Below are 144179 nucleotides of genomic sequence, written 5' to 3'. Positions count from 1 at the left end.
GTATGCTTCAAATCTAGGGTAATATAGAAAAATCAACGCAATAAATGAACTTATGACCTTCTGTTTGCGGTCCCAAAGCCTTCCTAGGTAACGTATACAAAATAAATGTAGTTGAATTTTAGGTAAACAACATTGCAGCTGTAATCCCTCTAAGCGAAACCGATCGAGTTCTTCAAAAATTGGAGGTCGGTTCGCGAAATTATCTTAACAACACGGCAAGCCTGTTCTTAAAACAAATGACACGAAAACTAACGATTGGATAGAAAACGTGTTTTAAATTAACAAGTTGAATTTTCTTCGTGAGCTTAAGTGGAATGTCCTTAAGTTGTAAGATCCATGTTGCTGCAATTAAAAGTTATAATGAAAAACCACTATAATAATAATAATAACCAATGAAAAATATATACAAGAAAATGCACGACTTTTGACGGGTTGCGTTCTCCTTGTGTGGGGTGCTGTGTTTGTTGCTTCTAGTTCTATCAATCATTAGAGTTCACCATATTGAATCCTATTTCTAAGATAAGCGTTCCTATTCACCTCGTAATTTACCGAAGAAAAACCACGCTTCTTATCTTTTCCCAGCCTCATAATCGCCGGTTACCTCTCTACCAGAGGGCGGGGAATATAGTCGGGAAATCAATACAGCAGATGATATAGTCGCGCTTGCATATTCTCAGTTAACGCTATTTCATTATTGTTAAAGGAAATATAACCTCAACGCATTATTTATGGAAGACCCCTGATAATTTGAACAAAAATGCACTAATTAACGCCAGAAAGTCAAATAATGGAGTGACAAATATTCGAAGTGTTAGCGTTCCACACCGATTAACTGCGGTTCTATTCCCTATAAAGCAAGTGTCGGATAGACGTGAAGTAACTCTTTATTCAACAGATGTCACTAGCTTCGAAATCAAAACAAGATAGTTAAGCTACATCTTGACCCAAAAGGTGGGACATAAAAGTACCCCTCGCTTTGATTTGCTCGTTTGTATATTTGTTAACAACTTAACCTATAGTAATTTTTAACAATATATTTTATATGGGATGTATAATTTCAGTTAAAGTTTAATAAGTAGAGTATAAGTTGTCTAATTATAATAATTATAAATGGTTATCTGACGACGTTATTGTTTCGCTATTTTGGATTTTAGCTTCCTTTGCCATTAAAAGATGGCGCCACACTCTCCAGTAAAGTCGTTTTTTCGAAGAGCGTTATCATAATACAGGTGCGAATGATAGAGCTGACAGTTGCTTTAAGGGGGAAGAGTACAGTAAAAGCCTCTTTTTCGTTCAAGCTGAACGTTTTTAATTTAACAATTACATAATTGAATTATATTTTTCTTTTTAGGCTGAGCCTTCCTCTAGTGCTTAATATAATTTTGATAATTATAATATTAATAGTTAACAAGAAATAAGGTCCTAACTAACGGGTAGTTTGGGCGCTTGCCCAACTTGTTTAGCTCCGGGGATCCGAATTAAAACGTAATAACTTAATTACTTTTAAATTTAAAATCGTAAAAATCATTTTAGTCACTAAACAAGAGGCTGTTCTACACTTAAATATTATTTTTTAAGTTAAAATACAAAATTAAAAGAGCTCAGCTTGAATTAGCGCGAAAGTAGACAATGGCCACTGTAATCTTCACCCTTAAATAATTTCGTAGATAACGTTGCTCAATGTAATGTAGAATCTTACTAAACACCTTTTTGGCCATCGTCCATTTTTCAAAATGACGCCGACCTCGTGTAACTGAAATTCCCACGTATATAAATAATTAAGATAAAAATACAAAAATTTTCTTATTTATTTAAGAGTATTTTATTAATTAATTTGCATATTTATACATTCAAAAAATGAGCTATCAATCAGTCCATTATGTTTAAGGACTACTAAATCAATGTTCGCGACATTCTTCGCTTGTGGTGATATCACTATATCATAGAGCAACGAAACATCCTGCTTTTAAACCCGGTATCATTCCACGCCCACTCTTAAATTTGGGACTATCTACACTAGCTTGGTCCATAACTGTCTCGCTGATTCAACCGAATCTTAGTCCATTATTGAATCCATATCAGCTTAATTAACGCAAGTACTTGAAGTGGAAAATTCTCAACGCGTTGTCCTTTGTTCGTCCGTCCATGTTGGGCCGCAAATAGACCCCGGGAGTTAGTTAGTTCTTCAGATTTCGGGCATATTTCAAGGCAATCCCCAGTTGCATGGCGTCGTCTAGATAGCAAGCCCCTTTTAATCAGCTATTTTAACAACCCCGCGCTTTCAAATAGCGTTTTCCGTAGACTATTTATATTCAAACGAACTTGGTATATACGGAATATGGTCAATTACCCCGGCCGTCCCTTCGCTTGTAAGCGCGTTTAGAAATTCTGAGCGAGAAAATCTCCTTCGCCGTCGCATTTCGCGTATTCCGTCGGTGGCTGATGGCTGAAACTTCCGACAAAGCTACTTGGCCCGGTTGGAATGTAGCTTCGGGAGTTTCGCCATTTCCACGTTCCAGTTCATTATTGCACCTGCTAATTACCGCTCGCGAGCAATTCGTTTCCTTGGAAACGGTAGATTACGCGGAGAGGATTTGCTCTCCCACTATCTCTCTGTCTATCCGTTCCGCAATGTTCCGCTGATGTGGGAAGCCGTCCTATCAAAAAAGCATCCGAATACACAAAAAAAAAAATAAAAGTGACCGGATAGAGACCGTGCAGAAGTACAAATCTATGGCGGTAAAACTACCCCAGCGTGTGCGTATCTGCAATCCGTATAAAACAGGTACGTCGGTAAACGGCAATAAGAAGATTCACCCTAAAGGAGATTTACAAATTACGTAACGCGGTAACGGGGATTAGTCCTTGAAATGTTAGTTAGTGTAAGGAGCTGTTGGCTCGCGTGGCATGAAGGGCTTGCCACCACCTTCCTGCGCATTGTAACCCGGCCACCTGAATTAATGGCATTATAAGTCGCTAGATTACTAGGGTATAAAGTGGTGACTTGGGTATTAGTCTAGCTGATTATTATAATTATTATTATTATTATAATTTATATTAAAAGATTATCATAGTTATTATTTTAAACTATAAAAAAAATAGATTTTTCCAAATAGGGAATTTAGATTATTTGCTTTTGTATTAGCCTAGCTGAACGTTAAAGGGCCACACTGGCGTTTGAAAAATTCGGCCCGAATTAAGCACTTGGTAGAAAATACGACCAATCCTATTCTGGAAACTAGCGAGTGAAACAAGTCAAATTCGTACGCCGGTGTGGCCCTTTAAGTCACATTACCAGAACCTAAATTATCAATTGTTTTAAGGTATAGTAGAAATATAATACATTTTTTTATTTTTTGTGGTGTGATTAGTTTTCTAGAGGTAACCTAACTCCTTCTACCCACTGGTTAGAGGGTTTTTCCGTCTAGTTCTACGGTTTCCCCTTTAGATTTAACCTTGTTGAGGTTAACGGTAATAGTAAGTGTAAGGAGTTTAGGCTCGGATGGCATGAAGGGCTTGGCACCACCCTCCTACGGATTGTAACTCGGTCACATGATTTAAAGCAATAAAAGTCGCTAGACAACTTGGGCCTTATGGAGTGACTTGGGTATTAGCCAGCTGATTATTATTATAAAATTGGCTAAATTTTAATGAAATTGAATAATTTTAACGTTTATTGGTAAAAATATAGTATTTTCTTAACCTACTGCAGACAAAATTTTGTTTGATAGTGACCGGAATTTAAAAATGCTATTATTTATCTATAAAAATACTGCGTGGTTATCACTCTCAGTTTATCTATCAAACCTATCAAACGTTTATTGTCGTTCTGAAGTTCGTTGACTTAAAATCGTTCAAGATCTTTCCCACAAACCTATCGATCTTTACCAAGCATTACACAGCCCTTAAAAATTGTCTTTTGATGGTCTAGAATTTTGTATTTTAAATACATAAAATAAACTGTTTAATAATATATATATTCGATTATTTATAATACCCCAAACTGGCCATGAGTAGAAAAGACGACCAATACCAACTTTCATTAATGAAAATATCTGGACTCGGATCTGCTGCTAACAAGGAGAGTACCCGAGGTGTTAATTTGTTCAAAGTCGGGCGTAATGTAGACCTATATGTGATATGAAATTTCCAAAAAGGAGACGTTTCACTACCCATTCGATTTGCCATGGCAATTGAAAATGTTTTTGACCACTTTTTTTTAGGCAAATTATAAAATAACTCAAGAATATCTTTAAAATGGTCTAATTTAAGTTTATAGCCTACATAATCTGAGAATTCTTAGCAAAATTTTGTACTTCGTTAAATTGAAACTTTGTTTTGAAGTGACCCACACTTGTAAATTGAAAACATATTTCAGATTTTTTCCTTATTTTACAAAAAAACTGTGGCAATTTTACTCCAAAAATGTTCCAATTTACCCAAACTTGATTTGATCCAAAGAGAATTGTATTCAAACTGGATGCGTTTTGATTCAAATTTGGCCATCGGATCAATTATTTTTCTTAAGGATAGAAGGAACGCCCTCAGGCTGTAGAAATATAGGCTCTTTTAACCCTTTAAAGTCCACAGAATCGATTGAGAAATTAAGGCAGTATTTCATGTAGCTCCTCCCCTTCCGTCAAGTGTACCTTTACGTGTTTCTGTAGTCCCTCCCTCAAATTTCACACGATTCTCAGTCCCTGAGTAAATAAGCAGCGGTCCTAGCGGTCAAAAAGTGAACCATCAAACTTGCTACTTTATACTCCCTTTAAAGCATCTATAAGCACTCTACGACGCGACGGTAACGGCGTCAAATGTATAAGAATTCGTCAGAGTGACGAATCTCGAGTGGCGCTGGTGCGAGGACGTCCAACGTTCCAGAGTTGCGGACGACGGGGAAGGACTATGGTCTTAGCATTCGCGACGTGGGTTGAGAAGTGGTACTAATCCGGCGAGTTCTCCGGTCGTTCTGTCGCTCTTTTTATTGTCATCGGAAGCATCGAGATGCTCATTCCAAATCCCCGCCAGTAGCCACGCTCTTCCATCTAGATATATTTTTAACCGCGCTTATGGCAAACTTTATGCTCGACAACTACGAACAGATAAAATAGCCCATAAAACCCAGGACGGTCATCTCGCCCTATTATACTGCCGAGACTCCCACTTCCATTTTCAGGCCCTTTTTAAATGGAAATACGGACCCGCATTCCATCGCTGCCTTTCTGCGCGCTTAATTCCGGGATATTTCGAAAATATATTTCGTCGTTTAAAGTCCTTCTAGTCGTACCAGGCTATGAACTATGGCTAACGGAGCTACGAAAAGAAATTATATGAAAAATGTATCATAGAAACAAGAACGTCACTGTAATAGAAAATGGAACTTGAAGATGAACTTCGGTCGGTGGATACATTTTAGACATGGCGATATTCTGTCCTTCGTGACACGATTCTTACAATAAGAAATCTTTTGACCAGATATATGTCACGGGTATAATTTTATAATTAATAATAATAATAATAATAATAATAAAAATAATAATAATAATAACGGGTATAATTTTATAATTAATAATAATAATAATAATAATAAAAATAATAATAATAATCACGGGTATAATTTTATAATTAATAATAATAATAATTATTATAATAATCAACTAAGCTATTACCCAAGGCACAACCTTAGGCCCCAGTCATCTAGCGACTTATAATGCCTTTTAAACAGGTGGCCGGGTTACAATGCGTAGGAGGGTGGTGACAGGTCTTCATGCCACGCGAGACAACAGCTCCCTACAGTAACTATTACCGTTAACGTCGACACGTTTTTATGGCAAGACATGGCATTTTTTTCAGTCAAATCGATTGATAACTAATATCTGTTCCATGTGAGCCTACATTCCCGTTAACTTAAAGCAAGTTTCGACTCTTTCAATACTAAATGAGGGACCCGATTTCCAAATCCATTGTGGCTTGACTAACTTGTTTAGATTTTATTTTTGGTGACATCTATTGAGCGACCTTCGAAACGAGTCGGAGCCGAGACTTGCTTTTAAAGAAACTTTCGGCTTTATCATAGCCACCTGTGTTATGATAAGGCCCTTTTTATAAGAGTTGACAATGTATCTATCCGATTCTTCGAAAAAAAAGCGACTTTAGTGGTGCCATCTATTCATGGCAAAGGAAGCTTAAATTCAAAATGGCGAACCATTTATAATTATTATAATTAGACAACTCATACTCTCCTTAGTCGGCTTTCAGGTAAATTATAAATCCCATGTAAAATATATTGTTAAATATTAATATAATTTAAGTTATCATCAAATTTAAAAACGAACCAATCAACGAGAGGGGTTCTTTTATGTCCTTTTGGGTCCAATTGTAGCTTAACTATCTGGTTTTGATTTCGACATCTATTTAAATTGTACCCGAGGTGTTTATGGCCGATTTTGTTCAAAGTCGGGCGTGATGTAGACCTATATGAGATATGAATTTCCCAAAAGGAGAAGTTGCTCTAACCATTCGATTTGCCATGGCAACCGAAAATGTTTTTGACCACTTTTTTTAGGCAAATTTTAAAATAACTCAAGAATATCTTTAAAATGGTCTAATTTAAGTTTATAGCCTACATAATCTGAGAATTCTTAGCAAAATTTTGTACTTGGTTAAATTGAAACTTTGTTTTGAAGTGACCCACACTTGTAAATTGAAAACATATTTAAGGCAACAGAAATTGCTTGGAGGCGTTTATTGTGCTATTATATAAAATTGATTGTTTTTAAGAAAAAAACACCCTCCAAAACCAAAAGATTTAAGAATTTAAAGTTTACGTTTCGCTATTTTGAATATTAACATCCTGTGCCATTAATAGATGGCACCACGCTCTCCAGTTACGTCGTTTTTTCAAAGAATCAGATAGATTCATTGCCATCTCTAATATTAATAGCCTTATCACAATACAAGTGCCAATGATAGAGCCGACAGTGGCTTTAAAAGTACGAGGTTTCCGGTGTGTTACGGGAGCTTCAAGAATTTCCCGCAACGCGGTGCGAGGGTCATAAAAGCCTATTGTGGTAAGAAAATTGTCGAAGTGGTATATCCTGGTAAAACTTTTATTAATCGAAGGTCTCAGTATAGTAACATAATATTCTGTCATTTTTAATATTGCATTATCTTTTAATTTTTATCGGTATTTTTTCTATATAAATCAAGTATCAAAATCTGTCGATAGAGAAAATATTCCATTTAAATATCGATTGTTTTCGAATATATTATCGTCATATAGGTTACCTATAATTGATCGATAACAATTAAAACACTGTTAAGTTTCATAAGCAACACAAAAACGAATCGGCTACACATAAGAGGTAAATATAACCACGACAGTACAATAATACCGGGGAGTTTTATACCAAAAACCAAGCGTTACCAAAAGTTAAAAAACTGAACGACGGAAAGATAAAATATTGGGGCTGTGCGATTAGTGGTTTTAGGCAATCGAGTCGGTTATCGATTATTATTTTTTTTTCATTGAGAATTCGAGTCGAGTAAAGTTGAAGTCGAGTCGAGCTATCGAGTACTTGATTAAACGGAAACTTTCTCTTATTCGAGTCGAGTAACTAAAAAAAACTTTGAGTAATATTTTTAACAAGTCGGGTTATCGAATACTTGATTATGAGCTAGTTTTATTCAAGTAATTATGAAATTAAATTTAAAAGGAGAATTAAGTAACTTTCAATGCTGAAAAATATTCCTGTAATTTAAATGAACCACAGTTTCTACAACTATGTAGGTACCGTTTATCGCCCCCAAAAAGTTGTAAAAACCCCTCTTTGATTTTTTAAGCAACGATGATAGAAAAAACAAATATTCGACGAGTTTAGAGAGCAGCTTATTCGAGTAATCGGGTACCCGAATATGCAATTTTTGGGTACTCAGTCTGTAATCGACGAGTATTCTCCAATTTCTTATTCGAGGTCGAGTTCGAGTACTTGCGCCGCCCTATAAAAAACTATGTTTATTGAGAGCTTAAAGTATACCAGCACTGTCTACTATTTTCTCGGTGCATCTCCTTATAGCACGTTCTATAGAAATTAATTCCGTTTTTAAAAGTGCGCGTGACTTAATTTATAGCATCACTGAGGTCACAGATGCTAGTTAATTTGGCGGGCTCGAATGTAAATAAGATTTAATTCGTGTCGCTATTGTACACATTTAGACTACAGCAGCGCCAACCGTGAAATAATTATTCTCTGGTAGAAATGTTTCTTTCATACAGATGGAGTAAAGATAATTTCCTCCACTGGTATTTAAAACCATGATATGGTAATCAGAGCCCTCTATTTCTTAATGTTTAGTATGTTTTCATCGTACAACGCGACATAACTTCTCCTGGAAATTTGGATTTTTAATTTCTAGGGTGTAGCCAAACGTTGCCATACGTAATCATGATCTGGCCAATTTGGCGGCTGAGTAAAATATATTTTGTTTGGTTTCTTCTACGTCATACATTCAAGATTTCGAGTTTTCGGGTCTATTGAAAGCGGAAGTTTGTCTGCTAAAATTCACATTTTCTATTTGGAATAACTTATAAAATAATTAATATTTTAATACGAAATTTTGACAGTGTTGACAACTATACAAAATCTAATAAAATATTAAATTTTAATTTTTGGGTGCAGGTAGACTTTAAGAACATAAAATACCTTTATCGTATTTTTTAACTAATCTCCCTCGTTGAAGACATTACTGGAGACGTAAAGAGTCAGCTTATTTATGTGAATGTCACATCTGGGATTGTTTATGGGAAAACATCCGCAAATTGATTTTTTTTGCTCTTGTTTATCGGGTAATATTAACGGTTTGAAAACAAAACCTATAATTTTGTCAATGCCACACTGAGAAAATACTAAATTATAGTTTTCTTTTAGTTAAGAAAAATCCTCTTTAACTCAGTTAACGGTGTTCTTAAACGTGTGTTATGAAATGTGTTATTTAACTCCGAAAATGGGCATATAAACAGTTTTAAAGGTGCTATTTAACTCTAACAAAAAGGCGTATTACCACTTTTCAAAGTGCTACTTATCTCTTAAAAAGGGCGTATTAAATCTTTTGAAAGAGCTATTTCACTCTAACATTAACATTTTTAAAGCTTTTATTTAAGTTTAACACTTAACACTTTTAAACGTGCTACTTAACTCTTTAAAAGGGCGTATTACCATCTTTAAAGGTGCTATTTAATTCTTAAAAAGGGCCTATTAACACTTCTAAATGCGTATTAACACTTCTAAATGCGTATTAACACTTCTAAATGCGTATTAACACTTCTAAATGCGTATTAACACTTCTAAATGCGTATTAACACTTCTAAATGCGTGATTTATCGCTTAAATGATGCGACATAACTGATTAAAAGTGCGTTTACACTGTTGAAGGTGTAATATTACCTGTTTTTGGATATATTTTGTTTCAGAAACTGAAAAGTGCTTAAAGATGTTTGAATTGTGTGGGAAAAGTGTTGAAACGGGGTTTGACTCATCGAATTGTGTTTAAATTGTGTTAAAACGGTGTGAAAATAACCCCAATTTCTTAAAATGTTAATCTTATTTAAAGGGCAACGCAAGTGACCATGCAGGGGGGTAAATTATCTTATAGATAAAAAGAACGACTGCGCATGCGCTATCTGCCATAGCCTTTCCCTCTGTAAAAAAGCAGAACCATATTTTTACGCAAAATGCATGCATTCTTTAGTCGCGAAAATGGCCGAGGAAAGTGAAGTCTCCGTGCTTACCGACAAATCGGATCCTAAACTTCTACAAAATAAATGTAATAAAAAAAGATAAATATTCTGTAGGGGTATAATGATAGGGAAATTGTTAAGGGAGACGGGATATAGGAGTGTGTGTGGTGTTGAATTTTCTTAAAGGGAATATAGCCCGCAAAGCAATCTTTATGGAAGACGCCTTCAATTTTTCAAATTTCCCGTACAGTGGCGCCAAACATTTCTAAAGCCAAAGGCAAGAGCGGCCAGAGCTGCAAACGTTGGTGTTCCACACAAAATACCTGAGGTTATATTCAATTTAATCCAATGTGAGGCTAGCGGCAGAGATTTACCGCGTCCAAGCCTAATGTTTCAACTTCCATTATTAAAAATATTCAATTCACAAATAATTTTATTCCAAAACATTGTTAAATCGAAAATGTCAAAGTCCAACTCTCGGAAACTAACCCAGTTATTTTCTCCATAATAAATAAATTAAGCTAGGCCTAAATTCCTGGGTTTGTTGATTGCGAGCTAACTCAGCGAAGAAAATCGAAAAATTCGCGAATGAGAGCGAAATTGCGCCACGTGGCTACACCAAGGAGAATAAGGCTTTCGCGCTGTATAAAATCATCCTTGGAAAACCTACTTACGGCTTGTTGAAGAAAACATAGTTCCCCCCTGCATGACCACTTGCGTTGCCCTTTAAATATGTTTTTAGTGTTAAGCAACACTATTTTACACCTTTAAAAAATAAATCCTTTTTCGAGGTGGAAAAACGGTGCAAACGAGGTGTAACACTTTCTTAACACCTTTTAAATACCCTTTTTTTCTCAGACAATAGTTTAAATGTTTTCAAAGACCTGAATTTTAAGCATTGTCTGAAATTGCTATTAGAAAATTTACGTCATCTGGAATAGATCAGTATTGGTAACTACGTTTCCCGTACTGAGGCGTCGAGGGGGCGAGCGAGGGGTAGTGTGACAGCTAGGTTGTTAAAAACAAATCTAGAATAATCAGAGGTTTTCGGACAGGCGGCCACATTTGCAAACGGTTCGATATAATTGCTTGTGTCGATAGATTGGGAACCGCCATTCCAATATAACCGCCGTTAAAGGCCGACTTTCCCCGGGTGTAAATTATTTTCACGCCTGGGAGAAGTAATTGACAGGTCGAGGTTGGCTCCTATCAAATTAACGGTCGAGAATTAACCCGCGACTTTTAACGCGACATAAAAAAAAGATAAATTACGTCATTTTATATCGAGTTTCGTTTCTCAATTTGTTTCAAATTACCGTTCGGTCACGGTTAGCTCAATAGCTGTAATTAAATTTCCAAAGTCAAAGCTTTTATTTTGTAGAGATGGTGCGCCATTGGAAGGTCAATATTGAAATAAGAAAGTCTGTTCAGAGGGAGCAATTATCGTTAAATATGGAAAGGTCTTAGTCGTGGAAAAGCGTTAAATATGGAAAGGTCTTAGTCGTGGAAAAGCGTTAAATATGGGAAAGGTCTTAGTCGTGGAAAAGCGTTAAATATGGAAAGGTCTTAGTCGTGGAAAAGCGTTAAATATGGAAAGGTCTTAGTCGTGGAAAAGCGTTAAATATGGAAAGGTCTTAGTCGTGGAAAAGCGTTAAATATGGGAAAGGTCTTAGTCGTGGAAAAGCGTTAAATATGGAAAGGTCTTAGTCGTGGAAAAGCGTTAAATATGGAAAGGTCTTAGTCGTGGAAAAGCGTTAAATATGGAAAGGTCTTAGTCGTGGAAAAGCGTTAAATATGGAAAGGTCTTAGTCGTGGAAAAGCGTTAAATATGGGAAAGGTCTTAGTCGTGGAAAAGCGTTAAATATGGAAAGGTCTTAGTCGTGGAAAAGCGTTAAATATGGGAAAGGTCTTAGTCGTGGAAAAGCGTTAAATATGGAAAGGTCTTAGTCGTGGAAAAGCGTTAAATATGGAAAGGTCTTAGTCGTGGAAAAGCGTTAAATATGGAAAGGTCTTAGTCGTGGAAAAGCGTTAAATATGGGAAAGGTCTTAGTCGTGGAAAAGCGTTAAATATGGAAAGGTCTTAGTCGTGGAAAAGCGTTAAATATGGAAAGGTCTTAGTCGTGGAAAAGCGTTAAATATGGGAAAGGTCTTAGTCGTGGAAAAGCGTTAAATATGGAAAGGTCTTAGTCGTGGAAAAGCGTTAAATATGGAAAGGTCTTAGTCGTGGAAAAGCGTTAAATATGGAAAGGTCTTAGTCGTGGAAAAGCGTTAAATATGGGAAAGGTCTTAGTCGTGGAAAAGCGTTAAATATGGAAAGGTCTTAGTCGTGGAAAAGCGTTAAATATGGAAAGGTCTTAGTCGTGGAAAAGCGTTAAATATGGAAAGGTCTTAGTCGTGGAAAAGCGTTAAATATGGAAAGGTCTTAGTCGTGGAAAAGCGTTAAATATGGAAAGGTCTTAGTCGTGGAAAAGCGTTAAATATGGAAAGGTCTTAGTCGTGGAAAAGCGTTAAATATGGAAAGGTCTTAGTCGTGGAAAAGCGTTAAATATGGGAAAGGTCTTAGTCGTGGAAAAGCGTTAAATATGGAAAGGTCTTAGTCGTGGAAAAGCGTTAAATATGGAAAGGTCTTAGTCGTGGAAAAGCGTTAAATATGGAAAGGTCTTAGTCGTGGAAAAGCGTTAAATATGGAAAGGTCTTAGTCGTGGAAAAGCGTTAAATATGGGAAAGGTCTTAGTCGTGGAAAAGCGTTAAATATGGAAAGGTCTTAGTCGTGGAAAAGCGTTAAATATGGAAAGGTCTTAGTCGTGGAAAAGCGTTAAATATGGAAAGGTCTTAGTCGTGGAAAAGCGTTAAATATGGAAAGGTCTTAGTCGTGGAAAAGCGTTAAATATGGAAAGGTCTTAGTCGTGGAAAAGCGTTAAATATGGGAAAGGTCTTAGTCGTGGAAAAGCGTTAAATATGGAAAGGTCTTAGTCGTGGAAAAGCGTTAAATATGGAAAGGTCTTAGTCGTGGAAAAGCGTTAAATATGGAAAGGTCTTAGTCGTGGAAAAGCGTTAAATATGGAAAGGTCTTAGTCGTGGAAAAGCGTTAAATATGGAAAGGTCTTAGTCGTGGAAAAGCGTTAAATATGGGAAAGGTCTTAGTCGTGGAAAAGCGTTAAATATGGAAAGGTCTTAGTCGTGGAAAAGCGTTAAATATGGAAAGGTCTTAGTCGTGGAAAAGCGTTAAATATGGAAAGGTCTTAGTCGTGGAAAAGCGTTAAATATGGAAAGGTCTTAGTCGTGGAAAAGCGTTAAATATGGAAAGGTCTTAGTCGTGGAAAAGCGTTAAATATGGGAAAGGTCTTAGTCGTGGAAAAGCGTTAAATATGGAAAGGTCTTAGTCGTGGAAAAGCGTTAAATATGGAAAGGTCTTAGTCGTGGAAAAGCGTTAAATATGGAAAGGTCTTAGTCGTGGAAAAGCGTTAAATATGGAAAGGTCTTAGTCGTGGAAAAGCGTTAAATATGGGAAAGGTCTTAGTCGTGGAAAAGCGTTAAATATGGAAAGGTCTTAGTCGTGGAAAAGCGTTAAATATGGAAAGGTCTTAGTCGTGGAAAAGCGTTAAATATGGAAAGGTCTTAGTCGTGGAAAAGCGTTAAATATGGAAAGGTCTTAGTCGTGGAAAAGCGTTAAATATGGAAAGGTCTTAGTCGTGGAAAAGCGTTAAATATGGGAAAGGTCTTAGTCGTGGAAAAGCGTTAAATATGGAAAGGTCTTAGTCGTGGAAAAGCGTTAAATATGGAAAGGTCTTAGTCGTGGAAAAGCGTTAAATATGGAAAGGTCTTAGTCGTGGAAAAGCGTTAAATATGGAAAGGTCTTAGTCGTGGAAAAGCGTTAAATATGGAAAGGTCTTAGTCGTGGAAAAGCGTTAAATATGGAAAGGTCTTAGTCGTGGAAAAGCGTTAAATATGGAAAGGTCTTAGTCGTGGAAAAGCGTTAAATATGGAAAGGTCTTAGTCGTGGAAAAGCGTTAAATATGGAAAGGTCTTAGTCGTGGAAAAGCGTTAAATATGGGAAAGGTCTTAGTCGTGGAAAAGCGTTAAATATGGAAAGGTCTTAGTCGTGGAAAAGCGTTAAATATGGAAAGGTCTTAGTCGTGGAAAAGCGTTAAATATGGAAAGGTCTTAGTCGTGGAAAAGCGTTAAATATGGAAAGGTCTTAGTCGTGGAAAAGCGTTAAATATGGAAAGGTCTTAGTCGTGGAAAAGCGTTAAATATGGAAAGGTCTTAGTCGTGGAAAAGCGTTAAATATGGGAAAGGTCTTAGTCGTGGAAAAGCGTTAAATATGGAAAGGTCTTAGTCGTGGAAAAGCGTTAAATATGGAAAGGTCTTAGTCGTGGAAAAGCGTTAAATATGGAAAGGTCTTAGTCGTGGAAAAGCGTTAAATATGGAAAGGTCTTAGTCGTGGAAAAGCGTTAAATATGGAAAGGTCTTAGTCGTGGAAAAGCGTTAAATATGGGAAAGGTCTTAGTCGTGGAAAAGCGTTAAATATGGAAAGGTCTTAGTCGTGGAAAAGCGTTAAATATGGAAAGGTCTTAGTCGTGGAAAAGCGTTAAATATGGAAAGGTCTTAGTCGTGGAAAAGCGTTAAATATGGAAAGGTCTTAGTCGTGGAAAAGCGTTAAATATGGAAAGGTCTTAGTCGTGGAAAAGCGTTAAATATGGAAAGGTCTTAGTCGTGGAAAAGCGTTAAATATGGGAAAGGTCTTAGTCGTGGAAAAGCGTTAAATATGGAAAGGTCTTAGTCGTGGAAAAGCGTTAAATATGGAAAGGTCTTAGTCGTGGAAAAGCGTTAAATATGGAAAGGTCTTAGTCGTGGAAAAGCTACTTAAAGTGTAGGATATCTTTAACCTAGAGAGGACTTCAAGTCTGAAATATCTTTAGCCTAGAGAGGACTTCAAGTCTGAAATATCTTTAGCCTAGAGAGGACTTCAAGTCTGAAATATCTTTAACCTAGAGAGGACTTAAAGTCTGAAATATCTTTAGCCTAGAGAGGACTTCAAGTCTGAAATATCTTTAGCCTAGAGAGGACTTCAAGTCTGAAATATCTTTAACCTAGAGAGGACTTCAAGTCTGAAATATCATATCTTTAACCTAGAGAGGACTTAAAGTCTGAAATATCTTTAGCCTAGAGAGGACTTCAAGTCTGAAATATCTTTAGCCTAGAGAGGACTTCAAGTCTGAAATATCTTTAACCTAGAGAGGACTTCAAGTCTGAAATATCATATCTTTAACCTAGAGAGAACTTAAAGTCTAAAATATCTTTAACCTAGAGAGGACTTAAAGTCTGAAATATCTTTAACCTAGAGAGGACTTAAAGTCTGAAATATCTTTAACCTAGAGAGGACTTCAAGTCTGAAATATCTATATTTTGGGAAGGACTTAAGTCTGAAACGTCTTAAATTTGGAAAGGATATAATTCTGAAATATCTTAATTTGGAAAGTATTTAATTCTGAAATATCTTAATTTGGTAAATATTTAATTCTGAAAAATCTTAATTTGGTAAGTATTTAATTCTGAAATATCTTAAATTTGGAAAGTATTCAATTCTGATTAGCAATTAAGGTAACCTAAAGTCTGGAATAACGAATCTTTGTTAAGTCTTAACCCTAAAAAAGACACAAATCTGAAAAAGTCTAAATCGTGAAAAACTTTAGATCTGGAAAGGACTTAATTCTGAAATATCTTAAAGCTGGAAAAGACCTATAATAGCTTTGTCTAAAAATTAAGGCTTTGGTAAATATATATTCGTTAGTGGTCTTTCTTCTTTAGTCTTATTTCCAAAAAAAAGTGGCACCTGCGCATTTACACATATTTATAACAAGAATATCCAAAGTATTATTTATGTTTAAACAATTTTACTTTAGAAATGGTAACTGAAAACACCATCAAAACACTCTTTTTGATCATAACAGAATAATGTTTCATAATTTCCTGGTTTAATTACTCGCCATCGAATGTTGACCGAACAAGGCAGCGCGACACAATAGCGCCATTTTATTTGCCCATCTACAGTAAATAAAACGTAGTGTGTAGGCAAGTTGTGGTCTAACCGAAGCGATTGCCATTAGGAAACACCATCGTTTGTTCATTGTGTCACAGAACGCTTTGAGAGCTCTTCCCACACGTCGTGCTATTTTTTCTTTGGCGGACGACACGGAATTGCATCAATGTTTGCTTGTCGTGTTTTCTGCCAAACCGAAGATTTGTGTATAAAGCATTTTTCGCGGTGAAACGAAAACGAATTCACTTCGATTCCAAAGGAGACACGTATAAAAAAACAGTTTTATGGATGTAGGGAAGGTTGAGAGTGAGAGTCGGACAGCAAAGTCTTGTTTCCACTAGCCCAAAAATGTCGCAACGCCCATTGTTGACGCCAAAGTTAGGTTTTCACTGAAGCAAAAACGACGAGACCCCGAGTGTAGAAGCAAAAAATATCGGTTAGGCCTAAGGTATTGTTTATCTCCAAGGCAGAAACACGGAGATGACGATAGTCGACGCAAAAATTAGGCCTAAGGCATTGTTTATCTCCAAGGCTGAAACACGGCGATGACGATCGTCGACGCAAAAATTATCCGTTAGGCCCAAAAGCTGGTTTTCACTGAAGCAAAAACGATGCAACCCCGAGTGAGGACGCCAAAATTATTCGTTAGGCCTAAGGCATTGTTTCTCTTCAAGGCAGAAACACGGCGATGACGATCGTCGACCCAAAATTATCCGTTAGGCCTAAAGCCTGGTTTCCACAAGATTAAATGAATATTTCGCGTCGACGGTCAGTGTCGCGTCATTTTTTCCTTAGTGCAAACCAGCCTAGTAGGTAAACCGAAGCGAGAGGGGTAGAGAGAAGGGAAGAGCTGGCGGTTAGAGAAAACAAAGAGAGTGCGGTAGAGAAATCCCCATCGTTGTTACGTGTCAGTTGTCATAGTTTTGGAAAGTTGGATTTGGTACCGAAGCTCCACCACGCGGCTGACCATAGCGGCGTGTCACCCAATAAATGACGGGCTGCACGATTTTATAAATTTGTCTTGGGACATCACGTCGAGGCTTAATGCCTTTTTATGGAGGGGAAATTCTCTACGGCTATACACGGACGGACGGACCACCAGCCAAATGGGCGGGAAATATGTTCAGCTGGGGATTCGCTTCAATTTTTTTCATAAGCAAGATTTCGGAGATCATCGAAGTTATTTCCAGACGGTTGTGGTCACGTTAAAGAGGTCAGCTTCATTCCTGGGTCCCTAGATGGCGCGCGCCGTTCTCTCTTATTCTCTGGCTTCCCCTTCCCCTCCCCGGAAAAACAAGCTATTATAGTCCCCCCCCTCTCCCCTCTCGTGCAACGTGCGGAATTTTTGCGCTGATAGCCGGCGTTTCATACCACGGCCAACTCCGGCGCAATATCTGAAAATTCCAGAAACTTAATTTTCTTTTTCCGTGTACCGTCCATGATGATATGAAATGACCGCCAAGCCACAGCGCCATTTTTTTGTCCATAGGTGTTCAGGACCAGGTATACCGAAATTCCCGTTTCATTTCAGCCGGCGAAAGTTATCTTGGCGCTAATAATAAACTAATAACATTCACCGCTTTAATAGTCATTAGGTATTAAAACTATTTTTAATAAAAAATAGAGTGGTACTTTATCGCTTGCTTGCCAAAAGCGTAGTTTATTACTTGTGCAGTTGGTATTTCGAACTTCTACGATTGTAGGTGTCCTTCAATTTATATTAAGAGATTAATTGTATTATGTAAGAAATTTCTCAATAGGCCATTTAGTGTATTGGTTAACAATACTGCGTTTAAAACACGTAGCAGATATATGGTTCAAATTCATTTATTCTGAAGGATGGTTTTGATCTGGGCAAAATGTAACACTTAACCATAGTACATGAAATATAGAGTGTTCAAGATAATTTATGTGCATAAGTTATTTGATCTGTGAAATACCTGTATTCATAGATTTTACATCACAACGAAATCTAAATCTCAAATTTTAACAATAAAAATGTTGTCAATAACCTCACAAAAAAGGAACGCAATTCAAACTTCAAATTCATATTCAAATTAATTTCATTAAATTAGCGAATATTACACCTTTAATACCTGGTTATAAATAGAAACTTCGTAGCATTTACAATTAACAATTTTAATAGTAAACAACAAAACTCATTAAGAAACCTTAATTCAATTCAAGACAATGCGGGCACTTAGCGAGTACATACCTGTCCAGTTAATAAAATTCCATGGAAGTGTAATTTGTCGAAGTACCCGCGATTTCTCTTTAGTAAAACAATATCTTGTTACTACAGTTGGTTGTTACTTACACTAAAATAACCCTCGGTGTCCTTTTCTCGTTGATAGATAACAATAACCCGTATACAATAACTAAAATAACTTTCCAAAAGACAAAACCAAAGAGAGTTACCAAAGAATCTCTTCAATTCCCGAGAGCCTATTCTGTAGCGGCTCTTTGGACAACTTCTTCTAATAGCGGACTCGGCCAAAGCTCTCTCTCCCTCGTAATAGCTTAATTACATCGCACCTCTAACGATATAATTGTACGAAAGCGTTATAGCCCCGATATTACGTTTGTAGGACCGAGGCTTAAATGGAACGGGAGCTCCGGGTTGGGTGGGAAAGTCAGTCTCGCTTTGATAAGATCTTCTATATCGAGAAAGCGTGTCGGAAGCCATCTCTCATCAGTAGCGAGGATCAGTAGCTGTAATTCTATTTCCCCTTCAGAATCCAAAGAAACTAATCCATTAGTTGGCGCTCTGGCGACTACCATCTCCTAGTTCTCTTCTCCGCGGCTACCTTTTTAGTTCGCAGACACTCTCCTTCGAATTGCTCGCAGGCTCGCGCCAAACTTTTCTCCCGTTTCCTCTTCGCTTCTTTTTTTTCCCTTCATTCTTTTTTATAGTACTATCACGTTGATGCAGTTGGCCTTATCCAATCCATTTAGCGAAGAGCGTATTGTAGCGGGGAATTCAAGCTGGTCCTGGCTTCCGCGCCAATGACTGGCAGCGTCGCCCGACGAAGCTCGCACTTTTTTCGGCCATCCCTTTTCTCCGAGTTTGGCATGCAAAACGAAAAGTCCCCTCCAGATAGATCCCCCGCGATAAGAAGCCGCGCCAATAAATTAATGAAGAAAACACTTTCCGCCTTCAGTGTTCGTGCCTTCGCAGTTCCCCATTTGGTTTATGACGACAGTGTCCTCGGAAATAATGTATTCAAATTTTGTTCCACTTCTCGGAAGGTAACGTCAAGATTTTCTTCAGAGTGTGAATACGTGTGAGGTAAATATCGCGTGCGTCCTGCTAAAGAAACACCAGTGACCCTCAAATAAGAGTAATTGTAATAACAAAGAGTTTCTTTAGTTGGCAGAGGGAACTTATAACTTCTTGGGTTTCGTATAAGTGTGTCAGTTCTTTATCTTCGAAGGGCTACTTTGTTACTGAGAATCTTTCCTAGAATGGAATGACACTTTTGATGGACTTGAGACTAAGGCGTTAGGCCTTTGTCTCATTGTCATAGTGTGCGCGTCTTAAAAGTCCCGCGATTTTTCCTCGCTAGAGGTGGTTATCTTTTTGGGTATGACGTCAATTCTACGTCACTGAATGCAAAGAGCTATCGGTAATTATTTCGACCAAATGACACACCTATGGAACATAATTATATACTCATTGACATACGTTGTGGGCCGACATTATCCACTAGAGCCAGCCTTAATGATACGTCGCGGCGAATATTTTATCTTTCTCTGTTCCCTGGAGGAAAGACACTTTATATTCTTAATCAAACGGTTCGTATGTTTCGGTAGTGATAATTGTTCTCCATCGAAGGGCCGGAAATTTGGGCTACACTTTCTACACTTACAAGAGCAAAGAGAAGTAATTGAATTTGGTCGTCTCTAAAGTCTTTTAGTTGTCTACTCAATTGTCGAGTTGGTTGTTGAGCTATTGGTGTAGCGGATGAATTGTTTAATTTATAGCACTGGTGTCCAGATCTTCAAATTAACAGAAAGCAATTTTCAAAGTCGAGATAGTCTTGTTTTATTTTAGCATAATATTGTAATTTATTCTAGATATAGGATTTTTAAAGGTCGATATCGCCATTTTAGGGATCTTGATAACCATTCAATTACTAATATCGTCCGTTTTGAGAACCCCGGATTTGGAGAAAAAGATGTTAGTATCCACTTAATCATTTTAAGTAATCTTTTTACTCCAGCTACGTAGGCTGGATTTCAAAATTTCTTGTGGTATTTTGGATTTCCTTATTTTTGTTCCGGGTTTCGGGATTTCGTGTTGGATTTCGTGATTTAGCGATTTGTCGTCGGATTTCGCAATTTCTCGATTATTCGTCGGATTTCGGGATTTCTTGCGGGATTTCGAGATTTCTCGTTGGATTTCGAGATTTCTCGTCGGATTTCGTGATTTTACGATTTTTCGTCGGATTTCGCAATCTCTCGATTATTCGTCGGATTTCGGGAATTCTCGATTTTTCGATTTCTTGCCGGATTTCTAGATTTTGAAAATAATTCGGATTTCTTGGAAAGTGTACGGGATTTCTTTGAATATCCGACCCCTCGCCCTAGACCTTTCTGGCGTACAATTTTCATTGGACCTGCCTTTTGGCAAAGCATTTTACGGGCGGGTGGGGGGAGACATATTCTAAAGTGTCTGGCCATTGAAAAATTAGGGGTGTGTTTGTGGCTCCTAGGTTATACAAATCAAAAGAAGTATATAATTGGAGTAAGATGCCCCCAAAAGGCTAACATAGATTATCTACCTCAAAATCCATAGAAGAGGTTAGAAGTATCCCTGTATAGTCACTCAATCAAAGTTATATAGCTATAGACATTCCAGGCAAATTTAAATAGCGTCAATTAGAATTTGAGTAAATGTATAGTTTGCATCTAATTTAAGTCTCTATAGTGTTGGTGTTTCTTCCCGTCATTTTCGATCAAAGCAGTTGCCGACAAACAAAAGTGTGCTTAGTGGGTATATTCACGCCTACAATTAAAGAGCGAAATATAATTCTTAATTAATGCTTAGACGCCACCAAAAGCCCCTATTACACTTTAAGCCTTTTATTGATGACCGGCTTTATAAGACTTGGATTCACTTTAATTAAATTATGATTACGGGCCTAAGAGCTAAGACAGATTGGTGGACGCTTAACGCTGTCTAATGGAAGAGAGGTTCGCTTTCAGCCAATGTGCAAGAACGTTTCAAAGCTTTCGAAAATTAACTTAATTAAATCAACACTTTCATGTAACAGATTTAAACCTCTAGTTGCCAATTGAAATATATGATATTAAAGTATTGCCAATACTGGCTTACGCGCCTCTTGTTTAAGAGCTTAATATATTATCCAGTTTCTTTCAAAGTAAGTTTCTAATTATGTTTCACACGTGAAATGTTTTAAATTTTTACTAAGAGCCATTTCTAGAATGACGAAACATCTTTTGTGGAATCTAGGAGCAACAAACACAAGGAGAACGCCGCTAGCCTTTACGAATTTCATTGGACGAGCGTCACGAGCCTTTACGCTGAACGTTTTACGGGCGGGGGGGAAGACCATTTCCGAAGTTTTCCCTTCCGACGGCAGCAGGTGCTAAAGTGTCTAACCAATGAAAAATGTACACAAGAAAATGCCCGATTTTTGACGGGTTGCGTTCTCCTTGTGTGGGGTGCTGTGTTTGTTGCTGCCAGGTGGAATTCAGACTAACATAAATAGAGCCAACTAATCTAGCTTGTGATTAATCTGATAGTGGAAATGTAAAAATGGGTGAGATAACTTTATAATATCTTAAAACCCAGGGATATAATATGGCCAATCTCTACTAATTTATGAAATTTATTATCTCGACCTTTAAAAAGGTTATCTCGAAAATGTATTATAATATAAATATTTTATAATAAAAATGACAAGGCTATTTCGACCTTGAAAATGGTTATCTCGACCTTTAAAAAGGTTATCTCGAAAATGTATTATAATATAAATATCTTATAATAAAAATGACAAGGCTATCTCGACCTTGAAATTGGTATATCGACCTTTAAAAAGTTATCTCGAAAATATATTATAATATAAATATCTTATAATAAAAATGACAAGGCTATCTCGACCTTGAAAATGGTTATCTCGACCTTGAAAATGGTTATCTCAACCTTCGAAATGTCAATTTAAATTAGAAGCTTGGGCTCTAATCTAGTCGGAGTGGTGAGCACTTTCACCGTGTTCGATCGCAGCAGCACTGGTTGAAAACTCGGAACAATTCTTTATTCGTTGAGTTTTCAAGTGCTCTCCTCACCGGCTAGTGGGGTATAAGCCAGAGTTTTTCGGTTCTTCCTATCCATAAAACCTTGTGAATGTAGGGAGCTGTTGGCTCGCATGGCATGAAAGGATGGCCACTAGCCTTTTACACATTGTAACAAGGCCACCTGAAATAATTACCTAAGGTTGTGCTTTGGGTATTAGCCTAGCTGATTATTATTATTATCATTGTAGCAGTGAACAATGCAAAGTTAGCTTAATAAGACGCCTGCATAAGGGAACCTAAGACTTTATGAGAAAACATAAGTACTTAAATGTAATTTAACAACCTTTAATTTATTTATTGCTGATGGCCGTAATTAATTTTAAATAAACGTCGTATCACTTGAAAAACAAATGACTAATATTCGTTGGCTGTACCGTTAGGATCAATTTTGCAAAACTGTAGCATCCCAGCGAACCGTGTTATTAGAGTGAGATAATTCCAGTTTCCCACTGTAGATGGCGTCGGGCGTCGTATTGCGTTCAAACGCGACGGACGAATAAAGAGGAAGTCGTTAGTTTTTTATTTCTCGACAGAATTCCAGCCGGGATTCCTTGGAATGCCTCAGCGCGCGCCAAACAACTGGGACATTCTTTAAGAATAGCGACATACCGATAGTTTTGGAAAAAGGAGCGAACAGCTCCCTCTTACGGGCGACCCATCGTCAGAGCGTTCCTAGCTGACTGACTCGCTGGCTGGGTCCTCGTCGCGAAAGCTGTCTTTATCGATTCTTCTTTCATTGTTACTTCTTTAATAGGACATGATTATTTAGTTATGTACAATCGCTTCCGGTGGCCATCCCGAAAGAAAAGAAGTCATTAAAATGAGTATAATAATTGCTGCCGCTTTTAAACAGCTACAACAGTAACAACGTTGAGCGCTTTCGTTTTAGCATACGCGACATAATTACGCCCAAAGTATGCGCGACTCCATAGAGGACTTTTCCAAATTAAATTTTGTTTCGAAAGCTATGAGGTAATTGACGTTATATCGTTGCTTACTTAATTATACAGGGCGTTTCAAAGGTTATGCAAAAAAAATTAAGGAGTTTCAGGGGGTGAGTTGAGAAGTATGCCTGTTTTTCCCTATTTTCCTACGATGAGTTAAAAGAGCACCAGAGAGCTTCAAAGTGTGGCCTACTATCCCCTGGAAGTAGGCTGCAACAAGCGCAAAACCAAGCAGCAGGGAAACACGAACATTAAGGTTTGGGTTCGTGTGATAGGTGAAAAATGACTTTGTAAACTAATCGAGGTATCCAGCGTAAAAAAGTAAACTTAAACCGAATTTAAAGTCCCTGCTGCTTGGTTTTGTGCTTGTTGCAGCCTACTTACAGGAGCTAGTAGGCCACACTTTGAAACTGTCTGGCGCTCTCATCGTAGAAAATGGGAAAAAACAGGCACACTTCTCAACTCACCCACTACAACTCCTTATATTTTTTGCATAATATTTGAATACCCTGTATAGGCTTCTGCATGGGAAATTTCCTATTATTTTTTGGCATTCTAGTTAGACAATTCTCACCACTAGGTTCCCTCGTATCTCTATCCCGTTGCCTTGACAACCTGCTAGGTTAAAATTTTCAAAAGTCAAGTACAAAAACAAATATGGCGTTGCAAAGTGCTAACTGTTTTGCGATATATAACAAATTCGGGATGATGGTTACTTAGTTTTCAGCTTCTTTAAAATGTTTAATTCCTATAATTTAAAAAAAGATAAGGATACATATTTTGTACTTAACATATTAACTCTTAAATATGCCATAAAAGCGTTTTCTTTAATTGTATATTGCTAGCCGGATAAGACATAAATTACGTCACTTCTAACTCCGGGACGAAAAACGCGTCAGCTTTTGACAATCTATAGTTTAGCTCGTACCTCGGAATCACGATATTGTTTAAATGGTAACCTTTATAATAGCATTTTACGTATTAGGTCCACTTATTGTATGCTCCGGGTGAAATTATTTCTATAGAAATGTTATATTATGTTATATATGCCCAAGCTAGATTTAAACTCCCTTTAAATTAAATGATTTTAAAATAAATAGTTGTTTTAGTCTAATAGGAAAAGGTTAAGCCTACTTATTGCAAATCCCCGTATTAGGTCCAGATCAGTGAACCGGAAGCGAAAAAAGAAGGCGTCGCGTATTTAAAACTTAAACCCTTTATCTGGAGGCTTGCAGGGGCTTTTATATAAATAGGCTTATACTCTATGTTTTAAAACTATTGCTGGCGGCGAACGAAATTAATTAAGAATTGTTTTGGCATATCTTGCGGTGATTTATTTAATATTATCATTTGCAAGTTGAATACATATTCAAAAATCACTTTGGTAGGAAAATCATCTTTCGTCATCTTGCTGGTAAAGGCCAGTATATAGTAGGGTGGTGGCATGGTTAGCACTTTCACCTCGCAGAAAGGTGAGCCGCGTATGATCCCAGATTGTGGCCCAACACAAATTTGTTGAGGTTAACGGTAAAAGTGATTGTAGGGAGCTGTTGGTTCGCGTGGCATGAAGGGCTTTCCAACATCATTATACGCATTTTAGCCCAGCCAGCAGAATTAATGGGTATTAGTCTAGCTGATTATCTGTTCTAAGAAAAGTTAACATCTTGCTATACTGCTAACGTTATTTGTTTGAACAAGGTATTTTCCCAGGCTTCCGCTAATGTTGTAAAATACATCTCAAAAGAAAAAGGACATTATTTCAGTTGTTTTAAAAAAACTATTTCATTACCTTATAGTAGTATGAAAATTACCAAAGAGAAAAGTTGCAATGGGCTTTAGTTTTCCCATGGCAATCGAAAAGGTTTTTGATCTCTCAAAACGAAAAAAATCTCCATTTTAAAAAAGCATCGCATTTTTTCGGTTTCATAGGGTACTTGCTTACTTAAAAATTTTTAAAAAATAAAATTTTCAAAACTTACCCAAAAAGATGAATTTGACTTATTTTGGGTAAAATTGATCAAGAATTTTGGGTAAAATTGATCAAATTTGGTTAAATTTTAACAAAATTTGAGTAACCGAGAAAATATCATGCTTTTTTAAAGGGAATATAACCTGCAAAGCAATCTTTATGAAAGACCCCTTCAATTTTTTGAATTTCCCTGTACAGTGGCGCCAAACATTTTTAAAGCCAAAGGCAAGAGCGGCCAGAGCTGCAAACGTTGGTGTTCCACACCAAATGCCTGAGGTTATATTCCCTTTAAATGGAGAGGTCAAAAACATTTTCGGTTGCCATGGGAAAACTAAAGCCCATTGCAACTTTTCCCTTTGGCAATTTTCATAAAACCATAAGGTCTACCGAACCCTCGAGTTTCAACAAAATCCGTGATAATCACCTCGGGTAGTATCTTTGTAAGTGGATACTTCTTTCTAAGAGGTATACTTCAAATATTATTATCTACACTATGTTAGTAACTAATGTTCAAATAAAACGTTTACCATTCATTTCATTTTAGGATGCAATGAACTGACTGGTTTCAATGAATTTTAACAAAAGGTTTCTTTGACAACCAAATCGAATTTTCTATTTGTGTGCTCACGAAAGCTACCATTTTTCTGTTATTGTCCATTTTATACTAAATTTCTTAACTATTTACCTTCGTTGGCTTTCTTATTTGAAATGGGGTTTTTTGAAACCGTGGAATAATTCCATAAGGGCTTCTATAAAACCAAATTAAGTTTCTATTTGTGTGCTCACAAAAGCTACTATTTTTATGTTATTGTCCATTTAATACTAATTTCACTAGCTATTTATCTGCGTTGGCTTTATTATTTGAAATTTGTTTTTTGAAACCGTCGAATAATTCCCTAAGTGCTTCTATAAAACCAAATTAAGTTTCTATTTGTGTGCTCACAAAAGCTACTATTTTTTGGTTATTGTCCATATTACACTATAATTTCACTAACCATTTACCTTCGTTGGCTCTCTTATTTGAAATGGACGTTTTGAAATTGTAAATAGTCCTTATTACACTAAATTCATTCACTATTCACCTACGTTGCCTTTTTCATTAATTTAAAATGGACCTTTTGAAATCGTTGAATTATTCACAAAAGTTTTCGATTAAAAACACCGCCACTTTCAATTTTCGGGCTCACAAAGCCACTGGCAATGGATTCCTAGGAAAGTGAAAATTGAATTTCAGCAAAGTCGCGTTTTCTGAAACTTCGACACTGTTTAAGCTGGCAGTGTTAAGCTTAACGATCCATTCATAACCTTTTCTAAAACGGAGACCTATACTCGAAATGCTTTCCTAATCCTTTTGGGAAAAGTTTCCTAAACCTGACTGGTATTCTTCCAAATGAGCTAGAAATTGAATCGAAAAATCTCGGATTCCGTGGCCAAAGTGTCGCCGGGTTATTTTCCTTTCGCCTCGACGACCTTTCTTCCAGCTTAGGTCGAAGTACTTGATATTTTTTCCTATACAGAATGAGCCCGAGATAAAACCTATATTTTTATAATTTTATTTCTTCACTGCGTTTCCATTAAAACTAAAACCATTTCTAAATGTACTTTAACGATAAGGCTCGGCATAAGTCTAAATTGCATTCAGTTAGTAATTACGGACGTAAATATGACGTCATACCCAAACAGATGCGTTCTAGAGGGTAAAATAGGTAACTTAAAAACGAATTATCAAGCGTCGGTCTTAAGCCTCGGTACGGCTACGAGGTTTTTTTACAGAATGAAAGAAAATATATTAACGATTATGTCCCTGAAATTTTATAGTTATTGGAAAAGTATTTAAAAAGTTACGCAACTTTTTCCGCAACCTACATCAAACGGTTCCAAAAATTTCCAAAATCGCGGTTGAACCTACGTGCAGCGCCTAAAGAATGAAGCGGCAAAAATTTCAGAAAAGGCGGCACGATAATCTACAATCTACGAATATAACTCGGTTAAAAAGCCAAGGAGAATGTCGTAAGCCGGGAGTAGTGGCTCACTCCTGTAATCCCAGGCGTCCGGGAGGCAGAGTTTGTGGAAGGCCGTGTGAGGACGACCACTAATCCCCCATCGGGTGGTTGTCATACTTCCGCCACGGGTGTCCCAACCCTATCCCCAAGTATCCCCCCGTTGGCGTGGCCGTAACACATATCTCGCACCTGATTAATCAAGTGGACGAGCGGACTGTATTGTCCCACCCGTCACAATTAAAAAAAAAAGAATGTCGTAACAGAGGACAGTTCCGACTGAAAAACGATAAAACCGGGAAAAAAATATTTCGTGCAGGAGATGGCGCTGCAAGTATATTCAACCAAGCGGTACTGAGATTCTCGAGTCGGGGGGAATGAAACACGAAATTTGGTTGCTAATAAAAAATCAAATACTGGAAATAGTAACATGAATTTTTTTGTATAACCATTTTCGGACGTCCTCTATCCATTTAAATGTTTTTAACCAATTTTAGGGTGGTGACAATTCCCCTTTAAACTGAATACATCCTTATTTATACTTATTAACGGCGTGTTGTCCACTTTTGTTGGTTGCTCTTTGTCCAGGTAACGTACCTTTTTTATACCCGAAATAGCCCGCGCTAGTCTCGAAGCTTAGCCACAGTTTTCCAGTTGCTAAATCACCAAAGATTGAAAGTAGTCGTATAGTGGCGCTGGCGGCAGGGCTGGAAAGGCACTATTTTCGCTTTTATCTTTTCGACAAAGATAGGCTCGCTCGCGTTGGAAAACGGAGAACTCTGGCGCTGACAGTTTTAGGTAAATCTCTGAAACAGTTTGCATCGCTCTCTTTCTCTTTGTAAAAGCTTTGCTAACCCAAATTCTCCTTCTCAACCCTTTATTCCGGTTATTCTCTCCGTCTCTCCTCTCCGTTACTCGCTTTGTACGTGACGCCATCTTGTGACGGGCATCGTTATAGTTCGGGTTAATAGACAATGAGGATCTAAGAAGAAACTTTCGCCACTAGAGGCGTGCCGAAGCTACATGTCTTCTAAAAATATCTTTGGGCAAAACTATCAATGGGAGGAGTTTTTGTTGATCAGACTACCAAGGGAGTAATTGCTTTTAGTCAAGACTACCATTGTAATAAATACTTCTAGTTAAAGCTACCAATGAAATAAATACTCGTTGTCAAGACTACCAAAAATATAGATATTTGTCGTCAAGACTACCAATTGCAATAAACATTTGTTTTTAAAACTACCAATGGTAAAATATTTGTTGTCAAGACTACCACGGGAATAAATATTCGTTGCCAAGACAATCAATGGGATAAATATTCGTTGTCAAGACAACCAATTGCAATAAATATTTGTTGTCAAGACTACCCATGGAAAAAATACTCGTTTTCAAGACCACCAATGTTAAAATATTTGTTTCAAGACTACCACGAGAATAAACACTTGTAAAAACTACCAAGGAAAAATTTACTTGTTGTCAAGATTAGCAATGGAATAAACACTCGTTGTCAAGATTAGCAATGGAATAAACACTCGTTGTCAAGATTAGCAATGGAATAAACACTCGTTGTCAAGATTAGCAATGGAATAAACACTCGTTGTCAAGATTAGCAATGGAATAAACACTAGTTGTCAATACTACCTCGATAATAATTACTCGTTGTCAATACTACCTAGATAATAATTACTCGTTGTCAATACTACCAATGGAATAAATAGTAGTTATCAAGACCACCAAAGGAAATAATCAAGAAAACCTAGAGATCGGTCACGCCACTAACGGCGAACGTTTCTTTTTAGATTGTAGCAACCCATAAAACTATATCAAAGGGAACTTCTACGCCAAATTCAGTAACTTTCCTGGCGTCTAAGACGCTTCAAAATCGTCTGCTAAAACGCGCTTCTGATTGTTAGCAACTGTCGGCTCTATCATTGCCACTATGAAAAGGCCCTTGTTATAAGAGATGGCAATTAATCAATCCGATTCTTCGGAAAAAACGTCTTTACTGGAGAGCTTGGTGCCAGTTATATTCTTGGCAAAGGAAGCTTAAATTTGAAATAGCGAAACGATAACGTCGTCAGAGAACCATTGGAGCGTATTATAATTAGACAACTTATACTCTACTTACAATTGTTAGTGGAAATTAACCTTGATTATACATTGTGTTTCAAAAGGTTATGCAAAATTTTTAAGGAGTTGTAGGGGGTGAGTTGAGAAGTATGCCTGTTTTTCCCCCCATTTTCCTACGATGAGTTAAAAGAGCTACTAGCCCCTGGAAGTATGCTGCAACAAACGCAAAACCAAGCAGCATGAACTTTAAATACTGTTTAAGTTTACTTTTTTACGCTGGTTATCTCGATTTCTTTACAAAGTCTTTTTTAACCTATCACATGAACCCAAACCTTAATGTTCGAATTTCCCTGCTTGTTCGAATTGCGCTTGTTCCCGCCTATTTCCTGGGGCTAGTAGGCCACACTTTGAAGCTCTCTGGCGCTCTTATATCTCATCGTAGGAAAATGGGGAAAAACAGGCATACTTCTCAACTCACCCCCTACAACTCCTTAACATTTTTGCATAACCCATTGAAACACTCTTTATATCCCATATAAGCTATTATTATTAACTCAAATAACCCGTTATGTACCGGATTTAATCGCATGATTTTCTCTCCTAACATATCGAAACTAATTGTAATTGCAATTGGTTTTCGCGATAAGGAATTATGTTAAACTTATGATAAACTTATCGTAACAATGCAAAAAAGTTAAGTTATTTTGTTAACGTTAAATCTAACCTTTCTAAAGTCCGCAGAATCGTATGAAAGATTGGGTTGCATTTCAGATAGCTCCTCCCCATTTCCAATTTCAAAGATTGCCATTCTGAAGAACAAGATCACCAATTACTAAAGAACGCCAGCCAATTTTGGGCATTCCTAAAGTAGCCCCACCCGTCATAATTCGAACGATTTGGTAACGTTTTAACAAGCGCCGCACGTTAGTTGTACCCTAGAACGACTTGTTACCTCTCCGATTTCGCCTCCCTTTTCACTCTTTCTCCGCTCATAGAAACCTTCATTGCCCCTCCTTTCTCCATTTCTCTCTCGCGCCTCATCCGAACCCTCTCGCGTTGCACCCCCTCCAAGTTCTCCACTCATCTATATCCGTCTAATCTTCTCTATATTTTCTCTTACTCGCTTTAATACAACAAGCACTCTGACGGAGTATGCAGATTTTAATTCAGACTTCTCCCAGGTTGAATCGACCTCAATTTATATCTTAGAATTTCCCCTCCTCTCGAATAAGAAGAAATCTCCGCGCTCTGGAAAATAAGTGGTCCAAGTTGCGGGGGCTCTATTGCGGTTGTTCATATCCATTGGAAACGAAAGGGCGCTCTCGAAAGACCATCCGTATCGCACTCTATACGCTATATAGCTACGGCGTTAGGATAGTTCTTCGAGAAGAGGCATTCTTCTTTATTTCTTCGTGGGTGAATCTGCGTATTAACGCAGCCTTTAATCTTCGAGAAGAAAAATGAGGTCAGGTAGGCGAAACGAAAATGGTCTCTCAGTAGGCCTCAACTTGCCACGAGCGAATTCCGCAATCGATTATTGGTTGCGCCAACGAATCGAACCGCGATTCAAAACTTATTGCGGTTCCGGGGCTAAAAGATATACCATTTGAATAATGGTAAGGGCAATCAGGGAGATTGGCTTGGTTGATGGCTAAGGGTTCGTTGTGTAGGTATGCAGATGCGATTGCCTGGGTTCACTCACTCGAAATCTTCTTCATTGATTTTGCAGAATCGGTCACTATTTTAAATCGATCGTTGAATTGGACCTTCGGTAGATAACAATTTTAGAAGTTCGAGATAATAATATGAAAAATACTATTTCTCAGTTTTTCTCAAAAAGTTTCATTCTTTGCCGAGCGGTATTTTCCTGGGTGCGTCCATGTTTGGTTTTCTCCCTGTCGGCCCCATCCTCCATTATGGGTACCCAAAGAGTGGATGCTAGACTCCCCACTGGTTCCGACTTGCACCACTTTACGTCCCTTATCTAATTTTTGGATCTATTTGTTTTAAAACGTCGCCCGGTTTGTTTTCCTCTCTTGAGTTCCTTGCACCCGTGCCGACCTATAAACTTTTTAACGGGTTCGTGTGAAATTCAAGAAGGGGAGCTAGTGTGAAAGAAAGGGACTTCGTAGAAGGGGAGGTTTAGTTGGGATTTTTAAGTAGTTCAGGACTTTTTGCTACGCGTGTTACGTGTGTTGCGTTTTGGCTACAGCGTTTACCTTTCTTATGTACCAATCAGATCTAATTCATTAAAACTAAGTTGTTTATAAAATTTAAATTTTTATTAAATTTTACATTTACTGTGTAATTGAGGTGGTGTTTTATTTCTGAATTAAACTATACACAGGTGCCATCAAGCTTTATTTACTATCCTATTATTATGTAGGAGGATCTAGGCAGATTCTTCAATTATTAATTGTAAATATAATTTTATAATTCAAATACTATAAAGTCTAGTTTGGTTTTTCTATGTACAAGGCCTAGAAATGGGATAATTTAAAAATATCGTGCGATTATAGATTTAGAGAAGATGGTTCAAGGTTACAGGGATCATTAGAACATTTTCGTTGATAAAAATGACAAAGACTACTAGAAAATTGGAAAGATAATGTAATTCATCTGGTTTAAAATAAGTTTCCCTGAGAAAATGTTTTCCGTCTTGACGCACCCTGGAAAAATGGGTAGATTCGCTACAAATGCACTGCCGGTTATTTCTGATAATCGACACAATGTTTTCGTAATTGAAGTTCTATGTTTGCGCCATTTTAACCAAAGCGAGAGAGAGAAGGGCAAAGTAGCGACGTCTAGCGGGATCTAATGATTTTAAAAGAAGGCAGACTAGTTTGTCGTAACCTGTATATAATGACCAGTGAAGCATTATTAGTTTTTTCTTTTCATTTGATCAAACGGCTACTTTGAAAGCTGGGCTTTTTATCAGGAAAAGGGTCTCGAAAACTCGTAATAAAAAATATCGACGTCCTTCCTTTTTGACTTAGAAAACAAATCGACGTTTTCGTTTTTATGTTCAGCATTTAAAGGGGGTGGACAGAACATCCTTTAAATCTACGGAGAGCCCCCTTCCCCCCTCTGGCACCGAGGGTTCGTCGCTTGATCGATTGGGGCACCGACAGCGAGAGTAGAGGTTGCCGGAGGAGGATGAGGTGTGGGTCGAATCAGACAGGAGGATTGCTGCTGGATTAGATCGGCGCTGTTCGCTCCTTTCGCCCTCCGTCCCTGGCAAACTTCAGATTGAGCCGCAGCTATGACCTCGCCTGTTTCGTGCAAGTGGGCTGGCAGAGTGGTTAGCGCTTTCGCGTCGCAGCAGGAGGCAGGGGCGGATCGCTCCCCCTTAGAATACTTGAAAAAACATAACAATTTTTGAAGTTATTGAAATATATTTATTTGGTGAAAGACAATTTATAACACAAATTCTAGTTGTAGGAAGTACTTCCTTTAAGCAAACGAAAATGAGAGCTCCACTTTACATTTTCACGCTCCATATAGGCTTCGAGCTTAGAAACGATAGCGCCATCTACTTTAATACCTGCCAACTACATTTGTGAAGAAATAGCAAGTTTTGAATGCCCATGATCGCCCCTCCTTACTTGATGGCCTGGATCCTAGGTTCTGGCACTCACAAGGAAACGACCCGAGGTGATACTCGCCGATTTTGTTCAAACTCGGGAATTTAGTAGACCTTCGTGTAACTTGAAATTTCCCCAAGGGAAAATTTTCAATGGGCTTCTGTTTTTACATGGCAAACAAAAATGTTTTTGACAACTAAATCTAAACCTTTCTTTACGGGATTTAACATGGGAAAATCGTATTCTCATTTACCCAAACTTATTCGCATTTCCCAATTTTATTCGGCATTTACCCAATTCCTTTTCCATTGATCCATTTTTGTATCCATTTATCAAATTTATTCGCATTTACCCAAAATTGAATTGTTCTAACCTAAATTTACGTTAATTTACCCAAAATTACCCGAATTTCACAAAACAATCTTCATTTGAGTAAGACATTGTTACAACAAAATGTTTAATTTTTTCAAATACTTAAGATTTTTAAATCCCGTAAAGAAAAGTTCAGATTTAGTTGTCAAAAACATTTTTGGTTGCCATAGCAAAACGGAAGCCCATTGAAATTTCCCCTAAATTTTCCCTTGGGAAAATCTCCGAATTTGAACAAAATCGGTAAGTAACACCTCAGGTCGTCTCCTTGTGAGTGAAAACTCGAAACTATTCCTTCCACGTTGAGTTTGATTAAAAGGGTTTTTCCCCAGCTCTTTGGGTTTCCCTTTCCATAAAAGTCGTGTTGGGGTTCATTGTGATTTAAGGGAGCTGCTGGTTTTGGGGAGTGAAGGGAGCTGCTGGTTGGGGGGAGTGAAGGGAGCTGCTGGTTGGGGGGAGTGAAGGGAGCTGCTGGTTTTGGGGAGTGAAGGGAGCTGCTGGTTGGGGGGAGTGAAGGGAGCTGCTGGTTGGGGGGAGTGAAGGGAGCTGCTGGTTGGGTTGAGTGAAGGGAGCTGCTGGTTGGGGGGAGTGAAGGGAGCTGCTGGTTGGGGGGAGTGAAGGGAGCTGCTGGTTTTGGGGAGTGAAGGGAGCTGCTGGTTGGGGGGAGTGAAGGGAGCTGCTGGTTGGGGGGAGTGAAGGGATCGGCACCCAGTTGCGGCGCAAGTTATTTAAGCGCTTTACTCGCTAGTTTTGCAAGCGGGTTACAGATTCTATAGGGTCTCACGACCCAGGGGCGTAGGAACGTTCTAGAAGTTGGAGGGGGCAAAGATAAATGAAAAGGGGTCTGGATAATGGTTTTTAATTTTTAATGGAGTGTAGCTTCTCCGAATGCCTGCGTACTTGTTACTGCTATGTAAATTGGCGGGAAAAAACTGCAATTTAAACACAGTTGAGGTTCCATAAACTGTATATGCTTTTAACATGATAATTTGAGCCTTTTGAAGATTTCAACTAACCAAAGGTTGGAGGGGGCAATAGCATTAGTTGACCCTCCCAGCAAAATTCTAGGGAGGTGCATTGCCCCCCCTGCCCCTCCCGGTTCCTACGCCCCTGTCACGACTGCAGCGCGTGCTCTCTACCTTCAAGAGCTACAACTAACCAGGAGACGACCCGAGGTGTTAATGTACACCTCCATGTAACTTGACAAACCTGCAAGGGAAAAGTTGCAACGGGCTTTCGTATTGCCATGGCAACCGAAAACGTTTTTGACAACATTATTTGGAATTATTTCCATTGAAAATAACATGGTAATCTGAAGGATTTTAAGGGTCCTCTCCATTTAGAAAAGCATGGGATTTCATCGGTTACCCAAATTTTGTTAAAATTTAACCAAATTTTATCAATTTTACCCAAAATTCAGGATCAATTTTACCCAAAATAAGTCACATTCATCTTTTTGGGTAAGTTTTGAAAATTTTATTTTTTAAAAATTTTTAAGTAAGCAAGTACCCTATGAAACCGAAAAAATGCGATGCTTTTTTAAAATGGAGATTTTTTGTTTTGAGAGATCAAAAACATTTTCGGTTGCCCTGGGAAAACTAAAGCCCATTGCAACTTTTCCCTTTGGCAATTTTCATACTACCATAAGGTCTACCTAACCCCCAAGTTTCAACAAAATCGGTGATAACCACCTCGGGTAGTCTCCTTGTAAATGTTCACATAAAAATTCGATAGGGTTTTCAGAACGTCAGAAAGATTAACTTTCGGAAAAGTGTAATTTTTTTAAATTGGACAGTTTTGGGTAGCAATCAGACATTTATAAAAATAAAAATAAATAAAATCAGACCGATTTTGGACCATTTATATAAAAAAATTAAAATGAAAGATTTTTTAAAAATAATTTTAGTTTTCAATTTATATCTTTTAATTCAAGTTGAAGAAAACTATTTTTTTTTAAATTTAATAATTAAATAAACTTATTAAATAAATAATAATAAAATATTTAGTTTTCCACTTGATAAATTTTAACTTCTTTATTTTGCTTGTTACTTCATTTTACCTTAAACATAATGCGCATTTCCCTAACGGCACATTTTTTCAACGACGTTTAATAAAAGCTTGGGGCAACAGCTCTTTCTATAAAATAATGTATACGCATACGTGTATGAAAGTGTTATTTTTGGGAGCGCGCGCTTCCTAATATTTCCGTATGTACCTCTCGTATTTTATATAAAGAGCTATTGACGCTAATTGACGTATTTTGAAATGAGGTTTTAGCGCGCGACACTACAGGTACTTATCTTGGGCACACCGCCTTCTTTGCCTGCTTTTTTTACGCGCAAAATGAATTTTAAAAGCTGTCAATTACGGTAGAAATAAGTTGCAATGCGATTCAGAACACGACGTTTCGATTAAAAAATTGTGTTTATGTTTGCAATACTAAAGATCGTCATTTAGAAGGTCGTAATCACCATTCTAAAAATCGAAATCAGCCTTATCGTAGTACTTGTTTTATATTAAGACTTCAGTATATTTGCGAAAAAAGGTTTTTGAGGGTTGTAATCACTATTCTCAAGTTCTAATCACCATTCTCAAGGTCAAAATCGCCCTTATTTGCAATTATTTATTATTATAAGATAATATATATAATAAGGCACCACCATAGGCCTAAGTCATCAAGCTACTTTTAAAGCCATTAATTCAGGTGGCCGGGTTACAAATGCGTAGAAGGGTGGTGGCAAGCCCTTCATGCCACGGGAGCCAACAGCACCCAACACTTACTATTACCGATTTTATTATACTTTCGAGATAAATATCTTGAAAGTCGAGATCACCATTTTAAGGGTGTAAATCTCCTTGCTTATTGTAATTATTTTTTACTATAAGATTTTATAATATTTTCGAGATGGTCAAATCACCATATTTCTAAGCTCTTATGTCTAAATGCAATTACGTACACGGACGTACGCGGGGTGAATTTTGAGGAGGCTCAACTTGTTTCTCTAGTTTCCTCTTATTCGTCTCCACGCCTATAAATATATTGAATCCTTTGTACGGTACAAAACAAAATACGTGTTCAATAAATTTGATATGGCCAAACAACGCCGAAAAGTAGTCAATTCTTACGAAATTTAAAATGTATCGCTCGCTCGCTCCTGGATCTCAATATAACGACAAAATCGGATTCAATCTCAAATAGATTTGACATTTGGATCGCGTTTCCTTCATGATTCTTTCCCCGTTTTTTAGATTGAACAAATGCGCGGCATCGTTTTTCAGAATAGCCAAAATACACGGCTGTTTTCAAAAACAACAAAGGATCTATTTCCTTTTCAACGCGTGTTGTATTCAACTTTAAACTTTTTCCACTTTTCGAAGTTTACGTATTGGACACAAAAGGAGCCCATTGATGCCTTTGACTGTATTCGTTCGAATACAAATTTTTCAAAATGGGAAGAGTAATTTATTTAATGGCAGATTCTTCTACCAATAGTAGAAATTGGCCGCAGCTGATTAATTGGTATCCCATTATTATTCGAAATTACTTCTATTTTTAGTGGTTACATTTTAGCCATCGGTCTGTTTCTAGGATTACGTTTTAAAAAAATAGGGCAAATAATGGTGGTCCGTTCTCTGTATTGGTTCGAGGCCCTTAGATTGATTTTGGGGCCCAGATGGGCATTAACATACTAATTGAGTGGGCATAAGCTTGGAGCATAAAGAAACAATTTTATCGGTGGTAAGGAAAGGATCAGGGTCTGTGGGGACCCATACTTAAGTTTAACTTAGGGGCCGGCTGGCAGTTAATTCACGACTAGAATTCATTTCTGGAACGCAAGCAAAATATGGTGGGTTTTTCCTATTTAGCACCACGCTTGCTATAAAACTTATTTCCTATTTAGCACCACACTCGCTAAAGATCGCATTTCCTATTTAGCACCATACTACGCTATAGACCGTATTTCCTATTTAGAACCACGCTCGTTAACGATCGGATTTCCTATTTAGCACCACACTCGCTAAAGATCGCATTTCCTATTTAGCACCACACTCGCTAAAGATCGCATTTCTTATTTAGCACCATATTACACTGTAGACCGTATTTCCAATTTAGCACCATACTACGCTACATACCGTATTTCCTATTTAGAACTACGCTCGCTAACGATCGCATTTCATATTTAGCACCACACTCGCTAAAGATCGCATTTCTTATTTAGCACCATATTACACTGTAGACCGTATTTCCTATTTAGCACCATACTACGCTACATACCGTATTTCCTATTTAGAACCACGCTCGCTAACGATCGGATTTCCTATTAAGCACCACACTCACTAAAGATCGCATTTCCTATTTAGCACCATACTACGCTATAGACCGTATATCCTATTTAGCACCGCACTGGATAACGAACGCATTTCCTATTTAGCACCATACTACGCTATAGACCGTATTTCCTATTTAGCACCACACTCGCTAAAGATCACATTTCCTATTTAGCACCATACTACGCTATAGACCGTATTTCCTATTTAGCACCACACTCTCTAACGATAACATTTCCTATTTAGCACCATACTACGCTATAGACCGTATTTCCTATTTAGCACCACACTCGCTAACGATCACATTTCCTATTTAGCACCACACTCGCTAACGTTCACATTGCCTATTTAGCACCAAACTACGATATAGACCTTTTTTGTATTTAGCACAAAGCTTTCTATACAATGTATTTCCCATTTAGAACCACGCTCGCTATAAAACGTATTTCCTATATAACACCACGCTGGCTACGATGGGTAAGACAGTCTCAGATAGTCTGTACACCGAGTTCGTGCATTTAGCACTGTTAGAGGTACATATTATCAAGAGTTCGCGTGTTCCATTTTGCACTATCAAAGGTACGGCAGTGTATACCGAGTTCGCAGAGTGTCTTACCCTTCGGCTGGCTATAAACCGTATTTCCTATTTAGCATCATACTACGCTATAGACCGTATTTCCTATTTAGCACCGTACTACGCTATAGACCGTATTTCCTATTTAGCACCACACTCGCTAACGATCGCATTTTCTATTTATCACTATTTAGCACAACGCTTTCTATACAATGTATTTCATATTTAGCACCACACTCATTATAAACCTTATTTCCTATATAGCACCACGCTGACTATAAATCGTATTTTCTATTTAGCACCACACTTGCTATAAACCGTAATTCTCATTTAGCACCACACTCGCTATAAACCGTTCATTGGGGTTTAAATTTAAATGTGCCTAAGCCTTGTATAATTATGCTGCCCCTAAAAATAACGATAGCTCGATCGCTGTGGAATTGAAGCGATTTTCCGAATTTTTCTTCGCGAGTGTCGTTTAAATTTCTACCACTCTTTGCTTCGCCTCTCACGAGTTCTACTTCATTTTTCAAGGCATTTTCGAAGCGAAGACTTGCTCATATAACAATCCACTTGGGAAACCACCGCCAGAGAGCGGCCCGATCGATAAAAAATGAAACTTTTGAAACTGGTTCAGAGTATATGATCTTCAGTTGGTGTTCCTGCACGACTTTATATTCATTTTTATTAGTTTAAGGAGAATGAACTGCCTGAGGCCACCCTCGAAAACCTGTAAGGGCAACATCTAGATTGTACACTATAAACTACGTCCCTTAAGATTGGCGTTCACGTTTTCGAGAGGTGGTTTAATCCGTCTAATAAAGACGAATATCTGAATACGACACCAAAGGTTTCGTAAAATTAATAAATTAATTTTCAACAATAAAGTAAGGAATATTTTCATTGTTTTTGAAGCGAAGCTTCTTCACCACCGTCTCAAATGTGTACATTTTCGTCATCGCTGTAGACATAGTAATCATTCGATAAGTGAAAGTTAATAAAACCCACCTATGGACTATTATGCAGTTAAATTACGTGAAAAAGTAGAAAATGGGGCTTAAAAGCTAAACCCTAACAAATTGGAAGTTATGATAAAACATACAAAACACTCGATCCAATACACTGTTACGAAATCGGTCATTTCATTACAGGCCTAATTTAAAATAGTACAGGCAAGAGCACCTGCACGTGCTCATCAGCTCGAGACGTCGCGTGCACTTGACCGCGTGAAGCGGCATTGCATGCACTATTTGAAATCAGACCTGTAATAAAATGGCAGCTCTCATAAATAAGGATATAAAAGAGTGTATAGGTCTTCGATAATAAAATTAAAACGCGAAACTTAGACCAAATATCGCACTATTTGGCCTTCCGTTGCTACGCAACGCGTTTTGAAATTTTTAATGTTTAGGGTGTGCTTCTCTTTACGGTTTAGTTAGTTGTAAGCTAGATTAACCGCACGGTACTGATGGACTTCATATAGGGCGAAACTGGTCTACCGCTGGATATATTGGCTATTTTTATTAAATGTTTATTGGTTTTTGACTCGAAGATCTATTTGGTCCAAATTTCGCGTTTTAATTTTATCCTCGAAGACCTAGTATTCCCAGTATTTCGTAATTTTTATCATTACTTTAAATTTTTTAGAGTTTAGCTATTTTGCCCCCTTATTATTACGGTTTGAGTCTATTTGATCGATTCCCAAATGATCGAACGGGTCCCATTTGATCGAATTTCCATTTGATCGAATTGCATTTGATCGAATGGCATTTGATCGAACGAAATTTGATCGAAAGCTACTGTAGGGTAAAACTACTAGTTTTTGGGAGTAAATCGAAAAGGTAAAAACGAACTCTGTACCTAATTTTTAGCAATAGAAGGGCCGTGAACGTGGTCAGACCCCTCGTATACAACTGTGCATACGCGCCTACGGCACGCGTACATCAACCTAACCTAACCTAACCTGACCCTATTTATATATATCAAAAACCACGGGCCGTTATCGTCGATGTCATAAAAAATTCCATCATATAGGGTATAAAGTAAAAATATCTTCATCTTTGTGGCTTAATACAGTTAAAGCAATGAATTATTCCATCATTATTCCTTCTGCACTTCATATTGACATTCGGTAAAATAAAAACATACCAACTGGTACTATAAATACTTTTGAATTCGATCAAATAGTATTCGATCATTTGAAGGTTCGATCTTATGAACCAAATGACAAATGGAATTTCGATCAATTGCAACGTATAATGATCGACTGTCGATCACATATTTTTCGATCAAATGGACCAACACCATTATTACCGAGGGGTCGGACATTTGCCTGTTTTGTGTACGGGATTTAGTATTTTTTGAAAATCCAGGATTTTTTATTGTGGATTTGTCATACAAAGTGTATGGGAGCAAAATTCTTGGATTTTGGATTTGTGATATTTTTCTAAATTTTGTACGGGATTTTTCCAAATGACTGACCCCTCGATTATTACGGACTTTTCTACTTTTTCGCGTAAATTAATTTAATTGTAGACATAACATGGTTATCAAAAAATATTTTAACATAATTAGAACTATCAAGGTACTAAGTCGTGACCAAGACTCTAATATTAAAATGAGATTTCTGACTCGGCTACCGTGGTTTGGCGCCAGAGAAAATATTAGCGATGGCGGCGTTGCATCGGCGGCGCTAGGCTCTAAGCCTAAGCTGCCGCTTAAGTGATCAAAACGGCAGCAGCGTTTTGAACTTCGAAAAATCGTGAAATGGGTGGTTAAAAACGACTTTTCCAAAAAAATAAACGTGGGGTACGTGTGTGCAAAGGTCGCGTGACTCGCATCATTCAATTTAACAGCCAACAGAATTTGGTTTAGTCAATTAATTTTATTGATGATTTCGTCCTCTGAATTTAGAAATATATTTTGAGATGCGAAATAACCCAAGACCGGTCTCAAGCTCGTGCTTATTCACTCGTCTCGGGATCGTGTCATTAAAAACTCTTACGATAGGTCTCTACTTGGGCTATTTTTGGGACTCGGACTCAGTCTCGTCTTAAAACCATGAAGGGTCTCGTCTCAGCTCGTAAATTAGGCATGATATTTCTGGCCTAGGCTCGTGCTTAAAATGGTCTACGTTTCTTCGATTAGTCTCAGCCGAGGCGCGTGATTTAATAAAATTTAAAAGGGACTAGGTCTCAAACTCACAAATTGGCTCAAAATTGAGACGAGTGGGTGCAGCTATGACTGCGGTTCGATCCTAAGTGGACATGGTAAATTTCCACTTTACCTGTACAACTTAGGGCATATTGCATCGCCCAAATGCATGGGCTTCAAAATCTGGATAACGAAACGATCATCGTTGTGAACTTTGACGAACTCACGAGTGAGTCGTGAGTAGGTGTTACAAGTATACGGGTGTATACTTGATTGTGTACGTCTTTTAGGAAGTGATTCCTAACTTTGTATACAGGTTGGCGGCTCGACCGGGACAAATGATGAAAGAATCCCTGTAATGCTTTTTATAAATACAATAGTCTGATGTGGTTCGATCGCGGGTTCCCTCTCCGTGTAGGATGAGATTATCTTGAAAACCGACTTTATGGTTGCAGTTTCTTATTATCTGCTAAACTAGATACGTTCTTGGTTATACTTAATTAAGCATAACCTACTACTAGTCAATGTGAACTAACACCAAAAGCCATGAGCCAAACAGTCATATTCTTGAAGTTAATTTCACGCGCGATATTAAAACTTTGATCTAGCTGATGAAGAATCGTGTATCATTTACGTTTGGAATCAAAAATCCCTTTTTGCAGCTAACAAAAAGAGCAAAATCACGTCAACACTTACTTTTGGCGCGACAATCAGGAACCTAGTAGAAAATTCCAATTTCCCATCCCGCTACCAGGTGTATAGAAATGTAGTTGGGAGATATACTATCAGAACAGGATTTTCAACAACGTACAGAATTACCACTTTTAATAAGAAACTATTCAGGCTTACATGTATTTTATATTATAATTTATTATAATAACTGTATTATCTTTCAGTAAAATTCTAAAGACCTTAATTTCCATCTAGAAACTAAAAGATAAATATTAATTAAAGATTTGAGCTCTGGGGATATTAGGAATCTGTTACATTGCGCCGAATCCCATTCGACCGAACCCAATCCCATTCGACCGAAAAAGCCGCACTTTGGCGGACTTCGGATTCGGTCTAATGGGATTGTCCGCTTCGACAGAAATACCCGCACTTCTCCGGGTTTAGGACTCGGTTTTATCCGTTTCAGCATCTGTCAGAACCGCATGCAGTGTTACCTAACCAGGCAATTTTTAAAGTGGTCAACTCATTTGCCCACTACAACCACAATTTCCTTTCCTTTCCTAAGCCTAACTATTTCCACTAAATTTTTTAAGCAGATGAAAACTAAAAATTGTTATTATTTAGACACCCAGTTTTTATACTATGCTATTTTATTAAATTTTATTAGATACAAATACAAGTTTTAAGCAATTTATTTTTTACATAAAAATTTTGCGTAAATATATTAAAACGCTTCCATAAAAAATTAAAAGGAGTAAAAAGAAAAACTTTTTTTTGCGGTCGCTCAATTGTGAATATTGCGTCGGTCGATAAGAAAATTACAAAACCCGCCTTTGAGCTAATTTCATCAAAAACATGGGCGGAATTCGGTTTAATGGGAATTCGTTCGAATGGGATTCGGCGCAATGGGAAGATACCGATATTAGAAGTACAAAATCACCTTACTTTATCGTCCTGTTAGAAAGAAAGTTAATCATTACAGACTTTACACACACTATTTTCACCAGTCTGAATCATCTAATTATAATCAGTTTGGCTTATACCCAAGGCACCATCTGTGACCAAAAACATCCAGCTACTTTTAATGCCTTTTGAATCAGGTGGCCTGGTTACAATGCGTTGGAGGGTGGTGGTAAGCCCTTCAAGCCACGCGAGGTAACAGCTCTCTACACTTACTATTACCGTTATTCTCAACAAGATTTTAGCGAAGCGGTGATAGAAGAAGGTGAAAATACAAAAAAAAATATTTTTCTCACTGTAATTAGGTTCATAGAAAATAAACTTACAAACAGACATGGTGGCATTGATGCCGGTCATGGATAGTTTAAAATATTGGCACCCTAATTTAGTTAATAAGCTATTAGTTCTTTGGAAAAATAGTTAATTCAAACTTAAACTTCTGAAATAGTTTTCGTCTCTTCATTATCGGATCGCTAGGTTACACAAGGGCTGTAGTACGATATTTTACCTTATTTTGCGTGAAGGCTTTTTGGAATGGCGCTCCAATATCGTTCTTGGTTCGTATTTTAAGCCACCGATATCCGACTCCTTCAAAATCGATTAATATATACTAGATGCGGAACATTTTTTTCAATAGGTTCCTTTCGCTAAAAAGAAGATTGAAAAAAAAAGCAGTATACCAAATATCTTTAAATATCCCCTATCCCTTTTTTCCGTATTGAAAAGAAGTTTTGGAAAATTCTCAAGCAAATAATCCTATTAGTGTCTAAGAGGCTTATAAGCCTAGATGGGACTCAAAAATAATTCGGAAATTTAAAGAAAACTTCCACTTTTTTTTCCCCAATATCAAATTTGTTATTTAATACAGTGTTCGTACCAGCGAGGTTATTTAACAATCAGGTTAAAATATTAAAATACCCTTAAAAGATTTTTAAAGAATATCCATGAATAAAATGATTGGTCATTGCATAAAGATTCAGATAGTCATGCACCCTTGGGTCTATGCTTATAAAAGTTAGATTGATAGATGTTTAGGCTTAAATAATAGTAAATGCATTTTAAGCAAGATTTTAAATTTTAAGTTATACCCTTGGCACCACCTTAGGCCCAAGTCATCTAGCGACTTTTTTGCCTTTAAATCAGGTGGCCGGGTTATACTGCGTAGGAGGGTGGTGGCAAGCCCATCACGTCACGCGAGATCAAAGCTCCCTACACTCAGTATTACAGTTAGCCTCCACAATTTTTTATGGAAGTAAAATTCTAAGAACTCCGAGCATAACCTCTTTAACCAGTGGGCAGAGAACTTGCAAACTCCACGCAGAAGTAGCTCCGAGTTTTCACCCAGTGGTGCCAGCTTTTAACCACTTCACCACTCATTTGGGTATCGTATTTTTGCCCTACGTCATAAACTATTCATTATTTTGCGGAGGATATTAAACAATGGCGCATGAAGTCAGGTGGTTCTGCTTTTAATTTTTTTTTATCATTTTTCTATACCATAACGCATGACTGGATGAATCAATATTGAATGAATCTAAAGGTTTTTAAAGTCTTACTTCGTACGACATGTAAAGGGTTCTATATATTTATATAGAAAAGTATCGAAAAAAAGTGTGTGTTTTTCCAATTGCAATAGAAATACTTTTTAAATTTCTATAGATTCTGTAGAAATTTTTTCATTTTTTTACAGAATGTCGATTACAATTCAATAGATTTTCTGTAAATAATGTATGTAACGGATTAACCATCAAAATTAAGATGGTTCTAATAAGATATGAAGTTAAATTAAAATGCATTATGCATACCCATAGCTTTTTTCATTTATTTTGGTCGCTATTTAGTTAATTCAGAGGAGAACAGAGTAAATGTAAACCGCGTAGCCATACGTTTTACCCACTGAAAAAACGGGTCGATCATCTTGTAATTAAGACCAAAATTAGTGTGATCCTATAGATTTTAAAATAAAAATACTTCTGAAGTTACCTCAGAATTTATTACTGAATTAACACAGAAAATATCGTAGAAAAAATGACACGTTAATACAAAAAATGCTTATAGAATATCGCAGGACAGATCGTTTCAATTTCACTAGTTTTCGGAGCTAGGGCAAGGCGAAAAGCCAAATTATGATTGGTCGGTTCTGCTATCACGAGCTACCTCAAATTCGGGAGCATCACTGAACGTGTTCAGAGCTGGGCAAAACTCGGAGTGAATTTGTGCGAGTGATTTTTCCTCACACTTTTCTCACTCCACTCCCTAATAAAAAATCTCCACGCTTAAGAGTGTAGTTTGCACTTTTTCGTCAGTCGTCGAGTGAGCTCGCGTGGAAAGAAGGAAGGTAGTCAAGGTCAGCTCTTTCACTCTTATCGGTTTCTAAAACTTTTAAAAGGAAGCGGGAAATTTGAATTTGAATTTAATTTAAGGCAAAGGACGCTAAAATATACTTTTTGGACTGAATTAAACTTTCCCGCCTTCAATTTTGAAGTTTCCCACCAAGAATAAGAGTGAAATTGGTGACCTTGACTAATCTCACTCTTTAAGGAACAGTGCCCTCGCCGAGTGACGAAAAACAAGAGTGGCAAAGAGTGAAGATTTTAATTCAGTTCCACTTTCACTCTTGAGGGAGACTAAATCTCTAAAAATCAGTAATCGATTTTCTCCATGTCTGAACGTGATTACAAGTTATAATTGGATAAAGAGTGAATTGTTATAGCTCCCATCCAATATCCGGACCCTTGCTATAGATGAAATTGATCCTAAATTTGTAAACGCTGGTTATTACCTTTAAGGGCTTTGGTTTCATCTATTTTCAATCTTCGTAGAATGATTTATTCTAGTCATAATGTCAAGTTCACTCCAGCCAGTGACCAGTAGCGTTGTCTTTGAAATCATTTTAAGTCTAATATGCACCAAAATAAACAGATAATTGTCGTCCACTTAAGCATTTAGTATATGATTGGACTCAAATACCGGATATAGCGTAACACTACTTAAAATTGAACTTATACAATCGATAGTTTGATTTTTCGATATCCGCCCCTTATATAATGCGCATTGCCATTTTTAATGGATAGAGATTTTTTTGTAATTTTTGATTTTTACAGAATAGCTTTGTAGCTATCACTGCTAGGTAAGCCCGTGTTTTCTCTGTACAAAGCTCTTTTGTGTGGGTTAAGGAATTTCCACCGCTGAAAGATGTGGAACCTATAGTGATCTTCAAATATTTTTAAAAAACGAAAACAGCGAAGACTTAGTATTTTTTGACTTAGGAAATTTTTAAATGAATTTATGGTGGTAATCAACTCAAAAACATTTCAGTAAATTGTAAGTTAAAGGGAATATCCTCAGGTATTTGGTGTGGAACACCAACGTTTGTAGCTCTGGCCGCTCTTGCCTTTGGCTTCAGAAATGTTTGGCGCCACTTCACAGGGTAATTGAAAAAATGGAAGGGGTCTTCCATAAATATTACTTTGCAGGTTTATTCCCTTTAAATTTATACAAAACCAATATTTATTTAAAACTAAAGAACTATGTCAGATCATCCACTTACCGGAAGTGTTAAATTTCATCTACATTCTAATAACCGTTAATTTATGCTTCAGCAAACTTTAACTTGTTAATTTTAAAATTTTAAACGACCAAATAGTTAGAGGGTGCAATATCATTAAAATATTTGGGAGGGTCATTTCGCTGGCCCCCGATTCCTACGCCCCTGAGGCTAGGCAAGATCTAAGACGAGTAGTATTATAGCGTCAAAACAAAAGGTGTAGCTAGCCAAACTACGAAGCGAAGAGGAACATACCCCGAATAGGCAAATTCCACAACCGTATTATATTTCTCGTAGCTACACAGAGAGGGCGCTGACGCGTATAAAATGGTTTTCGGGGAAAAATTTTCTCTCTTTTCTGTTCTTTGTTATTTTTGCAAAAATGATTGATGACATTTATGGATAAGTGACAGCGGTATAAGCCGTGATAGGATAATAATGAAATGTTTTGGAAAGGATTACCCGGAGCTCGAGCGAAGGAAACTTTTCCCATTGAAGCGGAGTTTTCGGGCCTTTCAATCGAACCCTACCTTCGATATTGCAAAATTTATAAAGACGGGCGCCGCGCCGCGCTGGTTTAGTGGGCCGAAATAATGTATAACGTTGTCGTTGGGAACACTCTTTCGCGTAGTTATACACCCAGCCCGCGTAGTGGCTCGAATCGTTTTAGGCTGATTTGACCGTTAAAAGGGGGGACTGTCTTCGCGAACGCCTTCTTCGGAAACCCGGACTCGTTGTCGACGTGTATTTTCTAGAGCCGCTTATGAATAACCCTATTTGGGACTTTAATAGCGGGGACGTACGCCTGTACCGTGACAAAACCTTGTAAACGCCAAAAAGGTAATTTTGGATATATGAGGTATTTTATTGATTAATTTATTTATTACAATATTGCAATAGACCTTTCTTTAAATTCCTAGCTAAACTGGCCAAACACTATCACAAAGACAAGAGAGCGCTACTTCAGTAGGACTAGTCAATTTATTTACTCTTTGGTTTTAAAAATTCTGCTTATGCTCATTCCTATTTGATTGATATTTTCTGAAGCGTCATCCATAAACTCGATTTTCAAAATATAGATAAGGTAGTCTACGTTAAGATAGTATATTTAAAAATATAGTAAGTCCATAACTTAATTATTTAGAAAATTAATGAGATATAGTTAATTAACTATTTATAACGGTTTTTATAAAACTATAACCGTGAAATGAGTAGGATTTTGATTAAAAATTCACTATTTATTTAGACAACTAAGCTGGCAGGTTTGCCGGATAATACTTTTTTGAGCCTCCCTGGTTCATGAAAAATCGGACCAAACCTTCTGCCCTCTATACACAAAAGTAAATAACAACTTAAGTAGTATTTTATAGAATGGTCTATTAAGCCTTAGGTGCTTTTTCGTAATTTCAATATGCTAATTATGGTTATAAAAAAGGAGACTAAATCATTGTATATATTATTGATTTTAACTACTTAGGACGAATTTTTAAAAGCTCACGTGCAGAATTTTAGTAAATAAAAAAGTTAATAAATAATAATCAGCTAGTCTAATACCCAAGGCACCACCTTAGGCCTAAGTCATCATGCGACTTTTGAAGCCCTTAATTCAGGTGACCGGGTTACAATGCGTAGGAGGGTGGTGGGAAGCCCTACATGTCACGAGATCGAGCCAACAGCTCCCTACACTAACTATTACCGTTAACCTAGACCAGTTTTTATGGAAGGGGAAACCGAAGAACGCGGGGGAAAACCCCTCAATCCAGTGGGGAGAGAACTTGCAAACTCAACGCAGAAGGAGTTGTTCCGAGTTTTCACCCAGTGCCACAAGCTGGGATCGAACCCGGCTCCTCTTGCTGCGAGGCGAAAGTGCTAATCACTCCGCCACCCCACCACTATTGCACAATCAATACATTTATTTTAAAACATAACAGCTGTTTCGAGACTACCTACGCGTCTCATCGTCAGGTGTACAATGATGCCATCTAGAGTCGTAGGAAAAAAAAACACGAATTTTTTTAACTAATTAAATATGCAAATTTAACGAACTCTCTTCTTTTTTATAACCAATATTGAAAGCGTAAACATTTTCTTTATTTTTGCTTTAAAATCAAGAATGTATTTATTTATAATTAGGGAGAATGGCTATGTTGAGTTGATACGTAGGCCTTGGGGAACCAATGAGATACTAATTGATTGGATTGTTAGAGCTATGGATTAGCAGCTAAGTCTCAACATTGTCACTTTCCCTGAGTATAAATAAATAATGAATAAATATAAGCTATTTTATTTTATAACCCCCGTAGCAACAGACCTAAGGTCGTTTTCACCACGATACCTAGGAAATTGAACCGCGTGGGAGGGTTGGGGTTAGCCCTGATACTAGAGTATCTATAAGAACGATTGCTTTGAAAACTAGCTCTGCAAGGTCAAATGTATGGGGAAAGCCTAAGTCATCGAACCCCCTCCCCCAACAAACAGAAAAACAAGTACTTGTAAGGTTTTTAACCCGAGAAACCAGCCGGTGAGAACTATACAAATTTTTTATCTAAATTAAAATTAGGTGTTTCAAATGATAAAGCTAAAAACTACGATTTTTTAAACGAATCAATAATCAATTAATAACTTTCGTTTATGTTTTAGAATATTTGAGCATTACTTGTAAATTTCGTAACACGGTATATATATTATAAAAAATAATTAACAACGATTACCGGTACAATTAAAATTGCTTAACATTAATGGTTGTAAATTATTTTTAAGTACTTACGTTAGTATACTCTAGTCTAGAGTTTTTGTTTACGTCAAAAGTATATATTGAAAATTAATGGTTTTGGCGTGGTATATCCAAATTTACCAAATCCTGTTAAACTGCATTTAATAGATTTTTAAGATTTTATTTTCATATATGCATAATTAGTAATCAACCTGGAATTCACTCATAACAAGTTGGCAAGCCAAAATATACCTCTCCTCGGAAGAGTTTTTAATTTTCAGTAAAACGCTCACCTGTCGTTCGAATCCCGGCCGATTAAAAAATTATACTACACCCAATGACAAAAAGAGGGCGCTTTTGGAAAAACCTTTTCCCTGATTCTAAGAAACTGCGTACGCAGTGATTACTCTTTGCCCCGAAAATGCGAACGCAGTGATTACTCTTTGCCCCGAAAATGCGAACGCAGTGATTACTCTTTGCCCCGAAAATGCGAACGCGTTCGCAGGCCTGACAGACAGACCCACAGACAGACAGACAGACAGACAGACAGACAGACACGGTGGTTGTATAACCCCTCCTAGGGTTCAAAGTCCCCTCGGAGAGGTAACAAAAATATTTCAAAACTGGCGTTTACTAGGTTTTGTCATAAGAGTGGCGAGGGGGGATAGACAATGTTGTCCCCCCGCCTTTCGAAAAATCTACCTGGGAATATTTTTCCGATATCCCTTCTTTGAAATATCCTGCGCATATTGGGCGGACGGGAAATTGCTAGATTGAACGCGAAGCTATTTTGCCCTCTCACAATGTTTATCAATTCTTTATAAATATCGAGACAGATTGCCAGCCAGCTCATTGTGCGTATCTATATCTGCTGTAATTGCTTTTATTGTGCGCGCTTGTAAGAGCGATCGCTTAGTTTGACGGTTGTGGGACACTTTTATTAAAGTTATCCGAAACTTGTTACCAACATTTAAATAGTTTTGATTATGTAAGAGACCCTTTATTCAAAGTTAGTTTCAACCTAGTTTTCCCTAAAGCCTCGAGACTCTCAGAAAAAAATATTTCAATTGGGTTAAATTGGACCTTAGGGATTTAGGTTTTTCAATCGTTGAACTATTATTTTGTTGAAGAATAATTTCACTTTTAATATTAAATGATTATTATAGGTTTATTAGAGATAAACCAATATTTTTTAACTTCATTTTGTTCCTTTTAATAAATAACATTTTCTTTTTTCTTTTCGAAAGTTTTGGTAACTTTACAGGGAATCGAAGAACTAGAGGAAAACCCTGTACCCATGGGTGGGAGAGCTTTCAAACTTAAGGGGGAAGAATACAGTAAAAGCCTCTTTTTCGTTCAAGCTGAACGTTTCTGTTTTAACAATTACGTAATTGAATTATATTTTTCTTATTAGGCTGAACCTTCCTCTAGTGCTTAAAATAATTTTGATAATTCTAATATTAATAGTTATCGAGACATAAGGTCCTAACTAAAGCGTAGTTTGGGCGCTTGCCCAACTTGTTTAACTCCGGGGGTCCGAATTAAAATGTTATAACTTAATTAATTTTAAATTTTAAATTGTCAAAACTATTTTAGTCACTAAACAAGAGGCTGTTCTACACTTAAATATTAATTTTACAAGTTAAAATACAAAATTACAAGAGTTCAGCTTGAAATAGCGCGAAAGTAGACAATGGCCATTGTAGTCTTCCCCCTTAACGCCAAAAGAGTGGTTCCAAATTTCCCCCTAGTGCCAAATATTGGAATTAAAGCTGGCTCCTATTGCTGAAAATGAACAGTGCTTTTTTTACTATTTCACATCGTGATGACCGTTTGCCACCTATTATAATTTTTTGGTGAATATTTCTTTAAAACACAGTATCGTGCTTCGCTTTACAATCGGATCGAGATAAGAAAATTAAGTTTTAATAACGTGGCCTAAATTAGTTAAGTCTCACTAGTTACAGATTAGTTTTCTGTTTTGTATTGGATAACTGTTTTCCCGCCGTCAGATCCATTTCCGTAATATTCTGAAGATGTGTTCTTTTTTAGCTAAATAATTTGTGATAAAATAAATACGACAAAATTCAGTAAATTAAGTAAAATATATGCCAATACCTCGAGGGGTTGGACATTTCACTAAATCCCGTAGAAAATTTTGATAAAATTTCACTTACCCAAAATACCAAATTTACCCTCCCATAGATATTATTTTGAAAATCCTTCAAAAGATTTATTTATTTATAAAATAAAATACCGAAGCCAGTAAGTCACATTTTTGACCCTTCGCAGCAATTAAACTTTAAACAGAAATAAATATTTAATAAATATAATATAATATATAATATAAAATATATATTTTAATTTATTAATAAAATATATATTTTAATTTATTAATAAAATATATATTTTAATTTATTAATAAAATATATATTTTAATTTATTAATAAAATATATATTTTAATTTATTAATAAAATATATATTTTAATTTATTAATAAAATATATATTTTAATTTATTAATAAAATATATATTTTAATTTATTAATAAAATATATATTTTAATTTATTAATAAAATATATATTTTAATTTATTAATAAAATATATATTTTAATTTATTAATAATATAAATATTTTAATTTATTAATAAAATATTTTATATTTTAATTTATTAATTATAAATATTATTTATTTTAATTTGTTAATTAAATATTTTATATTTTAATTTATTAATTATAAATATTATTTATTTTAATTTGTTAATTAAATATTTTATATTTTAATTTATTAATTATACATATTATTTATTTTAATTTGTTAATTAAATATTTTATATTTTAATTTATTAATTTTACATATTATTTATTTTAATTTGTTAATTAAATATTTTATATTTTAATTTATTAATTATACATATTATTTATTTTAATTTGTTAATTAAATATTTTATATTTTAATTTATTAATTATACATATTATTTATTTTAATTTGTTAATTAAATATTTTATATTTTAATTTATTAATTATACATATTATTTATTTTAATTTGTTATTTAAATATTTTATATTTTAATTTACTTATTAAATATTATATACTTTATTTTATTAATTATATATTAAATATTTTAATTTATTAATTATGAGTTATATATTTTAATTTATTTTTTATGAATTATGTACTTTAATTTATTATTTATGAATACTATATTTTAATTTATAAATAAAATATTATATATATGAATTTACTAATTAAATAGTATATATTTTAATTCATTAATTAAATATTACATATTTTAATTTATTAATATTACTTTGCATTTTAAAACGGGGACAAAGCCTGGTGCGTTGAAAAGTCTATGCAATTCAAAATATTTGGGTCAATTACTTTCGTTTTTTATCAATAAGGATTCATTAATATTTCATGAGTATCATGTATAACAGCGTTCTCCGTCTCTCTCTTTGGCAGGGCGCGAATCATTGAGGCCACGAACAGGCTGAGCGGAAATTTCGATCGTCGAAGAAGATTCAATAAATGGATTCCAGTTAAATTACCCTTCCATTATCAAGCCGTCAATATCTCCATCTTCCTCGTTCGCCGGCCAAGACCTCAGCCTCTCGCTTAGCGGCAATTAGGACGCCAGATAAAACTATGTTCGACGAATATCCAGCGGCTCACACATAGCCCGCTGCTTTCTTCCAATGGCCAAGCTTCGATCCACTTGCAGTACGATGAGTTCATCGTCGCTTCAGTTACTATGCGTTACGTTAATTGGAATCATAAATATAGGTAAGAAGATCTTCATTATTTATTAAATTCGGTACACGTAGCTCTACGGACCATTTTATTTAAGCGGACGAATCTGAACAAGTTTATGTCGCCATCTACATTCGGAAATCTGAACATTTGGATGAAAAATCTTCCTCCATAATTATTATCAAATTATTATCAAATTAATATTAAATTAATATCAAATTAATATCAAATTAATATTAATTTGATATTAATTTGATATTAATTTGATATTAATTTATTATTATTTCTTATTAATTTAATACTAATTTAATATTAATTTAATCTTTAATTAATATTAATTTAATCTTTAATTAATATTAATTTAATCTTTAATTAATATTAATTTAATATTAATTTGATAATAATTTAATGAGGAAGATTTTTCATCCAACTATGCAAAAGATGGCGCTACACCACATTTAATAATGGTTCTTTCCCGTTTATATTTGATAATGCAACGCCACGCATTCTACGTGGCATGTGTTAATTAGCACATACCACCGAGCTTGCGTCGCGCGCCGTTATTAGATAGAAGAGGGAAATACCCTAGAGTTTTGTAGCACCATCTGCAAGGAAAATTATCTCTCATTTTAAAGTTTAAACTTAAGCTTCCCAAGATATGTTACTTTTCTTAGAACAGACAGCGACAAAGCGAAAAGCCCTGCTTATTCTCTCCCTCTGTACCCTGAGAGCCAGTTTGTAGTTAGCCAAGAGAACATCTACCTTAAAATTAGAGCATTATTCATTCGACATCTATGATGTGCCGGACTAAAAGGAAAACCTCCAAAAGCAACGATTTATCACAATTTTATTTCGGTTTTCCAGCAGTTGAGGACATAATAGAATATATTGGTTTTTGTGAGGTTATCTTTGATAAACTCTTTGCATATTCATAGAGGTTATACCTAAATCTAAGGGGACCAACAAAAAACCAAATATTTTTCATATTACATTAACCTTGTTTGGAAAATGTTTGGGGTTGGATACGTATATTAAATAGTATATATTACCGAGAATGCAGTAGCAGCATCTCAGTTTTCATGATTCCGGAAGGAATTTCTCCGCATACAAGGAGAGAGCATCCAATCGTGTCTTCCTCTTTACCGGCAGGAATAATAAAGGTTTACTTGAGCGAAGGCGGAAGGAGGCGTGGTAATTCTTCAAGGAATCACTCGACTTTCAGCGGGTTTTCTTGGGTACGACCTACTTAAAAAAAAACCACATTATAAAACCCACTTAAAAAAAACACTTTTTTTAAAAAATTGGGTGGTTTTTTTATATAATAAAGACTCAGTTCACACTTATTTTAGTTGTAACAAATGTTTATTCGTATTTATTTAAAAAATATATAAACCTTTTTACTAGAAATGTCTTAAAGGGGAACGGTCAAGCTTTAACCAGTTAGATAGTCCTATAGCTCATTAAAAACTAAAAATTATGGCGAAAACCGCATCAAAAAATATTGACGGGTTAATTTTTTATAAAATAGAGAAATTTCGGGAAATCGAAAAGCGCGCGTCCGCCGCGACACCTTGTGAGAAGTCGGTGAGACAGAAAAACAACGTAAAAGCCTAAATTGCGCGATTTTAAAAGTTAGGATAGTTCGCAAATCGCTCATACGGGTTAGGGGCTCTGGCGGCAGCCCCTAAGATTGCGGCGAAAATTAAAACCCAAACACCTGGCGTTATTTTTCGTTTCAACTTTTTGGGCCAAAAGCTATTTTTTCAAGGCAAAAAAAGGTACGTGTTAGTATATTGAACGTCTTGTTTATCTTTTGATACGGAAGTAAGGCCATATTTGGAAAAGCTTGGCCGTCCCCCTTTAACTTATATTAATAGCGCGAGTCGAAATACATCGATTTTTGTAATGTTAACTTGTTAGCCTAAATTTTAATAAAACCAAAAAAACCCAATAAAACCCGATGGGTCTGGGTTTTTTAAAACCCTGCTCCCTGCACTAGCTATTACCGTTAACCTAACATGTTTTTTATTTGCCTCGAAAACAAAGCCATAGGAGATAATTTAGTTCTAGATTATATATTTAGTTTGATACTTTGTGAACGTCCCCTGTATCCATACAAATATATTTTCTTCAACCCCTCTATGGTATTGCCCAACTGGTATAAATGTGTGAGGGAATTTCAAGAAGAACTCTACTACCCCGGCAGTAGCGGCGCTAAGGTTTTTTCACAGGTGGGTTAATTATTTTGTGGCCCCTAAGAATTTTGTGGCCCTTACAACCATGGAGTGTAGCTTCACTCCATTTTACAAATTTAGTAACCCCTTATACATTTTTCAGGAAGCGAGAAGAGCAAGGTCGTTTTCTTGTTGCGGCTCTCATCGGGTTTACTGGACCCCTATATGACCTTGTATCCGACCTGGAGGGGACACGTACATGCCCGGGGTATTTCCATAAATTTCCTTTCTTTTCTTTCTATTGTCCATTCAACTTTCTCTCAATTTCCGCTCCCGTCCTCCCGAATCTATCTGTTTATGGTCTACTATCTTATTGAGTGATTTTGAAAGGCAATAAAACAAATTTCTAGAGATAAAGAAAATTCATAAATTAAAATATGTGGCCTCTTAATTATAAATTTGTGACCCCTTTAATATAAATATGTGGCCCCTCTCAGAAATGCAGGGGGGCTAAAGCCCACTTCAGCCCACCCTTAGCGCCGCTACTGTACCCCGGTCATCAACGGGTCACGTGTTCGACATCAACGAACCAAACGAACCATAAACAAACCTTCACTGGTTTATCCTGAATCACGTGTTGATCATCGTCCATTCCAAAGTGTATTGGAGGACAAACAGACTCTTGAGGGTCCCTCCGAGAAAGAAAAAGGTTCTAGACTTCTAGTTAAGAAAGCACCTAAGCAAAGGCCCACCGACCTAAGAAATGTATTAACTACTTTTGGGTAAACCAGAACGAAAACTCCCCCGGTAAAAATATCTGAATCATGAGTATGGTGTAACTAATGGTGTAATTATTGAGGCAAACGCACCTTAAAACTGGACACAACTGTGCATGTTCTGACCCCATCTAGAAACAGAAAAAGTTACTAAATATTCACAATGTGTTTTAAATTATTTTGACCGCCGAACCGACTATTAATGGAATTTAAATTATGTACACATTTCCAGAAATCTATCAACTATCTCTTTTACGAAGTATTCATGTGCTAATTTTGATAATGTTATTCGCTTGAAACATGTACCTACGCGAGCACCCGTTCAGGAAGATAAAATAGTGCGAGATGAAGATCGTCATATATTAATTTTCTTAAACTATTTTTTAAGGAAAATATGGTTGATCAATAGGTTAAAAATTCGCTATTTGGCGGGTAATTCGCGCCCAACGTAATCGGCGTCAACCCAGCGAAGGTGCGTGTTTCATTACTATTGCCTAGGTGGATACTATTCTCTAAGATATATATTATTAACTGATAATAATACATTTTTTCAGTTTCCTTTTCCGTGACATTTTTAAGAATGCGCTTTCTAACCTTTCGTTCTTTACTATAGGTGTTCGTATCGTTAAATTAGTTCCTTTTAGCATTTATGCTATGTATTTAGCGCTGCATTTTTTGCTTAATTTGCAATTGTAATTCGCCAGTCGAGGCGTGATTTGTAGAGAGTTCGTGTTTTAGTTGGCGATGAAACAATTCAATATGTCAGGATATTTTTAACGCATAAAGTATTTAATGCTATTTGCGCGGAACAAATGATATTCTTCCGTGATCACGGCCAAACCGATATAATACGCGATGTGAGAGACCCAACTTAAAACCTTATTAATAAATCATAGTAAAAAGACCCGTTATCGATTACTCTCGCCCCTTCGAATTTTAACCGTCACCTCTGCCATTCGATAAAACACACCGCTTTCTGCTACACTTTCTGAATATAAAAACTTTATCGGTTATTCGAGTCGATAAATTTTTATTTTCTATATTCAACTTATTCTTTTATAGGAAGGTACTTTGATTTAATTATACCCTGTTTGTCTCTAATCAATGCCGCCTTGCTTATATTTTGGGCAGAATTTTAATCATAATATAATTTAACCATTTTTCGCATTTGTTGGAGCGTTAAAAGGTGCATAAATTTGGGAATACATTTTTAATTCGGGTTATGAAATACACCAGGCGAGACCTTTATTACTTAATTATTTATTTATTTAAAAATTTATTGCATTAAAATATTAATATATCATTGATTGTGTAAATATGTCATTGGCAATATTTTATTAATTTGAAAAACGCTCTTTCCACCATAATCAGCTAGGCTAGGCTAATACCCAAGACACCACCATAGGCCTAAGTCATCAAGCGACTTTTAAAACCAAAAAGATAAGTTAGTGGAAAATCGACCTGACTGGCGATTTTGAAAATTCCAAGTTAAAGAAGGAAAAGGTATTTCTCTTGCTGTTATTAGGGGCAAAGAAAATAGTCAGCTATGAGTTTTTAGTCCTTTTTAGTGATGGGGGCAGGAAATATTTCCCGTTTATTGACGTAGGGAGGAAAAGAAGTGAAAAGAATACAATATGATCGTCCTACAGAAGTAGCTTTGCCCACTGTGATTTTTAGAAATTATAAGCCAGCTTAGCTAAAATGCAACATTAATTTATTTTTCACGAGTAATAAAGTGAAACCCAAGGAACGTTTAGTAAAGGTTTCTGCCATTAGATGGGGTAAGAACTCTCTCAGCTTCGCGCTGTATTGACAAGTTGGGATAAACTAACTTCTCTTTTCGCGAGGCGAATTAGATCTTCGTCGCAAAGTAAGCAAATTTAATAATAGGAGTAATTTATTAGGTGATATAAGTATATGAAACGATGGTTATAGCCGGGTTTAAAAATTGTTCTTAAAATGCCTTTTGAATATAATTTAAAAAAATATTAATTCCCTTAATTAAAACCTATAAAAGCTTTAATTTTTTTCAAACTTAAAACCTCATTCCATTTTCCATTCAAAAATCGTAGAAAAATGGCATAAATTTTAAATTTAGTTGTACTGACATGTTTAAAAAGTTTGGAACGTTATTTGAAACGTTATTATAAAATCTGTTCTAGCCCAAGCTGAGAATACATTACCTTAGTTTCGTAAAACATGAAGTCCTTTAACACGAATCAAAAATAAAATAATCATCGGTAGTGTTCTCCTTAATCGAATTGTACTTCCGCTAAAAACGTAACTAATAAGTATTAATAATTTTGACGTAATACGATTCTGTAGTTAACACACGATGACGTGGGTAGTCAATTGGTTTTACGTCAATTTAGATACTTGCAGATAGTTGGAAATATATTTATTTTGTTTCATATGAATTTGGCGAATTGGCGTTAGTACATTTTAAGAACTCTTCTTAATCGGCCAATTCTTGATAAAGGAATAAAAGGACCTCAGCAACTTTAAAACCCTTCTAATTATTATTAATATTCTAACCATTTCATACGTTTTCTGTTTGAAACTGGCTTATATGGTTACTAACCACTGAAAATCTCGACAGATATCCGAAATCTGAGGAGAGGTATCGAATTTTCCAAAATAGGTGAAATGTGTATATAGAATTGTATAAAATACAGGTAACTGAAATACTGAATTTGAAGGCTATAAGCATTTTAGATCCGTGCGCGTTCACAACTGTCCCTGCAACAAAACAAAATAAGGCGTGCTCCCATAGACCCCGTGGAAACTTAAATCCGAAAAAGGTAGGACTTATACAAATTGTCTTGACTGAAGGATATCCTGTTATCGGTTTTCCTGGCGGTCTACTTATATTAGCGTTGCGCGGATGACGTAGAAGGGGTTGAAAAGTCTAATATGAAAGCCCCTCCTTAAATGTTCCTCGTTCTTGCGCGGTATCAGTGAACTGTGCCCAGGTTCCTCTAAAGCCGAAAAGACGACAGGCTTACGAAATCTGTAATCAGTTAGGTAATACTCTTAGTACAGTGAGATATATATAATATAACCATTAAGAAGTTTATTTTTTTTTAAGTTTACGTAGATAAAATATAACAATTTTTTTGGAAATTTTTCCGTACATGTACACCATGTAATGTAATCCGCTAACGGTTACAGTGCTGATAATGATTACGGTGATAACGGAGTGATTGCAGGGTGATTGTCCTTATCATTTCATGGAGAGTGTACTGCGATTACTGCAAGTGGTACGCCCCTCGCTTGTACTTTTCAGTAAAAAACCTAATATTTAAATCCTTCATGCGGTATCATTATTGATTGAATATTGTATTTCTTTCTTTATAAACTTTCACCACGTATTCACTATTTATATTTTAGTTACAGTAATACCACGAATTTGCATTAAAAATCCATATATATTTTTTCCTACACAGAAATCGTGTGCAGGTTTTGCAAATAAGTCAGTAATTGAGGTTTCTTTTGACGGACTCCAATTGGAAAATGTCTGACTGCTAGAAAAAAATTCCAAATGTGAATAAAATTCAATGAAAATAATATAAAAATATAAGACGTTATCGCAAAAGAAAAATTGACCTTTAGTGAGGTGACGTAGATAGAGATTTTTTCAAAACCTTTCTGATAAACACCCTCTTTTAATACCACCCACGCTACGCCTGTGTGGTTGCGCAAACGTTAATCTTAAGACGTCACTTCAATATATATATATATATAGTGGCGACATCTACGACAGGTGGTGTATAGCAGAAACTGAAGATAAGGAAATTACATACTAAGGATTTTGTGTGTTTGCGAGTTATTCACTCAACTATTTTGGTTTATTTGGCGGCAAATCTTTTAGCGTTAGATAATCAATATTTGTATCACTAGTTTAGCATTAAAATTGAGTGGGTACTTTGAAAGCGTACTAACTGTTTCTTTTTCTTGTCAGTGATCTCGGCCAACTGGGAAGAGTGGTGGACGTACGACGGTATCTCAGGTAACTAATTATTCAAGTATAATTTCGTTTGTATTGATCGTAGCGTTTAATGAAACAATATAAAGCCTAATAATAGAGTAATAAAACCTATAAAAAATTTGATGTTTTTTTCATTTCCAAAAGCTGAAAAAAGTATTATGTTTCCGTTTCATATTATCAGTTTATATTATCCATTTAAGATATTTCAGTAGAATTGTAAGAAAGTTGAAAATTATCCCCAAAATGTCTTCGCTAATTTTCATAATTTGAGTACTCATTCACATTTAAAAGATATATCATGACTTACCTGGCCTTTCCTCTGGGGTGGGATGAAAGCCTCTTTTGACGTCATAAGCTGCCTAGAAAAAAGAGAGGCCCGCGTGGTTTCGTCAGACGCTACGAAAAGAAGGGGCAGTGGCTTACCTTACCTTTCCTCTGGGGTGGGATGAAAGCCTCTTTGGACGTCATAAGCTGCCTAGAGAAAAAGAGGCCCACGTTTTTTCGTCAGAAAAGAAAGGGCAGCGTCAATACAGCATCTTGTGACGTAGAACGCACTTTCACTTTTCGAACTTATTCCTATCTTTGCCGAACGGGTTCCATTGAATGTAGCCGTTGTGCACAGTCTAGATTATTAGAGCTGAATTTAAGACCAAGTGTCAAGAAGGAAGGCTACGCGTTCATTAGGAAGATACTTTTACAGGGTAACGAAATTATATATTTATTTTTAAACAACCGAAGTGTTACCAGATTTCGTAAACAGTCTCAAACGTTTACAAAAGCCGTTTCTGTGCAGAACTTTGGTTTATATTATTAAACAAGTGTGTATTTATTTATACTTAGGGTGAAGTACTTGTTTGAAAACATATGCGAACACCATAGTCGAATTTGCCCTCTGTACGAGAGGGGGGAAGTAAATACGTCACAGCCGTGTGCATCAGTCGCGTTGGAAGACGTCTGTTTTAGGGAACCAATGAAATACCGAGCTTCTGTCATTTTTTAAGGGGGAGGAGTCTACTGTTAGAGTGTGAGGAGTATTGCAGGAGTAACGCCCAAAATTATCTCAACATAGTCATTTGATAATATGAATCAGCTGGTAATATAAGTTTTTTTAAATCAGTAAGTAGTTATTCCCTTCCCGGCAAAAAGGTTTCATTGGCTCCATTATAACTTAAAGCGTGAAAATCTAGGGGCATCGTGGGTTTATTTTCAAGGAATTTTGTGAACTGGTCTACATAAGTAGAGAGATTAACAGCGTACTATAAAAACGAGTCTTATACACTCTTTTATATCCTTATTTTTGAGAGCTGCCATTTTATTACAGGTCTGATTTCAAATAGTGCATGCAAGGCCGCTTCACGCGGTTAATTGCACGCGACATCTCGAGCTGATGAGCACGTGCAGGCGCCCTTGCCTGTACTATTTTAAATTAGGCCTGTAATGAAATGGCCGACTTCGTAAAAGAGTGTATAGACTCTTCACAATAGGTGTTTCAATAGAATACGGGAGGCCACTTTTTTTCTACGTCACTAGCTATAGTAGGTGGTTTCTCTTCGATTGTACTCGGACTAAAAGTGGACTCTTTTTAACCTAAAACATTTTATTCGCCTGTTCCGGGAATGAGAATTACACAACCCCATGAACTATTCGCTTGTTCCGGAGTATTAGGGCTACTCTTTTACTACTTCTGAAAAGGAGATGTAAAGGATAAAATCGGATTTTGTCGTCTGCTAGCCAAAATATATCTGCTAAAAATACCACAGGCAGCCATTTCGGAAAAACATGTCTACTCCGTTTCCAACTATTCGCCGCAACAGCATCGGAGTAAAATGACGTCATAGAATTACTCTTCTAACCCTACTCCGAAATTCCGGAACAAGCGAAAATAAACCACCTAACTATGGAAGATAGCACGCGCTGCAGTCGATAAAGATTTTGGATTTCAAAGTCCACGTGCGAAACACGCGTGCCAATGAAGTTCTACAAAACTCGTGAGGCAGAAAAGCATTTTATACTTTTAATTTTGTATTGCTTTATTTTATGGAAACACCTATTTAGCCTCAATCTACAAGAAAACACGTAATTTCTGACCAATCTAAAAGATTGCACGGGTTTTATCTATATTTTATTTCTACTTTTAAAGATTTTAAAACTTTGATCAAGTAATTTCGATTACCAAGAAAGCGTTTATTTAAACTTCGGGAGAATAGAGTGTAGGGGATTTACTTTTAAACCCAAGTCGCTATTCCTAACCTAAAGGAAACCCGGCGACCAAACCTACATTCACTTCAACTACGTGGTCCTCCCTCTTGCGTAACTTTACTGGTGGGGTTAGCGAGGTTGCATAGGGTGTCTAGGGGTATGCTTATAATTAAATTGAGGATTGACATGTGGTAGATTTACAAATATTAGAAGTTAACGTTTAATTAGGGAGAATAAAATAAAACAAGCAATTACAGTCATTAGAATAGGTTAAACAAATAAAAAGAAACAGTATAATACTTTGACAATAACCAAAGCAAATCGCAACATTATTAAACTAAGATTGTCTGAGCGCCGTAGCCACTCTGAGGAATAATTAAATACTTATATGATTGGTCCGTGTTGGAGGTCCATACTTATTGGCGTCCTTATCCGTACCTCTTGGTTCCATGGGATACGCGCACATTCACTACGATCTGGCCATTCCGACCATGAACTTATCTAGCCCCGCGAGACCGTTTACTTTTTCCGCACTTCGCGGTCGGGGTTGTTCATCACTCTCTTTTATTTTCTGAACTTCCGGCTTTTGGGGGCTCAGTTATCCTCACCTTTCGAGACAAGGTGAGACCCAGCCGGGAACTCTCTTGAAAATCCAACAACTCCCTGGTTTTGTTCCGAACCAGATCACGTGGTTCGTGATGTTGGTAACCTTTCACCCAATCGGTGACCTAGTTTCCAGATTCACTGGATGGATTCCTCCAATCACGACCATAGCGTCCTGTCGCTCATTGTGATAACTTTGTTCCCAAAGTCGGTGAAACACAAAGTGTCCGCCGTTGCGGTCCTCATAAATCTTTGGTTAGAATATTGTCAAATCTGGCGCCAACATTACACTATAAATATGACACTTTAAGAAATACTGTACAATAGATAAATTCTCGGAACTTGGTAATTGGCAACCCTCAATTCGGACCGACAATAAAATAGTGGAGCTGGGGAAAAAGAGAGACAGGGTTCGCGAAGGGGTTAAATCAAGAAGTCAGGGACTCGCTAATCCCAAAAGTGAGAGAACTGTAAAGAGAGAAAACAACGGAGAGGGGAACTAAGGATACCTTTGGAAACAAGGATTCCCAGGACACCCCCTTCCCGTGAACCGCGCGTCACCTTTGACAGGCGAGAGCGGTCCACTTTGAAGAAGGCAGAGAGCTTCTCACGAACCCCCCCGGCAACGATGACCAGCATCGTGAGCCGAGACGACCCAGAAAAACCCCATCTATCAATAAGAAGAACGCAGGGTTGAATTCGTGGGAAAGTAAAATTTTGAAAACTTTTAAATGGTGTGAAAAATATCTGGGGAACTACTAACAAAATTATATTTAAAGAATTGGTTGCTACAAGAGTTTCAGCAAACCTATTTCCATGAGTTTACGCGAACGTCTGCAACGTTCTGGAGATTGGTTGACGTTCGCGGAAACGCCTAGAAATGGATTTGCTGAAACTCTCTATCGGCTATGTCGGGAACTCGGGATGAATTTTAGAATTTCTACGAGTCCTCCTTATGCTCGAAGAGTTATAAAATAAAATCACTAGAAGGGGCCCCGGCAAGGTTTTATAGTCCAGGGGTCAAACTTCAGGATGTGGTGCACGTAGAAAACACAAGACACCGTGGATACAGTCACACGCAATGTATTGTCAATTTTGTTTAACCAAATAATTGTAATTCAAAAAACCTCTTCAGACACTCCTAATTATACCCGATAGCGACAAAGAATTGGAACTACACCCGTAATAGAAGGGCATTTTCTAAGGCATCCGTGGCTTAAAATTATAAAGAAGGTGACTAACCCTACGCCTTAAAACACATTAAATTATTAAAATAACAACTGTTGCGAAGAGAGAATAAAAATATTTTGTTGAAAATGCGCATCATGGCAATGAACTTAATGGTTGTTTTATACGATTTACACATTTTTCCCGCTATAAAAAGATTTCTACCCATGCATCACAAGGGGGAGGGGATGTTAAGAGGCCATGGGTTAATACGGCACTGGGGAAACCGAAGAACTCGATCAAATACCCATTTAAAATAAAACCATGGTGCCCTCGGATCGACTCAACAACGGCTAATACTGCAAAAATAAGTAAAAACTATAAAAGATAAGTATGAAAAATTGGAAAAATGAAGTCAAATATTTAGACTTTATCTTTTAACTCGGTATCTATTTAATCTCTCTGTAGACGCTTTTGGTTGGGTTTCGATAATAATGACATTAGAGAGAACGAGAATAGAGTGACGGTATGCGCTCCGAGTTTTATTCGCTTAATGTAATCGGTCACGCGACACTTATTAAGAAGACGCGAATGAAAATCGAGAAGCGAAGGTCCCGAGCGACAATGGCGCCCTCTCTCTTTCGACGGAGAAAGTAATAAAAAGCCATATTTTAATATCGCGTGAGAGGCACAACTACTAATGACACGTATTACGTGAATATAGAACTCTCCAAGAAAAGAATTCTTAATTCTTAGACCCCTGAGGTAGCTACGTTGTAATTCGAGTTTGGAATAATAATTTATTTAGTTAAGTAGCGTAAAAACCTCATTAGATTAAAATTTTATATTAAATCGTTTAGATGATGGTTTAAAGGATCAAATGACGTAACGAAACGTACGTTACATCGTGAGGCAGGTTACTCAAGTGATTATGTAGCTTGTTCTGACAATTTGTTTTGATGTTTAAATCGGATTATATAGCTTTGAATAATAATGTTTAATCATATTTAAATCGGATTCTGTATTTTTGACTGATAATTTAATTTTTAAATTGAATTCTGTAGCTTTGGCTGATAATGTTTTATTATAATAAAAATAGTATTTTGTAGCTTTATAGCTGATTATCTTTAATCACGGTAAAATCAGATTTTGTAGCTTTAAATGACATAATTTAGTCATGTTTAAATTGGATTCTGTACCTCTGACTTATATTTTTAATCACCATTAAATCGGATTCTGTACTTTTTGGCTAATAATTTTTAATTATAATTACACCGAATTCTGTAGCTTTGGTTAATAATTGTCAATCATGAATAATTTAGATTTTGTAGCTTTATCTAATTATTTTAAATGACGATTAAATTGGATTCTGTAGCTTTGGTTAATAATTGTCAATCATGATTAAATCGGATTCTGTAGTTTTGCCTTATAACATTTAATCACTATTAATTTTTTTCTGTAGCTATAATAATAATTGAATGGATAATTTAAATCGTGATTCCATCGGATTCTGTAGTTTTAGCAGTTAAACTTAATAACGATTAAATAAAATTCTGAACCTTTGGCTGAACATTTTTATTTAACGTTTATTCAGATTTTGAATTTTTTTCCGGAGCAATAACGTTTGTATGTTACTGAGAATGTACAAGTTTACATGTTTAGAAAATCATAGAGTAATACTTAGCTCTGAATGAAACAGAACCGCCATCTTAACACAATACGTAACTATTTTGCAATTAATTATAATAATCAGCTAGGCTAATACCCAAGACACCACCTTAGGCTTAAGTCATCAAGCGACTTTTGAAGCCATTAATTCAGGTGGCCGGGTTATAATGTCTTTAACTTCTATGTTTATGGTGGTTCAACGAATTCCACATACCTTCCACCTGGTTTTACAGAACGTAGAGATGATTGGCGCTAGTAACTGTAATAACAAATCGTGCGGGTGTTAGCGAACGATTTTTGATTTGGTTCATACTTCCTTTAGAGTTAACAAAGGTCAATTTATTTAAGGATCACTACGGTATCGAGTTTAATTTTAAAGATGCGTTAACCACTTTAAAAATTGTTCTATTTACTAAGAAATCCAAATTTATACCTTTTTTCTCATCCTACACCAGGCTGAAATATGTTATGTTTAGAGAACTATTTGATTGTATAAATATAAAGGGGAACAGTCGAGCTTTAACCAGTTAGATAGCCCTATAGCCCATTAAAAACTAAAATTTATGGCGAAAACCGCATCAAAAAATATTGAGTGGTTAAATTTTAATAAAATAAAGAAATTTCGGTAAATCGAAAAGCGCGCGTCCACCGCGACACCTGGTGAGAAGTCGGTGAGACAGAAAAAACAACGTAAATTCGCGCGCTGCTGAAGACGCAAAAATTTGTTTTCCACGCGCGGCGCGTTCCAGTTATTAGAGACCTAAGCCTAAATTGCGCGATTTTAAAAGTTAGGATAGTTCGCAAATCGCTTATACGGGGTTAGGGGCGCTGGCGGCAGCCCCTAAGATGGCGGCGAAAATTCAAACCTAAACACCTGGCGTTATTTTTCGTTTCAACTTTTTGGGCCAAAAGCTATTTTTCTAGACAAAAAAAGGCTCGTGTTAGTATATTGAACGTCTTGTTAATCTTCTGATACGGAAATAAGGCCATATTTGGAAAAGCTTGGCCGTTCCCCTTTAATTTACCTAAGATATACAATCAATTTAATCCCAAGTTTCAGAAAATATTCAGTTTGGTTAAGGGGAAATCGTTATCAAAATAATTAATGGAAGGGTCTATTATAACAGGGCGATTTTTTAGCTTCAAACTGCTGATCTCGACCTTCAAAATCTTAATCTCGAAAATTTTCTAAAATCTTAAAAAAAATAACATGTTACTTTGAAAAAGTCGATCTTGAACATGGACTTAATAATAAATAATAATAATCAGCTAGGCTAATACCCAAGGCACCACCTAAGGCCTAAGTCATCAAGCGACTTTTGAAGCCATTAATTCAAACTCTTTATCTCTAAAACATTTTAAAATATTTTAATATAAAATAACTACTATAAATATGGTGATCTCAAACTGGGAGAAGGTGATTGCAACCTTCAAAATTTGTATAATAATAAAATGATTTAATTGGATGATCTCGAATTTGGATAAGTTGATCTCGAACTTGGACTTTCAAAATCTTCATCACGAAAATATTCTAAAACTTTATATTAATAACTAACTATTATAAATCAGGTGATCTCGAACTTGGATAAGGTGATATAACCTTCCTTATCTTTATCTAGAAATTATTCTAAAATCTTATAATAAAATCATGTTGTTTTAAAAAAATCGATTTTGAACTTGAACTTTCTAAATCTTTATCTCGAATATATTCTAAAATACTTAAAAAATAACTAACTACAACAAATAAATATTCTCCACCACACTCCCCCCTTTTCGGCTTTCCGTTGCTATATGCAACGCGTTTTGAAATTTTTAATGTTTAGGCTTAGTTTCTCCTTTAGATTTGACAGTCGCCAGCCAGATTTCCCGCACGGTACTGATGAGTTCCAAATAGAACGAAACCGGTCTACCGTTGGAATTTCTGGCTATTTTATTTATTTTTAATTTAGTTTATTACTCGAAGATCTATTTGATCCGAGTTTCGCGACAAAAAAGGTACGAGTTATTAGTTTTTTTTTAATTTCTTCAAATTTGTTTAGGATTTAGCTATATTATCCCTTTTAATTATGGACTAATCTACTTTTTCGCGTATTTTATCACAATAAATATTGTGGATCTCAAACTTGGACTTTCAAAATGGGTATCCTTAGAAAAAGAAATTAGGTAACACTTTTATTATAGAAATACTTTTAATAAAAAAATCTTCAATTTGCTGGTCCATGGTATCTTTAGCAAGAAAGTCGTTGAGACCGATACCATATAGACGCGGACTTTTGGTGCGTGTCCGTTATAGTGTAGGCAAGGATTCTCGCTAATTATCTGAAAAAGAGAAGACGTATTGTCCCCCGAAGAGAGGAATGAATGATGACGGCCAGGCTGTCCCCTATATTGCCATACGTTTAAGTAGAGGAAGATTTAAGTGCATTTTTTATGAGTTGTTACGGCTCGAGCACAATATTAGCCGCGCTTGCGAAAATAGAGAAACTTTGTTTTCTTTTGCATTTCTGCGCGCGTGTGTGTCCAGGGAATGGAACCCCATCCCACCGGCGAGAGTTGAAGTTATTGTTTTTAGGATGGCCAAAGCATCCCGTGAAACTCGCAGCTGAACGAGGCAGCCGAGTTCTTCAGATTTTCTTTTATTCTCGTTCTTCTTTCGACGAGGACCGTGTTATTCCTAGATTTATTAGGCCGGCTTCTTTCAGCGCATTTCATTCATCATTTATTACGGAATGTACATATAGGTTCACTTCTACCTAATATCATATTTTTTCATAAAGCCTGTTGCCCTTTCGTGATACGTTTACGATAGCCAGATAAAATATTTTTTTTTGGTTTCTTGTTTCTTTCCCGCTATACATAAACACATCCTTATAAATAAATCTTCGGGTTGAGAGGATTCTACGAGAGAACACTTTGGCCGAGACCGTATGCGTCAATCGATTGATGGCGGACGTGGCGAGGTATTATTCGCAGTTTAAGCGAAAATAACTACACTTTGATCTTAGATAAACGATGTTTCACAGCTGAAGTGAAAAGGTGCTATACTATGATCTGAGATAAAGGATGTTTCAAAGTAAAAGAAAAAAATGCTACACTTTGATCTGAGTTAAACGATGTGGCTGAAGTGAAAAGGCACTACACTTTGATCTGAGATAAAGGATGTTTCAAAGTAAAAGAAAAAATGCTACACTTTGATCTGAGTTAAACGATGTGGCTGAAGTGAAAAGGCACTACACTTTGATCTGAGATAAAGGATGTTTCAAAGTAAAAGGAAAAAGGCACTACACTTTGATTTGAGATAAACGATGTTTCAAAGTAAAAGGAAAAAGGCGCTACACTTTGATTTGAGATAAACGATGTTTCAAAGTAAAAGGAAATAGGCACTACACTTTGATTTGAGATAAACGATGTTTCAAAGTAAAAGGAAAAAGGCGCTAAACTTTGATCTGAGTTAAACGATGTGGCTGAAGTGAAAAGGCACTACACTTTGATCTGAGATAAAGGATGTTTCAAAGTAAAAGGTAAAAGGCACTACACTTTGATTTGAGATAAACGATGTTTCAAAGTAAAAGGAAAAAGGCGCTACACTTTGATCTGAGTTAAACGATGTGGCTGAAGTGAAAAGGCACTACACTTTGATCTGAGATAAAGGATGTTTCAAAGTAAAAGGAAAAAGGCACTACACTTTGATTTGAGATAAACGATGTTTCAAAGTAAAAGGAAAAAGGCGCTACACTTTGATTTGAGATAAACGATGTTTCAAAGTAAAAGGAAAAAGGCACTACACTTTGATTTAAGATAAACGATGTGGCTGAAGTGAAAAGGCACTACACTTTGATCTGAGATAAAGGATGTTTCAAAGTAAAAGAAAAAATGCTACACTTTGATCTGAGTTAAACGATGTGGCTGAAGTGAAAAGGCACTACACTTTGATCTGAGATAAAGGATGTTTCAAAGTAAAAGGAAAAAGGCACTACACTTTGATTTGAGATAAACGATGTTTCAAAGTAAAAGGAAAAAGGCGCTACACTTTGATCTGAGTTAAACGATGTGGCTGAAGTGAAAAGGCACTACACTTTGATCTGAGATAAAGGATGTTTCAAAGTAAAAGGAAAAAGGCACTACACTTTGATTTGAGATAAACGATGTTTCAAAGTAAAAGGAAAAAGGCGCTACACTTTGATTTGAGATAAGCGATGTTTCAAAGTAAAAGGAAAAAGGCACTACACTTTGATTTGAGATAAACGATGTTTCAAAGTAAAAGGAAAAAGGCACTACACTTTGATTTGAGATAAACGATGTTTCAAAGTAAAAGGAAAAAGGCGCTACACTTTGATCTGAGTTAAACGATGTGGCTGAAGTGAAAAGGTACTTTGATCTGAGTTAAGGATGTTTCAAAGTAAAAGAAAAAATGCTACACTTTGATCTGAGTTAAACGATGTGGCTGAAGTGAAAAGGCACTACACTTTGATCTGAGATAAAGGATGTTTCAAAGTAAAAGGAAAAAGGCACTACACTTTGATTTGAGATAAACGATGTTTCAAAGTAAAAGGAAAAAGGCGCTACAGTTTGATCTGAGTTAAACGATGTGGCTGAAGTGAAAAGGCACTACACTTTGATCTGAGATAAAGGATGTTTCAAAGTAAAAGGAAAAAGGCACTACACTTTGATTTGAGATAAACGATGTTTCAAAGTAAAAGGAAAAAGGCCCTACACTTTGATCTGAGTTAAACGATGTGGCTGAAGTGAAAAGGCACTACACTTTGATCTGAGATAAAGGATGTTTCAAAGTAAAAGGAAAAAGGCACTACACTTTGATTTGAGATAAACGATGTTTCAAAGTAAAAGGAAAAAGGCGCTACACTTTGATCTGAGTTAAACGATGTGGCTGAAGTGAATAGGCACTACACTTTGATCTGAGATAAAGGATGTTTCAAAGTAAAAGAAAAAAATGCTACACTTTGATCTGAGTTAAACGATGTGGCTGAAGTGAAAAGGCACTACACTTTGATCTGAGATAAAGGATGTTTCAAAGTAAAAGGAAAAAGGCACTACACTTTGATTTGAGATAAACGATGTTTCAAAGTAAAAGGAAAAAGGCGCTACACTTTGATCTGAGTTAAACGATGTGGCTGAAGTGAATAGGCACTACACTTTGATCTGAGATAAAGGATGTTTCAAAGTAAAAGAAAAAATGCTACACTTTGATCTGAGTTAAACGATGTGGCTGAAGTGAAAAGGCACTACACTTTGATCTGAGATAAAGGATGTTTCAAAGTAAAAGGAAAAAGGCACTACACTTTGATTTGAGATAAACGATGTTTCAAAGTAAAAGGAAAATGGCAGTTTCAAAGGTACAAAGACGAGCACGCACGACAATGAAAAATGTATTGTAGAAGCTGGCTCATGCACGAAGTTTTATTTTTATTTCGTAAAATAAAGGATTTTCACGTTTTTTTTCTGTGCGTTGTTAAAAAAGCCGCATCACTAGCTCTTATCGAGGTTGATGCGAGTCATTCTTGGGATAGATCAACCCTTGAGGCTAGCGCTGTGGTGGTGGCTTCGGAAACTTGTCTACTCAAACAAAACTACGTGATAAATTTTCAAAACTTGATATTAGATAGTTTACCCTCTTTTGGGGTGGCGGAGTGGTTAGCACTTTCGCCTCGCAGCAAGAGGAGCCGGGTTCGATCCCAGCTTGTGGCACTGGGTGAAAACTCGGAACAACTCCTTCCGCGTCGAGTTTGCAAGTTCTCTCCCCACTGGTTTAAGGGGTTTTCCCCCGAGCTCTTCGGTTTCCCCTTCCATAAAAACTTGTTGAGGTTAACGGTAATAGTTAGTGTAGGGAGCTGTTGGCTCGCGTGGCTTGCAGGGCTAGCCACCACCCTGCTACGCATTGTAACCCAGCCACCTGAATTAATGGCTTCAAAAGTCGCTTGATGATTAGACCTAAGGTGGTGCCTTGGGTATTAGCCTAGCTGATTATTATTTACATAGCTTCTTAACTTTAATATAGTAAGCTAGCGAATAATTAGGTTTTTTATATTATAATATAGATAACTTAATTATTCGCTTTTTCAATTTAGAAAAAAATTTCTAATTAAACTAACATGATCTTAGGTCTTCATGACTCACAAGTAGATATATTTCAGACCTTTTAAATGAGATGGTGCTTGTGACGAGTTGACGTGGGGAATCGCTGGCTTAACATTGGAAGTATCGTCCTTCAAATGGTCGAAAATTATCCCTAAATATAAATAAATAAATTCTTAACTGTACCTATTCGTAGGTTTCTAATGATTGTGACCTGTTTTCGTGGTCATGGTAACCAGTTTATGTCAAATATGACATTGTTATTATATTATATAATAATAATAATGAATACTATTGTATTAAAACATTATTATTATTTGGCAAAGAAAATCGTAATCCAGTATTATATTTACATTAGAATAAATTGAGATTCAATGCCTTCTTTTAGCATATTTCAATTATTTATTTATTATTGCAGTTATTATTGATATATTATTATTGCTGGACCTTGGCTCGTTAACCATAACGTAGCAAGCATTGGCAAAATAGCGTTGCAATAGAAAGGTTAAGCAAGACGCTTTAGAATTTTGAAAGACAACATCGGGAGTATCTAAACGTTCATGTAATTAAATTGTTTAAAATCAGATAAGGGTACTTTCCCTTTGACTGCTAAAGAATACAAGTACAGTTACAATCAAATTTTTACACATTTGATAAATATTTGCTAAACCCGGGTACATGACGAAAATACAAAAGTGATTAACCAATGTATGGATCTGAGCATTGTCTAAACACAAACATTTGTTTTCGTGTACCCTGCTTTACTATAAACGAATTTCCGACTCCTAAAACGCACGTTGCTAGAAAAGGGACAACCTACTATATTTATCGATTTGCAGTGCCGTATTTCCGCCTAGGCCAACCTAGGCCTCGGAAAAGACCATCCAGTGACCGTAATTACAGTATTCGAAGGCATAAATCTATAATATCAATCGTAATTTATATTGGAGAAATTCCTAGGTAGAAGATTTTGTTTTAAAATTACCAAAATTTCTGCCTGGCAGTTTACGGACGCAGTCTTAAATCGGAATGTTGCATAACTATCGCATATTTAGTCGTAGATTATTAAGAGCTTTTATTTAGTAACATAACCGTAGAGCTCAGACTTCTACGCTGAATCAGGGAAATTCAGGCACAGCTTAGTTCCAGGGATAAGAGTAAATGCAGCGCGTGAAAAAGGGGCCCAGACTCCTTATCTACCCATGGGCCCAGGATCTTTAAGTCTGGCCCTGTCGATTTGTTGAGCAACAAAATTGTAATATTTAGTAATTTTATTTAAACGCTATAGATATTAAACTACATTAGCTCCACAGAAATATGGCATCGTTTTCTGTCTTCAAGTTGTAAGAGGTTCCCACACCGCGAAAAGAAAACCGTGGACAATGATCACGTGACTCTCGACGTTGTCGTTCAAACTTCCAGAGCACTCTGCTTAACCTCTCTAATGAAAGATTATAACCGTGAAGTCGGCGAATATATTGAGAGCTCTCTATCGCGGAAATGACTCAGCAATCGGCGTTTCGGTTGGTAAAACTCGCGGTGAAGGATAAAATATTGAAGACCGTTAAACGAGTAATTAATTATTAAGTAGATAGCCCCGAACCAATAGCTTAAAAGGGGAAACTTTCATTTGGAAGATACGCTAAAATGGCGGCGCGAAATATTCTCCAGCGGGCCTTTGAACCTTAATCAAAAACAAATTAAAGAAGGGCCCTGATGGGATCAGGGGCCGGGGCCTAACAAGTAATCGGAAACCTTAATCTTTCCGATTTTTAAGAGCGAGCTAAAAATTAAAAAGATATTTAGAAACGGCTAGAAAGGAGAAGCCTACCTTTATTTAAAAAGAGAGGTGCGAAGGAAGGCGCTTTATGTTAATTTTGGCCCGGCACTAAATCATTTTATAAAGGGAAGCATTTTGGGTACCGGCCCATAAACAAAGATAATTAATAAGAGGCAACCAAGGGTCCCCGAAATCCCCTCGCCTTTATTCAGGGTGGCCTGGTTTCCGAAATCCCCTCGCCTCCATTCCAACAGAGGGAAGCTCTTCGAACATACCCTGTATCGGGATCTCAACCGAGCTGCCGGGAAATAAAATTAAAACAGCTTTCCAGCCAATCCACTCCAATGTGTACAGGAATATGAATAAAATCGTTAACAAACAAACGCTTCAAAAGGTATATTTACGTGTAGACATAAGTTTATAAAAAATTTTCCCATAAGTGTGCCAGTGTTCCCCGCGTGTTAGCTTTGGCCTGAGAGCTATTTCAAGAATGACCACACACTTTTGGTGGACTTCATACTAGCAATTTAATATAATAGGCGTAATACAAGCTCTTTGCTTTGTTACCCATCTAGAATTGAAATTTACGTTCATAATTACTGTTCACGTAAACGCACTGAGAGCCATTTCTAAAGTGTTCAAATTTGTTTAGTGGACAAGAGGCATTGTCCTTAATGCGGAATCTTTACATTATAAGCACCTGCAGTAAGCTGTGATGATAATGACTTAAATTCGACATCACTCAGCACATAGCTATCAGTAATTGCTTAGAATGTCATAGTCCACATTACAGCCGGAGATTCCAACAATAGACAGGTTTCGCTTTTTCGGGAACTCAGACTATCTTCGAAAACTGCCAATTTCAGTAGAACTAATACACGTTTAAGGTGGTTTCTTAACGCTTGTTCCGGGATTTCGGAGTAGTGTAAGAAGAGTAAGGCTATGACGTCATTTTTCTCCGATTCTGTGCAGTGGCGAATAGTCGGAGTCAAAACTTTTTTTTTTTCACAATGGCAGTCGGTGGCCTTTTAAGCTGGTAAATTATGGCTAGCAGACGACAAAATCTGATTTACTTCTTTACATCTCCTTTTCAGAAGCAGTAAAAAGAGTAGCCCTACTACTCCGGAACAAGCTAGTTTATTGGGTGGAGTAATTCTCATCAGCGGAACAGGTGAATCTAACGTTTTGGGGTAAAAAGTGTACACTTTTAGTCCGAGAACAGGCGAAAAGAAACCACCTATTGAACCACTTTTGTATATTATTGCCCAATCAACATAATTATGGACTTATGATGTAGATTTAGGCTCACGTTTCGTGCGTGCTTCGGTTTTCTATTAAACAACCTGCTACAAAAACGTTTTGTGAGCGAGTAAATTAAGTTATTGTGATATGGATTTATAACCTATTTATCTAAGGGACAATATGTAATTTTAATATTTTTTTAAATTATTTCCTTACAAAGCTTTTAAGCAAAATTTTATGCTAACACTCTAAATGTAATTAACGCTTCTGTTAAAGGGACTTTCAAGGGAGGTGTGAGGGGTCGACAGTACATTAAAAAAAACGCCACTGAAACGTCATCAGAGTGTAAATGGGACGAACGGCGACCGAATGACGTATTTTAAATGGATTTCAATCCCCCTACAACTCTCCCTTGAAAGTCCCTTTAAGGCTGATGATAGAAATGTCAGTTATCCGTAAAGTTTCCTGAACGCTGTCATATTCCTCTATTGATTTTATCCTAAACAGCCAAATTGAGCGGTAAACCCGTAGATCCGGCAACAATGCTAAGACTAAATACACGTAACCTCGAATTTTCGCTGCGCTCCGACTTCAACTATTTATTTTCCACTTTATCAAAGCTTTGTTTTCGCTAGAGGGATTTCAACCATCGAGTTATTCTAATAAGGCTCAAAGATAAGGACGAACCGCGGCCTTTCGTCGAGAGCCAAAGAGAGAGAGAGCCAAAGAGAGAGAGAGAGAGAGAGAGAGAGAGATTGTGAGTGTGGGGGTCTGTGGGTGTGTGGTGGCGAGAGTCCTCGAGAAAACCGAACCCAATTTTCTTCTTTCAGATTTCGCGAAAAGGGGATTTTCAGCACCGCGAAAAGTGAAGTAAAGCCCCGTTAATTGCCCCAGGATTAAGTTCATTATCGCGCGCGCGCCGTCTCTATTTTACTCTAGTATTCCGGTTCGGGCAAGCTCGGGCCAGATCGGACAGGCCTTCAGAGACGCGCTCCCGCTCAAGCCCGTCCCCCTCGGCCATTTCCTGCCACCCCTTGCCCCTGCAAACCGCGAGGAACCCTTTGTGAATCATAGTTCACGCCTGAACAACGAAGCAGCTAGCGCGTGAGAAATTTAAGAAAATTTAATAGACGCTACTTTAGGGAATTTGATACTGTAAACAACGCAATATCATTTTCTATTTTCCATTCGTTTCGCGTCACTTTGTGTAGTGTGGGCTCCCACGACGCAACGTAACGACTGAAGGCAGAAGCTGTGGGCCTTTTTCTATCCTACATAAATTTAATTGTGTTATTCACTTTAGTATAATAATAATAATAATCAGCTAGGCTAATACCCAAGGCACCACCTTAGGCCCAAGTCATTTATCGACTTATTATGCCTTTAAGCAGGTGGCCGGGTTACAATGCGTAGGAGGGTGGTAGCAAGCCATTCATGCCACGCGAGACAACAGCTCCCTACACTAACTACTACCGTTTATGCTCTTGCTATACGTGTATACGGGACAATATTTATTAATGTATTTCTGGGCAGTAGTATTTCTTTTCTCCTTTAACAGCCAATCACTGGTCAATGTACCATTTTTCTGTTAAGATAGAATAACGCGAAGAAGGCTTCGCGAGGCCAAAGGATCAGATTATTTAGGTGATAATTTTCAATCAGTAAGACAGATCAAGATTATCTTTAAAATTTCCCTCATCCAACAATCTGGTTTTAAGTTATATAATTATATAATTATATAATTATATAATATAACATAATTTATCTCACCAGATTCAGTTAGCTGATCAGTTATCTGACTCAGTGGCGTATCCAGGGGGGGGGGGCACAGGAAGCACATGCCACCCCAAAACGTATGGTCGTACGTACAAATATTTTTATTTTTTTACTTTTTTTTTCAATGGAGTTCCCCCCCCCTCCCCCGAAACAAAATCCTGGCGACGCCACTGCTTCTGACATAATACGTTCAGTATATAACTTAATACGTTTAGTATATAACTTAATACGTTTAGTATATAACTTAATACGTTTAGTATATAATTTAATACGTTTAGTATATAACTTAATACGTTTAGTATATAACTTAATACGTTTAGTATATAACTTAATACGTTTAGTATATAACTTAATACGTTTAGTATATAACTTAATACGTTAAGTATATAACTTAATACGTTTAGTATATAACTTAATACGTTTAGTATATAACTTAATACGTTTAGTATATAACTTACTACGTTTAGTATATAACTTAATACGTTTAGTATATAATTTAATACGTTTAGTATATAACTTAATACGTGTAGTATATAACTAAATACGTTTAGTAAATAAAAAATCTTGTGGAATTCACGACTATATTATAGCATTAACTGCTGAAATTGAATAACAGTAATTCTAATAACCCCTCCGAGGGGACATAGTCCCCTCGGAGAGGTAAAAAGAAAGCTACGCATTGAAGTTATACTATATTCACGACTATATTTTCGCATTAACAGATTAAATCGAATAACAGTAACTCTCCAAAAAAGCTTCACATTGAAATTATTCTATATGCACGACTATAGTTTCGCATTAACAGATTTAGTCGAATAACAGTAACTCTCCAAAAAAGCTGCACATTGAAGTTATTCTATATTCACGACTATATTATAGCATTAGCAGATTTAGTCGAATAACTGTAACTCTCCAAAAAAGCTACACATTGAAGTTATTCTATATTCACGACTATATTATAGCATTAGCAGATTTAGTCGAATAACAGTAACTCTCCAAAATAGCTTCACATTGAAGTTATTCTATATTCACGACTATATTATAGCATTAGCAGATTTAGTCGAATAACAGTAACTCTCCAAAAAAGCTTCACATTGAAGTTATTCTATATTCACGACTACATTATAGCATTAACGGATTTAGTAGAATAACAGTAACTCTCCAAAAATGCTACACATTGAAGTTATTCTGTATTCACGACTATATTATAGCATTAGCAGATTTAGTCGAATAACAGTAACTCTCCAAAAAAGCTTAACATTGAAGTTATTCTATATTCACGACTACATTATAGCATTAACGGATTTAGTAGAATAACAGTAACTCTCCAAAAATGCTACACATTGAAGTTATACTATGGTGAGTGAGGGTAAGAATGGACATGGCGAAGTTTGGACACTTTTGAAAAATATTTAATTAAAAATTTATTCTTTGATGCCAAAGCGCAAAATTGGTCTCATTTTGAAGCCTTAAACATACCCTAAATCATGCAATTTATTACTAAATATTTACACCGCGACAATTTATACAGCAAGTCTTGAAATAAAACAACTAAAATTATCGAAAAAAATGTCTTGAAATTTCATTGGAAATTTCGTTTTGTGGCTTAGGAAATAAGATATAGCTTGCAAACATGAAATGGTGAGATAAAAATAAATTGTTTAAGTATTATTTTAAGCAATTTGGCGTTTTTCTAGTACATGAAATTTATAATTTAATGAAGGTTTTGCCTTTTTTATAAGCATTTAAATTAACTAGTGCAAAGTTTAAGAGTGGACAGCCTACTTTGTGATCAATTACATGTCGATTGTATTCAATTTTAAACGAGGTAGGATTTAGTTTAAAGTCTTTCCTTGAAAGGAAACTTTAAAAACAAGTTTTTATATTCAAATTTCCAGGGAAATCAGACGTCTGACTGCGTACGGCTGTGAGGTTGGATCTCTACGAAACACGTAGCTATGAGGCTGCCTCGCTTACATTGCTAGTGAAGGAGAGTCGAGGGGTCCGACACTTTTCAAATTTCGTACACGCCAGTGATTTGAAAAATTCCAAATATCAAAATACTTAATAAATTTTAGAAAATCTTTTCAAATTTCTCAAATGTTTTGGAAAATTTTAATTTTGTTTATCGATTCCGACAAATTTCTCAAATTTAATAAATCTTATGAAATTTGATGGTTTTCCGCAAATTTTTATGAAATTTGAATTGAAATTTTAGCAAATCTTGAGAAAATTCATAAATTTCTACGGGAAATTTAAGAAATCTTCAAAATTTACAAATTTATAAAAAAAACCCCGAAGGAGAAATTTCCAAAGATACTGTAAACTATTTCTGTGATAACTGGACACCAGAAGTATAATATGTAATATATTAATATTTTTATATATTAATATTGTAATATTACAATATCTACCCTTCTTGTCCATAGTTTTCCTAATAGTGTCCAAAGTTAGCGAATTGGTGTCTAATTTTAAACCTTTTTGTCTTTAGTTAGCACCCACCCAGGCTAATTCAAAACTATTTTGTCCAATGTTTGACTTACTCACTTCATTTCTTAAAATAATTATTGTTTTAAAAATTCACAAATTTAAATATCAAAAACCAGAATATATTAAAAATGAACATTCATTATTTGTATTTCAAATCGTTTTAAAATGGTCTACTCTCAGTTTGTGTTTTTAAATTGAATTTTACAAAAAGTGTCCATTCTTACCCTCACTCACCCTATATTCACGACTATATTTTCGCATTAACAGATTAAATCGAATAACAGTAACTCTCCAAAAAAGCTTTACATTGAAGTTATTCTATATTCACGACTATATTATAGCATTAGCAGATTTAGCCGAATAACAGTAACTCTCCAAAATAGCTTCACATTGAAGTTATTCTATATTCACGACTATATTATAGCATGAACAGCTTAAATCACGGTTTGAAGTTATCTTTATTAACGATTTACATTTTTAAAGTATCTATATGAACGCTTGTTCGTAACATTGTTTTCTCAAAATACTGAAATATGCATTTTTTTTATGAAAAGGAGACTGAAATTCCATTATTTTGGAAATTCGTTATTTCATTTCGTTTTCGAAATAAAATTAGATTTAATTATGTTTTTGAAATACCATTTCAAAGGGTATGGTTTCGTTGTAAAATAATATAAAGGTTTTTCTCGTGGCAGGTCCAGAATATTGGGGTATTATGAATCCCACGTGGACGTTGTGCAACAATGGCCGCCGTCAATCTCCAGTTGACGTCGATCCAGATCTTCTGCTCTACGACCGCAATCTCAAATCCGTCCACATTGATAAACACCGGGTAAGACATTTACATGCTTTTTATATGGAAAGGTCAGCGCCATTCCGGTATTTTGTGCAGCTCGTTCGTCAGTGTAGGCTCGATAAAAATTTAACTGTGTTTTTTCAAATAAGAAATTATATTAAACAAAATGTTTCATGGTACGCATAAATTTTTATTTTGCCTTCTTAACTATTTCTAATTATAACCCAATATTTAAACAAGTTAGTTAATATCATGTAACGTTACGAGTTAACATATGCCGTTAACTAGTTTACAACCTTTATTCGGTTTACTACAATCATCGCTATTAAAATCGAATTAGTTCTACTACACAGAAAAAAACAATGTTTAGAATCTAAACATTTATCTAAACATCAAAATGCAACGGAGTTTTAAACACATTGAATACCTAAACATGTTTAGGCCGTTTATGTTTACGTGTTTTACATGTTAAGAAGCTAATCTGTTTAGCATGTAAACATGTTATTGACTTAACGTTTAGAGTTTAAACGTGTTAAACGTTTAGCGTTTAGTTTTAGTAGTTTAGCATTTCAACACATGAAATTCTAAATGTTTAGCTTTTCAACATTCGAAATATTTACCGTTTATCTTACATCGTTTAGCTTTTCAACACTAAGTTCTAGATATTTAGCTTAAAACGTTTAGTTTTTCATCATTTATTTATTTATGGGTTTAGCTTAAAACATTTAGTTTTTCAACATTTGATTTTTGGAAATTTAAATTGTTAGCTGAAAATATTAAAGGCTTCCATACTCTTCGGATTATAAAAATTAGTTTATTTTTTGAAAATCAATACAAATTTCAAAACGATAATTAAAGAGTATTCCATATTGATTTTAATATAATAAATTCCAAAACATGAAGCTGCATTTAATTTATGGTATCTTATCCTATGTAGTTAGATCAAATAAATAAAATTGAAACACAAAATTTAAACATTAATTAAATTGTTTAAGGAATAATTTTCTACAAATTTTAGATAATTAAAACTATTGGCCTTCTTTGTCAAGTGTTTAAACGGTTATTCGTAGTATTAAATTGAGTAGTTAGTGACATTAATTTATTTATTTTAATCTGGTTTTGTGCGAGTCCATGCAGCTAGAAATCCATCCCTTTTTTAAATTTAATTTCCAACTATAGATACTATTTCCAGCACTACAGTTGCTATTAACGATTTTGAAATCTGCTTTTACATATAACCTTAAGTGCTAAACTTTATGACAAGAAATGTTAATCATAATGAAAATGAAAAAAATATTCAAATACGTATTTTGACATTGTTAACTGAGTCATCTAGCTCGCATGTTTAGTTCAAACCCATTTACAGAATTCAACCCTTTACCTTTGACCAAAAATTATAATTTTTATACTAAACTAAGATTTTAATAGTTTATTTTGGCCAAAACATTTTGACAAACGAAATTGTTGTTATTTTTAGAAGAATGCGTAAAGATATTGAGGCCTAAGAAAATTCTCGGGCAACTTTTCTAATTCTAATGATCGCTATTTTGACAATTAGTTAAATAATAATTATTTTCACACGAAAATCTAAGGAAAAATATTACATTATCTTACGGTACAAGTGTAAAAAAATCTTGTCCGAAAGGGAGTTACTATCCTTTTATATATTTCTTTTTCGAGGGCTGGGTATTTTTTTCCACATCAGATGAGGCACTTTTGGCCGGAATAACAATTAAGAGGCTAAAATGAACTAAGAATAACAGCAGAGTATAAAAGAAGACGGAGCAAGTAACGGTACAGAAAAAAGATGGTCTTCTATGAGGTATCCCGAAATTCAATTAGGGAAGGTTTACAGTTAATTACGGCCTCCGACAAAGTGTTGCGTCCATCGTTCGGAAACCTCTCTTTTCACGAAGGCATCCATGTTTTCGATTTCTGGCTTCTCGAATGAAAACATTATTTTTTAAACTCAATTAAAGCATTAGCCGAGTCATTATTTCCAATAATAATTACCGAATATGAGTAACACAATCCACTATCAGACTTGCTAATAAGAAAGAATTTGTTTTGAATAATCCATAAATGTTTTCGCGAATATCTTTGGTCAATGAAATGAATGTTAAATAAATATAAACCTTTTCATCCCTATCGAGAAAGGGTTGTTTAATTTTAATTACTCCAAATTATATCCAAAATTGGACCGATCCTAATATAAATTTCATCGAAAATTGCAATCCAAAATCTTTTATATTTGATAAAATTATTAAGAATGGAATTCAACTTTATTTAGATTTGATCCCTGTTTATTTGATTAAACAAATTTGAATTTAAATTGCGGATGTATCTTGCTTCCCGTTGAATTTAAATTTGGACATTGGATCAACCCTTTTCTCAAAGGTTCATTAAAAAGCTAAAAGGAACCACCAATGGACTGCATTGTAAAGGTGTTATAGTCGCAAGCCAGATTTCCCGCACGGTACTGACGAGTCCCAAATAGGACGAAACCGGTCTACCGTTGGAATTTCTGGCTATTGTATTTAATTTAATTTAATTTAATTTTTCACTCGAAGACCTATTTGGTCCGAGTTTCGAGTCTTTTTGTTTGCTCGAAGACCTATTGGTACGAGCTATTAGTAAGTTTTTAAATTTCTTCAAATTTGTTTAGGGTTTAGCTTTATTATCCCTTTTCATTATGGACTTATCTACTTATTCGCTTTTTATCATCATTTAAAAGCTGTCTGTTAAACCTAGTGGCAGAGATGGTAAATTCATTGATATAACAAACGCCAATTGGATTTAAATTGGATGTATCGTGATTCCATTGGGATCCCAAATTAGACATTGCGTCAAATAATTGTCTTCCCTTATGAAAATTTTCTGGGGTTTTCTAAAGGAAATTTAAATGTAAATTTTTAAAGAATTCCTTTAGATTATCCTAAAGAATATTTCGGAATATTGGCCCCTTTTTCTTAAGAAAAATATTGGTTTTTCCTATAGAATTTTATAAAGATTTTCTCTAAAAATACCCTTACATTTTTCGAAAGAATATCTTTAGAAATATTAGTGTACACATATTCTGGAATATGAAGAAACGACCAAGGACGTCATATTTAATTTAAATTAACGTGTTAATAAGTGTTTGGAAGTCAAACTCGATAATAAACTCTTTCTTTGCGACATAAATTGTGTTCTAGAAGGAAATTAACTAGAAAAGCTGCGCAACGTTCAGAAATCTTTCACCGTTTTTTGTTTACCTAACTTGTAAAACAATGCAATCAATTCGCATTTTTAGACAATTTCTATCAAATATTCGCAATTGTGTGCAGCAAATATGACCGAAAAACGTATCGATTGGCGAACAGTATAACTAGACTTAAGGTCATAAGGCATACACATGTATTAAAAATTTCAAAGATAATAGACTAACTAAATTTAGAAATAAATTAAAAATAACACAAAATCGTAATTCAGGTGAATTATGAAATACCTTATTTTTTTCTACCAAAAGAAAAAATTAACGCCCTAAAAATATTTTCTAAAGATTTTTCTCAAGTTATCTATATAAATATTTTACTAAACGTGTAATAAGAAGTGTCTTTAAAAAATTCTATAGAAATTCTCTAGAATTTTTCACTAGAAAACTTTACAACCCCTTAAAGCACTTTATAATGTTCTATAGAAAAACATAGAAAGTTTTCATAAGGGTTCAAAGATATTTATGGTTGATCAAAGAAATTTAAGGGTAAGTGGCGTTAGTTACGTTAAGAGCAACTCGTTGCGCGTGTTACGATTTGTAATAAACTATCTTTAAAGGGAATATAACTGAAGGTATTTGTTGCTGGAACACCAACGCTTCCAATATTGGCCTATCCATTATATGGCTTTAAATATTTCTGGTTCTAGTTGGTGAGTTTCTGCTCAAATTGTGACGGGGTCTTCCATAAGGAATGCGTAAAGGTTATATTCCCTTTAAGTGATATTTTTTGGTCCGCAAACAGTGGCAAAGCCATTCTCTGAGACCTAAGTTGTCTTTTAAACATATTTAGTGTTCCCTCGTGTATTTGCAGATATCCGGAACGTTGTCAAACAGCGGTCACAGCGTAGTCTTCCGTGTAAATTCGTCTTCATCTTCGTTGTTCGTCGTGAATGTAACGGGCGGGCCGCTCTCGTACACGTATAGGTTCCAAGAGCTCCATCTTCATTTCGGTCTCAGTGACGACCGAGGCTCCGAGCACACCATCGGTGGGCTAGTCTTCCCAGCTGAAGTTAGTACACTTTTTTGTCCCCGTTGCTTTATTTAATTTAAGCACGAAGGGGTAAAGATGCGATCGTGAATACAAACATATATTTTTAATTATTTGTCTTCATTACCTCTTCCGTGTGTTTATTTCTAACATTATTTCCTAATACCCATTGTACAATGCAATGGGGTAGTTACTTAAGTAATCAGGTCAGGCAAGTAGGAACGTTTTGGATTATGGGGGGTACAGCTTGGATGCTAAATTTGGCACCCCCCTCATCAGCATGCTTTTTGCGCCCCTTCTAAAACAATTTGGTGCCCCTTTTCAAATTCAAGGGGTACACTACGCCACTGAATGTAGTAACTTAAGTAATCAGGTGCATGGCGGCACACCTAGGCTCGGTATCAGGCTAACCTTAAGCATTGTCCTTAAGCTCGGTTTCAAATCAAGATTTAGCTTACAGTATGAGGTCAAGACCGTTCAGGTGTGGTCAGGTGTAAAAATCGTTAATAATCACAAAAATTACTTAAGAAAACTCACTATAAATCACAATATTTTGTAACATAATAAATTATCTAGAAAACTATGTGACAAAATAGGCTCCAAGGTCAACACAAGTTACTACCCCCTCGGAATTATGTTAAATAATGCATTTTACCAGAAGTTAATAATTTATCTCTTACGAAAGGAGTATTCAGCTTCATATACTTATACTATAATTTGCTGGAAACATGAGCCTTCGTATTATATCGTAAAAAATACTTTAGCCAACTTAATAATTATATTTTTACCGCGCACATTCGAAAAGGGCGTCAGACCTGAGAAAAATGCGTTTCATTTTAGTGACTTCAATGGATCCTTTTCTCGTAATAGATATTCAGTATGATAAACTTTTTGTTTAATTTCACGCGTTCTTTGGCTTAATAGGAGAATATCCAGTTAATACCGACGGTTGATGCGATAGTCTAGAATGTTATATAAATTCTTGCCTCGAAGCAGGATGGGAAATTGGAATTTTCTACTACCGAAGCAAAAGTTATACTCAATTTAAGCAAAAGAACGCGTGAAATTAAACCATAGGTTAGTATTAACGAAAAGTTGACCTTTCCCTGGTGGTTTACACTCAATTTAACAGCGAGGCGAAAACGACTATTAATTTATATTATTTTAAAAAGTGACTGAAATTAAAATCCTTTGAATGAAGCGATTTAAAACCCTCAGTTTATTTACAAGGTGTGTTCATACCCAGACTATAGGAATGCGTTCGTACACTTACGAAATGAGAAACTGCTAGACCGACAGAAACACAAAACGAAAATAATAGCACATTGAATCTATAAAAAATCTGAGCCATATATTATTCAGATAAAACCGGAATTATAGCGCTCTTTAAAACAAAAAAGGGGTAGCAATAAAGAATTCGCGATGTAAGATGTTTTAAAATAGAGGATTTCGGCGATCATAAGCGTCGGGTATATACCGGCACGTAATCGTTTTTGACATTTTACTTTACGGCTCCACGCGATTGAGAAATGTCGCTAAATCCTTTTTCCAATTTCGGTGGCTTTCATTCCGCAGCTGCGGAGAAAGAGAAAGAGAATAATATATACGAGCCATCATTGGTGGATTATTGCGCTCGTTCCAATAATAGAGACAAAGTTTTCTCTGTGGATTTGAAGCCAGTGAAAAATGGCGTCGGCCGCCGCACGCGAAAGAATTTTAGACGAGAAGAGAATAGTATCTCTTAACGATGGGATTTACTAAATCTGTTTGAATGTAGAGGCCGCTCAACTATTAGAACAGAGTGAGACCAACAGAGAGGTAATAGTAAAAATAGAGGAGGTACTGAAGCGGAGATGGCGCCACGGACGGAGGAAATCGGTTGTTTTAAGCTAGCTCATCTGTGTAACTCTTTTGGCGAACCCTTACGTCAGTTGTCAGAGGCTCTTAAGCCTTCGTATATTTCCGACATTAAGACACCTAAATTACCTAATTTCGCGCTAAGGAAAACGACGGCATCGCCCTCTAGGAACGAAGCGAGAAAATAATCGCCTTTCTATACTTCAGCTTCGACGCTCGTTATTCTGGATTGCTGTTATTTATCTTTCAGAAGAAAAGTCGTTAACTGCAGGTATAAAAGTTTTTACGGAAAACTAAGACATCGCTCTTTATATTCAAATTAAGTGGCTCGACGACGGCATTCTTAAATAATGAGAGCTCCTGAAGAACGTCTGACTACGCGTAATGGCCCATCTCAATGTTCTCTTTTTAATTTAAATGGCCCAAAAACTCTCCAAATTGCAATGGGGCTGTTGGCCTATTTTGCCGCTGTCATTTAGTCCAAATTGTTTTTGCGAATGAATTCTCAAAAAATCGAAATGCAGGAAGACGACAGCGTACCCAAAACATGAGCTCGACCTAAATATTGCTTATTTTTACCTTCAAAATAAAAAATCTTTAAAATGGAAAATTTCAGCACCCCTGAATAAAATTCACTGATTTTAACCAATATATACGGCGTAGTCCTATGCAGTGTAACATTTTGAAAGGGGTTGAAGGGTATACAGTATAACATTAGGAAGCAAAAACATAAGAAGTACATAAGGTGTACACTTTTTGCTGGGTGTAGGGTATTTATGTAACATTTAGAACCTAATATATAAAAACATTTAAATGTGTAAACTTTTTGAGGGTATATATAAAAGGAAACCAAAACTTTCCGCCTAAGGAAAAAAATATTTTTCGTTTCAAGTCATTTCATTAGCAATAACGATTTTCATATTTTTAATAACGTTGTAACCTGATTTCTTTTATATTTTTCAGTTGCAGCTCTTCGGCTTTAATGTCGATATCCACAGCAATTTATCAGAAGCTATTAACTTAAGAAACACCGATGGCATTGTTGCAATATCCATATTACTTCAAGTGCGTACATCATTTGCTCTTTCTAGAGAAATAGTATTCATTTTTATTTTTACCTTTAACCGTAGATTGGGGATTTATCAAATACTGAACTAAGAATCCTCACCAGCCAGTTACATCATATCACACACAGAGGTATGTCCCCGTTTACCAGAAACGTTCACTAGATGTTTCCAGAATTTCCTTGTCAAAGTCGAATAGAGTGTTTGTGCTACTACGATTAGACTCAAAACCAGTTTTTCAATATACTGCCCATAGTGTAACCTAGGAGCTACAATTATTGTTCTGAACTTTTGTTGTATGCTGTTTAATCATCACGAAAATACATGTTGCAGCTAAAGTAAAAGCTGTTCAAAACAAGAAAATTGTGGTTTTCGACCTTTGAGTGGTTTCTAATTTTGGAATGTTTGACCTAGGAGCAACAAACACAGTACCCCGCACAAGGAGAACGCGACCCGTCAGAGGTCGTGCATTTTCTTATGTACATTTTTCATTGGATAGACGCTTTAGCGCCTGCTGCCGTCGGAAGGGGAAAATTCGGAAATTGTCTTCCCCCCCCCCCGCCCGTAAAACGTTCAGCGTAAAGGCTCGTCCAATGAAATTTGTACACAACACTGCGTTAGCGTGTTTAAAGGTTAGCTGCGTTCTCCTTCTGTTTGTTGCTCCTATAGGTGTAACCCACTCACATGGAAGGCTATCAGCGAAACTTGTTTTCGAGGCGTGAAACAAACAAGTTGGATTAAAGATAATGTACAATATCTGGATAAAAAGTATATTTACACACTTAAGCTGGTTTCACACTCGACGGAAAATATGCCGGAAAGACGATAATAAACGCTGAGTTGAAAATTGATTCCCATTCGATATACCACTATCGTTCAACTTTACGCTGCTAATTTTCCGTCGAGTGTGAAACCAGCTTAAAAAAAGTAAAAACAACACCATGGCTCATCCGACTATATTTACTCAACCCTCGAAAACAAATTGGCCTGTAAGGATTTGTGTTTGATGCGCTTTCATAGAGCTTTCCACTCTATGTGATTGGGTTACTCTATGATACTGCCAAAGCCGTTGTAAACTTTCTAGTACCTAGTTTTTGGAAGGGGCCAACAGTCTAGGATGATTTTATGGAAAGAAGTAAAGGCTGCTAATATTATTCGCTTGAAATATGAACCTTTGCCAGCTCAAATTGATAAAAAATTTGTTTCGGAATTAAAATAGTGCGAGGCGAATTACGCCATATGACGATATTTGGCCTATACTATATTTACTTCTGTTTATGCAGTGACTTATTAAAACCATAGTTTGTGAGATTTAAAATATCCCTACCTAGTGCAATTTTGGAATTTTACATAGATCGGCGTAGAAAAACACGCGGAAAATGGGGGGGGGGGGATTGAGGCTCTTTAAGGAGAGTATGGAACCTGCGTAAGGACATAAAGTTTAATTTGAAGTGGACTGGCGGAGTGATTAGCACTTTCGCCTCGCAGCAAGAGCAGCCTGGTTTGATCCCAGCTTGTGGCACTGGTTGACAACTTGGAACTACTCCTTCTGCGTTGAGGTTGAAATTTCTCGCTCCACTGGTTTGAGAGGTTTTCACCCTAGTTCTTCGGTTTCCCCTTCCATAAAATGTTTTAGCGGTTAACAGTGATAGTAAGTATAAGGAGCTGTTGGCTCGTGTGGCATAAAAAGCAACGCAATTCAACCCGTCGCCTGCGATAAGGCATTAAAAGTCGATAAATGACTTAGGCCTAAGGTGGTGCCTTGGCTATTAGCCTAGCTGATTATTATTATTGTCATTATTATTATAATTATTAATTTAATGCTATAAATGAGTACTTATCCGGTAAAAGTTAATAAATTTATGAAAATTCAAAATTTTAACTGGTGATCTGTACGAGGGGTCGGACATTTACCAAAATCCCGTTCACTTTGTCTAAAATCGCAAAAGCTTTTAACTCTCTCTATGGTAAATTAACATTGGAATCCCAAAATCACTTCAAAAAGTAATGATAAAATCGCCAAAATCTCTACGAAATCCCGAAATCCCGTACAAAATAATGGCAAGTGTCCGACCCCTCGGATCTGTACGAAATGTTTTACTAATATTCTGAGTATAAATTTTAGAACAGATCATCAAATATATTATTGCGTATCCTAGGTATATCTTCTTCGGGAATTTCTATTTAGTTAGTTTCTATAATAAAGGTTAACACGATCACGGTTTACTATCTTGTCAGTTTATCTTTACTTGGTTGTGAAAATTACGATCCTGCATTATTTTTAAAAGAAAGCCGTGCTGATATTGAAACTCGCTTATTGGCATTTCTGTAAACCCTTCTGTTTGGCCGATAAGAAGTGTCATCTTAGGCATTTTCAAAATTATGTTAAAGGAGAACTGTCACCAAAACCAAAATGTACGAGGTTTTTTACTAATAGATAAAAAATATATTAATAATTATGTCCCTAAAATTTTAGAGTTATTGGAAAAGTATTTAAAAAGTTACGCTACTTTTTCCGCAACCTACATCAAACGGCTCCAAAAATTTCAGAAATCGCGGTTGAACCTACGTACAGCGCCAAAAGAATGAAGCGGCAAAAATTAGAGAAAGGGTGGCGTGTTAGGCATTTTAAAAACACGATAAACTACAATCTACGAATATAACTCGGTTAAAAAGCCAAAGAGAATGTCGTAGCAGATGACAGTTCAGACTGAAAAACGATAAAACCGGGGAAAATAATATTTCGTTCACGAGATGGCGCTGAAGGTAGGTTCAACCAAGCGGTTTGAGATTCTCGAGTCGGGGTGATAAAACACGAAATTTGTTTGCTAATAACAAATCAAATACTGGAAATATTAACATAAAATTTTTTGTTTAACCATTTTCGGACGTCCTCTATTCATTTAAATGGTTTTAAACCAATTTTAGGCTGGTGACAATTCCCCTTTAATTTACACATAGGGATAAAGACTATGTTGAAACGATTTTTCGCGTAGTTACATAACCCCCTGATGCTCGGTATGTCATTGGTTCCATAAAACTGGCGTCTTCCAAATAGGATTGAAGCACGTGCCGGTGACGTTTTTCCTCCCGCCCCCTCATGGAAAATTTAACCTTGGCACCCGCCGATCTTCTCAACAGAGTGATTCTTCTTAATTTTAAGTAAATACATTCTTGGTATTACCAAGTTCTAAGTTAATTTCGAATTTATATGAAATTAAATTAAACGGTTTTGTCGAGATTTAAATTACAAAATTCTGTTCCCTGTTTGGATAGTTTAAAATTGTATTATAAGGTCATCTATGGCGGAGAGTGTTAACTACTCTTAAAATTAATTGTTAATTTAAATTACAAAAATTATATATTTTTAATAAGAATTTAAAGTACTATAATTTGGTAATTCATTATTAACTTTTTAAAAAAATTAAATTTTCATAAACTTTATAGTGTCGCCATCTACGTCAAATATTATTAAATAGGAAGGTACCTTGGGTGGATTTCACCCCCTTTTTGCATATTTCCCTGTAGGCAATATGTGAATGCGTCTATACTGATGTAGATATCTACCTAACATATTATGATTTAAATGAAGTTACCTGCCTATTTTGTACTCCAGGGACGAGTAGTATATTTAGAACTCAGCTAATTACCGTTCTCCCAGTTGTGGTGTGTCTTTACGCGCTTCGCTGTAAAAACATTTCATCTTTTGGTATAAATTCAACCGCTTTTCGTATTTCACTTCTCTCAGCTGAATTTGAATCATGAAAATCTAAGGTTATTAAAACAACTGTCGTATCTATCATTGGCACCTGTATTATGATAAGGCCCTTGTTATTATAGATGGCAATGAATCTATCCGATTCTTCTTAAAAATGACTTTACAGGAGAGCGTGGTGCCATCTTATAATAACTATAAGGAAGCTAAAATTCAAAATAGCGAAACAATAACGTCGTCAGATAAGCAATTATAATTATTATAATTACACAACTTCTACTTTACTTATTGGACTTTAACCTTTATTATATAACCTATATAAAATATTTTGTTAAAAATTACTATAATTAAAGTTGTTGACAAATTTACAAACGAGCCAATCAAAGCGAGGGGTACTTTTATGTCCTGCCTTCTGGGTCAAAATGTAGCTTAAGTATCTTGTTTGGATTTCGACGCTAGTGACTTCTGTGGAAAAAATAGTTACTTCACGTCGATCCGACACTTGATTTAATTAAATTACAATCAATCTGAAAAATACAATTTTGAAACAGTCGCCGAAGAAAAACGCGGCTGTCGTTTGACCAAATCTAGTGAAGGTCACTTGGAAATATTTGAAATTAGTACTAAATTAAGGATTAAATATTCATCCTCTGTAAAAAATATTGAATTGATAAAATCATAACTCATTTAAATATAAGTTCAATAATTTGGGAAATTTACTTATTTAATAAAACACAACAAAACCCAGCAAAATATTTATCGTTTTACCATGGAAGTGTTGGTATTTGGGAGTATAGTATGCGTAGCTAAAGCTTTGTAAAATCTCAGAGGGGTAAAAATCTAGTACAGTCGATTTGCTACAGAAAAGGGCTACAAACTGCTTAGAAGCCTTTTCTCCAATAGTAAAATAAATTTTCTTTGAATCCACTCAAATGTGAAAAGCCCTAAAGTGCTCAAAATCGGTTATCCCGTAACAGCCCTAAAAGGAAAAAACATTAAAACAGGCCAAGTAGTCTAAGCCGCAAAAATGCGCAATACAATAAAAATCACTCAAAGAATTGAAACGAGAAAGACTACTTAAATGTCAAGAACCGCAAAATCGCCTAAAAGTCTAAAGCTTTAAAAAATCAAAACTAATCTCCAGAAAATGGTGTAAATGGTATAAATATTAAAAGTGGTAAACAACAAAACCCTCCAAATGCCACAAAGTACCAAAAAGGCGCCAACATTCAATTAAAATTGAATATAACCCACCTAAGAGCAACGAACACAAGGAGAACGCAGCTAGCCTTTAAACACGCTAACGCAGTGGTGTGTACAAATTTCATTGGACGAACCTTTACTCTGATCGTTTTACGGAAGGGGTGAAAACAATTTCAAAATTTTCCCCTAAATCGTCTAACCAATGAAAACTGTAGACAGGAAAATGCACGACTTTTGAAGGGTTCCGTTCTCCTTGTGTGGGGTGCTGTGTTTGTTGCTCCTAGGTCAAATAGTCCAAAATTAGAGAAAACGAAAAATTGCGAAATAAGAAAAAAAAAGGATTTCATTGCATCATTAGCCTAATATTGTTCAAAAATTTAAATTTCGCGACAACTTCACCTCATTTTATCGAATCCAAAAGTAAAACAAAACCTCTAGACTAGTTTAGAATAAAAACCTTGAAAACGTAATGCATCTTTCAATTAATTATTTTTCTGATTTGCGGAAAATTTCCGCATTTCATTTTTCCGGAAAATTAACAACTCGTATTGTATACATGATTTCCGCAGGCGCCTTGGAAATATGACCAAGCCTTTTCATAGAACACGGTATGTGGTACGCCATAAGGTTTCATATAGTATTGCCCTTTGGATAGCTGCTATAGAGAAACCCTGTCATTCTCTTTAATCTCCTTCTCCCTTACAAAGAGTACAAGGGATATGTTGTTAGATTTAAAAGCATTGAATTAAAATCTAGTGTTCATAAATTCTATATTTGCTTCGTTGAGTAGAATATACAGACGAAGACTGCAGGTGTATGTAACATAATCACTTAAAAGCATGCTTCTGTATGACATTCCCATAGAAAACATTTCAATTAGATCTTGTTTCACACAGAACATACAATAAGTGGATTGAAAAGGTTAAAGCACTTATAGGTCTTGTGTTTTTAAAACTTATAAACGTGTGCTCGACTAATTACAAAGCCAAAAAAGGTTAAAGGTGAGCGGAATCTTTCGAACGCAAGGGGCTCTATAAACTTTGCTTGTCAAAGTTTTGGATGCTATACAGTTTACGTCACATCCCATAACCTGGGTTTTATTAATCAAAATAATTAAATGACATACTTATAAGTGATTGCGTTATATGTTATCCTTATCATAGGGTCCCTGTGGACTGCCCTATTGGCCCCTAGGACCCTGATACTATTCGCCATTTGCCATGATGACGTCGAATTGGAACCTAAAGCAAAAGGCTTCAACCAACCCTAAAAATATCTGCAGTAATCTAATCTTGCCAAGACCGTCTTAGATTGTTAACGGATGAAGTTATTTTTAAGCTAGTTAAATAGAAGGCCTCATGACTTTATATCGCCCGACTTATTTAATAACAATTTCTAATTAAGTAACTATGTTGAAACTAGAACTGGTAAGGTAAATCATTTATTGAGTGTACTATACTTGGTGGATGACATTAGGTTCATGAAACCGTAATATTTGAGATTTCATTCTGAATTTTACTTTCAGGACAGCAAACTCTGCTCGAACATATCTCAATCAGGGAACTACTTCCAAACACGGAGAGCTTCTTGACCTACGAAGGCTCTTTGACGACGCCCGGCTGCTACGAAACAGTCACGTGGATCGTCATGAACAAACCTATTTATATCACCAAACAACAGGTAATCACCATCTAGGCTTTAAAAGTGAAACATGTTCTTTTCAGGCACGAGGCAGGTTCCGTTGAGAATGGAATTAACATCAATGTGGCTCTATAAATTATTCTGCGTCCATTATTTCATCTAATATAACTTAAAATGTAGAAATTACACATCGTAGTAATAGGTTTTTTTAATAATAATCAGCTAGGCTTATACTCATGGAACCATCCTATCAATTCAGCAAGCGACTTTCAATGCCATTAATTCAGGTGGTCGGGTTTATTTGCGTATAGGAGGGTGGTGGAAAGCCCTTCATGCCACCAGAGCCAACAGCTCCCTTCACTTACTCATACCGTTCACCTTCACATGTTTTTATGAAAAGAGAATTTGGAGGAAAACCTCTTTGAACAGTGAGGATAGAAAATGCAAATTCTACGCAGAAGGAGCTGCTCCGAGTTTTCACCCAGTGTCGCAAATTGGGATAGAAGCAGGCTTCTCTGGCTGCGAGGTGAAAGTGCTAATCACTCCGCCACCCACTTGTACTTACACAAGTACTTATACAGAAAGTTATCACATGATGAAATTCACTATTACAATACTTGATTTACATATTTTTGAAATTCACCCTTACACTATTGGTTTTCCATATTTTTGAAATCCACCCTTACACTATTTGTTCTTCCGTATTTTTGAAATTCACCCTTACACTATTTGTTTTTCCGTATTTTTGAAATCCACCCTTACACTATTTGTTCTTCGGTATTTTTGAAATTCACCCTTACACTATTTGTTTTTCCGTATTTTTGAAATTCACCCTTACACTATTTGTTTTTCCGTATTTTTGAAATCCACCCTTACACTATTTGTTCTTCCGTATTTTTGAAATTCACTTTTACACTATTTGTTTTTCCGTATTTTTGAAATTCACCCTTACACTATTTGTTTTTCCGTTTTTTTTTTTAATTCATCTGTAGACGGTGAAAAGTATTCCATGTATCCATCTGATACTGCTAATACTACATTCGAATATGCCATTATCAGCACAGAATAGTGAATTAGCTTAATTAAAGGATGTAACGCAACTAGTAGATTAACTACGTGGTCAGATTGTATCACGTTTTACTCATTTCAATCGATGTTCGTAACCATGGCGAGGGGTTTGTTGAGCCCAAAAACAGCCTTTTCCACTAGATGATGTACAGAACTAACTCTAGTTAGTTAATCCATCTTAGTAGGGTTGCCGCGGTACAAGAACCGGAACCGAACCAAGAACCGACTAAGTGGAACAGGAACCGAACCGATTAAGACAAATTGAAATCGGAACCGAACCGAAAAGTAGTAGGAACCGAACCGAGCCGAACCGAGAGCCGATAAAAAATTGGGGAGAAAACTGTAAAGCTATTTTCGCTTATTTCCACATATTTGGAAGTAACAAAGAACACGCGGCGAAATAAAAACCAATAGTTTGGACAAAACGAAATTAAGTGATTTCTAAATACAACGGTTTTTCCTTCCAATTGAGACAATAGCCATAATAGTCCATGTCACTTGTCACTGTTTTCAGTGGTTTATTTATTCTTTTTCGCGGCTTTTTCAAAAGTAATAGTATTCGAAAAGTATTCGGTTCTTTCGGTTCGGTCCGGTTCGGTTCTACAAGGAACCGGAACCGAACCGAAGTGGCTGCGGTTCCCATTTCTTGCAACACAACAACTTAGCGGAATGGCAATTACGGAGCGATAAATACTTCTGGTAAAAGTTCTAATTTATGTAATAATTAACAATATAAAACTGTACAATACCAACTAAATTTTGTGATTTAAGGGCTTCTACTTAACCCTAGAATTGCACTTTTTTTGTACAGTAGGTAAGCAGATATTTAGGATATCGAGGGAGCTGTCATGGTCCAAAAACTATATTTTCATTTTGTATAGGGCAGAGATAAATTCCGAATTGAAATGATGTATGGGCTTCGTTCCACAAAAACGTGTTGAGGTTAACGGTAATAGTTAGTGTAGGGAGCTGTTGGCTCGAACGCGTGGCATGCGGGGCTTGCCACCACCCTCCTACGTATTGTAACCCGGCCACCTTCAAAAGTCGCATGATGATTTAGGCCTAAGGTGGTGCCTTGGGTATTAGCCTAGCTAGCTGATTATTTAATCATTTTATTTGATCAAATGTAATGCCTACTACTGTGATGTGTTTAACTTAATATTGTCTATATTATCAACTTTCCAAACTCTAGCAGAATGCTGGACAATCGGGTATAATTTTACGAAAACCAAAATTTTGGTTTAACATAGACCTCCCGTTTTAGCGTCTTCTCACTCAAACGCGAGTAAAAAAATTATTATGTTAATTTAAATTGGAAAACGATCTAATTTTGAATCGTTTTATAATTTATTGTTCCTAAGTAATATACAAAATATAGAAATGGTTGCTTTTGCAATGAAAATTTAGAGCAAAAAATGTAAATAATTTTATACACTTATTTAATATTAGTTTACATTACCAGTGCATGAAAATTATCAATAAATATTGCGAATAAAAAGAGGCATACAAATCAATAAAATAAGTGGAAATCCGATTTAAATAAAATAAAAAATCCAGAACATTGCTTCGACATCTTGTAAAAAATGAATTACAATAGTAAAGACTTAGATATTTACTTGGAATGTAAGTGACAAATTTACTGCCATTAGGTTTTCTATGAGTCGAATGAGTTACGGATGGTTGCAAAAATAAAATTTCCCTCACAGCGTTATTGATGCAGTCACTAGTTTCTGGCCTTAGCCGCCTTTTTCTTCTGCTTGGAAATAAATCTACTAATATATCAGTCCCAATGCAGTTATTTTCTAACGCTATTTAATACATAGGTAACATATGATTTATAAATAGTAAGTTCTGATAATAATATTTTTTAAATTCAAAGAATATTATACAGATTTCTAATGTTCATAATAATGAAAAGTAAAATATTAAAAAGAACATCTGAATTTTGTAAATAGTACACACAAATCGCTTAGGGAGTGTGTAAAAATCGTAAAAAATGCGATAACAATAGGAAAATACTCTAAACCCTTTACAAAATAAACTGAACAGGTAGAAATTGATGTGGGCGTAACAAATATGGTCGTATATAAACTGATATACACTCAGAGTATATTAGTTTTACTGATATCGGCAGATATCCGAGTAAAGCCAAAGTTCCTACAGAGTACTGATGAGCCCCAAAAGGGCGAAACCGGTCTACTGTTGGAATCTCTGGCCTAAATTTTAACTTTTGATGTATATCAACTGTTTAAGAGGGTTAGGGTACCAACTGAACTGTTATCAAAGGTTCGGGTCGCAATTGAATTGTTCCCTGCTGATGGGGTCCGATCTGAACCGGTCTCAGCTGATGAAGTCGCAACTGAATCCTTCAGAGCTGATGGGGTCACATCTGAACCGGTCGCAGCTGATGAAGTCGTTATTGAATCCTTCAGAGCTGATGGGGTCACATCTGAACCGGTCGCAGCTGATGAAGTCGTTATTGAATCCTTCAGAGCTGATGGGGTCGCATCTGAACAGGTCGCAGCTGATGAAGTCGCAACTGAATCCTTCAGAGCTGATGGGGTCGCATCTGAACAGGTCGCAGCTGATGAAGTCGCAACTGAATCCTTCAGAGCTGATGGGGTCACATCTGAACCGGTCGCAGCTGATGAAGTCGTTATTGAATCCTTCAGAGCTGATGGGGTCACATCTGAACCGGTCGCAGCTGATGAAGTCGTTATTGAATCCTTCAGAGCTGATGGGGTCACATCTGAACCGGTCGCAGCTGATGAAGTCGTTATTGAATCCTTCAGAGCTGATGGGGTCGCATCTGAACCGGTCGCAGCTGATGAAGTCGTTATTGAATCCTTCAGAGCTGATGGGGTCTTATCTGAACCGGTTGCAGCTGATGAAGTCGTTATTGAATCCTTCAGAGCTGATGGGGTCGCATCTGAACCGGTCGCAGCTGATGAAGTCGTTATTGAATCCTTCAGAGCTGATGGGGTCACATCTGAACCGGTCGCAGCTGATGAAGTCGTTATTGAATCCTTCAGAGCTGATGGGGTCGCATCTGAACAGGTCGCAGCTGATGAAGTCGCAACTAAATCCTTCAGAGCTGATGGGGTCACATCTGAACCGGTCGCAGCTGATGAAGTCGTTATTGAATCGTTCAGAGCTGATGGGGTCGCATCTGAACAGGTCGTAGCTGATGAAGTCGCAACTGAATCCTTCAGAGCTGATGGGGTCACATCTGAACCGGTCGCAGCTGATGAAGTCGTTATTGAATCCTTCAGAGCTGATGGGGTCGCATCTGAACAGGTCGTAGCTGATGAAGTCGCAACTGAATCCTTCAGACTTGATGGGGTCGCATCTGAACCGGATGCTACTGATGACGTCCTAACTGAATTGAACTTAGCTGAGGTGGTGCCATCTGAACTTGTCGTAGCTGAACTGGTCGCTGCCGATGGAATCTCAGCTGAATTGTTTGCAACTGGCGGAGTCGTAACTAAACCGGTGGAAGCTGATGGGTTCCCACCTAAGCCTTTCGTAACTGATGGGATTGTAATTGAAACGGTTCCATCTGTTGGGCTGGTAGCTTTTGTGGTTCCAGCTGTTTCGATCTTCGTTCCTGTTTCAAGAGTGTTTTGAAATTGAAATTATTTTAATTTTTCATTTGAAATACCTCTTTACATACGTATTACTTACGGAATCATATTGTCGGACGTTTTCTATTAGTTCCATTTTCACAACCGCTTTTAACTTAGGCACTGCGTGTAAATAATTAAAAGTAGCGATTACTTTAAAGGGAATATAAAGTTCCATATTTATTGTGGACCAATGAACTAGCCTTTTCAGTGTTCCTTTGAGGCCCGTATTGGCCAATACGAGAAGTGCATAAGCGGCTGGATTATCATCCGCTAAGCAAACAAAGTGTTGCGTTTCATAAAAGTACATCGTCTTCTTAACAACACAAATTCCTGCAGCTTATCAACTTCTTGCATTTCCCACTACGTGGCTCTATATAAACTGTTGTTAAATATTATGGGTCAACTAGCCTTTGGGAGAGCTTTAGATGATAACTTGTATTAAACTCGCGGACTGAAACACGGGTTCAATAATTAACTAAATGTTCCGGGACCTGACACGTTTCTATTTCTTGAAGTAGGACGTTATTTTATAAAAAAATTGATCGGAGGTTATAAAAAATAAACAACTTTTATTAAGGATTACCAAAAGAGCAGCAGCTCCGCCCCTAAAGCACCCTAAGCCTCTTTTCACAAAAAAGTCAAAACGCAACAGCCAAACAAATTTTGAAAAACGAGCGCGCTTCATAGATAAACACGCGTCCCTTTCAATCCTTTTATATCGACAATTTTGGTATTATTATAAACCAATAAAACAGAAATCATTTCAATTTTTAACAACTGTAAAGGCTTATTTCAAATTACTGTCACTACGTGTTCGTGCACAAATGAGTAAAACAATCAAACGCAACGTAATAAACGAACTGTCTTTAATTCCCGAAAATAATAACATTAAACATTCAAAAACCGTTACATCGAACTACGGTGGCTCGCGCTATCAAAATTATATCCATCCTCGACCAAAGCAGCGTTGCCAGATCGTAAATCTTAAATTATCGCATCTAGGCCAAAAAATTATCGATTTTCTTGGAAAATTATCGTACATTTCTTTTTGGCGATAAATTTTAATTCATACATAAATGCGTTGAATTTAGATGATTTTTTAAAACACTACGGGAGTTTTATTTCAGGGAAATAAACAAAATGTCTATTATCATTATTAACTGAGCTTAATATGTTTAAAAATGTTTAAAAAAATGCGGTAATAGCTAGGAGTAATAAACTCACACTCTGGACTACGCGTACAGAAAATGTATATCATTCATTTTAAGTAGAAAAGTCATATAAATTAATAATAAAATATAAATCGTTCGTAGGTTTTTAAAAAAATCTAAAGATTATCGTACATTATAGATACGTTGAGGCAGAATTATCGAAATAATGGTACGATATCGTACGCCATGAAAATTATAGTACGCTCTAAAAATTTTGATTAAATTATCGCACTGCGCGATAATTATCGTACGTCTGGCAACGCTGGACCAAAGTCTCCCCGAAAAACAAAACTATTTTCGCCCTCTAGCGTCCAACTCACTCTAACATTGACCCGTGGGAAATTACAATTCTACAGTTTCTCGTGAAAAAGAATGAAGGTCAAAGGGATATACCAATACGCGATTATCGAGGTGGCTTGTTTCTTCTTTGATTGCTCAATGGTTTTACATAGAGGTCGGCGAAACAGATAAATTAACCGCTAAAGTTTTGATAAACCATAAAAATTACGATTAACTGTTTATCCACGGATATTATCCACGGCTATATAGCAATTTAACATGTAAAATAATCGTTTTTCCCCGGATAATTTTAGTTTGTGGATAAATATAAATAAAGTGATTATTTCTTATCCAAACGCCGAGCTCTAGTTTTACATATCCAAACTTTATATTTATATTTTTAGGGGTGTATGATTCGCATTTCAAATATTACTCGATACAGATATATTAGCCTAAACACTACGTGTAACAGAAGTAAGGATTGATTGGCCCTAATTACGTTAAAATAAGTCGAAACGCGGGTTAGGAGACGAGTTTGCAAATTAGTTCTATTCCTTTTAAGACGAATTCATTTATTATTAAATAAAATTGAATTTTAAGAGCAATCATATCTTGGCATCCTCGCTAGAGTATTTTCTTACTTGAAATTGTTTATCCTGATCGTTACTTTTAGGAAGTGAACTCGTAGGAAACGCTTTAAGATCTTTAAAAATAATTATGGCTAGCGTGAAAGTTAAAATAATGAAGCAATACATCTTCGATTCCGGTGTGGATTTTAACAGAACGTGCAACGGCGATTCGAAATACGTTTTCCTCATTAGAACGATTACGGATTGGGCTAATTTATAGAGCCGTTCTAGTAAAGAAGAGCTTGCGAGTTGTCAGTGGTCAAAAACAACACGTATTTCGAAATATTATATAAAGCAGGTGCAATATTTTAATGATTAAAATTATTCTTGATATTGGCAACGTTCCTCAGAAGGGTACAAATTCCAAATCAATTTTAAGAAAATATCGAAATGCTATAGATAAAAGTTATGTAGAATTGTAATCATAATTCTAAAGAACAGTAATTGAATTGAAATTCTATAGAACTGTAATCGAAATTCTATAGAACTCTTGTCATAATTCTATAGAAATGTAACCGAAATTCTTTAGAAATGTAATCGAAATCCTATAGAACTCTTTTCATAATTCTATAGAAATGTAATCGAAATTCTATAGAACAGTAATTGAAATTCCATAAAAACAAGTACCCAGAATTCACGGATATCTAAAGAAATATTGTAATTTTTCTATAGCCTGCTAAAAAAATAAGATTTTTTTAGGTCTTTATTACAGAAAAATTTAAAGAGTAGAAAACGTCAGCATATCTACAGTATTTATATAAAATACTTTAAATGTTCTTAGAAAATTTTACCCTTTTCATAGAAAGTCTTTAGATAATTATGTAAGTTACGACGAACCACTACGCAGGGCTAACATTTCAAAGGCCATAAGAGGAAGCGGATATTATTGAAACCTTTTTGGGGCGAATTTGGCTGTCTTATGGCATATCGCAATGTTTTAAATTTAATTCTTGGTGTACGTAGTTGAAAACCTTTACCCCAGGTACTTATAACCCAAAAAAAAATTTATCTCCGATTTAACGTCTACCAAATAATATGGTACCATTCCGATAATTTTAAGTGTAATGGAGATAAGATTTATTTGAAATTACCCCACTAAACAACTTGGCTTTGCACGTAATAAAACGTAGCGTTACCTTAAAAACTAGGATTTAATCTTTAGAGGTTGTCCTAACGATCACGATTTATGATATGAACCACTTTAAGTAATGTGAGGTGGGGTTAGCACTTTCGCCTCGCAGCAAGAAGAGGCGGGTTCGATCCCAGCTTATGGCACTGGGTGAAAACCCGAAACTACTCCTTCCGCGTTGAGTTTGCAAGTTCTCTTCCCACCACTCTATGACCATAATGGACTCACGGGAAATAGGTTTCCCCTTTCAGTCAAAATAGGAGGCCTTCCATAACCATTCCTTAAATTCGATAGTGGTATTAATTAAATGTTGTAGAAAATATATTATTTTGGATTTCGGGATTTGATACCCTGCGGAAACGACATCTGTTGAGCCATCGAAGTACTAGAAAAGATCCACCACTTGCTCTCGGTTTATTGTTTACCCATTTCGTAGAGCGAGTTTCAAGTTAGCTTAAGTCTAAACATTTTCAATATACTACTCAAAATAATGGATTTCTGTTTTCTTATAGCTATAAGATGCGAGGACCCAATAGTCTTTAGAGCCATTGTTTACACAGAGATATATATATAAAAGCCCGAATAGAAGACTTTCTTTAGAGTCCGAAAACATATCAGTATATATATTATCATTTTCCCCGAAGGTTTACCAGATATATTTAATACGCTGCAAATATCGAAATCCATTTTCTTCTCGATTTATTGCAGCGTTGTCAGTTATCTAAATACAGCTCTAGCGATGAAATACATGTCAGAGGAAAAGTGTTTTAACTGTCATTTATTGTGTTTACTATAAATATCCTCCGTCTAGAAAAACTGAGCATTATTATTACTTCTGTTATGTACATTTCTGCTTCTATCATTTCCCCTTTGGCTATTTTATCTTCGTCTCTTTTCTTACGCGGAGCGACATCTTGTATGACGCGTTATATTACGAGTAAAATAGTAATCATATCAGACCCGTCAGAAGAAGGGGGCCATGCCCCCTCCCTGTAATTTGCTTGGCCCCACTTAGAAGTTTTGTAAAAATTAAAATTCGGGCCGTTGCGCGTTGGCACTATTTACAATTATTAGTATATTTGTTAAAATATTTCATTTTATGATTTTCATTTTAAACAACTTGTTTAAATGTCATCTAATTTTACTTACGAAACTGAAAAATATGTAGTGACAAAAATTGTGATCCATCTATACTCTAAGGCTGACGATGGCCCTGAATTATTTACTCTTACGTTTTCAACTCCTTTTACCTTTGATTTCGTTTAGGAATAATCAATTGTGCAGCGCAAAATTAATTATACATCGAAATTCTAGGACAATTACACTAACATAATATTGTCTTTATAAAAGTTAATAAACGTAGTGTAATTTCTATATTTTCAGGGTTGGAAAAAAAACCCGTTTATTTTAATAAAAAGCCAAAAATCACGTTTTTTAAACACTGCTTTTGTTTCTCCATGCAAAATCATTTTTGATTTTGTATTAATGCAGGGTGACCAGGAAAATGCCTCGAAATTTTAGAGAAAAAAATAGGAAATTTTCAAGTGAATTAAAGGAAAATATAGGACAAACCATAAGCAAAAATTAGGATTATTATCGAAAAACAGTAGATAAAATAAAGTGAAATATAGGATGAAGAAGGGTACACGACGACGGAATGTTTTCGGGTTAATACTACATGAAAAAACCCAATGAATTTATAGGAAGGTATGGAAAATATAGGAAATGTTTTAGAAATGTAATCATTTCGATAAGAAAATGTACAAGCATTTTGGAATAATTTTTAGTTAAATTAAAAAAAACCAAATTACTAAAAGAACCATAATCACTTGGTTTAAACCATGATTTAAACCAGCCAACCCTGCATGATATTTTCCATATCTGTGCGCATTATTAAACGCAGTAAATGGTGAACTCATCCGGGTTTTGACGAGAATCTCGATCCTATTGAAAAGTTAAAGTTCCTCAAACCAGCGAAAGTAAAAGTTTTAATTTAAGAATCTAAATATATCCTTATCTCTAAATGGTTATATTATTATATTGTTTAATGATATACAAAAAATGTATGAAGATAACTTACATAAATAAATGCGAAAAGTCCATCAATTTGTATTAATTATTAGATGTTAATTCTTGGTGTATACAAAATGAAGATTGTCAACGTAACACAAGTAATTTTTCAAATGCGTATTTATCAAAATACCTGCTTTAGATTAAAGGCCAAAGTTGCAATTAATGTGAGTTTCAGTCTTTTCGACAGTGCAGTTTTACGGTTTTTATTTTGTTTAACAACTTCCTTACTGAAGCTTCTTAGAAAAAATTAACACTTTCATTTACGTAAACCAAAAAAAACCTAAGTGTTTTCAGAGCCATTATAAAATCGTTTTGGGATGTAGAATGGGCATCAGTTTAAAAAGTGAAACCAGAAAGGTAGTATTTCTATGTAAATTAACTTGGTGTTTACTAAGTAGACACTTCTTTAATTCGTATTTAAACTGCGAAATTTAAAAGAATACTCTGTAAATATATTTCCGCTCGTATATTTCAGTAGGATTTAAAAATGAGAATATTCTTTGAATAAGCTTGGTCTATTTTTGTAGTATTTTCTAAGTCGCCTACGCAAATGTCATTTTTTTGGAAATAGTTAAGGTAGCGTACGAGAAAATACAGCAATATTATAAATGTTATATTAACAAAATCAATGTGCTATCAGCATTTCGTTATTTACAATATTTGGTTAGAAAAGTACATACAATTTTATTTTCAGTTTCGCTTATAATTTGGCTTATAAATGAGATCATATAAGTTATATTTAAAATAATAACATTTAACGATGACGGATTCTTCAAGGTAGTAAATCAATTAAAAACCATGGTAAATAAATTCAACATATACGATTTCTTTCTGAGCCTCCGAGGTTCAAGAAATATTCGCTTCAAAAACGGGAAAAACATGCTGAAGAATTTATAGAAGACTTAGAAAGTTTATAAACAAAAATGAAATGCTGCAGTTAGGTATTTCTCCGTGAGACCGTGACATATACAAACGCGGCCCTTATCAGTTTGTTTGCCTATCGAAAGGTCAAATTTACAACCAGGTGAATTGCGGTTGAAAAGCAATGTAAAGAGTTCGATGGTTGATCTTCGAAATTGGTAATTGATTCTTTTGGCGCTGTAGATTGAAATTTAGGGTGAAAAGGCTCTTTTAACAGCTATAAACTTGGTAGGTGTTCTAATTATGTATAAACCATGATAATTATGGTTGTTTTTAGGTAGGCAGCATATTTTCTTTTACACATAGTTACTGCAACCTAGGAGCAACACGCTAGGGCAGTATTGTGTACAAATTTCATTGGATGAACCGTTACGCTGAACGTTTTACGGGCGGGGGGAAGACAATTTCGGATTTTTCCCCTTCCGACGGCAACAGGGGCTTAAACGTCTAACCAATGAAAAATGTACACCAGCAAATACACGACTTTTAACGGGTTGCGTTCTCCTTATGTGGGGTGCTGTGTTTGTTGCTCCTATCTGCAACATAAGTAAAATTTAGCAGAAGGTCGAAAATAATAAAAGGTTTTTCTATAAAGTAGATTATCCTTGTTTCAATGTTTCTTTTACAAGTCTAGGTGCGCGTGATAGGATGGCGAGGAATTTCGGATTTTCTGGCGCGCGTGGAAATGGCGCGTGCTACGATTATACTAATAAAGCACTGTCTTGTGACGTAAGAGAAACATGATATGAATATTTTTCAATTTATTTTAAATTTGACTGATTGTAAAATGAAGGCTTTGAAATCTGGCAATTGTATCCCCCCCAAAAAAAAGAGATTTTACACTCCACTTAAGTATAGCTCCACGCGCGTATTTAGTTTTGGGTGCAACTTGTTTTCACTGTGTGGTTTTTTATCTTTATCTTTGCAGTTGTTCCAACTGCGCAGCCTGAAACAAGGCTACGAAAATAACCCGAAGGCTCCCCTGGGTAACAATTTCCGAACTACTTTTCCATTAAACAACCGAGTGATTCGGACGAACATCGATTTTCGAAGGAAAGCCGTAAGAAACCCGACCCAGATTTTAATGTAAAAATTTAGTCGATGAGTTTTTGCGGCGAAGGCGAACTTTCGGGGGAGAACTAGCGAGAGATAGGCCTTGATAAAAACCCGGCGAAAAAGGTGGCTCGAAATGGGGCGGGAAATCCAACTCCACAGTCTTTAGGCGAGAGACTTTTCACGCGGGCTGCGGTACGACGCGGTATTAGGTCGCGTGCAGGTATGGTTGGGTCCTAAATGGAATGGTTAGCTCGCCCAAAAAGAACTTCAAGTAAAATATATAGAGTTGAGGGAATTGAACGAAGGCCGCAAAAACGGAACTTAATTTTTACTTCACTTTTTTGCCCGAACCATCTTCCTTTTTTTAAATTATCCGAGTATCTTTGCAGGGTCAATCCTGCCCAGTTATGGAAAGCAAAGTTTATTACAAAGGTACGTTCAATTATTTTACTTCTGCACGTTAAAGAGGTTCGGAAATAGCGTCCACCATTTGGAGTTTATTTCGGGCATTTGCTAAGCCTAATGACTACTAACTATGCTTTAAAAAAGGTCGAAATGATTGTGCTATAAGCTTCTCCTCACGTAAATGATGAAATGAAACGGTAGAAACATAGGTTTGAAATTGACAACAAAACAAAAACGTTTTACGTGTAGATAAAAGTTTATAAATACGTTTGTAATAAGCGTGTCAATTCTGTATTTCGAATTTGTACCTATAATCTTTTCTAGAAATACCGCAGTATTTTACTACACTTCAGACCAAGTCAAAAGGTCTTATACGCTCTATTTGCCTCGTCGTCTCAATGAGGCGTGTAGTACCTTTAAGAAGGAGGTTCTCTTTTCGGGTATGACGGGAATTTTACGTCACCCAGAGCTATTAGTGATTATTTCGACTAACTGACGCACTAACATGTAATTATAAACTTATGGTAAAAAAAGCTATAAAAGTAAACTTTCTTAATTAAATTTTGATTAATGAGTCAAATGAAAAACTTTCGCGGCGAAATATTTTAGAGTTTTTTAATTAAAACATTAAATTAAAATTGATCTCGGTTGATTTATTTCCGCCCCTCGAACTCAACATATGCTACCATTTATGCAAATAATCTGTATTTAAATATTACTTTTCGAAATTATTTTTAATTTAATTTTTCACTCGAAGATCTATTTGGTCCGAGTTTCGCGTCTTTTTGTTTGCTCGAAGACCTATCGGTACGAGCTATTAGTAAGTTTTGAAATTACTTCAAATTTGTATAGGGCTTAGCTTTAATATCCCTTTTCATAATGGACTAATCTACTTATTCGCTAATTTTATCATCCTTTACAATGCAGTCCATTGGTGTTTCCTTTTAACTTAATTAATTTAACTGTTTAGTTTTATTTGTTTCGGTGTCATCGGTGTCAATCTGAATCGCTAAAATTTCCTGATAACAAAATTACGTTTTTGATATAGCTCTGTTATCGAAAATACCTTAATTAAATTTTGATCACTTATCAACGGATCTGATAATATTTGAACTGATATTCTGATATCTGATCTGTCATAATTATTTGATCATTTCAAATAACGCAATTGTTATCCGAGAATCGTCATTGATCTTGAAAATGGCGATCTTATATGTTGGAAATTTGACGATAATCTGAAATCTTTTCCATTGGCAGTGAATCAACCGAAGCGAGGCAAAAGGCCGTAGAGCGAAAGTGGTCTCAGGCGGCAGCTACAATATCGAATAGTGAATATAAGAAAAACAATTGAAGATTATCGGTTTTCCCGATGAATTTCTTTATTTTTCTCGTGACGAGATATGCCTTTACAATAATAGAAGAGGAACTTATTTTTCCTACCCTCATTAATAATGGACCGCCGTGCGAACACTCGTCACGTCCAAATATATATCTATCAGAAAAATAACGTGTTCTTAGTTGAAACGACGAAAATGTTACTAAAAAACTCATTTTCATACGAATGAATATTAAAACAACAATAGAGATAGGTTGAAACTCCGGTCATTAACCCAGTAGATTAATTTAATTAATATAAAAAACAAAACATCAGTGTGTGAATGGTTTTATATAAAAAAAGTGATAAGCTCAACAAAAATGAGGACCTGCACGCCAACGGAAGAACGACATCTTGTACATGTAAGTGTTATTAGTTTTAGTTAAGTAACATAATAAGTATAAGTATGACAATTTATAATTCCTCGACGATAGCTTTTGTAATGATTCGCCTATGTTCGTTTAAATTATTGCGTTGTGCCATAAGTATATGAACCGAAGTTATCAGACTGCTATACTCCCCATGTTGGAGGCGTTTTCCTTATGAATTTACATTTTGATCTCGAAATTGAAATTTTGCGCGCTCCTAGGCCGAAAAAACGTTTTTGTTTTTATGAAACCATTTTTATACATATAAATAGCTATATCAACAATTCCCAAGTGCAAATTATCACGTCAAAAGAGGGGGATGGAAATTAGATTTTATTTGACTCGATTTTCCCAACATTTTCATAAAGAAACGCCCTCCGATTCTGAGCGCTATTTCAATAACTTCGGTTCATTTACTTCTGGTAGTGCCCAAGTAAAACTAACGTAAGCCTTGGCCAATGTGGATAAATTATTAAATCGGAACATAAATTGACTTAAAATGACCAGCTAGGCAACACCTTAGGCCCAGTCAGCTAGTGACGTTTAATGCCTTTAATTTAGGTGACCGGGCTACATGCATAGGGGGAGGGTACTTATAAATCTGTAAATTATTTCCTTTTTTCCAATGGTGTGTCCCCCTCTATCCAAAATTCTGGCTACGCCGCTGGAGGTTGCACTACGTTTCAAAATCCCTATTTATGTGCAAACATTTCAGAGGGCACATTTAATACACATTTTTACATATTTGGTCTATCCAGAAAATCTTAATTTTTTTTAAACATTTTTCTACCAGTGGCCAAGCTAGCTTAATATTGCGATTTAAAGGGGAACGGCCTAGCTTTATGGCCTTATTTCCGTATCAAAAGATTAACAAGACGTTCAATATACTAACACGTACCTTTTTTTTGTCTTGAAAAAATAGCTTTTGGCCCAAAAAGTTGAAACGATAAATAAAGCCAGTTGTTTGGGTTTGAATTTTAGCCGCCATCTTAGGAGCTGCCGCCAGCGCTCCTAACCCCGTATGAGCGCTTTGCGAACTATCCTAACTTTTAAAATCGCGCAATTTAGGCTTAAATAGAATGGAAGTCATGGCTCATGGGCGTGTGCGCGAAAATTCGCGGGCGAAATCGCTTGCGAACCGTATGTGTGTTTGGGCCTTTAGGTCTCTTATAACTGGAACGCGCCGCGCGTGCAAAACGTATTTTTTGCGTCTTCAGCAGCGCGCGCTTTTACGTGGTTTTTGTGTCTCGCCGACTTCTCACCAGGTGTCGCGGCGGACGCGCTTTTCGATTTCCCGAAATTTCATTTTTTTATTAAAAATTAACCACTCAATATTTTTTGATGCGGCTTTCGCCATAAATTTTAGTTTTTAATGGGCTATAGGGCTATCTAACTGGTTAAAGCTTGACCGTTCCCCTTTAAACAACTTTAATTTTTGCAAGGGATATATCAAGCTATTCTTTACATGCAGTAGTTTTTGGATAGCAATGCCTTAAATTATAAATAAAGATTAGAAACGAAAACCCGCACCTCAAAACGAACTAAATAAGCCGTATTTGACTGACTTGAACTCAAAATGACGAGAGGAAATTTATTTTCGGTATAGGTAGACAAGATGCCATATACCACAATCACGGTGAATAACCTTTGCGATAATTTTAAGTTCGGTAACCATTGATAAAACCAGGAATTCATACCTCGAACTTGGAATGGTTATCCGGCCACATTCCCTATGGTAAGATCTCGGGGACCGTTTTCAGTGACGTGTATGAGAAAAAAAAATCGCCCCCTCGCACGCGTCTCCCCTCTTTAGGAGTTTTTACCCCGCGCAACCTCCCGTTTTTACAACTGTAGTTTTTTGTTGTTCGACTCCCCGGCCATTTCGAAATTTAGGGTTTGAAACCCCACCATTGATAGCGACGGGTCAGCTCGCTCTCCCGACCTTTCCATGTGGAAGGATTAAGTCCGGCATTGTTAGCGCTGTCAAAATTGTCAGCAGTTACAATGCCCTTGAGAACCGCGAAGTCTGAATTACGAGGGGGCCGTCGCTATCAACAGAGCGATAGGGAAGGGAAAAGCAAAAAGATGTTTGAACCCTTTTTCGACACAGGGGGATGAAATTATCTGAAACTAGGATTTAATACCATTGAAAATCGTATGAGAAAACACGTATGCTCTGACGTCAAAATGATGGGGAAAAAAACGGTCCCCTAGATAGAGACGGAAATCGGGCGAGATAACCATTCCAAGTTCGAGGTATGAATTCCTGATAAAACTGATATTTGCCCAAAATGATCTTTGTTTCCCTATTCCAAGAAAAATAACCTATGTAAGAGACATAACATTGAATTCACATTACTTCATATTGTGCACAAGCATACAAATTCTGGGAATTGGACGATAATTTTGAGTTTCCAATTAATTGTACAAATTTAGTTTATCGCAATCTGAAAGTGTTTCTTCGTATTCAACTACTCATTAACTAAAAGATTTGTCAGACGTAATAATTAATTAATTAATTAATCCGCTCAAAGAACCGGGTTTTACAAATATAAATGCCTTATACAGGGTGTTCGAAAGGTTATGCAAAAGGTTTAAGGAGATGTAGGGGGTAAGTTGAGAAGTATGCCTGTTTTAGTCCCATTTTCCTACGATTAGTTAAAAGAGCGCCAGAGAGCTTCAAAGTGGGGCCCAATAGCCCCTGGCATACTTCTCAACTCACCCCCTACAACTCCTTAACATTTTTGCATAACCTTTTGAAACACAATATATAATCTAGCGCACGATGATGAGGAATCAGAGGATTTCATTTAGGCCATAAAAACTGCATATTCCGCTTACTCCAATTCACACTCGTTGTTATTTAATGTATTTATATAAATAAAACCTAAGTAATAATATCCTATTTTATATTTCAGTGAACGAAGCGTAGTGTGAACGAACAATACAAGTGAAAAAAACGATATAAAGCGTTTCTTCTGTGAAATACAAGAATTATATAAAAATGTTCAATAAAATAAATTCTGATATAAATGGAGTTATTTTAAGGTTGTTTCAAATAAACGTTGTTATTTTAATTTCATACGATTCGTGTACAAATCAAAGCAGCCAAGAAGTACACACAAACAAAAGCTTATAATATATTTCTTATCCATCTAGGTCAGGGTTGGCAAAAATTTAATTTTTTGAAATAAAAATCAAATCAATCGACTTTTTCGATTTAAATCGGATTTGTTTTGATTTTATTGAATTTGCTGGTTTTTATACAACTAATGGCTCTTTTCCTGTATGATTAACGGATATTTTACTTTCATGATTTTGCTAATCTTGAATGAAATAAAATCTTAATTGAATTTTATTACTATTTAATATTTTAGTTTGTTCAGATTATCTATGTGTTTTAATTTAAAAAAAAATTGTTTTGCCATTTTTTATTCCTCCATTTAATTTTATTTTAATTTTAATTTTAATTTTTATTTTTATTTTTATTTTTTTTTATTTTTTTTTGTGCGAAAGAGATGATACAATTGGTATAATACAATACGCTGCACAATATAACCTTCTAGCTAAACAGAGCTTGTATTTAGGAGGGTGGTGTTTTTATAAATTATAAGTTTGACATTTAACAATTTGAATATTATTTTTGACTTCATTTTACAGTCTAAACATAGATAATAATTTTTATTATGTTATAAATAGTTTTAGAGTGTTATTATATACCAATAGATATAGTTTTCCAGTTTATGTTTGAGTGGTTTGGCGATTTATCCACTTTTAATTAATTAGTAAAAGTATTAGTAAATTCACTGCATGATTGAAATCAATGAATCTTTCAAAAATCAGTTGGATAAATCTTGATTTAATTGATTTAAATTATCCCACCTTGATCTAGGTCATTTAAGTTCCAGATTCCAGTAGCAGCAAATTCCTCGCCAAATTTAACGGCGTGTCTTCTCTTAACAATATCAAATATGAAAATTGTAATAATTAAATATCGTAGAGCTATGTTCTTAATTGCAATCCATACTTTCTTCATCTAATAGTTAAGATAAGATGAATTTCAAACCCTCACTTTATTTTCATTCAAAACGTCTTTTTCAAACAAAAGAATCACATAAGCAAAATTCCCGTATATTATTACTTCTAATACAAATAAATAAGAATACTACTGAAACAAATCTCCAAAAACTTTCAATTTGATAATGCAGAAATTTATATGAAGTGTAAGGTTCTCTAAGCCTAACAAAGTGATCCATAAATATTTCAATAGGGAAGGCAATAATGTCAATTTTCTTAAATGGCTATAGAAAATGTACCCGGTCTTTTCAAGTTAGCAGCCACTGACGCAACAGCTCCCAGAGGAGTGATGGCCAGTCGAGGGGAATCGAGCAAATCCGGGTTGCCATTTCAACAACTGGGTCATAGAGGCCAGTCTTCTAGCCTCGAAAATGCGCGGCAATAAACCAAGATAATCCAGCTGTGACTGTACACAGAAATAAGGCCTATTCATACGAGCCAGCCTTTTAATCCAACTTCGTTGGTGGGCACAGCTTCCGCCAAACAAGTGGCGTTTTCGTTGAAGCGCTTCACGGAACTTTAACCGGCAAAATAAATTACTCTTAATTCTTAAAAACTATACTTCTACTACTACAGAATCTGTCAATTAACATTAAAAAGGATATATATTATGATTTAGTTTGGTTCAATAAAAAGAGGTGTCCTAAAATTACTAGATTTAAATATTTGAATCAAAGCCTAGGTCACAAAAAAACCGTCTGTTCGTCAAAACTTTGCCAACAAACGTTTGTGTTCTCCATTTACACGGAGCAGCCTGATTTGTGTCTCGTGTTGGCGAACAATGTTTTGCAAAAATGTTTGCGTCTCGTGTGGCGAGCATTGTTTTGCAAAAAACGTTTGCGACTTGTGTTGGCGAACAATGTTTTGCAGAAAACGTTTGCGACTCGGGTTGGTGAACAATGTTTTGCAAAAAATGTAAGCATCTCGTGTTGGCCAACAATGTTTTGCAGAAAACGTTTGCGACTCGGGTTGGCAAAAAATATTTTGCAAAAACGTTTTCGATCGGTTTGGCGAGCAATGTTTTGCAAAACTGTTTGCGTCTCGTGTTGGCGAACAATGTTGTGCAAACATTTTGGGAACTAGTGTTTGCGAACAAAGTTTTGCAATTGCAAAAACCTAATTGAGACTTGGGTTGGCGAATAAGGTTTTGTAAAAACGTTTGCAACTGGTGTTGGCGAACAATGTTTTGCAAAAATGTTCGATCGTGTGAATCCAAATATGCCTAAGGTAGGCTATAAACCGAATTGAATTTCACCATGGATAATTCCTGCTGAGGCGAGTGTACTGCATTTGAATCTATTGTTATATTTGATCTACGACCGATTTAAAAAATGTATAAACTTTAAAAAGATGACTGAAACCGAAAAACGAAATATTTTTACATTTTATACATTTTTGTCTCCCGCTAAAAAACATATTTTTAAATTAATTTGTGTCTTTCTCTAAGAACCCTAAAAAAGTATAAAATCAGCAGCCAATTTCTTACTTTTATTATACCTTTAGGGCTTCTAGAAACCAATTTAGAAATTTAAAAATGGCTAGCCTTAATTTCGTTTAACAATTTTCGTCTCTCAAATAAATTTCTAAGTTAAAATTACTTTTTTTACTTTAATAATATTTTAACTCCTATAGAAAGCAATAATAAAAATTTAATTTAATTCCGTATATTCTTTACCGGCCATATCACTTCTTGTTATATTTCCCCTAATTACATCCGAAATATTTTAAACAAAATATGGCACCAGCCCGGCGTCTCAAGATGGTCCGCGATAAACATTTATATTCTTGGTAATAAGTTATAGCTGAGGGGAATCGGGTTTTAAAGTTGGCTAAGGCTCGTTTCAAATGTTAAATTACAGTCGTACGTGGCACATCAGACTTTCCAGAATAGGTTTAAGGCAGCTTTATAATATCGATTGGCCGGATAACATTCATAGCGCCGCATTTCACTCTTGTGTTTATATATATATTTCCTTTTGAACTATTAATCTCTCGGTCTGGTTGATTTATAAGGCCATCACGTTCAAACGCACACGCGTGAGTGCTAAAGAAGATGTTAGAAATGCTAGCTGCCTCGTAAAAAATGCCCCGACTAAGTAGAAAAAAAAACATACCCATATATTATATTTTCCCGCTTCGCAATGACGTCACGTACGCTTTATTGATAGCGGACCGTATGTAATATACTTGTCCCAACCCACCCGACTAATTAGCAAAGCGTTGAAATTCCGGTCGTGTACGACTTAGAGACGGACGTCTGAGTTATTTCTTTAAATTAAAGGAAATAAATTCTATGTTGAAAAATCGTTTCCCGACACGCGCTACGTTTTCTTTATAAAGTAACTAGCACCAGCTTCTGTTAATAGTGAATCTAGGTAATCCACTTCACTCTTAAGGGCTAGTAACGTTTCTGTTTTAATGCTGTTCGAGTACTCGGCCTTTTCTGAGGTCAAGTACTCGAACTCGACCTCGGATAAGTAATTAGAGAATACTCGTCGATTACTGAGTACTAAAAATTGGGTACCCGATTACTCGAATAAGCTGCTCTATAAACGCGTCGAGTATTTGTTTTTCTATCCTCATTGTTTCAAAGTTCAAAGAGGGGTTTTTAAAACTTTTTGGGGGACAATAAACGGTACCTACAAAGTTGTGGAAACTGTGGTTCATTTAAATTAAAGGAATATTTTTCAGCATTGAAAGTTACTTTATACTCCTTTTAAATTTAATAATTTCTTGAATAAAACCAGCTTCTATTGAAGTACTCGATAACCCAAATCGTCACAAATATTACTCAAGGTTTTTTAGCTACTCGACTCGAATAAGAGAAAGTTTCCCTTTAATCAAGTACTCGATTACTCGACTGGAATACTTGATGAAAAAAATTCATTTTCGATAACCGACTCGATTGCCTTAAGCCACGAATCGCACAGCCCTATTCTGCTTCCAAATGGGGTCAGGAGGGACATTTTAATTTTCGCAAGCAAACTCTTTTTGCAAACTTTGCGCAAGTTTTGATATTTTCAGAAATAGCCAATTGTTTGCAAATCAAATACTAATTTGCGCAAGATTTTGATATCTGAGGTAGGTATATATAATTGAAAACATCAATAATAGGGAAAGTTGGAAAAACTTTGCGCAAAATAGTATATTTTTGCAAACTATGATATCTGAGGTAAATAGAATTGAAATTATTAATATCAGATAAAATTTTGCAAAAAAACTTGCGTAAATTAGTATCGATTTGCAAATTATTGGCTATTTCTGAAAATATCAAAGCTTGCGAAAAGTTTGAAAAAAGAGTTTGCTTGCGAAAATTAGTATCGGCCGGTGAGGATTCCCTCAACATCTCGCTGTATCGAGTAGCGTTAATGTCGAATATATATTCTTTAGCCAAGAGGCGATAACGGTTCTGCTAAAGTGATTTCTTCCTTTTATGAACAAAGTGGTTAATTTTTTTTCCAGATTTTAAATATTTAGATGTGACTGCGTAAAATTTCTAAAACAAGCCATTGTATTCAGTGGAATAATAATTGATCAGTTTTGTATTAATATTCCATTCATTATGTTCTTATATTTAGAAATATAAAGTAGGCCAACTTTGTGTTTCAATTTGCTCTATCAAGCCATTTTCTTCAAAATCTATTAACTCTAGAAATTTAAAATTTCAGGGTTTATTTATTGGTAAGTAAAATTAGAAAATATTTCGTAGATTTAGTAACTTTATTTTTCCACCGGTAGGTGGTTGATGAAAGTTTCAACGATAAAATTTCAGTACATACACTGAAATTTAAAATTAAACTGGTTCGGTTCAAATAGGCTTATTTTTCAGGGGGCTTTGAGGTTATGAAAATGCAAGTAGGTACTGCCCAAATTTTTGGCGAAAATATACCTTCCAACTTAACCCGACCAGATAGGGGTCAACCCGAACCCGACTCGATAACATTTCGGATTGAAAACCGTTACCTGAACCCGACCCGACCGGAAACTCGACGGCCAGCATGCATAAGTTTGGAGAATACTACATTTTAACAACTTCCTTCCGTATCCACAAGCACTTCGGATGTCCAACGTCGATATGAATTTTGTAACTGGTACAATAATTTGTATAAAAAGTATATAGATTTTTTCCGCCTAATCTTAGAGTTCAACGAATGTTGCTCCTCTGGATGGGCAGAACATCTTAGCGCCATAGAGTAAACCACTCACATAGAGTGGAAGGCCCCGTGGAAGCGCATGAAACATTAATCGTAACGGACCAGCTTGTTTTCGAAGCGAAAATAAATATAGTCCAAAAAGCGATGATGTGGTTTTTACATTTTTAGAGCATAAACTTACTTTTATATCCATATATTGTACAATAACTTTAGGCCAACTTGTTTAGTTAACGCCTCGAAAACAAGACGTTGGGTACGAAAAGTGTTAACAAGTTTCGCTGATGGACTTACTCTATGATCTTAGCCTTCATTCAGAATGAAGTAATTAACTTGTTAAATGACATGCCTTCGCCGATAACAGCGATTTTGGTTTCGGCATGACGGTGCACCAGCACATCAATTAAATCTTCAAACTTAAGAATTCATAAAAAGGATGTAAAATACTGACGCATAAGAGACATAAATTTTTGCCACAAAACTTTAATTTAGGTAGTACCCGGTTGTTTCTTTTATGACCACGAAACACAATGAAAAATGTCTATGTCAACCGATTCGATTTAAATGACTTAATACAGCAAATTGAAATACACTGTATACCAAAACTTACTTTCTGGTTGGCGAGTACGAAAATATCAAATTAAATTCTACTTGTTTTACTATACCATTCATACTGCCTAGATATAAACGATCATGATAGCAGTGTTGCCGGTCATTGTTTTCAAAATGGTGGCGCTCTTACTTTGGCTCTAATCATAGTCTATTTGGATGTGTTGGAATGGTAATAAATAATATGAAACATAAACTATAAGTTGCTATAAATATCCAGACAGGAGGCCAAAGTGGGACATAAAACGATAATTTTAAATAACTTTTATAAAACAATTTAAAGGAGAACTGTCACCACCCTAAATATGGTTAAAAACTATTTAAATGGATAGAAGACGTCCGAAAATGGTTATACAAAAATTATGTTAATATTGCCAGTACTTGATTTATTATAATCAACCAAATTTCATGTTTTATCCCCCCGACTCAAGAATCTCAGAATCGCTTGGTTGAACCTACCTGCAGCGCCATCTCGAGAACGAAATATTTTCCCCCGGTTTTATTGTTTTTCGATCGGAACAGTCGTCTGCTACGACATTCTCCTTGGCTTTTTAATCGAGTTACATTCGTCGATTGTAGTTTATCGTGTTTTTAAAATGCCTTACACGCCGCCCTTTCTCAAATTTTTGCTGCTTCATTCTTTTGGCGCTGCACGTAGGTTCAACAGCGAATTCTGAAATGTTTGAAGCCGTTTGATGTAGATGGGGAAAAAGCAGCGTAACTTTTTAAATTTCAATAACTATAAAATTTCAGGGACATAATTATTAATACATTTTCTATCTTTTAGTAAAAAAATCCTCGTAAATTTTGGTTTTGGTGACAGTTCTCCTTTAAGTCCAAATTGATTGACAGATTTCGAGCTATCACCTATTTAACAAAATAAAACCAATCCTTAGGTTAAGAAATTAATTTAAAATTGTAAAAATATATGGTTTTGAGTTCCTTCTTTAAGCTTTAAGAGATAAAGTCAACTAAGACACATTACTAATTTTGTGATTAAGGGTACATCATAAGATAGATTTTTATGACCAGAATTCGAAAATATTATGTTATGGCACTTAAAACAAGAAATAAGTTATGACAATTATCTTTAAAATATTTATATGTTAATCACTTTTCCGCAATCTTATATTTCGTTGACGTCGTTTTTGTTATGATAAAATTATGTGTTGTTTCTTTGAGCGCGCGCTCTTAATATTTGAGAGGAGTGTGGCTCGCGTGATTTGGCACGCTCCCCTCAAAAATAAAAAATTAAAAATGCGCGCTCAAAAACTTTAAAAGTGCATCGGAAAACATCGAAAACCACCAATATTTTTCAAAAGCTTTTTACATTATTGTTGGTTTTGGAAATACGTTATTGATTTCTGTTTTTTAATAATAATATCAATTATATGATTGAATTTCAAGAGCGATGTTGTATAAGTGTTCTCCATAAGGTTTAAAGTAATTTTTGAAAATCTCAAAAATAGGCCTAAGGTGGTGCCTTGGGCTGATTATTATTATTATTAAGCTTGATAAATTTTTTTTTCTACTATTTTATCTTTCGTTTCCATCTAAACATTATCTCTCGGCTCGCTCTAGTAGCAACCAATATTAACATCTATCCGCAAATGACGTCAATAATAGGAACCCAAGAGATGTAGGGAAGCCTACCCTTCCATTTAAAAACTACAATTTGCTTCTGAATATTTATTTTTCAAGTAAAATCGTCATTACCATTATTATTATCATTATCTAAGCACGTTATTTTTCAGGAAATAAAAAGACAATTGAATTGAATTGAATTGAATCTTTTTATATACGTCAGTCCAAAATCTAATCAACCAAGAAAATTCTGACCGAAAATATGTGGATATGTGGACGGGAACAGGTTTTGGTCATGATTTCCTGACGATAAGCCCCACCCCTTAGTGCACGGAGTGGTTCCGAGTTTTCACCTAGCTGGGATCTAACTCGGCTCCTCTTTTGGGAAACACGAAAACAGTAGCTATAAATAGGTTATTGGTCGAATTAATCAATATAGAAGCTGTGGTTTGGGATTTCAAAGTAAAAACCAAACGAAATATTTTCACTACGAAACTCCGTATATTTTGAAGAACGCGAATAAATTGTTACCATAAAAATACGCTTAGACATTTTATCTCTTACCAAAATGTCACTTTCTCTATATTAATGTAAAGAAGCCGGACCATTAGGTCGTATTCATTTATATAGAAACCTTGGTATGGGATTTCAGTCGATATATCACGTCCTTAACAAGTAAAAAGTTTAACTATCGCCCGAAGGCATTTGTCTTTTCCCGAGAATCCGAAAAAGGTACTTCTGTGATTGGATTTCTTATTGTTTTCCGCGAGCCTGGACTCGCAGTCCGGCGATTCGAAACAAAAGAAAAACTCCAAGATTTGCCATAGCCTGAAATATAATTGAGAGAACCTTTTTTATGATGGTTTTGTCCTCCAAACCGGGCTCAAGTTCTTTCGGTGGAAAATTTCTCTACAAGAACGTGAATACAGCGGCTGAAGTGTTTCTAATATTTTATCGCATCGTGTTTACGTGATATTTTCGGAATCAAAGGGCGATTATGACTTTCACAGAAATGGGTTTAAAATGGGATTGGAGACGTATTTCGTATCAGAATTAAATTAGCAAGATAAACTTAAAAACAGAAAATACTAATAAAAGCATCGCGTAGGCTGGCCTCGCAGCAAGAGGAGCCGGGTTCAATCCCAGCTTGTGGCACTGGGTGAAAATACGGAACCACTCCTTCCGCTTTGAGTTTGCAAGCTCTCACCTCTTTGGTAAAGGGATTAACTCCCCAGTTCTTTGGTTTCCCCTTTCCATGAAAACTTGGTCAGGTTAACGTTAATAGTGAGTGTAATTGGCTCTCGTTGCATGAAGGGCTTGCCACCACCCTCCTACGTATTGTATCCCGGGCACCTGAATTAATGGCTTTAATTAAAAGTTACTTGATGACTTAGGCCTAAGGTGGTGCCTTGGGTATTAGCCCAGCTGATTATTAATATTTGTTCACGGTAATAGTGAGTGTAGTTGGCTCGCGTTGCTTGAAGGCCTTATCACCACTCTTATACACATTGTATTCCGGCCACCTGATATAAAGGCAATAAAAGTCGTTAGCTGACTGGGGCATAAGGTGGTGCATTGGGTTAATATTAGCCTCACTGATTATTATTTATTCTTAGTGTTGTTAATTTTCCGAAAAAATAAAATGCGGAAAATTTTCCGCTAATCGAAAAAATAAAAAATTGAAACATAAATTACTTTTTAAGTGTTTTTAGTGTTTTTAACTTTTTATCGATATAAAATGTCTGAAATCTAATATCAGTAAACATACTTCAAAACATTAATAGTGTTACATTGTTAATCAGTTTAAACTAGTCTAGAGGTTTAGCTTTACTTTTAGATTCGAAAAAATGAGGTGAAAATGACGCTTTATTTAAATTTGCAAACAATATATTAGACTAATGTTGGAATGAAACCTTTTTTTTAATTTTTTTCGGGAAAATACGGAAACTTTTCCGGAAAAAAGGCCTCGGTCATTTTCCGTGGAAAATTTTCCGACTTACAACACTATTTATTCTATTCACAAACTAAATATATAAAACAAAAGTTTCGCTAAAATTTAAATCACTACAAACGATCAAGCCCGAAATGTGTACATAATTTAACCGAATAACATCGTACCGATGTAAAAGAAATTACCATTATTTATTCAGGAAGAGCTGGTAAAGAATAACTTAAAATCCATTTTGAATTAAATATTCAAACACTCCAAAATTAAGTGATTTATCCCTCAATACAATTATCATACAAATTAAGTTATTTCAGTAGAATCACAACATAGTTATATACCTCTAATTAAGGCATTATATTTATATTTAATTTCTATTTTCAGAATGTTAATACCTTAATACCATTTCTCTGATCTGCTAATTCACTGACTGTATCTATTTTAACAATAACTATTTACGCAGAATTAAGAAATAATTTAAGAAAATGTACCCCATTTTAAAGAAATATGTCGTTCTTTAGAAATTCCAGCAAGGTTGCAGCCTGAAATGAGAAGATAATCACTTCACATTTTTATGTACAACGACTGCAGTTATTACCGATCGTTTATGACGATTACTAAATGCGAAAGGAGTTATTACATAATGATAACGTCGTGGAGTTATTAGAGAGTGACTACTGTAAATAATTTAACTAGAGTGTGCACCGATTATGGCGACTACGAAGTAATTACAGAGCAAGAACCGTAATCATTTCAGCTAGTGATACGCCGATTACAGAATGACTAAATACCGAGCGATTTAAGTAATCATTTTAGCTAGAGGGGACACCGACACGACTCTTACATACACTGCAAATAAATCGTTCACCTTTAGATCACTATTGTACACATTGGGAGCACATACATGTGATCTGTATATGTTCTACAAAGTGTTCCCATTTATGCTTTTACGATCTCTGAGTGTTCAATCTTTTGAAAATATCGCTTATAAATGATCTCGTTTCACCTATCAGTGATTTTAAAGTGATCAGGGTGCACTTATAGAACGCATAAGACATTTAGAACACTAGTAGCAATGGTTTGGTACACTAAATTATCACTTTGAGAACACCACGTTGTAAAATTTTCTACACCACATAATCTCTTTTCGAACACTTTAAATTTATAGTGCAAATTGGTACACTATGCGTAACATCTAATAGTTTATCATCTTAGCAGTATGGCTAACACACTTATTTTCAAACACGGACAGTAGGCGATGACTCTTATTCCTGTTTTTCTACGCACCGCGTCTATATGCCCCGTGCATGAAAAGAGTAGATACAAGTAAATTCAAAATCGTCTGCTTAACTTTTAATTTATCCAAGGACTATAATGTAAACTTAATAAAGCAGACGAAAATGAGAGCCACATGTGGTATTTTTTTTAACTGCGGGTAGCTATAATGCTGCCAGATATCTAATCTACGCCAGGGGCCTATTGCTTTTACATATTTATTTCCTAACACGGTGAGTAGCGGACAATATCGGTAAAACCAAGATTTTTTTAACAAATTGTCAAAATTTAATAAAGTTTTACATTTAACTAAAACTAAACCTTGACGTTGATAAATTTGACTGAACACTGAAAATTAGAATCTATAACAGCTCTTTTCGTGCTTGACCAAAATAATGCACTACATCAGCCCATTTGTAGAAGTGCCGTTCAATACTAGAGCACTAAAAGATCACCTGCGTAACAAAATTGGCTTACCTGTTCACTTAAAGAAATAAGGGAACACTGCTGTTTAAGTGTTCTACTGTGTTTCCTGTGTGTTCTTTAATTGAACAAGTGAGCCAATTTTGTTGCGCAGGTGATCTTTTAGTGCTCTATTTCGAACTATTTCTGAAACACTTTCAGAATGCCAAAAAAGCACTACAAGATCACTCAGGAACACTAAAAACACACATAAGAACACTTAAACAGTAGTGTTATCTTATGTGTTTCCTAAGTGTGCTTTAAGTGAGCAAGTGTGCCAATTTTGTTGCGCTGGTGATCTTTAAGTGATCCACCTGTACACACTTTTGAATTGCTTAAAGAACGTATTATTCACGCTTGTAGATCCTTATAGTACACTAGTTACACACAAGAAGTACTATGTTCCAAATGTGATCTCTTGGTGTATAGTGATCCGATTTTGTTGCGCACTTTTAGCGTGCTTTTAGTGATTTACTTGTGAACCTTTTTTTGCAGTGTAGTGATTAAATACAGAGCGATTACCGTAATCATTTTAGGTAGAAAGAACATCGATTACAGAGATAACGGAGTGATTACAGAGACGTTACCGTAATCATTTCAACAAGAGTGTACACCGATCCGACTCTTCCAGGATGATTGATTAATGCAGAGCGCCTAATGTAATCATTTCAGCTAGAGCGCAGGCTTTGCGCTGTGGCGGTGATCGTCAAAAATTCCTGTGTTGGGGGGTAGACCATTTTTTTATCAAAAATCTCATATACTTAAAACTTAATATTTATTACTATATTTTTTTTTAAAAGTGTTCTTTGTAAAATCTCCTTCGTCAATGAATATAGTGTTAACAAAATTTAAGTCGATGTCTTCAGAGAATTGAATGGCTAGATCAATTTATAGTATAACTATAAATAATTGCGTAAACCAGGGTAAACCACGAAGCAATTTTCGGTTTGCACATATCTATTGAAATCAATATTAGGCTTATTTCATCTTACTTACATGTACATGTGTCATATCAGAATAACATCTGTAAAAAGACGGAATTCGGACGAAATTAAAGGAGGCGAGATTAGAAATTTTACCCTGATTGCCAATTATCCTCCATTTAATTTATGTGGGGGCTATTCCCTCGTAAGTTGTCCCCTGTGAGGGCTCTAGCCCCAGAGCCCCCACGTGATCGCCGCCACTGCTAGATCTTACCCCGATACGGCGATTACTGACAAGGAGAGTACCTGAGGTGTTTATTGCCGATTTTGTTCAAAGTGGGCGTGATGTAGAACTATATGAGATATGAAATTTCCCAAACGGAGACGTTGCACTACCCACTCGTTTTACCATGGCAACCGAAAATGCTTTCGACTACTTAAAACGTCTCCTTTTTGGAAATTTCATATCTCATATAGGTCTACATAACGTCCGACTAGGAACACCTCGGGGTCTCTCCATGTGAGTTATTACAGAGTGGTTTCCGTTATATTTTCGGCAATAGTGTACACCATTACGATGATTACTGAGTTATTGCCATTACCATAAACATTTCCGCTAGAGTGTACACGGATACAGTGATCACGGAGTGATTTCCATAAAATTTACCGTAATAATTTCAACGAAAGCGAACGCTGATTACCTTAGAGCGAGATAAAAACGAGTTTTAATAATAGCGAGAATATTTCCTGACGTTACGACCGGAAAAAGAGAGACAGAAAATTAATTTGCTCCTCCGTATCGTAATAAATTTAATTTAGGCTCAAGGATACGTCCACTTTATTAAACGAACTCGTATTATATATGCCGTAAAAGTAAGAATAAAACGAAGGAGGGCTAACTCTTGGCCGCCAATCCGTTCGCCTACCGAGAAAGCCAAAAGAAAAGGCCCAACAATTTCCGAACCAATTAACATAAAGAAGAAGCCAGATGGGTTGAAATCTAGATCTGTTTTTGCACACCAGGTGGCTATTGAGTGATTAAATTATTGATCCGTAAAGATAAAGAGTAAAAGGGATTCCAGTAAATCTAGGGAACATTTCCCAAGAGGGAGCCCCCGTTCTGATTTCCCCGAAGATTAGTTTCTTTAGTAAACGTTCAAAGGTAATTACGTTTTCGGACCAAATGAGTGGGCCCCAAAATACCCCGCCCGATAAATGGAGTGGCAAAAAATTAAGAAATCAACATGGAAGCCAAAGAAAATACGATTTTAATTTTTAAAGAGGCAAAATTTCATTCGCGACTGGTTTAATGAAAATGGAAGAGGAAAATTGGCTTTCATTTAGTTCGACTCACCCGCGGCGAACGGAACGAGAAGCACGAACTCCAAATTAATTAAAAGACCTGACGTGCATCGCGCTAACTTAATTTGAGTTTTGCTTTATCCCGCTAAAGGTGAAATTGCGCATTTCGCTATAAACCTTAATTTTATTTAATAAACGACAAATACAACAACAAGCTTTTTTAAATTTGAATCTTTTTTGAAAATATAATTAACTGAATTACATCTAGATTAAAGAGTAGTGTTGACCCTAATACCGAATGTTATTTTTATCTAAAATGAATAAACTTTGTTTAAAGACAAAATGTGGTTGTTTATAAGTAGGCAGTATATTTTATTTGCAACTAGTTACAGCAAGAAATACTAGGGTCAATGGAGGTAAGTGTGATCAGGGGGTAAGTATGATCACCCCTTATTATTTTCCAAAATATTATTATAATAAAATATTTGATGAATAGATATTGAAATATACTTAATTATACACATTATGTCTATTTTCAATATTAATTTAAGTTAAATTTAGTTTTTAAAACTTTTAGTTCAAAAATCGTTATACTCTTCTACTAGTGTTTAGAGATTTCATGCCTATTATAAAAATTCTGTAACTTTTTTGATGACTGACAAACCTGTTTAACATTTTGGTATTTTGTAGTCAGCTTATCTTTTAATGTGCTTGGAAAATTTGGTATTTTTGCTAATAATTTGAGGTTTTCAAAATTTAATCTGGAAAAACTCTTTCTAAATTTGCAGTGTGGGGGTAAGTGTGATCCGGTAATCAATGTAAAATTTTCGTAAAATAATTTATGGTTAAAAGACCACATTTTATAATTTTCTGAATGTAAACTTACTAAAAAAGGAAATGTTAAAGGGAATATTACCTCTGGTATTTCTGACGCCTTTCGACGGTTTCGCCGTTGGCCGCTCCGTCCTATGGCTTTAAAGGTTTCGGCGCTGCTTAGTGGTTTACTGGAAAGGTAATCTCAAAAATTGTGGGGGGTTTTCCATACAGATCGCGTTGGGGGTTATTTTCCCTTTAAGCTTTAGATGAAAGTACGCATCTGGGTACTTAAGTTTAAAAACATCATAACTTAAAAAATTAAGATTCGAGAAAATCAACTTTAAAACCGATTTCTTTATGATAAATATTATAGCTCTAGTTTAAGTTAATTGTTAAAATGGCAAATTAAATAGTTTAAAGATTTAATTTGTTTTGAATTTTTTAGGCCGGCCTACGATGTCACAAATACACTTTCTTGTCCATGGAATGTAAGAAGCGCAAACTTGGCGAAAATATGTCCATTATATGCCCTAGTTTTAATTATTTTTCAGAGGTTTTATTTTTTTAAAACCCGTTCCGTTTTCAGGGGTTTCTATAAATATTAATTTTTACCCCGATTAACCTATAAGTCTCTTTAGCTTATGATAGGAACACCATAGAATATTTTCAAATACATCGGTTTATAGGTATTTGACTAAGGAACAACCCTGTAAGTTTTAAAAGTAGTGAGTAAGTAAATAGTTAATAAACTATATCTCATTGAATACATAAATGGTTCAGTTATGCACCTACTTCACATTGAAATATACTCGATTCACGTAGTCTACCTTTAGGTATAATAACATTCGACTGTACGAGTGACGGCTTAGCAAGTGCATAACTGAACTATTTACGTAATCAATGAGATATAGTTTATTAACTATTAACAATAGTGTTGTTTAAAAATTTAACCGTTAATTGAGTAAGCTTTTTAACTAAAATCCAAAAGTTAAAAAAAGTGAACATTCGTTAAGAGAATAAACCGTCGCTTCTTTTTTCTGGTGTAATTTGAACTAATTTCTATTTTTCTCATTCCCCCTTTTACACCCGATTGTTCAATCCTGATTATAATAGATTGTTCTTTGAACAATTGTCTTTATAACGATACCTTAAATTTCATTATGTGATGTTCCTTTTTACGAGATATAAGAACATTTTGGTTCAAAAGGGGTGAAAATTCGAGAACAAACTTGACTATTTTTTGCCCCCTTTACACCCTCTTTGTCCAAATCTTAACATACCGAGTGGTTCCGTAGTCAAATACCTATAAAAGGATGTATTTGAAATTATTATACGATGTTCCTATCAAAATCTACGGAGACATTTAGATAAAGGGGGTAAATATTCAAATTTTGACCCCCATGAAAACGCCACTGGTTTAAAAATGGAAAATTCTGAAAAATAATACTAAGACATATGTAGAACAAATTTCCGTTGAGTTTCCGATTTTTAGATTCCACGGACACGAAAGTACACATCAGCTATTTGGTTTTCTAAACCCTATCACACTTACCCCAAAAAAGAGGGGTATGTGTGACCACACGAAGATATTATTTTAGACCAACGAAAAAATATGGCTTTAATGGGACACCATATTTAACTTATGTAAGTAATTTCATTGCGATTGGTCAAGGATTTCACGTGATCACAATCACCCCACCCCCTATCACACTTGCCCCGCATTTTGGGGGTAAGTGTGATCAGTAACAGAGTTACATTAAATAATTAATATTTAAATAAATATTTATTTCATATTAAATTTGATTGCGTAGTTGTGTGGTATATAGTGACCATATTAATGGTACCAATTCTTAAGAGGGTACTATTTTTAGTTTAGGAGTAATTTCCAGTAAACTCCCGAAAAATATTTTGATCACACTTACCTCCATTGACCCTAATTAATTAATTATTAATACTCTTACCTCTTTAAAAAGATGTGTATTAAAATTTTAGAAAGTAAATTTCGAGGAAAGCCTTGGCACTGAAGCTAGTCAAGTTTCCAAACGTTGCTCTTTGATACAATTTTTGAGCGTCGGCGCGTAACCGACGTCATAATAATTAAGCCCCTCCCATCCTAGCGACTGAGGCTAGACTACCTAATGCAGTTCGATATTCATGGTTGAAATGAATACATTCATGGTTTGACTGGAAACTAACAGCTTTTCCAAGCCGTCATACATTTGTGTAGTGTCAAATGTCTAAGGTCATGGATGAAATTAAAAATGGGCCTTAACATCGTTTGAGCTATTTATTACATGATATTCTATTGATCAGTATTTTTCCATGCTGTAGGATTTAGACCTCAAATATTCCGGATTACAGAATTTTCAAATTGGTCATTCGTCCAGACTTGGTATCTTCCAAGTTCCACCAATAAACTACAATATTTTCCATAAGTATCTGTTGCGTTTGTTGGTATTTATCATTAAACCCAAAACCAACAACTAAAATTTATTGATGATTATTATGCATACAATAGAAATATAATACCTAGTTTCGTGATATTGTACCGTTATCTTCCCAAATCTAAAGCCGCGTTCACACTAGACACTTTGGAAACGTTTTAAAACGGTTTCGGAATATCAAAATGTAAAATTTTGGTGTCGAATGTATTTATCGTAAGGCTATTAATACAGTTGACTCCGAAAATCTTGAATTTTATCTTTCGAAACCGTTTCAAGACGTTTTCAAAGTGCGTAGTGTGAACGCGGCTTAACTAACCTCCTAGGCTGCTTCAAGGATAATCAATATTTTGGAAGGCTAGCGCTTAAAGGTATTAGGGGTGTTTCCTACTTGTACGAGGAACAATAAAAAATAGCCAACCTAGCGAATTGGGCGCCACCTGTAATTCTTTTGCTGAAACATAGATGTTATAACAGCTTTTGTACGTTTCGACACGCTTCGTCTCAAATATTGAATTTTTGAAATATTACGTAGTTTTTTTCCAAAAAAACAATATTAATTGGTAAGAATTTTTATTAATTAAACTTTATAAGAAACTTTGATATCACACAATAATGAATTTGAACAATATCTACATTACTTGTAGTATTTTGTGATGGAAAACCACAGTTAAGGGCTAGCCGAAAGCCACTCATGCCCTCGCGGACGGGTTTAGTTGAGTAGGAAACCTTCAGTGTAGATATAGGGTTAGCAGTTTCCCGGGCCCTAAGCAAAGTCTTCTAACCGGGCCCGAATGTAAATTTTTTATTTTTTTCTAAAAATAAACCTACCTAAATAGTCCGGGCCCTTCGAAAGTGGGTGCCCTAGGCAATAAGAGCTAGCATAAATTATTCATGTCTTGTTCAACTTGTTAAAATGTTCCACGCGCTCTTTAATATTTTAACGTAAAAGGCTCGTGCGCTTTTTTATATTTTAGGGAGCACGTACGAAATCGCTCGAGCCCGTTTACGCTAAAATATCTAGAAGCGCGTCTAACTTTTTAACAAGTTGAATAAGACATAAATGGAGTTTATGCTAGGGTCTATTTCCCGTATTGCCTAATCACTAACACGGGACTGGGTAGAAATTTGATGTACGTAAATAATTTCATGAAGCTCTTATTTTTTGTTTTAATCTTTAACTTGATCTTTCACAATTAAATAGACCTACTACTTACAGTCAGCAATTTTTGAATAGAAATGACTAATTAGTATAATTGTCACCTCCACAACTGCGTACCTCTTCCATAGACAAAAATAAAGCGTTATTTGAAAAATTCCTTTTACAACCACCGCACTAAAGAAAAGACAAAAGAAAAAGAGATATTTTTGGGTCACTTTTGGGGCGCCTTTAAGGACCGACTCGTGGCATAATCCATCGTAATTAGTTAGTTTAAAACGAGGAAATCATTTATATCTGCGACGTATCGGTTATAATAGCGAAACAAAAGACGTAAAGACGCGTGTGATGGTTTTAGAGAGATGACGGAAGGAGAGACAAGCCGGGTTTTTGAGAAATGAGTCTGCCCAGCGCGGGGGTCTCCTCGGTACCAAGTTGCGTGTCGTTCGGAACTCCCTCGCCACACCTTTGACACTTTTCCGCTAATAATGGCGCTCGTCAGCTTCAAGCGCCACTCGTTAGGTGGCGTGGCGGCGCTATCTTTTGTGTCGCTTAATACAACAATATGTAATATTGCATTAAAAAACGTTTAATCTTGTTCACCCACTGACACATCATCAATCAAGGAAAATAGTTTCTTTAGTTATTAGCAAAACGCGCGCGCTCTCTAGCGGATATTTAGGCGTCCGCATTGTTTAAAAAGGGTAAAATTGCACCCCCTCGTGGCCTCTCTCCATCCCCCTTCCGTGTCGTTTTCCTAGTTTGACGCTTAAGGGTCTCGTGTTAAACTAATTTTAGGACGTCGTGCGTCTACTGAGAGTGGAAGAAAAAATCAACTTGTGACGATACCCTTCTGATGCTTTGATGAGCTTCGTTATTATGTATCTCGAGCGACGTGGTGTGTAGGATGTCCGGGCTTGCATACGCGTTACCAACCACGAAAGGGGTGGAAACAAGTGCCCCCCTCCCATCTTGTCTAAAGCGCCCATCTGCGTTGGTGGGAAATATCGTAAATAAGTGGTTGAGGGGAACTTCTGTTTCTGTTGACTCACAGGTGGTAGATACCTTTGGATAAGAGATCCTATACTCAAACTTCATGTTATCTTGGACTACAAAAATGAATAGATTCTAACATTAGCAAATACCCATGGAGCTTAATTAACTCCCAGGTAGCAAAGACGACGTTAATATTTGGTTAATATTTCGTTTTGTCAATGAAATAACGTTTTTTATTCACCCTTATTTAACAAACATATTTAATGAAAACATTCAACAGTTTTCATATGTAAAATTGAGTATAAATATTGAATTGAAATTGACATTATTTTCACTAATATTTGCAATGGTTGATTTTAAGCTTGAAATCGACCATTTTGTATTTATTTAATATTTAACTTTTAAAACACAATATAACTCTGATGGTAAATTTTCACTATTCAATTTCTATACATGACAAATGGTTTTTTTACTTATTTTCTGCCCTTATATTTTTAACTATTTATAAGGTTGGCCAAAAACGCCTTTTTTCAAAAAAGTAAAAGATTTACCAGTTAAAACTAGAATGAAACCACCATTATAAAAAGTCTTTTATCAGGCCCTAATATGTATTTCTCCTAGTGTTGATGTTTTTAGCAGATGATTCAAATCAGAAACGTTTAGTTTCGTACTTTCGTTTTACATATTTCATTCGAAATAAAAGATTATTTCTTTCGAAATAAAAGATTATTTCTTTCGAAATAAAAGATTATTTCTTTCGAAATAAAAGATTATTTCTTTCGAAATAAAAGATTATTTCTTTCGAAATAAAAGATTATTTCTTTCGAAATAAAAGATTATTTCTTTCGAAATAAAAGATTATTTCTTTCGAAATAAAAGATTATTTCTTTCGAAATAAAAGATTATTTCTTTCGAAATAAAAGATTATTTCTTTCGAAATAAAAGATTATTTCTTTCGAAATAAAAGATTATTTCTTTCGAAATAAAAGATTATTTCTTTCGAAATAAAAGATTATTTCTTTCGAAATAAAAGATTATTTCTTTCGAAATAAAAGATTATTTCTTTCGAAATAAAAGATTATTTCTTTCGAAATAAAAGATTATTTCTTTCGAAATAAAAGATTATTTCTTTCGAAATAAAAGATTATTTCTTTCGAAATAAAAGATTATTTCTTTCGAAATAAAAGATTATTTCTTTCGAAATAAAAGATTATTTCTTTCGAAATAAAAGATTATTTCTTTCGAAATAAAAGATTATTTCTTTCGAAATAAAAGATTATTTCTTTCGAAATAAAAGATTATTTCTTTCGAAATAAAAGATTATTTCTTTCGAAATAAAAGATTATTTCTTTCGAAATAAAAGATTATTTCTTTCGAAATAAAAGATTATTTCTTTCGAAATAAAAGATTATTTCTTTCGAAATAAAAGATTATTTCTTTCGAAATAAAAGATTATTTCTTTCGAAATAAAAGATTATTTCTTTCGAAATAAAAGATTATTTCTTTCGAAATAAAAGATTATTTCTTTCGAAATAAAAGATTATTTCTTTCGAAATAAAAGATTATTTCTTTCGAAATAAAAGATTATTTCTTTCGAAATAAAAGATTATTTCTTTCGAAATAAAAGATTATTTCTTTCGAAATAAAAGATTATTTCTTTCGAAATAAAAGATTATTTCTTTCGAAATAAAAGATTATTTCTTTCGAAATAAAAGATTATTTCTTTCGAAATAAAAGATTATTTCTTTCGAAATAAAAGATTATTTCTTTCGAAATAAAAGATTATTTCTTTCGAAATAAAAGATTATTTCTTTCGAAATAAAAGATTATTTCTTTCGAAATAAAAGATTATTTCTTTCGAAATAAAAGATTATTTCTTTCGAAATAAAAGATTATTTCTTTCGAAATAAAAGATTATTTCTTTCGAAATAAAAGATTATTTCTTTCGAAATAAAAGATTATTTCTTTCGAAATAAAAGATTATTTCTTTCGAAATAAAAGATTATTTCTTTCGAAATAAAAGATTATTTCTTTCGAAATAAAAGATTATTTCTTTCGAAATAAAAGATTATTTCTTTCGAAATAAAAGATTATTTCTTTCGAAATAAAAGATTATTTCTTTCGAAATAAAAGATTATTTCTTTCGAAATAAAAGATTATTTCTTTCGAAATAAAAGATTATTTCTTTCGAAATAAAAGATTATTTCTTTCGAAATAAAAGATTATTTCTTTCGAAATAAAAGATTATTTCTTTCGAAATAAAAGATTATTTCTTTCGAAATAAAAGATTATTTCTTTCGAAATAAAACATTATTCGAAATATCAGGTTTTAAGCAGTACCATGACACGTATCACCACAAAAAAAATCATAACTTCATCACCTTTACCACCCGAGCTACACGCGTTTTACCAATTTTCCTTATAGAGAAATTTAAGTTAAAATCGTAAAAAACGTCGAGTATAAAAAATACCTCGATGTAGTTCCATATCAGGTTTTAAGCAGTACTATGACATGTATCACCATAAAACATTCATAACTTTACCACCCGAGCAACACGCGACTTACCATTTTTTATTCGTAAAGTTGTGTAAATTCGTTGCATCGTAGAACATATATTTTAAAACACTATTTATGATTTTGGGGGAGCCCCTTAAAGTACTTATGTATTCCTAAAAAATAAAGAAATTTGAATTTGAATTTGAAATGTCGTCTCGACGTCAAGTAGCTCTTTTTACAACAGATGTCGCTATCGTCGTAATCAAAACAAGTTAGTTAAGCTACATTTTTACCCAGAAGGCGGGTACTTATAGGTACCCCTCGAGTTGATTGGGTCGTTTGTAAATTGGTCAATAACATAAATTACAGTAATTTTAAACATGGGATATATAGTTTATGTTAAAGTCCACTAAATAAAGTATAAGCTGTCGAAATATAATACTCTACAAAGGCTCTCTGATGACATGATCATTTGGCTATTTTGAATTTAACTTCCTTTGCCATTAATTGATGGCACCACGCTCTCCATTAAAGTCGCTTTTTTTCGAAGAATTGGATAGATTCATAGCCATCTCAAATAACAGCGGCCTTGTCATAATACAGGTGGCAATGATGGAGCCGACAGTTCCTTTAGAAAGGCCTCATCTTTTTTTTTTGGCGAATTCGACAATTTCACTTATTTCATTTAGACCACGGCCAACTGTGATCTCGCGCTATAGCGGGCAACCCATTCGTTGAAGTTTCTATGTTAACCTCACGACCAACTATGATCTCGCGCTATACGAGCAAGGATATCTGTATGAGTTGAGCGCCTCTAGCGGGATATTATTTTTGGAATATTGTTTTGCATTGAAGCCAATTTAAAAAACTATATGAGTTCAGCGCCACGCTTGTTATAGCTGGCTCACGGAATGTCGGGGAATGGGTTGGCTGCTATAGCGTGGGATCAAAGTTGGCCGTGTTTAGACTAAGGTTAGTTTTCACAAGGTCCGTCGAGAAAAATACTAGATCAAAAAACCGCATGAACTCACCTTGGAGGAGAGAAGTATTCTGGAGCGGAAAATCCCATAGCGGTAATAAGAATGTCCTTTCCCGCCTATTGCTGTTAGAATTACCCAGACTACCCTGGTTTTTGGTCGTACGTCAGCTTTATGTGCCATCATTCTGGCTTGATGACGTCCGACCAAAAAGAGCATGATGGGAATTTTACAAAGCCGCAGGTGGCGCCCGACTTTTCCACTCCAGAATACTTCTCTCCTCCAAGAACTCACTACCCTGTTAACTTGTTAACATCAAACCCTTTTAACTGTTAACTCTACAGTGTGTCAGAATTTATAGCCCGGTGTACCTAGTAACAGAGACCATACCACCGGAGGCCTATCATCATAGTGCCCTACGCCAGCGTCGACCTAGCCCGGACAGGTGACAAATCCAGCATGGGTAGCAGAACCTTACTACTGATGGTCTCACCTTTGACGCAAGCCACTCTACAAATGTAATCCATCCTAAGCAGATAAAACAATTGGCCAATGATAATGAAAGATATTCGGCAACACTACTCTTTTCACAATTCCCCCCCCCCCAAGGTTATTTCGTAAACTGAGAGATTAATAATGTTTTGTAACGGTTCATTCGCGATAGTGGAATAATTATAAAACAAATAACAAAAGTTACGGTGGTTTCACGAAGAAAAAAAAATTACTGTTTAAACCAAAGTTTGGCAAAATAGCAGTATACAAGATTTATATATAAGGAAATAAAGTTTGACAAAATACACGTAAGCAAACGTTTATAGTGGAGCTGTTTATTTTGCCATTTCGTTAATTTCGCACAAGACTACCGTCTGGCCGTCTATAGATACAAAATTTCAATTCTGCGGCCCCTGAGGTGCTCTAGGCGATCGCCTAGTTTGCCTAGTGGTAGCGCCGGCTCTGTTCAGAAGCTACTCAATATTTTTAGTTCCAAGTTCAGAGGGGCTGAAATCTACCCCTATTCGGTGTACAAGACTGTAGCTTTGACTGCACTAAAATGATTACGTAAGTGAGTACAGATTTAGCACTACCAAAGGCTGTACTCATTTTCATATTTATGAAATCGGTGTACAGATTTTCAGAGAGTGGTTAGCCCTTCGGTTTGGAATTAAAACAAAAACATAAAATTTTAAACAATTGCGTCACACACATTGTACACACGTTAAAGTAAAACGTTGAATGCAAAATGAATTTTGGTTAATTCAGATAAATACCAATAAATAGAGATAAATACTAATAAATTAATATAAATAGGAATAAAGAGAATAAATGATACGAATAAATGAAAATAAATAAGAATAAAGAGAATAAATGATACGAATAAATGAAGATAAATAAGAATAAATGATACGAATAAATGAAGATAAATAAGAATAAATGATACGAATAAATGAAGATAAATAAGAATAAATGATACGAATAAATGAAGATAAATAAGAATAAAAAGAATGAATGAAGATAAATAAGAATAAAAAGAATGAATGATACGAATAAATGAAGATAAATAAGAATAAAAAGAATGAATGATACGAATAAATCAAGATAAATAAGAATAAAAAGATTGAATGATACGAATAAATGAAGATAAATACGAATAAATGAAGATAAATACGAAAAAATGAAAATAAATACGAATAAATAAAAATAAATACGATTAAACTGAAGTAGAATTGGGTGAATGCAAGCGAATTGACTTACATGCGAGGAAATGTGGTTATTGCAAATATATTTGAGGTTAAAGCCATGCATTTGGGTATCTACAAATTTATATAAAACCTTAAATCGTGTGAAAAGGCCTTGAAAGTTAACAAATACCCAATAATTTTTATCGAAACCAAAAAATAATTTGGCCAGACCCTTGAAAATCTAAATTGGCCGTTAAGAGTTCTTAAAATTGTAAAGTAATAGATAATGTAATTTGCAGTGTTGACAAATTTTCAACCTAAAAATTCAAAATAGATTTATAAAAATTTAATTCAATTGAAACAAATAGTATGCTTAAGTACGTCTGGGCTTTTAAAATGCTGTTTACTTGATATGTCCGACGGTCATTATAAAAGTAGGTTACACCAATAGGCGAAATTATAATGTCGATGGGGAATTAAACAAGATGTCACGGACATATGAGTACACACAATCCTCCTGATGTGTTAAGTACATCTGGCATATGAAAGTTCTATTTAAAACTAATTTACCGGCTCCCTGTACACTAACTTAATAAGCGTATTATAGCAACCTAAGAACAATATTTATGAAAAGTAGTGCTATCCCAACCACCCTCTTCATTAATAATAATATTTCAATCACCCTTTACATATAATATGAGTAAGCTGTTTGCGAAGGAAAACAAAATAAGAAAGGTAAACGTAACTCTCACTGTTAATCCTCATAAAAGTTATTGTTGGTGTCTTTTATATTTAAAAAAAAAATATTAGGAGCCTGTTTAAGGGCGTAAAATTGTTTTATGAAACTAGACTGAATGACGAGCCGCGATGACAATTACTTAAAGGGGAATTGTCACCAAAACTAAAATTTACGAGGTTTTTTTACAGAATGATAGTAAATATATTAATTATTATGTACCTGAAATTTTATAGCTATTGGAAAAGTATTTAAAAAGTTACGCTACTTTTTCCGCAACCTACATCAAACGGCTCCAAAAATTTTAGAAATCGCGGTTGAACCTACGTGCAGCGCCAAAAGAATGAAGCGGCAAACATTTGAGAAAGGGTGGCGTGTAAGGCATTTTAAAAACACGATAAACTACAATTTACGAATATAACTCAGTTAAAAAGCCAAGGAGAATGTCGTAGCAGACGACAGTTCCGACTGAAAAAAGATAAAACCAGGGGAAATAATATTTCGTTCATGAGATGGCGCTGCAGGTAGGTTCAACCAAGTGGTTTGAGATTCTCGAGTCGGGGGGGGGGGGGGATAAAACACGAAATTTGTTTGCTAATGATAAATCAAATACTGGAAATATTAACATGAAATTTTTTGTATAACCATTTTCGGACGTCCTCTATCCATTTAAATGGTTTGTAACCAATTTTAGGGTGATGACAATTCCCCTTTGAATAAAAATAATTAGGAGCCTGTTTAAGGCCGTAAAATTGTTTTATGAAACTAGACTGAATGACGAGGTGCGATGACAATTACTTAAAGCAAGTGTCGGTTCGATGTTAAGTAACTCTTTTTTCAACAGATGTCATTAGCGTCAAAATCAAAACAAGATAGTTAAACTACATTTTGACACAGAAGGCGTGACATAAAAGTACCCCTGATTGGCTCGTTTGTAAATTCGTCAGCAACTTAAATTATAGTACTTTTTAAAAATATATTTTATATGGGATATACAGGGTGTCTGCATTGGATCAGCCCTGGCATTTTTCTCAAAAACTATACTTTCTAGAAATGTGAAATTTTCAGTATGTACTCTCTCGGGGGAGATTGTTGTTATTTCTAAATTTCTGAAAAATCGTGAAATATTTCACGGTTTCAAATTTGTTAGTTTTTCATGACGAATTATTTCAGTGACGAAATGTCCGATTTCCACCATACCAATTCGATTTACGGTTTTCAAGTATGCTCTACAACTTGCTTATTGAAACTTTTCGTCTAACACTACTAAACTCGAGAAAGTACATACTGAAAATTTCACATTTCTAGAAAGTATAGTTTTTGAGAAAAATGCCTGGGCCGATCAGGACACCTTGTATAATCTAGGCTAACGTCCACGAAGTAGAGTAAAAGTTGTCTAATTATAATAGTTATAAATGGTTATCTGAAGACGTTATTGTTTTGGAAATTTTGAATTTTAGCTTCCTTTGCCATTAATAGATGGCACCACGCTCTTCAGTAAAGTCGTTTTTTCGAAGAATTAGATAGATTCATTGCCATCTCTAATAACAAGGGCATATTTACGTATACGAAAACGTAACAACCTCTATAGTTCGGTGTTTGGAAGAGTCTTTTTATTTTTGTGAATCGCGGCCGATTGAAAAACCGCGTTTCCTAATTTTCATGTAATAAATGACACTTTTCACTATAACTCAGTTTAATCTCGTCTAATGAACTTTGAAATCTCAATCTCAATAGATTAAATAAACCCAATTTGATCGACCGTCTCACTCCTTCGGAAACAAATTCTCAACTGAGGAAATCCTTTTTTAAAACCGTTTTTTTTTGCGCGCGGAATGAAACGTTTCAAGCACAAACTGGAGCAATTTTTCCAATACATTCCTAATCGAAAATATACGATAAAAAAGATATTAGTACGCGATACATGTATAAAACTATTCATTAGAGTACAAAAATATTCATTCTTTTACAATGTTTTACAACTGAATTTTATACATTAGCTTTGAAATATTTCCTTTTTAGATAAATATATTTTAACGAAATTCGCAACAGGCATAATCATAATACAGACCTTGCCAATGATAGCCAACAGTTGCTTTAGGGGATTTTGTTAACGTTTGGAATATACTGTATATTAATTTAAGGCTTTGCTAAAAATACCGGAAAACGACATGAATTCTGGTAAAATTGTGACGTAATCAGGGGATTTATCTTTCCACATAGAGTACTATCAGTGTGACGTCACGCATTTTTTCCCCATAAATTAAAATACAGGTGGCAATGATAGAGCCGACAGTTGCTTTAAAGTAATAAAGAATTTAAATTTTTTTTATTATATCACGCGTTTTCCTTCGCAAACAGCTTGCTTATTTTAACTCTACATTTACCGTTACATTATTATGGACTTATTTACGTTTTTCATTCATTAATCAGCGCAAATTAACAACCAAAAATAAATTTTTACTAGAATTAGCTCTCCCTTTTCTCTAAGAACAATATCCCTTTCAACATGTTACTCAATCCGTGAAAAATCACGCTTTCACAATATACATGACAATTGATAAAAGCGTAAAAAGTCTAGGGGCTAACCACTTACTCAAATTCTATACAGCCTTCGGAAGTGCTAAATCTGTAATCAATTACATAATCACTTTAGTACAGTCAAAGCTACCGGCCTGTACACCGATTACGGATAGTGGTTAGCCAAACGTAAAAAGTAACACTATACGCTACTAAAACTAGCACCTGATTAAAACTATCGGATTTCAGTCTTTGGTCGCCTACGGTAAAATACCTTTCAAGCTCCAATAAAGCCACGTTCACACTAAACAACTTTGGAACCGTTTTTATAAGGTTTCGAAAGATAAAATTAAGCATTTTGAGTGTCAACTGTATTAATAGCCTAACACATACATTCGATAGCAAAATTTGACAATTTGATCTTTCGAAAACGTTTTAAAACGGTTCCAAAGTGTATAGTGTGAACGCGGCTTACGTGGTATGAGAAAATTAAAAATAGGCCATATACGAAATTAGAAATGGTTATTGCTCGAGTTTGTTGCTCAAATAGTAGAATCTAATTTAAAATTCAAACAGGTGGGGTCATTCTCTATCGATCGATGCATCATTTATTCTTATAGCTCCATCGGTTGAACAGTTCAGTAGAACAATGCCAAAATCACATAAATGGACGCTAGTATAGTTCTGAGCACCCGGTCCCAATTCTCAATATTTCGCTATCAAGAAGATGTTCTGCCCAATAAATTGACTAATCATTGACCTTCATAGTCCTAACTCATAAAGAGATATGATCGACACGGCGGCATCGGCTACACTGTGCGTGAAACCAATACACACAAATCCCAATCAATTGAGTACAAAAATGGGACTCACGTGACTAATTGACGTCGTTAACTCGTGAAACTCTGTGAAATACGGTGATTGTGTTAGTTTGGGTCGCGTGCACATTTTCTCTTTCAGGGTGCGAGTGCGAAAATGCGCGTACAGTAGCAATCTCAGGTGATTTTACTTTCCAATTTCAACAGGCTGGGCAAGACCAAAAGAACTTTAAAGTTTCGCCTATTATACTTCTTCAGTAACTGATTTTGATATTGCAGGGTGGCATTGTGGTTAACAGTTAGTACCATATTTTGGAAATATTTGTGTACGCTCCCTAAACATTTCTAAGTACCATCGATGCAGGATTATCTCTGGGTTTTACCAGCGCGTCAGCTCTCTTTCACAGACATTTCTATCTATGGTGCTAGGGGTCAGAGATGCTGTGTTTTCAATAGGCTAATCCTTTATTAATTATCGAAATTCACCTAGACAACACCCATTATTTAAAAAATTTACAAGTTGGCACACTTCATTTGCATCAAGTATAGCTCAGGTACGATACTCACTTTTGGTACCACACCAGTGTGGCTGTTTCATGGCAAAACCTATAAAATGCCACTTTTAAAAAGTTTCAGTTAATAGTTCATGTAAGTACAAAACCAATCTTTAGAGATATATGTTAGAAACTACTTACGTAAGAGATAGTGTAAATCAAAATCAAAGTTGTAAGAACTGAGAAATGTAAAATGAGAATTTTGGGGAAAATAACTTCTAGGTGAATATAAGCAGACATGGGCATAATCGCTTGTGATTTTTAGAGATTCACTCTCACCCAGAAGTGTTAATAAATTGAAATTCGATAGTCAATTAGATTTATCGCGTTAAAGCTACAGAACCTACATATCATTAACAAATTAACAAAAATGAAAAAAATATTTTAAACACTAGAGGTATGTTTGCAGGGCCGTCTTTATGCATTTATATATGTAGAAACAAAGACTACTAAGCCACAGTAGGCCGTAAATTTTCGATCAAGAATGGGTAACTACACTTAATATAATAATCAATTGAAGCGAATAAAAATTAATTTTGGAAAATAAGAGGAGGAGTAGAATTACAAATATTAGATTGACAGATCCACGTTGAAAAGGCTTTCCTGAAAACTGTCTTAGAAGGGGATTGCCGGTTCTCAAGCGGTAGAGCGTTCCAATCATTGATTACCCTGCAAGTGAAATCCCGTTGTCAAGACCCACGATTTAGAAAACTATTTTTAATCGATGGCTACTATTAACTACCACTGGTTTAGTTTATATTTATTTCAGTTAGTGAGTAAGACTTCATAGTGCTTCTGAATTCAAACGTAATGTGTTTCGGTTTTATTCAATACATTATGTGCTAATTATTTCGGCAACTTATCTCGCAGACATAGACGGTCGTTACAACGTCATTGGCGTCGGGTGCTTGGGATTCGCCCGCGCAGCTAAATTTTAGCAACCACGGCGTTAAACATCTTATTTAAGAAATAGGACATAGGATAAATTATTTAAGTTTAAGTCCTATAAGTATAGTTTAAGTTGCGCAATTAAAATAATAATAATAATAATAATTATCAGCTAAGCTAGTACCCTTGGCACCACCTTAGGCCTAAATCATCAAGCGACTTTTAAAGCCATTGATTCAGGTGGCCAGGTTGAATACTCTACAATGGTTGTCTGACACCGTTCAAATTTGGCTATTTTAAATTTAAGCTTTCTGTGCCGTTAATAGATGGCACCACGCTCTCCAGTAAAGTCATTAATTTAATTTTTAATTTCCCAATTCCCGCCTTTTTTAATAGCCTTGAAAATCGGTAAGTGTGAAAGTTTTGCCCAACTCCGTATTTGAGCCTGCATCGCGCACCGCTTTTAAAGGGAAGCTTGTAAGTCCCTATTATTGTTCGATTAAACACTTTTCTGATTAGAAATTATTTTCCTAAATGGATTACTTAATTTCATTTACTTCTGGTAAGAATTAAAACCAAAACGTGTAGCGTACTTTGAAATTTAATTTACGAGTACGTCTTTTTGAATTATATTGTTTACGTAAAATATATCGACTTTGCTCGATGACGTTCGTTCCTCTACTTTGACATTGCTATTTCAAACGTTTCTCGACTGTTTGTCTATCTTTCATCTGCCATAGCGGCACGATTCGTCTTCAATTTAGAAACATTCATTTAAGTCTAAAACTATATAACTCGCCAAGTGTCTACTTATATACTTATAGAAAACGTCAAATCAGTAAACAAATGCGCTTTCGCGTACCATTGATAATTTTGTTTTTTTTCATGTTGTCTTTGAACTTGTACTTTACCGTGAAGAGTAGAAATTCCAACAAAGTTCACGATGTGAGAGATTTCAGCGGCGCTAACAACAAAACGGGTTTCCCGTACTATATCGTTCCTAACATCGTCCACTTGATGCATTTCTTGGACGCCAACGAAACGAAATTGAACCTCTCGGAACTAAACTTCATCGAAGTGATCGCGATAAAAGCCGCGTCTCTCAATCAAAAACCGGATAGAATTTTCATTCATTGCAATTGCGAAGGGTTCCGCGGTAAATATTGGGATATGGTCAAAGACATCCGGGAGCTCGAAGTGAAATTCATAGAACGGCCCACCCACATATTCGGGAAGAAGTTTAATTCGGTTCATCACGCGTCCGACATCGCGCGCATACTCGTGTTACAAAAATACGGAGGAATATACATTGACAGAGACAGTTACATCGTTAAGTCTCTAGACAAGTACCGGAAGTTCGAGTTCACGCTCGGTTGGCCTCTCGGAGCTTATTTGGGTACTCAGGTGTTAGTGGCCAATCGGAACGCGCGTTTTCTTAAGATGTGGTACTATTCGTACCACGATTACCAACCGCAGAAATGGTACTACAATGCCGGCGATTTTCCGACGAAAGTCATTTTAATGGCGAAACCGGAAATTGTACACAGAGTACCCAGAGATTTCGGCGTTCAAGACTTAAAAGGAATGCTTTATAGAAATAACACGGACGAGTGGCAGACGTTCGATGCCATTCATTTGCTCTCACGGCACCTTTCACCTCAAGAGAAGAGAAATGTCAAAGGTGAATTTGACGAAGAAAATATTAAAGCGTACAACGCGACTTTCGGACGGATGGCGAGATGGGTTCTGTACGGGACTACGGACATTATCAGTTCCCAACAAACTAGTACAACGTAATAAAAATTGTTTCATTGTGGAGAAAAATTTTAAAGGTTAAAGGGGCTCAAAGGTTCGGTGGCACAGGGGGGGGGTTGAAACTTCATGGAGAGGGGGGAAAGTATATGTTCACACGTAAAAAAAATGACTACACTTTTCCCTCTCCCCATGAAGTTTCAACCCCCCTGTGCCACCGAACGTTTGAGCCCCTTTAAAAGTTTAAATTATATTTATCCGCTTTGAAAGTGGATGTTTTAAGCTGCTATTAGTGCCTTGAGCTAATTCAAAAAAGTATGTGATTTTAATAATTTTTTTGGTGCGAAAATTACTCATATAGGACATAAGAAAACATATCTTATGGGTCAATAAAATTGAACGTAGAATAATTTGAATAGTAAAGAAATATTTTTTCTATCAGGAATAAAATGTTACAAATAATTATTTTTATTAAATTATATACTAATTTTCAATAATATGTTTTTATCATTTCTTTTGCTAAATTGATTTTATTCAGTTAAGCTTCGAAAAGGTTTATAATGATAGTTAAAAGAAGCCCGCAATATTGCAAACATATTACACTAGTATAGTTTCAAACACGATGGCACATAGGAGCAACAAACACAAGGAGAACGCAGCTAGCCTTTAAACACGCTAACGAAGGGTTGTGTACGAATTTCATTGGACGAGCGTCACGAGCCTTTACGCTGAACGTTTTACGGGCGGGGGGGAAGACAATTTCCGAATTTCCCCGTCCGACGGCAGCAAGCACTAAAGCGTCTAGCCAATGAAATATGTACACAAGAAAATCCACGACTTTTGACGGGTTGCGTTCTCCTTGTGTGGGGTGTTGTGTTTGTTGCTCCTAGATGGCACTGGCATTTGAGTAGGGAATCCATACCTCTACTTGGAATGCTAATCGCGGCAGATTTTCGTCTCGATGTGGCTAACGATATTTTTGCCGTCACTATGTTAACTGAGCAAACAACAACGTGAGAGGGGAGCGCGCACAAAGAGAATTTTTATCTCGTAGGCGGGGCCAAAGCCGTCAGAGTGATCTTACCATACGCGATACGCCAGGATAAGTATTCTAAGTAAAGGTATTGATTCCTGCTATCATGGAATAAAAAAATGGATGTGAACCAAACTTGTAATTCCAACATCATGTTGGTTATAGTTTCTCACTTCCTCCTCCATACCCCTACGAGAAGCTGTTTACTTCCCGTAAAATGTATAAAAGCTTGTAGCTTCAACGTAACTGATTACAGGGTTTTCATTACCAATGATTCATATGCCTGAAATCAGTGTACATATAATCAGGAACAGGTCAACCTCTCATGGTAATTAATCCTGGTCACTAGCCGAAGTTGACTTCATCGGATATCTCTGTTCGTAACCATAAAGTAACCCACTCACATAGAGTAGAAGGCCCATAGAGTAACCCACTCACATAGAGTGGAAGGCTCATAGAGTAAGCCACTCACAGAGTGGAAGGCACATAGAGTAACCCACTCACATAGAGTGGAAAGCCCATAGAGTTACTCACTCACATAGAGTGGAAGGCCCTATGGAAGCGCATGAAACACTAAACTTAACGGTCCAATTTGTTTTCAATTGTTGAGTAAATGTAGTCCGAAGTCCGATGGGGTTGGTTTTTCATTTTTATCCAGATATTGTATATTACCTTAAGGCCAGCTTGTTTATTTCACATCTCGAAAACAAGACGTTGAGTACGAAAAGTTTCGCTGATAGCCTTTTTGAGTTAGAAAAAGTGTTTTTATAAATTTTTGAATTTCTAGGAATTTATTTTGCATTTTACATTTTGCGGAAAAAAATTTCCAAAATGCTTTTTCCAAATGTTTTTACTTTGGTACCATCATTGTAGCTGTTGTACAGTGCCACCGCTTAATGTCCCACGCTGGCTGCGAGGATGGTTTTAAAATGTCTACTTAATTATTATTAATTTGTAATGAGTAATAATAATTAATTAGTAATGAACAATAATAATTATTTAGTAATGAACAATAATAATTATTTAGAAATTAATAAGAATAATTAATTAGAAATGAATAATAATAATTAATTAGAAATGAATAATAATAATTCATTAGAAATGAATAATAATAATTAATTAGAAATGAATAATAATAATTAATTAGAAATGAATAATAATAATTAATTAGAAATGAATAATAATAATTAATTAGAAATGAATAATAATAATTAATTAGTAATTAATAATAATTAATTAGTAATTAATATTAATTAATTAGTAACTAATAATAATTAATTAGTAATTAATATTAATTAATTAGTAATTAATATTAATTAATTAGTAACTAATAATAATTAATTGGTAATTAATAATAATAATTAATTAGTTATAAATAAAATTATTAATAAGTATTTAATTTATAACAATTAATTAAAATTAATAATAATATTTAATTTATAACAATTAATTAATAATTAATAATAATATTTAATTATAACAATTAATAATTAATAATAATATTTAATTATAACAATTAATAATTAATAATAATATTTAATTATAACAATTAATAATAATATTTAATTATAACAATTAATAATTAATAATAATATTTAATTATAACAATTAATAATTTATTACAAACTAAC

At 35.4% G+C, this 144179-nt stretch overlaps 2 protein-coding genes across 2 annotated transcripts; both read left to right on the top strand.

Annotated features, from left to right (window-relative positions):
• Window positions 1-53817: 53817 nt before the first annotated feature.
• Window positions 53818-110319, top strand: LOC149944503 (carbonic anhydrase-related protein 10-like). The gene is made up of 11 exons (XM_090176374.1): window positions 53818-53929; window positions 59650-59697; window positions 79390-79526; window positions 83558-83755; window positions 86555-86656; window positions 86722-86788; window positions 93099-93253; window positions 105079-105210; window positions 105596-105638; window positions 106869-107348; window positions 110273-110319. The coding sequence occupies exons 1-10, from the start codon at window positions 53818-53820 to the stop codon at window positions 106898-106900; spliced, it is 1026 nt and encodes a 341-aa protein (XP_090032500.1). The 3' UTR covers window positions 106901-107348; window positions 110273-110319.
• A 30283-nt stretch (window positions 110320-140602) lies between these two features.
• LOC149944502 (uncharacterized) lies at window positions 140603-141560 on the top strand. Its single transcript, XM_090176373.1, has one exon. It carries the CDS (start codon window positions 140610-140612, stop codon window positions 141558-141560), a length of 951 nt encoding a protein of 316 aa, XP_090032499.1. The 5' UTR covers window positions 140603-140609.
• Window positions 141561-144179: the final 2619 nt, after the last annotated feature.

This window comes from Leiobunum rupestre, chromosome 5 (assembly GCF_980474605.1).
Source record: "Leiobunum rupestre chromosome 5, qqLeiRupe1.1.hap1, whole genome shotgun sequence".
Taxonomy (NCBI): domain Eukaryota; kingdom Metazoa; phylum Arthropoda; class Arachnida; order Opiliones; family Sclerosomatidae; genus Leiobunum; species Leiobunum rupestre.
Note: the sequence above shows the minus strand (reverse complement) of the source record. Positions and strands in the feature narration are given on the sequence as shown.

Coding starts and splice junctions, on each gene's coding strand:
- LOC149944502 (XM_090176373.1), top strand. CDS start 140,610: ATGCGCTTTCGCGTACCATTGATAATTTTGTTTTTTTTCATGTTGTCT.
- LOC149944503 (XM_090176374.1), top strand. CDS start 53,818: ATGATTCCGGAAGGAATTTCTCCGCATACAAGGAGAGAGCATCCAATC. Junction 83,756..86,554: donor GGCTAGTCTTCCCAGCTGAA/GTTAGTACACTT, acceptor TATATTTTTCAG/TTGCAGCTCTTCGGCTTTAA. Junction 93,254..105,078: donor TTTATATCACCAAACAACAG/GTAATCACCATC, acceptor TTATCTTTGCAG/TTGTTCCAACTGCGCAGCCT.